Source organism: Corvus cornix, chromosome 27, assembly GCF_000738735.6.
Source record: "Corvus cornix cornix isolate S_Up_H32 chromosome 27, ASM73873v5, whole genome shotgun sequence".
Classification (NCBI taxonomy): Eukaryota; Metazoa; Chordata; class Aves; order Passeriformes; family Corvidae; genus Corvus; species Corvus cornix.
Window position 1 is genome coordinate 3,771,562 of NC_046355.1, and position 117,566 is coordinate 3,889,127.

The 117,566-nt window shown below is 48.0% G+C and overlaps 3 protein-coding genes across 12 annotated transcripts; all 3 read left to right on the forward strand.

Moving 5' to 3' along the window:
- The first annotated feature begins 1,173 nt into the window (after window positions 1-1,173).
- LOC104698502 (tRNA N(3)-methylcytidine methyltransferase METTL2) lies at window positions 1,174-25,152 on the forward strand. Of its 3 annotated transcripts, none has more exons than XR_005603686.1 (10): window positions 1,174-1,292; window positions 2,830-2,921; window positions 6,671-7,032; window positions 8,301-8,350; window positions 8,978-9,038; window positions 10,240-10,379; window positions 11,146-11,252; window positions 11,436-11,501; window positions 12,773-13,037; window positions 24,570-25,152. XR_005603686.1 is itself a non-coding variant. In XM_039565727.1 (9 exons), the coding sequence occupies exons 1-9, from the start codon at window positions 1,204-1,206 to the stop codon at window positions 12,922-12,924; spliced, it is 1,119 nt and encodes a 372-aa protein (XP_039421661.1). In that variant the 5' UTR covers window positions 1,174-1,203; the 3' UTR covers window positions 12,925-13,666. The 3 variants fall into 3 exon arrangements, 1 of the variants encoding a protein (XP_039421661.1); XR_005603687.1 differs by lacking the exon at window positions 24,570-25,152 and adding an exon at window positions 17,752-24,280; XM_039565727.1 differs by lacking the exon at window positions 24,570-25,152 and having other exon boundaries at window positions 12,773-13,666.
- Window positions 25,153-26,313: 1,161 nt separating this feature from the next.
- TLK2 (tousled like kinase 2) lies at window positions 26,314-69,465 on the forward strand. 7 transcript variants are annotated; one of them, XM_039565728.1, is made up of 24 exons: window positions 26,314-26,691; window positions 28,045-28,122; window positions 28,519-28,607; window positions 30,371-30,436; window positions 37,001-37,072; window positions 39,457-39,526; window positions 40,552-40,595; window positions 41,668-41,763; window positions 44,420-44,587; window positions 45,149-45,244; window positions 48,086-48,178; window positions 49,790-49,900; window positions 51,019-51,155; window positions 52,604-52,756; window positions 56,546-56,612; window positions 58,487-58,584; window positions 58,964-59,045; window positions 60,709-60,800; window positions 61,845-61,934; window positions 62,411-62,580; window positions 64,005-64,143; window positions 65,223-65,334; window positions 66,260-66,367; window positions 66,835-69,465. In XM_039565728.1, the coding sequence occupies exons 3-24, from the start codon at window positions 28,527-28,529 to the stop codon at window positions 67,006-67,008; spliced, it is 2,319 nt and encodes a 772-aa protein (XP_039421662.1). In that variant the 5' UTR covers window positions 26,314-26,691; window positions 28,045-28,122; window positions 28,519-28,526; the 3' UTR covers window positions 67,009-69,465. The 7 variants fall into 7 exon arrangements, with proteins under 7 accessions (XP_039421662.1, XP_039421664.1, XP_039421663.1 ...); XM_039565730.1 differs by having other exon boundaries at window positions 28,522-28,607; XM_039565729.1 differs by lacking the exon at window positions 28,045-28,122.
- Window positions 69,466-76,098: 6,633 nt separating this feature from the next.
- MRC2 (mannose receptor C type 2) lies at window positions 76,099-104,885 on the forward strand. Of its 2 annotated transcripts, none has more exons than XM_039565739.1 (30): window positions 76,099-76,360; window positions 87,156-87,554; window positions 87,808-87,981; window positions 88,168-88,332; window positions 88,491-88,604; window positions 89,293-89,436; window positions 89,833-90,075; window positions 90,804-90,958; window positions 91,210-91,317; window positions 93,655-93,770; window positions 93,908-94,056; window positions 94,173-94,390; window positions 94,612-94,754; window positions 95,172-95,274; window positions 95,363-95,501; window positions 95,752-95,787; window positions 96,265-96,425; window positions 96,738-96,805; window positions 97,087-97,187; window positions 97,289-97,434; window positions 97,804-97,918; window positions 97,999-98,162; window positions 98,382-98,490; window positions 98,953-99,191; window positions 99,278-99,446; window positions 99,622-99,771; window positions 100,047-100,166; window positions 100,653-100,832; window positions 101,238-101,264; window positions 102,134-104,885. In XM_039565739.1, the coding sequence occupies exons 1-30, from the start codon at window positions 76,246-76,248 to the stop codon at window positions 102,352-102,354; spliced, it is 4,491 nt and encodes a 1,496-aa protein (XP_039421673.1). In that variant the 5' UTR covers window positions 76,099-76,245; the 3' UTR covers window positions 102,355-104,885. The 2 variants fall into 2 exon arrangements, with proteins under 2 accessions (XP_039421673.1, XP_039421674.1); XM_039565740.1 differs by having other exon boundaries at window positions 76,188-76,360; window positions 89,887-90,075.
- The last annotated feature ends 12,681 nt before the right edge of the window (window positions 104,886-117,566 follow it).

Here is a 117,566-nt window from a genome sequence, read left to right on the forward strand (position 1 = left end):
CCAAGCCCCATCCAGCCTGGCCTGGGACACTGCCAGGGATCCAGGGGCAGCCCCAGCTGCTCTGGGCACCCTGTGCCAGGGCCTGCCCACCCTCCCAGGGAACAATTCCTGCCCAATATCCCAGCCCTGCCCTCTGGCACTGGGAAGCCATTCCCTGTGTCCTGTCCCTCCAGGCCCTTGTAAAAGAGTCTCTCTCCATCTTCCTTGTAGTCTTCCCTCAGGTACTGGAAAGGGCCACAATTAGGTCACCCCAGAGCTCCTCATCTCCAGGCTGAACAATCCCAATTCTCTCAGCTTGTCATTGTACAAGAGGTGTTCTATCCTTCTGATCACCCTGGTGGCCTCCTCAGCTTCCCTCCTTCCTCCTTCATCCTCCCTCCTTCTTCCCAGAAGGCCAAATAAATAAATATCTAACGGGATGTCAAGAAGATGGAGCTGGACTCTGCTCGGTGGTGCTGAGCAATAGGACAAGAGGTGACAGGCACAAACGGATGCCCAGGAAGTTCCACCTGAACATGAGGAAGAACTTCTTCATTGTGCAGTGACCAAGCACTGGAACAGATTGCCCAGAGAAGGTGTGGAGTTTTTATTGCTGGAGATACTCCAGAACTGTCTGGAGGCAGTCCTGGACAATCCATTCAAATCCTTTGAATTTGAACCCTTTACACCTCGCTGTAAGAGGACAAGGGGGGATGGGTTCAGTTTGAAAGAGCAGGGTTAGATGAGATACTGGGAAAAAATTTCTCCCCATGAGGATGGGCAGGCCCTGGCACAAGGTGCCCAGAGCAGCTGGGGCTGCCCCTGGATCCCTGGCAGTGTCCCAGGCCAGGCTGGACATTGGGGCTGGGAGCAGCCTGGGACAGTGGGAGGTGTCCCTGCCAGGGCAAGGCTGGCACCGGAGGGGCTTTGAGGTCCTTCCCACCCAAACCGTTCCCGATTCTGTGCCATGTACTCTGCAATGACCCTCCTGGAGCAGGAAGGCTGGACCAGACGAACCCCTATGGTCCCTTCCAGTCTGTCCCATTGCGGGGCTCCCTGGAGTGCGGGATATCCTCCAGAAAGGTTATCTTTTCGGGACCCCTTCCCGACATTTTTCCGCAGCACCACCGCAGCGGACACCCGTCCCACGTGACCCCGCCCGCAGTCCTCCTTCTGGTCGGACCGCGCGGCGCCGCTTCCGCTTCCGGTGCCGGCCGGCCCGTCATGGCGGCGCCCAGCGAGGCGCGGGAGCGGCGGCCTTTCGGGAGGCGCTTCCTCACCGACCCCGCCCGGCTCTTCCAGCACAATGCCTGGTGCGTGAGGGCTGCCGCCGCTGCCCGCTCCAGACCCCCGGCAGCCTCCCGGGGAGCTGCTGTCCTGCGGTGCCGCCCCGCGCCCGGCGGTGGGGTGGGGGTGGCCGGGGTGGGCTCGCCGTCGCCGCTCCGATTTGCGGTGCCTGTGGCCAAGCGCTGCGTAATGAGCCAGCCCCAACCTGCCCGCTCCGCCTCACGGGGCCCTGACCGCGGTGGCCCCCCTCCGCTCCGGGCTCGCCTGGAGAGACCCCTCCCGGGCGCGGAGCGGGCTGAGGGAGCGGCGGGCGCAGGGCCGGCGGCCGGACAGCGGCTGGAGGCAGGGCGGGAACCGGCATCCCCGGGCAGGGCACTGCCCTGTGCGGCCGCGGCTCGGGAGTGCTGGTCCCGGGGGTCCTGAGCGCTCGGGACTGATCCGCGGGGGTCCTGAGCACTTGGGTCTGAACCCTGTAGGGTTCTGAGCCTTGGGGGCTGATCCCCACGGTGTCCTGAGCCTTCCGGACCGATCGACAGGGGATTCTGAGCCATTCTCATCCCCTCCCGAAGCAGTAGTATTCCTCAGGCTCCTCTGGTTGTAGCAATTGTTTTATTACTGTGGTTAATAAAGGTAAATTACCCGCTGTCAGAAATCCACAACCTATCATTCCTTCCATGAGGTTGTGCCAGGGTGTGTGCTTGGAACAGGAGCTCTTTATTTGGATACAGAAGTTGTTTTCAGTCAGTTAAACATCCAAATTCTCTAATTTGCTGGGAACTGAAGGTATTTTGCATTTTTGAGGTAAATAGATCCACTTTTGGTCTCTGGCTGCTATACCTTGTTAAGAATTGGGTGTGTTTAACTTGTAATTAAGGGATATTTATATGTGTCAGCCTGTCATTCCTTCTGGGACTATTCTATATTAAAGGTATGTAACAAAAGCATATCCCCAGTTTTCCTGTGGAAAGTCTTAGTAATCTGTTTCTTCACAGACTTAACATTTAAGCCTTTGTGAGTTGAAATCAAACCACTAATTCCTTCTGGGACAAGAACTGCTTCTTGGGCCTTGTATTCTGCTTTTCATTCACTTTTTTTAATGAAAAAAGGCCGAGTGAATCACTTTAATGACTGAATAGCTGTGTGTGTGCATTGAAGTTATTAATAATTCTTGTTGCTTTAAAGCTTCCTGCATATTTTTCTCATAATTTGATTTAATTTAACACTTACCTTCCAAATAACCCAACTGCCTTTTTTGTTTCAACTTGAGAAAGACAATGTAGTTTTGTCCTGAGTGCCCTCATGGTTTTAGCAAGGATCTATTCCCTCTAAATTTGACTGAGTATCCAAAATAGAACAGATTTAGGATCCTTTCTGTTTGCAATTCCATGAGCTCCTTCAGGACTAGGACCTGCATGTGCTGACTGTGGGCTGTTGTGGTGGTGCTGGGCTGGAATTGGGGATCACACCTGCACCCCTGTCCATTTGGAGGGCTCTCCAGACATTTCTCTTTCCCTCTCTCCTTGTACCATGCTTAGCTCCAGTTCATCTTATTTTTCACAACAGGGACAATGTGGAGTGGTCAGAAGAGCAGGAAGCCAGTGCCAGGAGTAAAGTTCAAGAGAACAGCTCACAACTATTGCCACAAGATAAACAAGGTACTTTTGGAGAGTGTCCTTATGCGAGTCTTGGCTTGTGCCAGGAGTGGAACAGTATGGCCAGAGCCACATCAGAACATCATTAATTCCTCCCCTCTCCCAGTCACTCAGAAGGCTTTAACACGTGTTTGATAATGGGAAATGGAGGAGGAGGAGGAACTTCTGTTCTTAATTTACCTCTCTGTGACTCTTCCGTCTTCTCCAGAGACGACTCCTGGCTGGGAGGAGTCAGATCAGGTTGAGCTTTGTCATGTTGTGTATGTTTAAGTACTTGTTAGTGTTCATTGTCAACAAACCTCTTTGAGTGTAGAGTTGTTGCCTCTGCTTATTTTTGCTCTTTAAAGCTTAACTGCTAGTAGCCAGTCTCTTTTTGCTGGCTTGCTGTGAAGTGAGCCGTGATCCAAGCTGATCTTCTCTTTGAAGAGTCTGATAAAGTGGTGTCCATATCTGTCTCTACAGAGTGAACAAATTTCATGAGAAGAATTTCATCAGAGAAAGAAAAATTATTTTATCTTGATTGTTTGTCCTCAGATAGACAGCAAAGGGATTCCAAAGCTTTTCTCTTATTTGGCTTAAAGGATATTTATCCATCCAAAATGCAGAGCTTAGCTGTCTCTGAATCAAGCTCAAGGTGCTCAGTTCTGTGGTTAAGTCATGGTTGAAGCCATTCTGAATGGTCAATAATGCATTTCCTCCGCACCTGGTAAAGATCATCCAGTCCCTCAAATGGTGGTGGAATGCTTCTTTGGTGTGATAAGAAACTTGTTTGACGATGATATCTTGATACCCTGCCGAGCTCAAGGGTGGATCTGCTTCTTTGGTTCAAATTAAATTGAGTGTGTCACCCGTAAGATGATGCTGAGTACTACTGGAACTATTGAGACACTTCCATATAGCTCCCAGTTGTGTTCACAATAGCAAATTAATTACACCAAAGAGTAACCCTCCTAATTTCTTGGAATCCTAGCAGTATCCAGCAGTTTTCCATTGTGATGCCCATTGTGTTGAGTTCATTTTAAAATCTGGTTAGCATTAAAGGGTGCTGTCTGTCATGCTTTGAGAACCTATATACAACTAGGAAATTGTGGAGCAATTTGCTGTTGGAGCAGTTTGTCAGGGCTCCATGATGTATTTCCCAGACTGAACAATGGAGGCCAGTCAAATGTTGATGGTTGCTATTCACTGGAAATCGTGTGGAGACAATGGGATGGCTGAAAAGTAGGGAAGGCAGCCCAGGCAAATGTGCCTGAAGGGTCTGGTAGTTTGAGAATCAGAATGTCCAAGGAGGAGAACAAAGGCAGAGTATTGGTCATTATAGCTGTATTATTTTGTGGACTTCTTGGGGATGTCAGGATTTGTTCTGGAGAAGGAGGGAAGCTCTCTGGGTATGTGGAAGATGTGTCTCATGGCTGGGAAAAGAAAGAGAAAGAAGTCCAAGTTTCCTTTTGAGGCTCCATAATTAGCCTCCTTGCAATTCGGGAGGTCTTCCCTGCTTCTCTTCCGGTCTTTGTGAACAGTTCCTTTTGTTTGCTCATCTTTTGCAGAGTGAAGGGGTGAGTATGGGCTTGGCTTTGGGGGTGTGCTTACAAAGGCGAGCAGAAAGTCCGGAGTCCTTATCAGGAAAGTCTCTGGAGGAATCTGGCTTGCCCACCGATGGCGCTGTGAGCTAATACCCCAAGAAGGGACTGGAACAAGTATGATGTGAACTTTTCTGGCTGGAAGTCTTACTGAAAAATCAACATGGTCATATTTTCACTTTAAATGTGTTTCTTGTATGATCTCTGTCAGCTGGTCCTTGATTTTTTGCATCTGTATTGTTACTGATCCTTTATTCAGGGCTTTGAAAACACCAGGCTCCGAGGTAAATTAGCTTTGAATAAAGCTTCCCTGCATGTGGTTTGGAGTATAACAGCTCTTCAATAGCATCCAACAGAATTTCACACTAATTTAACAAAGGAAGAGTACAGTGTCTTGTTCACCAGTGTAATGTGGCAAAAATGTGGGTGATCTGAAATGGCTGGGCTGGAATTTTGTCCCAGCATCTCAGGTAAGCATTCCACTGCAGTCAGGCTGCCATGGGATTGTTGGAGATGAGAGGGAATCAGGATTTGGTATTTTTGTTGGATGAGAGTGTTTCAGCCCCAGAAGCCTTGCATATTCCTGCTAGTACATGGGAGAATGACAGTTCAGGACAGAGCATGCTAGGGTTTGGATCAATAGCACTTCTTCCAGCATCAGCAGTCATTGAATTCTTCCATGCAGACAGTGAGTTGACCTGGCCATGGTCACTGTGACCTACAGTGAGGTCATGGTACAAAGTTACTGCTCGTGTCTAATATCAGACATTAAAGTTTCCTTCAGCTTGGGGTTTAAGGACAAGGCTTCTTAAAAGGAGAAAATCCTTGTAGTTGAAGTAAAGAGATTATTTTTATATATAGCTCCTTGTGCTGCAGGTCCTACTAAAAATAGACATATGACTGATTAGTGGTTCTTTGTTAAAGCCATTTTTGTCTATATTTGGCTGAGGCTACATATTTTTCCAAGTGTTCTGGGTTCACTTTACTGTCTCACTTTGAAACAGTTTTATGTTCTTCAGGAAGACTAATAAATAAACAGTTATATATAAATTATATATATTTATATATACATATTATATATATATATATTATTTATATATATATATATATAAACCTAATAAATAAACGGTTCAGCTAATAATGGCCTCCAATCATTTTTATTCAGTAATGCACTTGTTGCCGTGCAAAGATGGTTGAGGAATTACTTGTTATTGGAATGCAATTGGGATTTCTGGTCGTGGTTGTTAATGTCTCTAGGTGATTCCAAGCATAGGATGCTATAATTAGGTGTGAATTCCCAGGACAGAGAACTCATCACATTGATGAAGTGACAGAAAGTCGCTTGGATTTGTAGCTTCACATGGAAGAAATAGTTCCCCTAGACTGTACTTGATCTGAAATTTGTGAAAGTGTGTGGAAATAAGTTTGCAGATGACTCGAATTTCACTTGGTCATGGCTTTGTAAGAGCTATTCCAGCTCCCTGTAATACTCACCTTGCTCCTGGAATGAGCCGTTTGTGAAAGTGCTGCTGCTCATATTAATTCTGTTCATCTTTAGCCTCTCCACCGTAGCTCTCCGCTGGTACTTTAATGCAGTGGTCACTGTTGACTCCCCTCTTTTGTTTTAGTTCATAAATGCTCTGACACACATAGAACTACGGAAAGCAAAGTTGACTGGACTGCAGCAAAACGTGGAAAACATGCTGTCCTGTAATCTGGAGGATTGCATAAATTCCAACTGAGCTTCCTGCCAGGCCTGGAGAGTTGACTAATTTTTCTGTTTCTCCACCTGAAAATAGGAGCAGTGTGTTGGACAGGAGCTTTCAGCTCCAGGCAGCTCTCACAAAATTCCTTTGGAGTTGTGCTTGACACTTATTGTCACCAGGCTCCAAATTAATTGTTCAGCGAACTGAACAAGTTAGAGATGGAAGTAAAACCTGGATTTCTTCATTCCAGTCTCCTTCAAAAAGACTTTTTCTGTTGCCAGCTTCCTTTAAATCCTACCAGGAGACAGAGTTTCCTCTTCTCTCTCTTTTCCCTTTTTAAGCTGTAACCTCTCTTAGTAAAGCAGGTTGGTGCATAGATATCTGCAGTGATCCCTCACTCTCTGAACTGATTAAACCCTGAGACCTTCTGGTTTGTGTCTGGTGATGTTTTTGCTTGTGTTCACAGAGGAATATGAGGTGAACGCTAAGAAATACTGGGATGACTTCTATAAAATCCACGAAAATGGCTTCTTCAAGGACAGGCACTGGCTGTTCACTGAATTTCCTGAGCTGGCACCTAACAGGAACTCAAGCCAAAATGGAGATTCTGTGCATGAATTTAGTAACACAGAAGAATCCAACAATGAAGGGCTGGGAAGCTGTGAAAATGGCCATTGCTCGTTGGAAACCAGGACAAAGAGTCAGTTAAACCTGATAAAAAGCCCAGCTGGGGGCTGCACAGGGGAGTTGGCTGCACAGAAGGACAGTGAGCTGAGTCAGAGTGATGGGGATTACCCTGGATCAGCTGCATCTTACCGTATACTAGAGGTAAGAGCTGTACATCAAAGTCACACATCAAAGCCTCCCTTGTGTCAATGTGACTGGGACATAAAAATATGTATCACTGCCAAACAGCAAGGGACCAGACGATTGCCTTCAGTCAGTAAAATGCAAAAATAAGAGGGCAGTTTAGAACTGAACTGAATCTGTTGGGATTCTTTTGGTTCAGACTCTGAATTGGCAGAGCACATGGACCATAAGAAGTTTACAAGTTTAAAAGATAAACTATTGCTATCAGATGTTCAAACAAGCATTTAAACATCATCTTTTGAAGAAGCTGATTCTTCTATTCTGTATAAAGCTTTCCCTTGTCATTTATCTTTTGCATGTTTGTGCTGACTCCTGTTTGCCTTGAGAGGTGCGAAACAAAGTAATGAAGCCAAAAATGTAAAGATGCTCTTGGGTTTGTTCCTTAGAGCCATTGTGATAACAGGGAATCCCAGACTGGTACAGGCTTTGTCTCAGAGAAGTCTGTGGCAATTATAAATATTGGACTCCTGACAGCTGGTTGTGACCTTTTGCTCTGCCACCTCTAGTTGTTCACTGTAGAATTACTGGATTTTTTAAATACTTAGTATTTTATGAAGGTCCTGCCCTTCCAGGGAGAGTTAGTATGAACTGTCCTGATTTTTTAATTTAATCTTTAATCCCTTTTAAGATTTCCTCAGACTTTGGTGTTCTCAATGTGCCTTTCCTGTCTCACCTGAGCACTTTGAGTAACATCTGTCACTGCAAACCCTCTGTGGTGTTTTCTGCTCAGTCTGTTCCAGTTTTACTGATTCCTTAAACATTCAGAGGCAAATTCCCCAAACCCAGTTGTGTGAGCCATGATCTCTTCAAATAGGAACAAGCAGAAGGGGCAATTAGAATAAAGCAAACTTAACTTCTCTGTTGCTCTGATTTTCTATGGAAGTGAACGTAACTCATCCATGGCCTTTACCAGTGCTTCAGTGACTCATACTGGTTGTTATGCTTGGGATTCCAGAAAAAACAGCTTTCAAAAGAGTAACAATATATAGCTCGTTATTAAGATTTCCATAAGAACTTGCTTGGTGGTTTCCCACACATGTAATCCTGTTCCTCAGACCTTAACACGCTCAGATCTCGCAGGGACACGTTAGAATGGTCACTGCCATGCTCAGCTTTACTCGTGAGTTGCTCTTTGTTCCATGGCTGTAGAGAAATGATTGGAAATTATCTGCATGGACGTGCTGAAGGAATTATTTTCACTGTGTACATCTACTCTGTTCATACAGGTTGGCTGTGGGGCTGGGAATACAGTTTTCCCAATTTTACAAACCAACAAGTAAGTAGTGACAAGACAAGAGGAAATGGCTTCCCACTGCCAGAGGGCAGGGATAAATGGGATATTGGGAAGGAATTGTTCCCTGGGAGGGTGGTGAGGCCCTGGCACAGGGTGCCCAGAGAAGCTGTGGCTGCCCCATCCCTGGAAGTGTCCAAGGCTGGGTTAGACAGGGCTTGGAGCAGCCTGGGACAGTGGACGGTGTCCGTGCCCATGGCAGGGGTGTGACTGGATGATCTTTAATGTTCCTCCCAACCCAAACCATCCTGGGGTTCTGTGAAGTAATTCTCAGTAGGTTTTTACCTGCGTGAGATACCAGCCTCTGAAAAACAATTGGAAGAATGTTCCATGTGTTCCTAGTTTAGACAATCTCAGAGAAAGACCAAATGCAGATGGTATCTTTGCCATCTGCAGCTTCAGGTTACTGTGTTTTGAGCTTGGAAGCCCTTGGTTTTAGATCCAGAAGCAAAAGGAAGCAGTCAGTTCCATATGAGAATAATGGGCATAAAGGAGCAATGGAATCCACCAGATTTTGCACAGAAACTAAAGCCCAGGATTTCTGGGCTTTGTGCACTTGAAACACTCCTTAATTCCTTGATATAAATGATGAGTTTCTTTGATTTATTGCAGTGACCCAGGCCTGTTTGTTTATTGCTGTGACTTTTCTACAGCAGCTGTGGATCTTGTCCAGGTAATCTCAATGGTGACTTATGAAAATGTGGGAAGTATCTGGGGCCAGTTGCCTATTAACACAAATCTATCCCAGCTGCCAGTGACTCTCTGGCTGTGCTGGCAGCTTTCTGGTTTTATCCAGCCCTGGTGCTGACCCTTACACTGGGAATTGTGGAAAATGAGCCATCAAAGATTGTAGAAATGAGAGAAGTAAAAGTTCTCAAAATGTCACATGGGCAGCAAACAAGTCAGCCAGGTTTTCTTCCCCTGTGGTTGTCAGTACTTTTCTCAATACAGTGTTCTTTTAGCTGAGTGACTTGAAAACAAACTTGAGCCTTGCAAACATTCAGGCTATTTTTTAACAGGAACTGAACCTGGCTTTGGCTTGTGTGTGTGTTGCTGCCACCACAGTTCTGGGAACATGGTCTGATTACTTCTGCACAGGCAGCTGAGGAGGGATCATGCTGTGGAGCAGGAGGCTGGGATTTAGTCAAAAGACAAATTCCACTAATAAATTTCAGGTCAAGGCAGAACTGAGAATATATGAAGTATCAAATGCAATCAGTCACTTCCTGGTATGAGAGGGGAGCACAGCACCGGAGTCAGCATCCATTTCCTCCTCTGGATATGACACAAGCACTGTTTGTAGAGGCTTCTGCAATCTGTAGCAGCAGCTTTAGAAAAATACACAACTTCTAAAAGAAGTCTAAATCTGATTTTTAAGAGTGTAGCTGTAGGCAACCAAGTTTGATTTTTGGGGTATAGGGAATATCTGCTTGTAGATGAAATGAATACTGATTTCAATGATGCAGAGAGGTGCCCTGACACTCTCATTTATGTAAAGGTTTCCAATTTATCAGTATAAATCTCTCACTTCTTACTGCTGTTAGTGGAAACTCTGACCTTAAAATTGGGATAAACCCTGAATCCAGTTTGAGGGGTTTTTTCAGTGCTGATTGTCTGATTGTAACAAGACCAAAGCGAGATGTGTACATCTCCTGTGTGTAAATCTTTTTTTCACATTTCACACCAGTTCCTTGCCTGACCAAGGAACATACCTGACACAGAAGTCCAATGAGGCTGAAACAGATCTCTGGACACGCCACTTGATTATGTGGAAGTCAAAATACTCCATATAATACTAATAATCCATATAGTCCAGCTAATACTGAGATTAGGATCTGCTATTAATGTTCTTAATTTCTCTCCCTCAAACACAGAACAATGCAGAATATGATACTTCTCGCTGCTTTGCATTTGTCCATGACCTGTGCAATGACCAAAGTCCCTTCCCAATGCCAGAAGAGAGTCTTGACATTGTTATTCTTATCTTTGTCCTCTCAGCAATTCTCCCGGAGAAGTAAGTTTTAATAATTCCTTCTGATTGCAGAAGATAGTTCTTCTACAATCAGAGTTCTTTAATAATCTCCTATCAAGGAAAATTAAAGTTTGTTTTGTTTGTGGTCCAGTTTTTCATGAAGGCTCCAAAAATGAAATTTGCAGGTTTTTGCTGTTGCAACCAATTCTTGCAGAGAACAGGGTGATTTTGGAGTGCTAAGTGGCTGCAGGAGATCATTGCTGGGGTCACTGTTCTGAGCCCCAGCCACAGTGAGCATTTGCTTTGGAAAGTATTCTGCTGGATTTTCAGGCTCAGAGGGTAGATGAATTTCTCACATAGGAGGTGGGAAGAAGGGAGGGTTCAGGTTCAGAAAACAGGTAAGGAAAGTGCTGTGGTCTTAGTGTGATAGTTGTTACAACCTACACTAGTCTCTTTTTTTTTTTTTTTTTGTATCCTTTAGTTTTACTTCACAACACTTCTCTTCAAGTTCACTTACTACTTTTTTACAGAAACCAGTGGAAATCCTTTTGTAATCAGTAAGAGAGAGCAGTTAATCCTTGCTGTGGCAGGATGTTATCCTCGTAGGAAAAAAAAGCAAAAGGGAATGTCAAAAAATAGAGGCCAAATAAAATCAACCCACCTGACTCTGGGAGAGCTCAGAATGCTGCTGACTTTGGGTAGCTCTTTATATGAAGTTGAAACATGTAGAACTTTATTCCATCTTTTTGGAAGGAAACAAGCATGATTTTGCAGCATGTTGAGCACTCCTGGTTTGTTCTCCTCTCAGGATGCAGTGCATCGTGACCAGACTGAGTCGCCTTCTGAAACCGGGCGGAATGATCTTGTTACGAGATTACGGCCGCTATGATCTTGCCCAGCTTCGGTTTAAGAAAGGTATTTCCTTTCCCCTGGGAGCTTTTGCCCCATCACTAGTAGATTCTGCTTCTCTGGAGCTGTGTCTGCCCTGTTTAGAGGCAGCTCATTAATTCCCCAAAGCACAGTGTGTGCTGGAGAAGGGTCTGTTGTTGATTTTTTTAAATGATCAGTGGTAACTGTTTATATCTGTCTTGCCTTTAGGTCAATGTCTGTCTGATAACTTCTATGTGAGAGGTGATGGCACCAGAGTCTACTTCTTCACACAAGGTAGGAGGCCAGAAACATGTCTCTGACCATCCAAAAACATGCCTCTGACTCTCCTCACCGCTTCTTGTCCCTGTGCCCTCCAGTTTGGCCGCTAGATCTTTCCAGCCTCTTTCTTGGAGCACTGCGAAATGTTAAGTGGCTCCTGATTAAACAGTGACCCAGGCTTGTCAGCCTCTTGTGCAAGCATGGCATGGTGAATTCCTTAGTGGAAAATCCTTTAAGAGGAAGACTGGTGTGTTTGCTACCCTGGGAGGAGTGGGATTGGAGGAGCTCTCCTTGTATCTTGCCTGCAGATGATGGAGGGAGATGGACACCACTCAGCAGAAGGGTGTGGTTCTTCGTGGAGCTTAGGCGGCCCCCCCCCCAGTTCTGCTGCTGCTTGGTGTTAGCAGCAATTGTTATTCTCTGTTTATCACCAGTTGCGCCTCCAGTCCCTCCACTGCAGGCCCCTGTGCACAGCCAGTTGTAGAGCAGTGGCACAACTGAACTGTTCCCCACTGCACAAGTCTTGTTTGGCACAGCAAAACTAATGTTTAATGCATGTTTGGCAAACACCTCACAATGGAAAGCATCTGATAAAGGAGCACAAGCTGGGACCTGTCAGGCTTTTCCTACAGAAACTCCAGACAAACCACGTGCTCTGGGAGTAAGCTCTGCTGCTCAGCAGGACTGGGGCACTGTGAGATTTATTTGCTTGGTCAGGAATACCTGCGAATGGAAGTGTTGAAGCCTTGAGGGCTCTTAGTGCATTAATTGGGCCTCAACAGGGTGTTGGTTTTAAGGATTTTTTTTTTTTTTTTTACCAAATTTAACCTTAATGAATCCCATTCCCCCTCCAGCCTAGGCAGCACAGATCTTACTGCCACCATTTCAAAGCGTAGGTTTAATCCTGTTCTTTGCTCTTGTGGACTCTGAAATTCCTCTGGGCAGGGGGGAAGGAATGGCTGTCCCAACTCGCCAGAAGATGCTCCTTAATTGGTTACTAGAGGTAGTACCCATATCTGAAACTGCTGCTGTTTTCTTTGTCAAGTCTCTGTAGTTCTAGATGTACTCCAAATAATTCTTTCCTTCTTTGCTAGAAGGGAAACTTGAGAAACTGTGATATTAAACTCCCCTAGTAAAGTAATTAAGTCGTGTTTGATTATTTCCCTGCCAGGGTGAGGCCATGGGTTTCCTCTGGCCCACCTTTCAGCTTAGCTTAGCCTCAGTGTGAGAGGGTATCAGTTAAAGAAGAGCTATGGCCTCCTCAGTCTCCTTCTCTTTGCTTCCAGATGAATTAGATCATCTCTTCACCACAGCTGGGCTGAAGAAAATCCAGAATCTGGTTGATCGGCGATTGCAAGTGAACCGTGGGAAGCAGATGACGATGTATCGGGTGTGGATCCAGTGCAAGTACTGCAAACCCACCGTCCTTCAGCCATGAGGCGTGTGGGCTTTGGGCTGGAGCCTCTTCATCTCCTCCTGGTGACATGTGTGTGGTGGAGTTCTGCACAGCCAGGACCTCAGTGCCTTGTACCATGCCTGGCATCACTTCAAGTGAGTTTTGCTAGGGACAAATGCCCTGAGAGTAGAGCAAGCAGTATTTCAGATATCATAAAATCACAGAATATACCGAGTTGGGAAGGACCCATCAGGATCATCAAGTCCAACTCCTGGCCCTGCACAGGACACCCCAACAATCCCACCCCGTGCCTGAGAGCATTGTCCAAACACTCCTTGAGTTCTGGAAGCCTCGGGGCCGTGACCATTCCCTGAGGAACCTGTTCAGTGCCCAGCCATCCTTTGTGGGAAGAACCTTTTCCTGATATCCAGCCTAACCCTCCCCAGACACAGCTCCAGCCATTTCCTCTCCCTTCAGGAGAGTGAAGAGATTGGTTCCTGCCCCTCTGATGTCCCTCAGGAGGATGTTGAAGATCCCAGTGAGGTCTGACCTCAGTCTCCTCCAGCTGAACAGACCATTTGCCCTCAGCCACTCCTCATACAGCTTCCCCTCAAGGCCCTTCACCATTCTCATGGCCCTTCTCTGGATGGTCTCTAGTGGCTTAATGTCTTTTTTATATTGTGGTATCACAGAGTCCCGCTGTGGTAGAGAGGAGAAGAGAGATCCAGCAGGCAGGAATTGTGCAGCAAGATTGATTTATTTAATTATTTTACTACTCTTTTATAGACTTTTTTCTTCATAGTCTAGTTGGACAAAGGATCAGCCCCCTTTGGGGTGATTGGCTAAAATCCTGAAGCATCCATTGTCAAAGTATTTTCCTACTGTGCCATAAACAAAGCTCAGCAAGGTCGCAGGTGTTCATGGTTTATAGAACTCTGCTGATATCTTCCATGAGAGAAAAAAGCATCCCACAGGACTGGAAAGAGCAAGAGAAATTCTTGCTAGCAGCAATATTTGTATCCACATTGTGGTGCCCAAAACTGCTCCCAGCACTTGAGGTGAGGCTGCCCCAGAGCAGAGCAGGACAATCCCCTCCCTGACCAGGGATGCTTTACCTAATGCTCCCAGAGCACAGATGTCCCTCCTGGCTGCCAGGGCACTGCTGACTCATGTTCAACTTGCAATGGACCACCCAGTCCATCCACACATGCAGGGTTGCCCCGTCCCAAGTGCAGAATCCGGCACTTTCCGTTGTTGAACTTCACACGATTGGTGATTGCCCATTTCTCTGATTTGTCAAGGTCTCTCTGCAGGCCCTCTCTGCCCCTGAGAGACTCGACAATTCCTCGACAATTTAGTGCAGACAGCAAACTTACTTAGTATTCCTTCAAGTCCTATATCCAGGTCATTAATGTGGATGTTGAAGAGCACAGGTTTGAGAAGGGAGCCCTGTAAATGTCATGCTACTGGTCTGAGTTTTAAAAATTATTTATGGTTTTAACTTAAGAAATGGTCATGGTGTCTAACAGCAGCTGAGCAAGTTGAGTAGCGACTTGCTCATACTCAGAATTTCCACATGAAACAGGAGAGATCTGACCGTATCTCTGTCTTGTGTATTCTTGTCTTGGGGACAAACATACAAAGGATGAATCCGCTCTTCTCAGCGACTGCTCACTGATATGAATCTCCTGGCCAGCTTCTCTCGTGCAGCTATTTCCTAGTCATTCAGTCACTCAATCCATGAGTTAAAATACGTTGATCTGAGGGCAGGAGCTGAGACCGTGTGAGTCTCTCTGTACCAGCGTTCCCTGGATGCCTCAAGGTGTGGAAATAACCTGTGGAGAAAGCAAATGATGCTGCTCTGCCCTCACTGTCCACAGGGATATCTGCCCAGGGAACCAGCACGCAATAGCTCAGGTGCTATAAATTCCTCACAGGCAGGGTTCAGGTTTCAAAAGTTTGGTGCTGATGTTTGGTGCCAGTTTTGCAGCACCTCCAGAGTGCAGCAGATGAGAAGCAGCTAACAGGACCAGGGTTTATAAATAATTACCGGCTTTTTCTACTGGCTGCAGCTCCCAGGTCACAATCTGCCCTGTCATGGTGATGTGCTAAACCCAAGCAGATGAGACACTTTCTTTGATCTGAAATCTGCAGGATGTCTAGTTTTTGCATTCTTGTTTAATTTCTTAGAGGAAGCCAACACTGTGGCTTTCAGAAGGTATTTCCCCACCTTTGACACCTTTTATCTCAGCTTGTTTTCTTCTGTTATTTTTAGGGCGTGGTACAACAGGTATTAGAATAAGTCTCGTGCTTTTCAATGGTGGTTTGATTCATATAAATTAGGCTTGCAAGAACCTCATGTGCTTGTGTGAGCCTGGGCCACCATTAGGGAACTACAGTTTTCTTCTGTTACAAGTTGCGCTGGTGTCTGCCCTTTAGTTGAAGAAGAGAAAGCTTTGGCTGGTATCTCTTGCCTTGTTTTAGTTCATGAAGCATCAAGATGTGTTGTGTGTGTCCTGCTGGCTGAAGAGCAGTTCCCCTGTATTTTGTTAGCCAGACACTCATGTTTGGAGCTTGACATTGCCCAAGAGTGTCACCTCTAGAGCCACATAGGTTATGAAATAACTGCCATCTTGAACCAGAGGAGAGGGGGTGTGCTAGTTTGAAAACAAACCAATGGGAGGTCACAAGTCAGAACTACAATTTGATAGGAAAATTAAAATAAAGGCAGGAAACACTGTCTTAACCTGACAGAGTAAGAATACAACCTGACACCCTGTTGGTCAGGGTGGTGGTAGCAGACTGATTAAGTGGTGGCTGCAGTCCTCTTTGAAGTGATAGATACAGTTCTATTGAAGCGGTGATCCTGTAGAAGGGTCTGCTCTTCCTCTGAATGTCCAGTGATAGTTATGTAGCTCTTGTCCTCTGGAAATCCAGTAGGTAAGGGCTGACTGTGGTGTTCCAAACCTCAGATTATATCCAGGTAGGAATGCTTGGTTCCTGCCCCTGGGCGGAGCATCTCACAATGCGCTGATGTAATTTTATGAGTCATGCAGTGAGGCCTCGATGGCCCATTAACAGAAAGATATTTCTCCAGAGGGAGTTATCAGGGACGTGTCATGGAAGAGACAAAGAACACTGCCCCACCTGGTTTTAACAGCTTATGAAGATGGTGATAGAGTACATAACCCCCGGTTACATGCTGCACTGTAACCCAAGACAGGGGGTAAAAAGCTGAGGAAATGTCATCGCTGTTTTTGGAGAGCCTGCAGGACCCCTGGAGAGATGGACCAGGAGCACCCTGATTTGGGAAGTGTGGGAAGGGACTGGGCAGTACTTCCTGCTGGGCATGTGTCAGCATGATGAGTTCCTAACTTCCATGTCACTGTGTCATCCTGCAGGTATTGCTTTGTCTGCTACCTGAAGGCTTCTGGGTCAGGACATTTCAGCCCTCCCTGGGAAAGGTTACCCAGGGAATCCATTCACAGCACACAGGCTGCGGTGCTGGGACAATGGAAATGCACCATTGCTTTTTTGTATATCTGTCTCTTTTAAATAATGTTGAATGAAATCAAATTATTTTTTTGGAGGGGAATGGGAGTCAAATATCTGGGAAGAGAATTCTTGTTCAGTTTGTTGTAGTGTATTTTCTAAAGGGCCAAGAACCTTTCCATCATCTGCAAATGAAACAGGAGGAGGTAAAGCTTCTGTCTTCTGGAGCGCATTTGGCTTCTGCTGAGCACAAGCCTGACGCACCCCAGAAGCTCTGCAGTCGCTGCTGTGTTTTCATGCTAAACCTACAACGTCTGGTTCCCTGGCAAGGCTGAGGCCTCAGGCAAGGTCTAGGCAAAACACAGCTCAAGGCCTCTGGCAGCAGGTGAGCAAGCTGAAGTCTCCTCAGCTTAGCAAGAGCCCTGTGAGCGTTGGACCTGACGTGACTCGTGTAACCGCCTCAGTGACAGACCTCCTGTGTGTTACTGGGGCCTCAGGCAGTTCCTTGGGGTCCTTTCCCTCTTGGGCCCTGGAGGAAGACCTCTTCCCAGGATAGCTTTATCTCCCTGCAAGAAAAATTCTTGACTGGGGTAAACAATCAGCATAATTAGTGTGAATTAAAGTAATTTGAAAAATGCCTTCTTAATCATCCAAAGGCTTGAAAGCAGTGCAGGAAAATATGTTTTTAATTATAAACATGATTTATGTAAAGTTGATGGACTCCCCTTTAAATTCAAACTCCTGAACGGGAGAAAATGAAGGCTATTTATTTGTTTGTTTGTGCTTTCAAGGTTGTATGCCAGTTGCCTGGTTTTAACTTGGGCTTCATGCAAAAACTTGCAGCCCTGTGAGACTGGAGCCAGTGAAGTAGCTCTTTGCCTTTCTTAATGCTCTTAGTTCTGCTGCAGTATTTAAGCAGTCACTCAGCAGGGCCCATGCTGGGCAGACGTGCTTTTGTTTCCAGTTCTCTTGGTGGTGTTCAGAAAGCAACAAGTTAATGGCCTTGAATTGAGCCAGGCCTCCTACAGACAGATACTGTTTGAGCTTCCTTCACTAATCTCTGCCAGCTCCTGTTCTCTCAGAAGCTGCTCCGCTCCTGCCACTCCAGGCCTTGCCTCCCACACAGCTCTGCTCAGGTACCTCGGTCCTGACTTGCAGCAGCTCCTGCCATTCCCACCTTGGGCCTGCTGGGCAGGCTGGGTTGCTCAAGCTTTCCAGCATGTTCAAAGGAAATCTCCAAATTGACTTTTACCATGCTGAAAAGCCAGGTTAAGTGCCATTAGTGTTTTGGGGGGTTTTTTTCCCCTCTTCCTTCTTAGCAGAGTAATGTTACCTTTAAAGCCTTTCTGAGAGTTTCTGCTCTGATTTTGTTCCCAGCATTCCAAGTCTTGTGGTCTGTGGCTTACAGGCAATGCCAGCGTGGCCTGATGAACCTCCCAAGCAGAAGAGATGATTTCATAGCCCTTCACATGCATTGCCCCAGCGATCTTGGAGCCAGGCATTGTTACACTTCGAAAAATCTGGTCCTGGCTCTTGCCAGAAGGTGGTGGATTTCCTTGGAGATTCATAGATTGTTTTGGCTGGAAGGGAACTTTATCATCACCTATTGTGACCCCTCACATAATCCTTTCATGTAGGGATAATGCCAGCAAGCCTGTGACTTGGATTTGGACTTGGAACTAGCCCTTCAGAAAGGGTTTTGATCCAGCCATGGTGCTGAGGGCTCCAGTGAAGGACAAAGAAGCTTTTGCCTCCCCAGGTACATCATTCTTCTCGGAGCATCGTGGTTTCACAGACAAGCTGTGAATTGGGAGGCAGGAGGGAACAGGGGAGGTGATGTGAACAAGAGGCTGGGGGGATATTTCTGATGCTGCCGCTTCAAAAATAAGTAAATTTTCACAGCATCTTCCTGACAGCACAGCAAAGTGAGGACAGCAGTCATCCATAGTGATTTGGATAGTTACAACACTGGTCATCAAATTCTTCTGACCAGGGGCGTGTGAGATCAGACACAATTGTCTTCTCTCCCAAATAATTCAGCTCTGTCTTCTCTGGGTATGCCACCACCATTTCTAATCTGCAGTGAGTTCTCAAGCTCTAGGATAAATGAGACCTGATTATTTTCAATAGAAGAGAGATGTGAGCAGAGGGAACCTCCTTGTGCACACACCAGCAGCTTTTGGCACTGCATTATAACAAAAGCTGGAAGAGCTGCTGTCATTGGCATTGGGATGAGCCCTGGCTTGTCCCCACTGGATTCTTTACAGGAATTGCAGACCCAAACTGAACTGAACTGTTTTTTCCTGAGCACTACTGAAAGATGCACAGGTTTTACTGCCTAGAAGTGAGGATGGGGCTGCAGGGATCATGTTATTATGGGATTTGGGGACCATCCTTCCATTCTGTAAACACAGATGGAGTGAAACTGAGTCATGCAGTCTGTGTTCTGATCAGTCAGCAGGATCTGATTTGTCAGTCAGAGAAGTGCCGCCATTTTTGGTTTGGTGCCATATTGGGGAAAATAAATCCATGAGGGAGAATGCCACAATCAGGACAATTTTTGCTATTGTAACTATTCCTCTTCCTTGACGGGGATGCCTGGCACACATCCTCGTGTACAGTGTCCCTAGACACTGACTTCAACAGAAACTCTGATTTTAACTTGTGTTTCAGGGCAAGACAGAAATTACCAGAAAAACAAGTATCAGGAGGAATTTTTTGGAGGACCTTCCTGCAAAGTGAGGTGCTCTGGAGGAAAAGGAGTTGTCAGTTCTGTGCTTAATCAGCAGAGCTCTGGAGTTTGTGCTTTTAGGTCTCGCTGAAGGCAGTAAGTTCCTGTGTGTAACTGCCCAGCTGAATGGGAGCTTGTGTTGATTGAAAAGTGGGACATTGCAGGAAATTACCTTTGTAGGCAGCCCTGAGTGCTAATCTGAGCTAAATAGGATACAGCATGAGCCAGAAGAGCACAAGCCAGGCCTGGACACAGGCAGGGAAAGGCAAGGCAACCTGAGCCATGTGTGCCTCTGCTTTTCCCTCCTGCCCGGGGGTTGTATGGCATGGCAGTTGTCATGCCAGTGAAGGTTTTTATTCTTGGTTTTTGACCCACAGTGGGATGAGCAGGAAATGGCAGCAGTTGGAAAGCAGTGATGGCAGAGCTCACTGGCAAGTCTTACATGTCAGCACCTGCCAGCAGCTCCCAGCCTGTTGGTCCATGGCTTGGTTTCCAGGAAAGAAGAAAATCCTGGTGAGGTTTGGACACTGCTGTTCTAAATTCTGCTCTCTGGTGTTAACCCCAGAGCCCTCACTGCAAGCACCAGCATAGCATGGGAACAGCAGCTTGATTTTGGGGTGGAGTGTGACTGCTGTATTGAGGTTGTCTTTGCTGTCCAAAGGACCCTTGTAGCTCTTGCAATTTCATGTTATGTGGAAGTTAGGGAGTTCCGGGAGATTGCCAAATCTTTGGAATATGAAACTTACTTTCAGCTCCTGTGAAGTGGGAAGCTACTGTTGGCAGTCCCTGGTCGCAGGGGCCAGGTCACACCTCTGTGCTGTGTGTGGAACATGAGGGGATCTGCTCAGGTGTAAGGAGAGAGGTACCACACTTCCCCAAGGTCACTGGATGTGGCTCCAAATTCCTCATTTGGAGATTAAATTGCCTGAACTCCCCTCAGACTCTTTCTTCATCCCTGGGACCAGGCTCAAGGCATGCTGCATATCCCCCTCACCTGGGGAGCAGTACCTGGGCAGGGCCACCTCACTGCAGTCTGTAATTACGCAGCCACATGGCTTTTTCCACATTCAGTGTCATTGGTGGATGTGAAGAGATTGCACAGAAAACTGACTCTGGCTTTTCCACAGCTTCAAGTGACTTCTTCCCTACTGAGATGAGCCTCGTTAGGAAGGTTGAAATGTATTTACAGACATTCACAAAGAGGCTGAATATACTTAGAGAAATGTGTGTGCAGTAACTCCGGCTTTACAATAGGAGGTTGATTTAATTTTCCTCTTACACAAATCTCAGAGCAGTTTGTCTAATTAAGGCTTTCCAAAGCTGTGTAAAGTAGGGTGTTATTATGCCCATTTTATGCAGGAGAAAGAGAAGCAGGGGGCAAACCCTGTTGAGAATAAAGTCCTCTTGTATTCTGGGAAGCCGAGAGTGAGTGAGGACAGGGAAGGACTTGCTGGTATTCAGGAGAATCCCATTGTTTCAGGTGTGCTTTGGGATTGCAGAGTGTTCCTTTCCTACCTGCGAGGTCTGGCTCCCCTCGGCTGGGCCATGGCGGCTGCACAGTTCCAGGTGCCTGCACACAGCTGCCTTCCTCCTCCAGCAGTAGGACACGCATTGCCTTGGATCAGGGCTCTGAGGCTGCACATGGCTGGCTGCTTGTGTGGAGGCTGCTTGTGTGGAGGCTGAGTGGTGTGGATGCTTTCCTACTGAGTTTGGGATCAAAGCCTCCCTAATGGGATACCTGAAGGTGTAGACAGAGGGAGGGGCAGGAACAACTTCAGAGATAAAAACTCCATCGTGTGGGAGGGTGGAGGCTCTCGGAATGGCCTCAGGAAGGAGTCAGGCAATGGCATGTTATCTTTGAGGAGCTCAAATACCGGTTTTCTCCCTAAGGAAGATGAGGAAAGACACTTTTTTAATGTTCCTAGTGTGGCAGAAGCCCTACCCTTAATAGACAAGAATCCACACAAGGGTGACATGGTTTGAATGCCCCAAGCCTAGAAAAATCTTCACTGGCAGCTCATGCCTCATTAGGTCTAACAGAATCTGCTGTGCAGACAAGGGTTGGCCTCTTCAGGATGTGATGCCTGGAGGTGACATCATCCCCTGGTGCTAAAATCTTTAAAAGCCTGTTGAGTGTTGTACTCTCGTGGGTTTTGGTTGGGTTTTTTTTTTCCCCAGTACTATAAAATGTTTGGATTTGAGATCACTGATGCCAGCTTTTACATTTTAAAGGTTCAGGCTGTTTGTTGTTTTTTTTTTCTAGTCCTCAGCTGCCCATGTCCTGGTATCACTGAGGAATCTCAGCTCTTCTTTTGTGTGTCTTATATCAGTAGATTTCCAGACCTTGTGGCAGTACAGAAATGCTTAGGAAAATGCATTTAGAATATTCCACAAGCCTGGAAAGCCGAGGCAAGGAGAAGTCACCAAAAACATGATTAAAAAGATGAGAATCTTGACTTCTGTCATTTTATCTTTTCAAAATTCAAGGCAGAAGGAACTTGTTATGTACTCTGTTAAAATTTCTATAAAATCTTACCCAATTTTGGTCTAATCTAACCTGGGTTAGCAGAGAGGCTGTGGTGGGAAGGCAGGGCTTGCTGCTGTTTTGCTGAGCGTGCTGTGCCTGTGGAGGGGAGCTCCAAGCTCCGGTCGAATCCAGTGACAAAGAAAATGGCTGCAGCAGCTGAGTTGTTCTTCAAAACATGATACAAGTGCTGTGTATTAGGAATATCACTGACATCCAAGGAGGCTGAGACAAGAAGAGGAGAGCTACCACAGGAATGTAATCAGAGGCATTAACACTGGTTGATGGCAAGATCTGGAGAGCGGGATGTGCACAGGAATGATCTGGCAGAGCTGATGGTGGAGGAGGGCTGGCTTGTCCCTATGGATGAGATAATATTTAGTCAGCCATGTACATACTGTGTTGCTCATAACCAGCTCCTCTGAAAGGACCAGAGCTCAGGGGCTCTTAAAAAGTTAATGAAAAAAAGGGAAAACAGAAGAGTTTCATGTGTCGCTCAGGTGTGAGTTTTCCTGCGTGAGACTTCTTGGAGGTCCAAATAGTCTCTTCTCATAGTGTCTTGTCTTGCTGGGCCAGAACGTGAAACACACAGAAACTGCTCCCAAACTGTAATACAATGGGGAAAATCAAGTTGAGGTCAACAGAATCTTGGTTTCTAACCTTACATTGGTTTAGTTTTGAGGCTTTATAAGATTTTAGAAGTAGTATCTTAAATTAGAATTTCTAATTGAATCAAAAAATTTCCTGTACAAAATGATGAACTATTTACGTATTCCAGCCACTTTGAAGCAGCAAACCTTTCCCTGTAAGAACAGGAACAAACTGACCTTTTCTGACGAGAAGCACATTCCAATAAGTTGCCTTTTCTTATTAAAAAAAAAAAACAAACCCAAACAACTAAAAAGAAAACAGTCCACCAATTCTCTGCTGAGTCCAAACCTGGGGGATCAGCTCCCAGGAGAGAAGACATCATACAAAGTAGTCCAAGTGTGATGTGTCAACACTGATAATGGTATTTTTACCTGAGAGACCTTTGCTGTTCCAGAGAGCCAAATATCAAATGTGCTGGCGCAGCACAGTTGGAAGCGTTGCACCAGGCTGGGCTGTGCGGTGCATCCCTGTTCAGGGCTGTGTCCTGATGGAGTGTAGGAGGAAAAAGTTCTGAGATCACTGATCACTGGGAAATTTATCCAGTAACTTCCTTCCTACTGTTACCTGACAAACTTGTCTAAAATCCCTTGTACCTACCTGTACCCTCCTGACAGCAAGCGGAATCCTTAAAGGCTGCTCTGAAATTGTTGCTTACAGCCAGAAATACAGTTACAATTTGTTGATTCCTTCCCTCTTTGTGCCACAAAGGGACCAGCTGCCATGTCTGGTGTGAGGTGCAATTTTGGCATCTTGGAAAGGAAATTGCAGCTGGAAGTGTTGCTCTGAGCTGCTCTTTGGAGGATGAAGGTGGAGAGGACCATAGTTGACTGTGTAGCAGAGAAGAGTAGGGAAGGATGTGACTACAGCCAAGGATGAGCTGCTGGACATCCAGGAGCAGAGCTGAGCTAGCAGAGCCCTTGGACTACAAAGCACAAGGGCTGCCTTTCCAGAATGTACTGAAGGGCATGTGCCCCAGTCCTGAATTTGAAAGTGAGAAGAGAAACCCCAATCATTTCAGAGGAGTGCAGGGCAGGAGAGGGGGAGTCACAGGAGGAGGATGGTGCAACCTCAGTTTATCTGTTCCTTATCAAACATCACCACATCCTGTTCCAGCCTGACCCGGCAGAGCCCATGGCTGTGGCCTTGGGTCCTCTGTCAGGCCTGGAACTCAGCAGCGCATCAAGGGATGTCTTGGAAAATACTCCTGGCTGCAGTGGATTCTTCAGGAGGCTCTCCCTGGGAATTTGCTCCTGCTAGAGGACGGGAGAAGAGGGGCATTGGTCGGTCTGTGATTTCAGTGAAAATGACAGTGAGCAAACAGCTCTCGGGAAATGACAGAGGTTGTGGCTGCCCCATCACTGGAAGTGTCCAAGGCTGGGTTGGATGGGGCTTAGAGCAACCTGGTCTAGTGGAAGATGTCCCTGCCCATGGCAGAGGGTGGGACAGGATGTGCTTTGGGGTCCCTTCCAACACAAACCATTCTGTGATTCTGTGACAGCGAAAGGTTCTTCTGGTGGCCTACATGGAAATACTGATGGCATTGTGATCCCTGGCAATGCAGTCCCTGGCAATGCATGGAGAAGGAGGAAGAAGTGCCCCATCAAGTGCTGTCCAAAAAGCACAGGAAAAATTAGACCAAAGTGACCCCCATCACCCCTAAAACACAAAGGTGGGGGACAGTGCCATAGACTGGGTGTTACTGGTGTCCAGTTCCTGCCTGGCACTCTGAGGAGGTGAACTTCTCCCTTTGGAGTTGGAGGGTTTTCTAAGGGCAGTGAAGGGGAAGCCAGAAGAGCTGGGGGGTTCAGTAAGTCAGTCCCTGTATTGGGTGTAACAGCTCCCACAACTTCTCCTCTCTCCACCCAAAATCAAACTGAAATGCACAAATGAAATTTATACCTCCTTGAACAATGTTCACTGCAAGTGGTCCTGTTAACATTCCCTAAGTGGCTGTGATTAGCTACCAACTGATGGAATATTTACTCCAGGATTTTTTCTTTAAAAAAAAAAAAAACACACAACCACAACACAACGCAGACACAAAACACTATTTATTTAATTATTTATTTTACAAATTCCTGCCACCGGTCGTGCTGAAACTGTGACTTACGGAGCAGGAGCTGAAACTGGAGTGGCTCTCATACTGAAAAAAAAAAAAACATATTAAAGCACAGGAAAAGCAGCTTGTACAAGCAGGCAGCGCTCCCAGAGCCATTTGCTGCGCCGAGTTAACAAAGTACGATAAATTAGCAATTTTAAAATAACACAACTTCCCCCGTCGCCTTGCAGGAGCAGTTTTTCCACGATGCGCTGCCGGCTCCTCTCCACATCCCTTTTGCCAAACTAGTCAGTTCCAGTTCGGTCATAAATCGATCGATGTCACGCAGTGAAGCGGAGGTGACGGGCGTCCCTCGGCGTTCCCAGCCCTGGCGAATCCTTTATCGAGCTCCAGGAACCTCCGCTCCCATTGCTAATCCGCGCCTGCCTCCCCTTGGACAGGCCTGGCCACTTCCTTTCCCAACAATCCTCTCCTGCTTGTTTGCTTTTCGGAAAGCTGATTCAGCCTTGGAGCGAGCGGGTGCAACACCCGCAGCGCTCTGGGTCCTGCCCCGCCGCCTGCAGTGAGCCAAATGAACTGCGATGGAATCGCTCCATTCCAGCCAGGACAAGCCCTATCTTTATTATTTTGAATTTTGGGACTGTTTTCCTGAGTGTGGCAGCACCTTGGCGTCGGAAAGGCGAGAGCAGACTGTGTGTCGTGGGGGCTGCTGGGGCACCTGGGTTGTGTCTCACACACAATAATATCCCTGTTGGATCAGCCCCGAACCAGGGGCCCGGCCCGCTCCGGGTGGTGTTCCCAGGGGGCAGGCATGGAGTGGGGATTAGCGGGGGGTGCTGTGATGCCCTTGCACCCTCTCTCGGGGGAATGGGGGTGGTTTGGGGAGTGAGATTGCTCATGGGTGTGCAAGATGGAGACTGGAGGGGAAGGGAAGAACTGGGGGGTGCATGGATGTCATAGCTGCACCCCCTCTCTAGGGCATCCTGGGGCAGGGGGTAGGTCAACCTCTGCTCCCCTGGGAGTGACATGTCCCTAGGCCTGCCCTGCCCCCCCAGCCCTGGCTGGCTCTGACCCCTTCCTTGTGCCTGTCACTCCCCAGCACCCTCTGGCCCCCTTAGGACCCTGACCCTTGCTGCCCTTCCACCTGTGTGATTGCCCCCTGCCCCCCCCTATGCTGAACTTCAGCCCTGACCTCACCCCAAGGCTGGATCTGACCCCCCCTCGTGCTTGCCCCCTCATTCCCTCCATGACCCCATAGTCCACTTTGACATTCTGTTGCCACCCAGCCCTGTGTGACTACCCTCTATACCTCCTGCACCCCCCAGACCTGCCCTGACCTGCAGGCCCTTCTGACCCTGCCTTGTGCCTACCACCCCCAGCCCCCCTGACCCCAGAGGACCCTGCCCCTCTGCTGCTTCCCCACACGTGTGTGACCTTGCAATGCCCCCAGACCTGTCCCCATCCCAGAGCCGGATCTGACCTGCCCTTAAGCCTGCTGCCCCCTCAGCCCCCCCGACTGCCATGACCCCATGGTCCATCCTGAGCCTTTGCTGCTCCCCCATACCTGTGTGACATCTGCCATGCCCCCTGCCCTTCAGTCTTGCCCTGACCCCCAGGTCCTAATGACGGCCAAGGCCGCCCCCCCCGATCCCATAGGCCTCTGACCTCCTGCTCCCCCCCCCCGCCCTGTGTGACCCCCCCATTCCTCCCGCTCGCTCCGACCCGCCCTGACCCCCGAGCCCCACTGACCCCGCCACCTGCCCCTCCCTCCGCCCCTTCGGCCCCGCCCCTCTCCGAGCCACGCCCCCTCTGACCCCCCTCCCCGCCGTGCAAGTCTCGCGAGACGCGGCGCGGTTTCCCCAGCGCGTGTGCCCCCATCGGCCGGGCCGGGCCCAGCGCCGCGGGGCGGGAGGGACGAGGGGCCGCACCTGCCCCGGCCCCGCCGCGCCCGCCAGCCCCGTGCACCCCCCGCCCCGCCCGCCCCACCTGGCCGCCGGGTCCTCCCGCGAGGCCTTTGTCCTGCCGCCGCTGGCCCGCGCGCGCTCCGGCCCGGCCAGGCCCCTCACGCGAGGCCGGGGATCCACGGCCTACCCTCAGCCCGGAGCCCTCCCTTTCTACCCCCCGCCACCCTTCCCCTCCGCCCTTCTCAGCCCCGGTGCCCGCAGCGGAGGCCGCGGAGCCGCCCCCGGCCTCCTCCTCCCGCCCGTGCCGCCGCCGCCGCCGCAGCAGGTTCCCTCCCTCCCTCCTCCTCCTCCTCCTGCTGCTGCTGCTCCTGCCCCCGGCGGCGGCGGGATCCGCGCGGTGCCCGGGGAGCGCTGGGCCGGGCGGCGGCGGCAGGAGCGGCAGCGCCAGGTGAGACCCCCAGGGGCGGCGGGGGCAGCGCGGGGACACCTCTCGCCTCGTCCCCGCCCGGCCCGAGAGTGGGTGGGGGCGGCCACGGGGGAGGCGGTGGCGGGGGCTGGTACCGCGGGCCGGGCCGGGTCACGGCGAGAGGGCCGCGGCCTGAGCCCCAGGGCGGCGGCAGCGCGGCCTGGGCCCCTCGCCGGGCACGGAGCAGCGCAGGCCCCGCGGCCCGGCCCGGCCTGGCGGGGGTGAGAGCCGGGGGCAGCGCGGGGGCGATGGAGGGTGGGCACGGCCTGCGGAGCCTCGGGCTGAGGGGGTGCTGGAGGGGAGGAGGAAGAGGCCGAGGCGGTGCAGCAGCTGGCAGCGGGGCAAGGCTGCTCGCTCGGCGGCCGGTGCCTCTGCGTCTCGAGTGGGTAGGAGAGGGGTGCTGGAAATCCCTTCCCGGGAGAGCAGGAGGGAATGCCAGCCCTGCCTGGAGGGGTGCAGCGGGTCCCGGGGCAGCCCCCGGCGGGGGGAACTTGTGTCAGCCCCTTCTCCAGAGCAGCATCCCGGTGTGGGGATGCGATTCCCCGTGGATGGTCGCCCCATGATGGGCGAGAGCCCTGGGAGCACTTGAACATTTTGGCGTTTGCTGCTTGTCTGTCATTTTCCTCGCTGCTCAGATTTCCTGTTTTGAAAACTGGGCTGAGAGCTTTGTTGGGCTTTTAGAGCCCGTGGCAGAAATACGGTTGTTTAATAACCACATTTAGGATCCCATTAGTTTTTGAGGCTTGGGACTGATTTAGGAGAGCAGCTGAGAATGCCCCCGGATGGATTCACTTTGCTCCTGTGACTTGGAGCCGCAGCATTTGGAGGAAGCGGCAGGGACAAAATGGACAGTTCATAAAAGGAACAATTGTGCACTGCCTGTTCTAGAGGGCACTTGCTGCCCTTCAAGAACTTTCCTCATCGCATATGCTCTTTATACAGCAAATCTTTATCTTCTGTTTCTGGCCTTTTTTTTTCTACCTTAGTCCAGAAAATGAAACTGGAACAGACATTTCTGGAAATGAACTTGATTGGTGCAGTTGGAAAGATGTGATTCACAGTTATAATGAACAGTGAATTTTGTCCCATTTTTTCTCAGTTCAGGCTTTGAATTATGTATTCCCTGATTTTTAACCTGTTTACACAGTTATGCTAGGTAGGTTTTTAACCCTTCAAATAAGGCATCCATGGTGTTGGATTGCCAAGAGGTACCCCAGGTACATCCAGGATATAGAAGCTGCTGTTATTTTAGAAGTATCTGATGCTTTAGCTTGTAAATTAAAAGGTTTAATCGTGCATTATTTTCTTCTTATAATCCCACTCTGTGCTTGGAAGAACCAAAGCTGTTGTCAGTGAAATCTGGAGTTCGTGGAGATCGAGTATTTCCAGGATTGGCCAAAAATAAATTATGGGGTAAAGAATGTTGCTTTTTTTTCTCCTAGTCATGCAGCACAGATGAAAAGCTCTGAAGCTTTTAGTCATAACACTCTGGTCCCATGTTTTCCTTTTAATAAAGCATCCAGTGGGAGAATGTGACATAATTGGTTTCTTGGATTTAGAGATCTTGAAATGGCTGGTACAACAGAGGAGAGGAGAGGAAACTCCAGCAGGGTTATGGTTTAAATACTATAATATGGTGGCAAAGTCATGTTGTTACTACATGGTAATCTTGCATTTCTCTTGCAAGAAAACGCTCTCTACGCGGTTGTGCTGCAGAACAGGCACTTTTAAGTCTTGTCAGTGGCACGGAATATTAAATGTCTCTCTCCTTTCCTTGCATTGCATAATCTGAGTGTTGTTCTCCCATAGCAGCAGAAATGATGGAAGAATTGCATAGCCTGGACCCACGCAGGCAGGAGCTCCTGGAGGCCAGGTTCACTGGGGTTGGGGTTGCCAAGGTGAGTGTGAATACCTGTGGTGACAGGTATGACTGCTTAGCCATCCTGCCTTGCGCTTCGGTTGGGTTTTTAAATTTCTACATGAATAATTTTGCTTTGCAAACAGATTCTGTATCACTTGTTGTGTTTTGACCTCTAATTTGTGTGAAGTATGTTCAAGAGGAATGAAAATGGGATCTCTCTGAGCAGATGTTTTGCTAAACAGAAGATTTTGGGCTCTAATTAAGTTCATAGGAGTTGTTCCATCTTAAGGCGGCTTGTATGCCCAAAAAACTCCATGACAACTTTGTAGAAGTGGGAATCTCATCTGGCTCTTCGTTTCGCCAAGAATACCTTTGAGAGCTGAATTTGGCTCGTGGTGAGATACAGTTTCAAGTGTTACGTGTTGGATACAACACATAACCAGACTGAAACATTGAGTTGTTCTGCGGGGTGCAGGAGCTGTCTACCCCATCACATGGAACACACACAAAAAGTGTTTGCAGGGCAGCTCTCCTGTGTCTAATCCAGAACCTGCCAATAAAATCCCATCTTTGTCCTCATGTACAGCTTCCACTTGATCAGGAGCTATCTAAAGCAAGGCACCTGAGTAACAACATTGTGTGGTTGCTTGGTGTCCTGGCATTAAGCTGTGAGTTCTCCAGGTGTTGGTGCTGTTAATGTCAGTCTTTCTGAGCAATGAAATGGTGGCAGAACTCATTTTAAACTAGGGCAGGGATAATGAGTTAATTTTTGAGGGAAATACTGAGTTTTGAACAACATCAAGGTAGATGGTAAAGCAACACATCGCTAGATGATTTTCTGAAGCCACTTAGAATTATTTTGAGAAGAAACATTGTAGAGGCTGCATTTCTCAGAAAAATGCAAAGTGATTCAAAACTGGAAAGAGTTTTGTTTGAGTTCTCGCTTTTCTTTCTGCTCTGCCTCTCAGACAAGGTTGAGTCTGGGAAGAGAGCATGAGGAAGCCAAATGCTCAGCTGTAAGAAAGTGTAGTAAGGAAGATTAACACTAGATGTTAAGGGTTAACAATTTGGGTTTCTGAAGTAAGAGTGTGGGGATTTTTTAATGTCTTCCCCTGCTCTTAAGACTTTTAACATATTAAGTTCTTTTTCTGGCATAAAAGTTGATAGCATTTACTGTACTGTGATCTTGTTTCATACAACATTACAACTTTTCATGTACTTTATCACCTGTTTCTTGCCTCTTTTCCCACATTTTGTCACTTTAGAATCTTTAGCTGTACCAGTACAGATAAACCCAAACATCTTACTAGAACAGCTAAAAGCATAGACATTGTTATAGCTTTAAACAGTGCCAATGTACTCAGTGTTCACAAAGAATGTTAGGAACTCTTCCTTTTAAAGGAATAACCTTTAAGAGATACAGGAAAGCAAATCTTAATTATGTTTCCAATATGTTTGGAGCAGGAAGTACATGCCCTTTTCTGTAGGGGTGAATATTGAAATCTCATTTCTAAAGCAATCCAAGTAAAAAAGCCTCATTCCTTGGAGGCCTCACTTTGAGCAAAGCTGTTTTGTTGCTGAGTTTTATTTTTACCTGTTGTTATGCAGTTTTACCTTGTATTAGTCAGTAAACTGTTAAAGTGCATTACACTTATTGCAAACAATATATTTATTTATTTACTTGCATTCTTGCTAATTTGCAATAGATCAGCCAACCATTGATATAAATTAGCATGACTCTACTATGTTGCAGCAAATCTTGGTTGCAGTATTAATTTCAGCTACTACATTCCCTCCCAGGTTGGTGCTTCAAATTCCCTCCCTACCCCCCCAAGCCTCCGTCCGTCATGCTCCGCACTGGCATTGGTAGGTCACTGTCTTAAAGGGAATATATTGGGAAAGCTGTGATACAATTTTGTGTGATTCAGCTAAGATTTTTAGCTGGCTCCAATGAAATGTTTAAGGAAAGAATTATGGAGTAAGTGAGTGCCATCTAGTGGGACAGGGCCTGGCCCATCCTCCTGGGATGGAAGGTATCTGGTGCTGTTTATTGCATAAAAGGAAGAAATGTCATCTCAGATGCTCAGATGTGATTGGGTGAAGGCAGCAGGCAGTTGTACTGCGCTTCCTGCCTTCCTCCCACTGGGTGTATCTCGCTGTGTATGGCTTCTTTCTTTAATGTTTAAAAACACAGGGTGTATTTTGGACCTGTATAAAATGAAAGCATTAGTTTATACCTTAATACGACTTCAAGCCCACAGTTCCTCTGTGTTATTAAAGAACCAACTATAGGTATTTTGAGATATGAAGAGAGCAAGCTGATCTAGAATAAGTTTTCAGTCTGGAAACTAGAAAAAAGCTTCTAGCCATCAGAATCATGGGATTCTGGAAGAGCTTTCCAGTAACAGTAGTAGAGGACAGAAATACTAAACTGTTTTGGAAACAGCTGTGTGCTTGTCACCTCCTGTGGTAGCTGAAGGCACAACCCAATGACTGAGGTCATTTGTAGCCCCAAAAGCCTCCAAATTCTGTTGCAAGCCTGTGATGAAGTTTCTTACTTGGTAGCTGAAGAATGTATTTCACTAGAAGCTTGGAGTTAATTCATTGAATCAAATTTATGAGCAAGAAATGTTTCTAGGCAACTGTTATACTCCTGTGCTTCATCCAGGTCACTAGATAGCTTGGAAAAGCTGGTGATGCTTTAGATGTCTATTCTTGCCATATGGTGAAGTGCCATTCTTCCCCGAATTCCCAGAGCAAGTCCCTGAATTAACACCTGACACTCTGACACCGACTGTTCCTGCTTTTTTAGCTCCTGTTTATATTTACTTACTGGGAAAACCTAAGTGCTTTCCCATGAGGCGTTATGCTGACTAGACATCTTCCTTGGGTCAGGAGGCCCAGGAGTTGTTTCTCTGGATAATATTGTTTTAGTCTGTTCTCATCTTCTGCCTCCCTTCCCCCTGTTTGGGGGCTGTCTTTAAGATACCAGGTGGGTTAACTCCAAGGGATTTGTGTCATTTCCACAGACTTTGCCTGGGTAAGAATTTGAATAAGTAATTGTGAGGCGTGAATCTGTATTTGCACACAGCCTGTCTCAGGCTTAACCAGGGTGGGTCCTCACAGCAGCACATGTATCTTCTACAAGTTTGGTCTTCAAAAGATCTCCAAACCAAGCTCTGTGTGCCACTTTTATAGTTAAACTAAAAAGGCTGAAGTACTTTTAGGGAGGGTAACTGGGCTGTAGGAATCTTGTAGATCCATCTGACTGTGCCAGAACTGAAAAAGTGTTGGTCTTGGTGGTAGCTAGTGCTCCTTTTCCTCCTGCTTTGAGGTAATGCTGCAGAATATATGCCACCAAAAATTTGTTCATAAAGAACAGTATTTGCTTGTATTAGTTTGGTTTTTATTCTTCCTCTGTAACTTTTGAAGTCCTGATCACTTCAGCAGCTCCAGTTCTGTGATGTACTCAACAAGAAGGTTTAGCAGCAAAGTTACCACATTGAGAATTCGTGTTTGAGGATGATCACGTCTTCCTTGGAGGGATATGGTGCTGCACAGTGGTGGTCCCTAACAGGTGTCAGGCCATGAGAAGAACCAGTTAATAAGAGTTTTAAAACTTAGAATTGAATTTAGTAGCTGCCACAGAATGTGCCGGGACTTTATGCCAGATACTTGAAAATTGTTCAGATGCTTCTGTGTGCAACATTACTTCAAATGTGTTGTCTGACTGCTAGAGCCCAGAAATAGTTGTCAGATCTCAGTCCTATTTCTGCTCCTGAGCTGAGGGTGAGGATGAGTTGTGTGACCTTTCTGTTCAGTTTGCCATCAGTAAAATAAAAATACAGTATTTCCAACCAGAGAGAACTCTTGAGGCATAATGGAAGCCAGGCAAATCCTGCTGCAAATCTGCTTACCCATCTGATAGAGTGGGGGTTACCTGTGAACATCTGAGAGTAGATTAACTTCTCGTGGCAAAAAGACCTCAGTGATTCAGGGATTTTATTATCAGCAGTATTACTGAGCTTTTCTAAAAGTTCAATTAAGAAGCAGGTTGTAGTTCTCATACTTATGTGATGCTTGAAATAAGATAAGAATATGTTAATTAAACCTGACACAGTAGCACTGGACCAGGGTAACTGTAAAACCATTCGACCATTTCACTTTGGTGTAAACCTGTGTGGACTCAGCACTAACCTTTAGTGGAACTAAGGATTGACTCTTTGCCTTTGAAATCTCTTGATTTGCTGCAGAATTCAGAGGAACTCGGGTTATCCTGGCTTGAGGTAATGAAGCATGTCTATCTCCATGTCTCCTCCATTTTTAGACAGCAAGAGAATTTTGCAGTGCACGTTGCTGTAAGCCTATGTTGGAGACTCTGGCTAGGCAGCTGGAATTCCTAGAGCTCCCTTTCAGTACGAGGAATTGGAGAGCACAAAATGGAGACTGCCCAACTTGAGTTGTGGAGTGATGGATCATTTCTGGGAACTTGGAGAGGCTGTGAAAATGCACAAGTCATGGGAGGCAGGAGATGGTAAGGGGAGCTGAGTCAGCTTGGTGTTGTTCTAGATGATCTGGTGGGAGCTATTAGCAGGATAAGTTGTCTCTTTTGAAGTCTCAGCCATTGAAGCCTTACTGTGGGCTTTCCAGGGGCTCTTGCAAAGGGAGAAATGACTAACCAGCTCCTGTGAGTGGCCAGATTTTAAATTCTTGCCTCTTGAGTAGGAGTCTTGAAAGTGCCTGCTGCTATTGCATGCAATTCTCAACATGGAGGCTTTGTTGTGCATAGGTAGGTCACAGACTTCGAAGCAGCAGTTGATAGGTGAATCACAAGGGAAAAGAGCATGCTGGCTTATCTTGGAAAGAAATTCCTTGTGGAGGAGGAAGTGTGTGCTGTTCTTGTGCTTGTCATTTGGGTAAACACTATAGGAACTATTAGCTTGTTTCAGATGACCCACGTATTTTGAATTTTTGCTGAGCGCCATCACCGATTGCCTTGACAGGGCACAGTGGATGAGTGGGCTGGAAGTGAGAGCAGAGAAGTGCAGTATTATCCCAAAGTGGTCTAGAAAAGCCAGATAACTTCTGGAACAAAATTCATAAGCTCTTCCTGTGTAAACTATTGCATGTTTATTATTCCCCACTGCTACTTCCCTGGCAGTAGTCTCATATTAATGTTCTTTGCCTTTGCTTATTTGGGGGTTTTTTCCAAAATTCAGGTTCATTCCTTTAATTCCTTTTGTGTCGTGTCCACTTAAAAATGGTATGCTAAATTAAGTACTGAACATTTATCCCAAGTCAGTTGCTGAGTTAAGTATAAACAGTCAGGAATGATAAAATACAAATTTGAAGCATTTTTTATATACACACTCACTGACTGTTAGCTGAGGGGAGATACTCGGTTATATGGTTTCTCACATCCACGCCTAAACTTGTTGCTATAAGCACTTGATACCTAATTTCACACATAACCTCATGTTATCTGGATAATCAGGAAAACTTGCTTTTCCTTTCTCTTGACTCAGAAGAGGTGCAGCTGAGCACTAGGTCACGTTCCTGAAATGTCCTAGGTATTGTATCTTTGTTGCTTCGAGTACAGCACGTTCCAGTGAACAATTTGAGTTTCCATAGCCAGAATGCATCACAACAAGACTTTTTGCCAACTTTGCCAAGTTCAGCTCTTGTCTGTAAAGGTCTAATCCTTTAGAGTAAGGAAAGTGTCAATGGAAGGTCCTCTCAAAGGTGATCAGGGGTAAGGGAAGGTCATGCATTTGACCCAGTGCATGGGTCAAAACATGTCTACAAAGAATTAATTATGCATTTGTTCACAAATCAGTACACGTGACAGTGAAATTGCTGGATATCTGTAGACGATGGCAAGCTGTTCTGTTCCAGTTCCATAATGAAGAAGTTGGTTCCTTCTCACCCTTTCTACTACTGCACTGAGTTGAATTTTACCACATCATCAGCGTAGGTTCTAGGGGAAGGTTTAAAATCAAGAAGAAAAAGGGTTTTTTTTCTGTTCAAGAATCTGATCAGCGTCAAACTACTCTTTTAGTGATGCAAGAAATGGTTTTGATTCCGGCTGGTAGAGCTAAAAAATTCCCACGCAGGGTAGTCAGTACAGGTGGTTGTAGTACTGGAAGTAAGAAAAACATTGTGGATTTTGTATTAGGCGTATTTCCAGCTGCTTGCATCCCAGAACTTTACATTCAGGTGCAAACTGAGTGGATTTCTTGTATTGGACAGGATAAACTTAAATCTTAGTATCATTTCTAGGTATAAGTGGCCCTATTAGTTAATCTCCAGGTAATGCCAGAATACAGGGACCTTGCAGAAGAATTGTCTTGTGTAAGCCCCTGACATTCCCCTTCAATCATAATGTTCGTGGAAAGTTCAAACGTGGTGTTTTTGGAACAGCTGCTCCTGTCATTTGCTATCCATCTGCAAAATGGAGGCAGCAGATTTAAGCAAACGTGGAAACAACTTTCACTTTCATCTTCATCATGTCAGAACCCCAGTGTGAGACCAGCAAATGCTCATTTGGAGAGATGCTCCTGTATCTTACAAAGTTCTCACCTGGCACAGGAGGTTGGTTGGTGCCTCAGATGTGCTGTTGGGGTTGGAGTTCCTGAGAGAATGGAAAGATTTTGGAGGGCAGCATTTGTGCAGTTTATAAACAAGCTTTTTTTCATGGGTGAAAGGATTCACTTTCTGTTGCTGCTTGCCATAAGATTTTACAATTTTTTTAGCACTGAGACTTTCATGTGGATGTAGCTAATGTTAGTGCTGGCACTTCTTTTAAATCCTGTTGGCCAAGGAGTAAATTCCTGGAATGACCAAGAGTTGTACCTATAACATTTGTGAGCCATCATGTTGGGTGGTTGGGAGCTTGTTGCTTTGCTTAAAAGCAACTATTGCTGAAGAGATGAGGTGAATCATTTTTCTGGTCCTGAGCTATTTGTGTGATCCCTCGAAGGGTTAATGGTATGGCGTAAAGAATGTAAACCTGCAGTTTTTCTCTAAGGGAATCCTAAATGTTTAGCTTCTTGAGCTATTCAGGTGTTGGGATTTCTTTTTTTTTTTTTTTTTTTGATTGAACCAACTGAGCATGTCGTTTTAGGAGAAACAAATTTGATATTTAATGATCACAGTGAACACAGAAGGTAAACAGAACTTTTACTTTCAGCACATGCCTGCTTGGGAATTGGGGTTAGTAATAGCTAGGTTATGTCACAAATTGATGGTGGTGTTTGTCCCTTAAACAGGGGAGGGAGAACTGGTCTGTTCAGAAATTACCTACTGTGGGGTTTCTCTGTGGTGTTAATGCTTCTCCCCCATTCCACCACTTGAGTCTTCTGCTCAAGTGTATAACGAGAAATGGCTTTGCTTTGAGGAAAGATTGATTGGTGGGAAGTGGTTACTGCAAAGTTAAAAATGTTAAAATAGAATGCATCTTGGGGAAAAGATGCTCACAAGTTATTAATGGAGAGCTGGCTTTATCATGTCATTCTTCCTGTTAATACATTCCATCATTAATTGTGAATCTTGTTTTTACATCTTTGTCAAATTTGTCTTTGTTTCTTAAGTTATATCTGTAGGAGGATACTTTTGTGTCAGGATAAAACACAATGACTTTGCATGATTCACTTTTTCCTTTTAAAACCAGTTTTGTTTGAGATCTTAAATAATTTTCAAACTGCTTGGATATGTAAAAATGCAGATGTGTATCCAGCAGAGCCTGCAAAGATGCAGCAGACTCCTGAGGTACCCAGTTACTGTTTTGGTAAATCTATTCCAGCCTCTTGAGTTTCTGCTTTGGCCTGGTGGGAGCAGCTGCTCTGTGGGTAGGTCACACATGGGTCCATAAAATAGCCAAGTGGGAAAGGTTGTATTATGGGTACCAGTTGTACTGCTGTTAACACAACTTTCACTTGTTCACGTTCTTAGTGTTGAAAAAAAGCATAAAATTACACATTTAAATCCGATAAGCATCTGATACAGTAGTAGCTGGCTTGCCAGATGGAAGATGTGTCTGAATGCTTAGCTCAGGGTCAAGCAGATGCTTGCTGGGAGAGCTGAGCTTGGAACCCCTACTACTCAACAAATCAGGTTTGCTTCCTCAAACCTTAGGCTTCTATAAATACCACCTTGGCTGTTTCATGGATGTGGGTAAATAGACCAGTTAGGATATGAACTGATGCAGAAATATTCCAAAGGCTGTATCACTATCCTGAGAAAAAATTATTGAACAATCCAACTGTCCTGCTGCAAATGGCTTCTGAAGCCTCTTAGTGCCCCATCCTGTGTCTGGGAGTTTGACCCGTGATGATGCTGTAACTGTAGTTAGCCCAGAGACTGAGTCTTTGTTAGGATGGGTCTGCCTTGTAGGGAAGTTGTTTCTAACAGTCTTTGCTTGCTTTTCACTAGGGTCCATTAAATAGTGAGTCTTCCAACCAGAGCTTGTGCAGCGTGGGCTCTCTGAGCGATAAAGAGTTGGAGGTAAGCAGGCACAACTCCTCGGGGTAGTTGGGTTTAAGGTGAACGTGATCAAACTCAAAACATGGAAGAAATTGTGTGAGAGTCAGTGGTGGTTGTCTTAGTTTGGAGAGTGAAAGGGACCAGGGAAGTATTTAGCTTGACCGTGCAGGCTTTCGACCTCTCTGTGAAGCTCCTCCTCGAAGCTTCCCACCATTCCAGGTAGGTTTTACCCAATCCCAAACACAGTCTTCATAAAGCTCATCTTAGGAAACTGTTTTCAGTTCATTGGGATTTGTGGGATACATTTTTGGATACACATAAAAAGCCAGAGAGCATTAATGGAAAAGTTTGCCATATCTATCAAATATGTGAGTTTGCCTGAGCCTAATACAAGGCAGAGCATTTTGTGGATTGCTCTGTGGAAGTGTGAGGAGGTGAAAATTGATGCTTTGTCCCTGGTTAATCTCACTTCTTTAGGATTAACTATTTCAAGATGCTCACTAAAGCAGCAAAATGAATTCTAGTTGGATTTTTACTCTAAAATTTCATGTTAATAAACCAAAATCTCAAATTTAAGTGCATTTTCTTACGCATTTCTTATGAACTTCCCCCATAGTTACCAGGTAGGTTTTGGATCATATTTCCCTCTCTTATATGGCAGTACTGGTATGAGGGGCTTTTGAGAATGCTGTATCTTAAACTCCATAAAGTAAGTGTAGTTAATAGTGAAAATTTGAGTATTCATTCTTTTAATTGTTCTTTTTTAATGAACTTTTGTGGAGAGATATAAATTGACCAAGCTGACGTACTTGAATCTCCCATTCCTTGCTTTTTCAGTCTGTAACAGATAATGTTGTGTGTCATTTTTGTTATGTAAGTACTTGAATGGAAAAACAACTTAAACTGAATCTCATTAATATGCTCACAGCTCCATGGAGGCTGTAATGGAGCCTGTGGTGTTACAGTCACGCCAACGCTGTTCAGGAGCTGCTCTTCACTACACAGTGAGGAGGCAATGTCACGGACTTTTACACATACAGGGGCTGGAGCAGCAAGTCTAGGTAGTTTTGGAGTTTTCAGTCCCCTCATTCTAAAAAAGTACCTTGCAGACACAATAATCACCTTTGTCTTAACATCCCCTCCATCCTCTTACCAAAACAACACTGTGTCTGTGAGTGCCCAGCTGGTAACATGGGTCTGTTAGATGTCCAGCACCCACTGGGGAAACAGCCAGGTTTAGATTCAACTTTATCCTTTTTATCCTACTAAAGGAAGGAGATTGATTTCTGCACTTAGCATGTGTAAGTCTTTTGGTAGAGATCTTTAAAGAGGGTACTCGATATTTGGGTTTCCAAAGAGTATGAAACTTAAGTTTACCACAGACTCTCTGGCCATGGTTTTTCTTCCCCCAGACCTGTTTTTTGCACATAGTGTTTTTCTCCCTGCCCCCAGGCTATAGTTTAATGGTGGCTGCAGTGATTGGAGAACATACAGCTTGGGAATTATTTGGGATGATTTGGGATAAGAGATGTTTGTAAAATAACAGTGGTGATGGGAATGACAAGACATCTCTTTCCAGCAACCTCAGTGAGCTGCTTCCAGCAGTCTGCTTGCCAGTGTCTTTAGCAGGTTTGGCCGCAGATGTAACCCTGGTGATAGGGAAAGCATCATGCCAGGGTCTCCTCCATCCTCACATGATTAGGCTTGATAGGCATGACACTTCTGGAGCCCTCAGGCCTGTCAAGTGTGCTCTATATTGTGCCTGTGCATAAATAAATTGATTGTGCATAAATCCACTTGATCAGCTGCCCGTCAGGTCTCTGGATGCTCACAGAAATGGCACATGCAACTGACCCTTGACTTTAATGAGAGCAGGTGAGGAGCAAACAGAATCTGTAACAGCTTTGTCCTGGCTGCTGTCCTGGGATAGTTCTTCTAGCCATCTGCAGTGGGCTTTGAGAAGAAGCATTACCTGCAGGCAAAGTGAATTGGCTTAAGAGACTGTGATTGGACTGCAGATTTGGATGTCAGTACTTAAACCTCTCATCATTATTCCCCTTGTACCAGTACTATGATCACCTTGAAGTGGTTTACACAAGTTTTTGTAAGTGTTTGAGCTTGCTCTGCTAACCCCGTGAGGTCACTGGACGTAGGCTGGCTTGCAGTAGCTGAAATAGAAAAAATAAATTTACCTCGTTAACCACATTCTCTCCCTCCTGCAGCACACCTATGAGCAGGTAGGAGCTCTTTGAGAGAAGTTGTTTCTTTAAGTACCAACAATAGAAACAAATGCACCAGAGAAAAGAAATGGCCACTGGGGATATGGAACAGATCATTGTGTTTGGGCATTTTTTTAAATCTTGGAATAACTGCAGTAATGTTAATTTTGAAGTATTGTTTAACAGACTCCTGAGAAAAAGCAGAATGACCAGCGGAATAGGAAGAGGAAAGCAGAAGCCTATGAGACCAATCAAGGTAATCCACGCTCCGACCCTGCCTCAGGATTGCCACGTGCTTGGTAACTCGGGCACGTTTTGCACATGCAGTGTCCTAGGAAACTAATGGCTCTTCTCGGCAGCTTCTTATAAACTACTCCACGATGGTGTATTCTCTTCTGGGAGCCTTGTTATCCTTATTGTCAGGAAAATACTTGGCTTATTCACACAAATTGTTGCATTTTTATGGGACAGGCTGCCCAGAGGCTTCGTGTGCTGCTCTGAAGTGTTGTTTTGGTCCTGTGTTGCTACATACACAGCAGCCAGTCTTCAGAATCCAGCCTGTAATCTCTTCCTTGCTTTCCAAGATGTGTGCCTGCCTTGTTAGAGCAAGTTCTGGCCATGACAAATCAGGAACAAGCTGTGCCCAAGCAGGCACTGCCGTCCTGAGTGCTGTGGAAAACCTGGCATGTTAAATCCAAGTTCAGATTTTCTAGCAAATGGGCTGAGGGGCAGATTTTGATTTCTTTCATTCTTCAACAAGAAAGTAATGAGAATTGTGTTGACAGAACTGCTTTGATAATACGATAATAAAAGAAAAGGGCTAAGTTTTAATGAGCTGATGTTAAGCCACTGCTAATTATCTCTCAAACTCTTACAGGAATGCTTGTGAGAGATCTAATATGCAGTAATTTATCTGAAGGCAGAGGAGTAAAAGTACCCTTTGCTCTCTCCTTATGTTGAAGGAAATTTTGGAGAACCTATGCAACAGTCAAGACCTTTAGTGTTTTCTAAGTACTTCAGCAAGTGCAAATGCTGTTTGATTGGATCTGACATGTTTGGAATTGAGAGTTAATTGAATTGTCAACTGTAAAGCCTCCCAAAAACAGCACAAGGGCTGTAACCCTGGGGCGGGCTTTTGTTGTGCAGAAGCTTTGTTGTGATAGGTGTTGCACTGAACAGGAAAAGGAGTGTCAAAATGTAGGAGGAGGTTTTTAGAATGGCATGATAACTTCTGTTCTTAAAAGTACAACTCTGGTTTTAATCCTTTGCTTTCCTTTTTAGGGAAAGGCACTCCTAGAGGACATAAAATTAGTGATTATTTTGAGGTAAGAATCTTTTCATTGGCAAATCTGCCTGAATTCACATTTTGCAAAATCTGTAGATAGAAGTTTGTGGTGTGACGTGTGTTACTGATCTGTCATTGGGATCGTGGACTGATGATGTCAACCTGATACGCTCATACCTGATTAGGCAGAGGATATGAGGAAGTTGATTTTTAATTAACATTTAGTTGAGCAGTTGATAAGGCTTTTTTTTCACTTAAGTATAGGTTTGAGGTTGATTTCCATTGGAACCTCTGTCTCAGTTGAGGATATCTCTAGGTTTGCAAACAGTTTTGTTAGGGGTCCGGTGTTGCAAAAGAGCCCACCTGCAGAGTCCTGCTGATTGGAGTGGGAAGTTGCTTATAGGGTTCTCTCATAAGAAAAACTTCCCGTGGGAGGCTGGCACCATAGAGGGCATGGGAACCCTTCCCCAAAACAGTGATGGACGTTCTAAAACTCAGTATTCTTTTTGCACTGCATAATATCTAAAGTTTTTCTAGGTCTGCACAATCCAGAGCTGTAGCTTTTCTCTTAAGTTTGTTCTTTATTTTATGGAGTAACTTGGAGTCAGAAATTACGTGCTTATTAGTGCTTACTTCTTTGCTGGGTACATTTTTTTATGAGCGGTACACTGTAGGGGTTTCTGTACCAGCTGGAGCAGTTCCCCAGCTCCTTACCTGTCCTGCCTCTTTGACAGTGACTGGCACAGCTGCAGTGGAGATGAACGTTCCTTACCACTCCTGTGGTGCACATCAGACATGTCTCCTTACAGGGAGTGGACTTCCTAATTCCATAGAGTAAATAACTGATCTATGGCCAAGTGTGCAGGTTTATATCTTTTTGTGTTACAAAGGAAAATGTACTTGGTGCAAATACAAGTGTTTGTCTGACGTACTTCTGTTATTTTGAAAACTCCATGAACTGTTAAGGTTTTCCTCTTAAAATTTACTTTCAGTTTATTTAAATGATTCCCTGAAATTTTTAAGATAAATGTGTTTCTTCTGTCTGTGTTAAATTTGGTTAAAAGTAGTATCTCTGTGGAATTCATGATGATCAAATCTGTTTGTGTGCCCAGTTTGCTGGGGGCAGTGGCCCAGGAACCAGTCCCGGCAGAAGCGTGCCGCCCGTCGCCAGATCCTCTCCGCAGCATTCCCTGTCCAACCCCTTGCCGGTGAGTGTTCTTGGGGACACAGCTGGTGGCCTGGCACTGATTAACTTGGTGGCCATGCTTCAGACAGGTAATACAAGGTTCTGGATAGGGAATTGTCTCTTGGTGAGTGATTTGGCTTGTTCTCCATTTTAAATCTGAAACTGGGTTCTAAAAGCAAAGCCATGTCTAGGACCCTGGGACAGTCGCTAGTCCAGCTGTAGCTGACATGAATATCTGAGCTTAAATTGTACAGGATGAATGTTTTTAACATGCTGTGTGGGTGCAGAGGGATTATGGTCCTTAATGAAGGTAGAGCTGACCCGTTAGTTACCCTGTGTTCTATTGTAGTACATGAACTTCTCCATGGAGTTGGGAGTATGTTGTGTGTTTGTGCAGCACTAGTCAGGGATATTCTGATCTTGATTGGACCCCTTGGGTATCCTGAACAATGTTCACACCGCGGTTATTTTGGGAAGGCGTTTTACTTCTGTTCGTGTGCACATGACTTGCAAGAGGCATTAGCAAAAGTTTGCAGAGAAATGTGTGTACGTGCACAGCTGGTGCTGTTTTTTGACGTGTAATTCCACTTTACTTGCAGCATTTCTGTGAGGTCTGGATGTGAAGAAGTGACCAGTATTTTTAAACCATTTTAGGACAGAGCAGCTAAAAAAACTTGTTGCAACTAGCAAAGCAGTATTCAGAGGCTCTGTTGCCTGAGCTTTAGTTTTGACCTTTGGCTGGGCCTCTTTAAAAATTTTCAGCATTTGTTGAGTGTCACAAAAGTCTGGAGACATTGTGGGAAAGGTTGGTATTCCCAAAGCCAAATGCAAAGTCTTCAGTAATTCTGTTATTCTGCAGAGACCTCTGTGCAGTTCCTGAATATACTTAACTAAACCCCAACACTGAACACTCTGCTCAGAATTCCATGTGTTGCTGGATTTCAGAAGCTTTGTAATGCTGCTTGAAGGGAGAACTTCACATATGCTTCTAGATACTTTTTAATGCTTCTAAAAACTAAAATATATCCTATTAATTGAATGGACTTTCATCCTATCATGTATTAATTCACTAATACATCTCTTATAAGAGAAGTTAATGAAGAAATACCATCTCTGAATGTTGCAGATGTGTGAGGGATTAGGGACAATTCTTTATTCCAGCAGATTAGATAGCCCACAATGGGACAAGTGGATTCTTCCTTTGGTTTTCTTCTTCTACACTATGTGTTGAGTAGGTAAAAGTTGAACAGAGTATTTCTGGTGAATATTGATGTCACAGTTAGTTTCAGCCAGGCCAGTTTGTCTCTCTCTCCTTACACAGGTGCTTGTGTTTATCTTCTGTTCTTTACTCTTGCAGCTAAACCTGATATTTGCTTATTCATAACAAACTATTCTGGGCCCTTGCAAGATCCCTCCTCTTCTTACAAACTGAATGTCAATGGTTTGATCTATTCCCCAAAGAAATGGGGAGATGAACGCTGAGTGTCTTAGCCATTACAGGTGTCAGTGTGATCTTGGAAGGAAGCAGAGTGTTAAAATGTCTTTCACATGATACAAACCTCCTCCAGACCTGAATTAATCTCTACTGTACTGGAAAATTTCTGCAATCAGAACTTGCAGAGGAATTGTAATGGCTTCAGGATGTTACTACTACTCTTCAAATCTCTTGGCTGATTTGAATTGTCTCACTCCTCATTTGATCAGAATGATCTGCAGGTCTTGAGACTCTTGCGAGGCCACTCTCAGGCACAAGCATTCTTTTGGGGAAGGAAGCACACTCTTGAAATTGGTAATGTTAGCCAGAAAACAGGTTGCAATTAAGGTTTTTGAGAAAAACTGAAGCCTGACGTGACTGTTTGCTTTCTCGGAGGCATTTGCCTGGCCCAGAGTTAGAGCTTGGAAGGACTTGGTTGATTATTACCCAGGCTGCCAAGTTTTAGCAGTGATGGTGTGGCTTTGGAAGCCAAGGCATTGAGATGCTGTGTGCTGTAATCAGTGTAGCTCAGATGATTCTTGTTGCTAAACCCAGTTCCTCCACCACAGCTGGAAAACTAACCTACTGCAGGAGAAAGGAGCTGGCCCTTAAGAGATGTAATGGACCTTTAAAGGATTTTGGGAATGAAGTAGTACTTTGCTTACATTGCAGGAGATGGGCCCCAGCTGTAATGACAGAAGTGAGCTTATCCTGATGTCTGGGTCCTAGACATGGTTAGGTTGCTGCCATTTAGCAGTGCTGACTCAGTTTACTTCACCAGAATAGCAGTGTATCATGGAATTGGCTGTTTGAGTCCTTAAGAAGCATAAAAAAATATAATTGTGAATGCATTGACCAAAATCCCAACGTAGATTTTTGGACCTGCAATCTGTTTTGCTCCACTGACTCTGAAGCACATGTATTTGCAAAGGAAGAGGATGTGTTAACTGACAAGGAATTCTGTCCTGGGTGTTCATTTGTTAGGGTTTTTCTTAATTGTTAACTTCATTTCCTTGTTGCTGTCTGCTGTTGGAATAATCACTGCAGGAGTCCTGTTTGAGTTATCAGATCCTCACCATGCTGCCTGCTCATTCCTGAGCTGCTGCTTCACTGACAACAGTTTTGGCAGAGTCAGAGAATCACTTTTTTCTTTAATTAAAAAAAAAAAAAGTAGTTCATTGTCTGTTTTTTGACTGTGTTGCAGCGGCGAGTGGAGCAGCCGCTGTATGGGGTAGACGGCAGCGCAGCCAAGGAGCCGCAGGAGGAACACTCTGCTCTGCCAACGCTGATGTCGGTGATGCTGGCGAAGCAGCGGCTAGAGAATGAGCAGCTGGCACAGAGGGGAGGTGGCCTCTGTTTTACTTTTGTCTCGGTGAGCAGCTCTGAAAAGATTTGAATCCTAAGGCATGTGTCTAGTTAAGGGATGGGGAATTTGAAGGTTTTCTGCCCAAGTGCAGCCTCATTTTTGCTGACCTCAGTCTATCACCTTCTGGTAAGTTCATCTTCCTTGTGAAGAGTTCTAGGTCCCAGGCTTTGCTTGTTTAATAAAATGGGTGTGAGTTTTAAGTTAGCAGCTCAAAATCTTACATAGATCAGAATTATGTCATCTGAGAGGATAATCCAATAGATGGAGAAAAGCAAAAGATAGAAGTATAGTTTTGTTGTGAGAAGTGTTTGGTTTGGCCTTGCTTAATCTCAGCTGCCGTGAATTATATCAGGCTTTTAAAAGCTTTGTCTTCAGCAGGTTGGGTCAGGCTTCTTGGAAGAAACTGGCTCTAGTTTTACTGAACTGAATCTCTAGAGCATCCTTAAACCTGAACATGAAAGTGTGGTGCAGGCCAGGCTGCAGCTCCGGTGTGGAGATGAATGTATCTGCACGGGCACTGGTGGTCGTGCTGGGGGACATGTAACAATACACAACTTTCTTTTACAGGCCCAGCAAGGCAGCCCATCTTCTACCGGATCAGGGAACACTGAGCATTCCTGCACCTCCCAAAAACAGATTTCCATCCAGCACAAACAGTCACAGGTATAGCTCACTAGACAATATAGCTCTTGGATGTGAGGTTGAAGCTCAATGCAGCTTGTCCGCTGTGCTAGAGGGTGCCACTGCTAGTGGACATGATGTTTCCAGTGAGAAAAGCCAGTATTCCCAACTCCATCTGTAACTACTGAGTGAAGTGAATTGCTCTGAGCTTTGTTCCTCATCCTGTAAAGAATGTTTTCAATTGCTGCTGCTGGACTTTGTCCAATCTGCTACTGAAGCTTTTCTGTGTCAGTGCTGTGGGCAGTTCATCAGCTGTGTGTGATTGTGCTTGGGAGAGGAACACCTCAGCTCTGTTTCTGCTCTGTTGTATCCTCAGTGTTCTTCCTCTCTCTGGAAGTGAAGGTGTGAAGGAAACCTGAGTGATAGTTGTGAATGTCTCTGTTCAAGCACTGGGTCTGTTCAAGCGCTGGGCCATGGTGCATCACATTGCTTACAGTACCAATAGCCACAGTCTGGCTGGCAGCTCTTTGACCTCTGTAGTGTTCACTCATGGAATAGTTTGTCCTGTCAAGGTGGAACATGGTGTGTTCCTGAAAGTGCTTCCCAGCAACTTCACTGACCTGGAGTCAAGAAGAGGAGTAGCTCTTCTGACTGTACTGCTATCTTTTGGGTACCTTTTAAATTATTGAGATTCTTTTAGCTGTGTCATCTTCTGTTGCTTACCAGGGGGCCCAGCTTTATCTGCAGTGCACCTGGTTTATTTCTTCTCCAAGCCTGCTTTTAATCTTCTTTGGTTTTTCATCTCAGATCTCTTTGTGTCTTCCCTTGAGCAATTTTTAAACAATCATTTCCTCACCAGTCTCTGTCAGAGGTGATTTTGTTGCTGGGAAGGTCCATTCTCCATTAACCCTGCAGGTGGTACAAGTTCTCTGTTCACCAAGGACAGCAATCCCCCTCTGGGGGCACTCACTTGCTCAAGTCTGGCCTCTGTTGTGTCACTAGGGTTGCATTTGTTGTCTGTGTTGTTAAAATGCTGGTCTGGGAAGATGCCTGTTTCCTGACAGTGCATGGAGAGGTATGTGTGTGAGAATGATGCCACAACTCAAGAACCTGCCAGAGATTATGTCAGTCTTGGCTGTCCCAACACCCGTGCTTAAAACAGTGGTCCTGCCTGGAGGGAACAAGGTGTTTTTATTTTCTTCTGTGCTTAACATGCCCACAAGGTCCATGTTCTTAGCAAGATGTTATCTGAGCAAGCTATCTGCCAGTATTTAGCTTCATGATATTCCCCAGAGGTCTAGGTGGAGCATACATGTGCAGGAAAGAATCTAGGAAAATGTTTGGTTGCATGATGACGACGTGTACACATTCTTGGTTTTTCCCTTCCAAGCCTGTCTGGAGTTGATAAAGTTAAAAAATAGATCAACTTCAGTGATCCCCAGCTTGAATCACTTGTGGCAGTGCCAAAAGCAAGTCAGCATGATGTTACTTCCTCAGTGTTTTCAGTCAGTGCTAGGGCCTGAGTGCTCTGAGGTGACTTGGGGTGAAGTCACATGTAAGAGCACGTATCCTGACTTTCTCTGACACAGGGCAAGCATGTCTGTGCACTTGTCTAAGTGAAATAACAGTCACTTACTAAAGACACTTTCTGCTGTTTGGCCACCAGCTGCACCAGGTTCTGCACAGACATCCTGCATGGTGCCTCCCATGGCAAAGCTTTTCCTGCAGGCAGGAAGCATGAACCAAGTTGAGGCAGAGATGAGGTGACCTGCCCAGGCCTCCTCTTTGTCTCTTGGGATTTAGGCCCATCTTGCATGATGTGCCATGCTGGCAGGTGCTCTGTTTGAGCTTTTCCATACTGGGCATATGTCAGGAAGCAACAGTCAGCCAAGTTTGTCTCTTACTCCATGGTGCTGGCTTCCAGGCAAGCTTGAAATTTGGAGAACAGTTACATAACTCCACAGGTAAGTCTCTGCAATCTCTTCTCAGAAACAGAATAGGTGCCTGCTAGCCACAAGTGTGAAATCTGTGTGTGCGGTTCTGGAGAGTTTCCTCTGTGTTGACTTGGCTGTTCTAGATGCTGTGTTCATGTACATACTGACTCCTTCACCTTTTCTTCCCCACCCTTTAATTGGAGTGCTGAATCTGAAATGTTTGAAGAATATAGTGTGTGTCTTCTGTTCCTGGGTATAACTCTCATTTCACTGCTTCACTGAAGGTATTTGAGATGTGCTACACCCCATAAAACTTTCCAGATAGTTTTCACTCAAGAACTATAAAGCTCCTGTCCCCAGTGGGTACTAATACATCCGTTTATCAGAAACAAAAGCTTGTGCCCAATACTCTTGCTGTCAATCTGTTATAATATTTTAAAATGAAGACCTGTGTTATCTGTCACAGGACCACTTTAGAGCCCCACAGGTGTTGTCTTTGTCTGCAGGTGGTTGTCTGTGCTCATGAAAGATCATAAATTTGATATTCCAGCTGAGGGCTGGGATTTGATGTGGTGGGGTTTTTTTTTCTTAAGCCTTTTTTCTTTACAAGCTCTCCTGCATAGAGACCACCAAAGAGTGTGCAAAACTCAACTATAAATGTAAAATTCGCAGGACACCGAGGATATTTTAGGCTGTTGAGAGTTACCAGTTTGTGCTCTTCAGAGCTCTGTGCTGGCTGACTGCACCTTCTGTGCTGGAGGAGCCCACCATGCAACAACAAAATGAATAATGGAGAACATTCTTCCTCTGACTGCCAGGATGCAGGGGATCAGTTCTCAAAAGACGCAGCAGTTCAGATCAGAGCAGGTTACACTGGGACATTAGTGCTGGTTATTTGAAACATTATCCATTTGTCTTAAATGTGGTTTATGGTGATTTTTCCCTACAGTCTGACCTCACAATGGAAAAAATATCTGCACTAGAAAACAGTAAGAACTCTGACTTGGAGAAGAAGGAGGGGAGGATAGATGACTTATTAAGAGTAAGTATTTAAAGTGGGACAACTCTTCTAAAAGCTGCTATTTAAATGTACTTAAAATGCTTGTGCCAGCCAGGCTGCAGAGCAGGGGCTTGTACACCAGCTGTAGAACCAATAGTTGCAAGGTAAAACAAATCCAGTGATCCCTTACCAGCAGGATAATTGTCTGGCCTGTGGATACTGTGGTAACTCTGGTTGTCCCTTGCTTGCAGGGTAATTGTCTGGCTTGTAGACACTGTGGGCCTGCTTGAATCTAGGCAGTGTCTGGGCATATACAGCGCAGAGTTGTTGTAGCTCAGTTGTTTGTGTCTTCAGCAGTGCTGGCCTCCCTGTGATCTGTTGCACACTTGTGTATTTTGCTGGCTAACCTAACAGGTTTCTCTGCAGAATTCACAGAATCATGGAATCATTTAAGGTTGGAGAAGACCTTGAAGATCACCAAGTCCAACCATCAGTGTAGCACCATCAGCACGTTCTCACTAAACCATGTCCTCAAGTGCCACATCCGCACGTTTTTTGAACACTTCCAGGGATGGTGACTCCACCACTGCCCTTTTCCCTCCACCCAGTTCTCCCCTCTTCTAAGTTCTGAGGAGCTGACTCTGCCTTTTGTTTGGCAGCATGTCCAGTAGCCTCTCAGTAGCCTGGGAAGTAATGTTCTGAAATGCTCATTCAGGAGAGTCAGAGGCCTGTATAGAGATGAGAACATGCTTTGGCCAAACCAAAAGGATGAAGCTCTTAACCCATTAGTATTCGTCAATAAAAGATAAATACCTTCTAATCAAGGATCTTGTCTTAATGGAGGAGTTCTAATTGACTTAGCTTTCATCAGCTGGAGAGGCAGCTCTTGAGAAGTGTTGAAAAGCATTAGAAAGGACATTAAAGGGAGTAGAGGGAAGGCTTTGTGTGTGTGGTCTCAGCACCTGAAAGAGCTCAGTCAAGCTTACGGAGACACGGGGCACATGTGAGTTTGTGGAAACAATCCATGAAGCAGGAAATAGATTTTTTTTTTTTTTTTTAAATTATTATTATTATTTTGTTTTTACTAGACTACTAGTTGGAAGGGAAGTGGTTAAATTTGACTCTGTTAATGAAAGTGGTTGCACATACAGTCCTGCTGCATGCTGTGGTGGTGTGAAGCAGCAGCTGCCACTGAGAGCAGTCTGTGTAGAGGGGCTGATTTGACTGAAAGTACAAAGGGAGTTCCCCCATCCTTTTCCTCTGCCAGTATTGTGGCTAAAGACGGAGGATAGTCCAGCAACGACTAAGCTATTTTGAGGCTTGGTAGCTGTGGCAAGGTCTTAAATGTTTAATAACAACAAAAAAAAATTAAAATACTTTTGCTTGTCTTTATTCTCTTTGTACCTTAGTTCCTTACATGTAAACCAGGATGACAGAACTTCCCTGTTCTAGAGGGGTGTTAAGATGTGAGTTAAAAATTTAAGAGTTTGTCTTGGATGTTTTGCTAAACAAAACCTGTTCTTTTATCCTGCTGGTTTGCTGACTTTAATCTGATCCCCACAGCTAGCTGGAGAAACTTCTTCCTAAGTGATGCTTAGTTTGCCTCTTCTGAGTGGTTTAAAGTCACAGGCTTTGTCCTCTGTTCACTTTTAGGCCAACTGTGATTTGAGACGGCAGATAGACGAGCAGCAAAAGATGCTGGAGAAGTACAAGGAGCGGTTGAATCGATGTGTAACGATGAGCAAGAAGCTTCTTATAGAAAAGGTGAGCAGGGGACATCTCTGCAGTTCATGTCCTTGAAAGCATCTCTATCTTCTTAACAGTAAAAACCTGCTCCTGTTGCTTTAGTGATAAAAGATAACTGGAATTCTGTCATGAATTATTTCTCTGCAAAAAGGAATGTAATCCAAAGACTGAAGTGGTTCAGATTTGGTCACTTTGCACAGTGTCAGAGTGATCTCTTGCCTAAGAGAAAGAGCTCTAAATGCAGCAGGCATTGCTTGATTTGGAAACCCATACACCTGAAAAGCAACTCCTTGCAGCTCTGGGGATGCAGGAGCAGTGTCCCATTGTGCAGTGGAGTTGCAGATATGCTCTGTTCTTTCAAACAGCAAAGTCGGAGATCGTTGCTTTGTGTAACACTGAAAACAACACACTGGGGCCAGTGCCAGGCTGTTGTTCACCAGCATCCAGCCTGCTTCGGTATTGAAAGATGTCCAGCTTTCCTGATGGTTAAACAGTGTGGGGGTTTGATTGCTCTTTCACCTGTTGGCCAGTTACACCTATTGTTTGTGGGTACTGGATGGGCAAAACTACCCAGGTGCTGGCTGGTAGCAGACATGCAGTCTGAGTTGATTTTCGTCACAGAGCTGATTGTTCTTGGCTGAGCAGGGCTCCCTTCTCCAGAGTGGTGACCTAACTGAGATTGTGTCACTTCAGGACATGGTACAAGGCTAGGACTGAGCTGGCTGATCACTGTATCTTAGTCTTAATAGTGATTCAAGGTGTGTTTTCTTTCTTCATCTCCTGAATAAGGGTCTGATCAGAGCTGGGCCTGCAGTCTAGCTAAGTTACTGATACAAAGGGATAGTTCTAATCCTACTGCCAGGCTGATTTCAGCTGATCATAGGATGGGTGAGCTGCCCAGGCAGTCATCAGGAGGGAAGAGTGAGGCTGAAATGTCAGGATGGAGGTGAACAAACGCCTGTCAGACCAGTGCAAAGCACCAGCAATAACTTGATCAATGATATTCAGCTGGGTTTCAGATAAGCAGAACTGAAATAATAGAAAGTGGTAAGAATTGGTGGTGATTTAAAACGCAGCACAGCCCTTAGCTAGTAATTTATGGCTTGTATTTTTATGTGGCTTTATTTTGCTTTCAGTCAAAGCAGGAGAAGATGGCATGCCGAGATAAGAGCATGCAGGATCGATTGAGGCTGGGGCACTTCACCACGGTGCGGCACGGCGCATCCTTCACGGAGCAGTGGACAGATGGCTATGCCTTCCAGAACCTCATCAAGTGAGGACAAACAGGATTGTCTTTAACTTCAGAGGAAGAAATGGAAAAAAACCCCAACAGTTGTGTGTGATGTCTTGCACGTCAGAATGTGAGAATGGTGTGACTGATGCATGGAAGGATCAGATAGGAACTCCTGACAATGGGGAACTTATTCACACTGAAGTGAGAAATCCATTTCCACTGAAACTTCCAGAGACTTGAATTGGAATGGAATGGTTTGAGTTGGCCTTTGGGCTAACTGTTGTTACCTGTTGGGAATCCTCAGTGCACCCACCTGGCTGTGTAGTGCTTGGGATGGAGGGGTGGACCAAAATCTCACATACATCCTGAGTGAATCAATTTGATTTGCATCCTTGCATATATTAGTCAAAGAAGGCTAATTAGCTTGCTTTTTTTGTTTGTTTTTGTTTTTTTGTTTGTTTTTTTTTTTTTTTGTTTGTTTGTTTTTTTGGTTTTTTTTTTTTTTTTGAAAGTAGAAAGTGGAGAAGCTTGAAAGAGAAAATCCATACTATTTAACTTGTTTTGCCTTCTGGTAACAGTGATCAAAGGGGCTGCAGAAACCTGGAAATGAAGATCAGAGACCCTTTATGCAGGATGTTAATGGAAATACCCAGCCAATTCCCACCTGGCCTAGACCTTTAAGTAGGACTTGGCAAATTAATTGCACTAGAGAGCTATGTGTGATCCTTTAAAATCACAACACTCTTCTGTAGTGATAGGGAGGTGCAGCTCTTGTTAGGCACAGATTAAGGACTTCGTAATTCTTCCTTAGTTTGTGCTGTAAGACATAGAAAAAATACTTCTGGAATACTTACCTGCAGTCTCAGTCCCTTTTTAAGGGGGAATTAGGTCTGCAAATGTTTAGGTCATTCAGACTTGAAATTTCAAGAGTGCTTTTATCACTGTAAAATGTTTCAAGATAGTCTTTTTGTCTTGGGAGAGAGATGGTTTCTTAGTGAAATCAGGAATGGTGCTGGTTATATTCCAGAGAATTTAGGATAGCTTAACTGTACTTTTGAAGTGTAAGGATACTTTCTCAAACAGTGCCAGACTTCAGGAATAGTTTTACCAGGAAAATCTGAGATTTAGAACAGAGGCTTCTAGGAAAAAGTGTGTGGAAAGTTAGTGACTTGCCATGGATCCTGGGATTCTGTGGGGTTAACAACTCCTTTGGATGTCCTCTGCATGGATTAAACCTTTTACTTACTGAAGGGTTTCTGTGAGCCAGGAAAAAAATCCCATTTTGTGTAAAAATACCTTTAAAATTCTGACTCATCATGTTTGGCACATCCCACTTTTCTGTACAAAAATATTTTGTTACAAATCTTACAAGTACAACTGATTTGAAATTCATGGCTCCAATCTGGTAAGAACAGATGTTGAAGACAACCAAGTGCACACCCTTAGTTATCTGTGTCGTGTTTTTTTTTTTCCTCTCTGCTTTTCAGGCAACAGGAAAGGATAAATTCACAGCGGGAAGAAATAGAAAGACAACGAAAAATGTTAGCAAAGCGGAAGCCCCCGGCGATGGGCCAGACCCCTCCAGCAAGCACCGAGCAGAAGCAGCGCAAGAACAAGACCAACGGAGCAGAAAATGAAACGTAGGTTCTGTGGCCTTCTTGGTGCGTGGCAAAGCCACATGCTTTGATTAGAGCACAAAATCTCTCCTGGGAAATGGAATCTTGCCCTTGCCTCCAGGCTTCACTCCATGCACAAATGAATGTTGTGGAATTAGCCTGGCATTCAGCAACATCTGGCTCCAGTTCTAAATAGTTTTCATTGAAGTGAAAGAAGGATCATTGCTGAGTCCAGACTTTGTATGAGATTAGCTTTTTTTTTATGAGTCCAGTAATGTTTTTAGTATTCCTGTTGTGTCAGGTTTGAAAAGTGGGGTCTGACTTTAGTGTTGCAAGTTCAGAATTTATATTGGTAGCAGGGTATCTATGGTGCTTTTTTTTTGATATCTGTGTGTTTACTGTGGAGAATTCTGAGTTAAGAGTTTTGAAATAATTCATTTGGGATGCTAAAGGAATAAGATGCTCTCTATGTTATAGAGACAGTGCATTGAGCATTGGCCTGTTCTCCAAAACAGTTCTTCACACATATGTGACTCAGGGAAATGGTGGAAGTGCTACTCTTCTCATGGATTTTATTTTTTTTCCCCTGCCTCTTTTGAAATTACTGATGCTCTAAGAGACTTGATATTCTTCTAGAGTAAAGCTGGGTCTCGAAAGAAATTTAAAACATTATTTTTTCAGGAGTTTCTGTGGGTTGGAAATACATTTAGTTATAGATTTAGCCCTGCCTTCTCCTGGTTCCCTTTATAGACTTCATTTTATTGCTGTAGGTTAATACCATAACTCTCATTGACATTTTTCATTTTTCGTTATTAAATCTCCTGGGCTTGACTTGACCTCAGAGTTCTGGAAGCCCTTTGAATTCTTGGTCTTGATCTTTAAAAGGGCATGTGAAGCAAAAGCTCCCACTGCCTTCGCAGTCTCAGCAAAGATGGCAGAAGTCTGGGTGAATCCTGATATTTAGGGTGCCCTCAGCTCCCAAATGGGATACAGGTACCTGCAGATCAGGTGAGTTGTGGTGGAGAGCACTGGGTGCTTCCTGCAAATAACTAAGTTGATTGGAGACATTTCCCCCCTCGTTCTGGCCAAGGGAGCCTGAAAAGAACTAAATAAAACTTTTAAGTCCTCTTTTTGTATTGCCAGGTTTGAGCTGGGAGAAGCAAATGGAATGTCTGTACATGGATATTTAGAATTGTTGCTATTCGTTGTGGTAACCTTTCACTTCCAAAAGGCAGGATGAGCTTTCCCCATTTTTGTGGAATTCTTTCTCTCCAGCAGTCTGGTGCAGCTGTAGTGTGGCTTATTCTGGAGACATGGCAGCACAGGTCCTGATGTGCCCTGGGAGTCCTTGTCATGTCTGTGATGCTTCTGCTTGTGCTGTGAGCCTGCCTTGGCATAATCCAGCTTTACCATGCTCTGCTAGGAAACCTCTTGGGCTCCCGGGTCTATTTCTCTGTTTCTTGCTGGTTTATCATTCTTCACTGATATATTTCAGGGTGGTATCTTTGTGGTTTAGAAAAGCTTCTTGTCATGTGCTTGATAAAAACTGCTTGCCAGGGTGTGGATATGGTTCATGTGGATTGTTGTAGCTTATGTGAAAACACTGGGATTTTTGAAAGTCAGCTGTAGCAACTGGACTGACTACTTGCTTAATCATTAGTTATCCAGTAAGTGCATTTGTTGGACCATTGTGTATCAGGAACAAAATTTTCTGACTTCTGGAGGGAGGCTTTTCATTGTGGAACTCTTACATAAGAGGCTGACTTTTAGGCAATTTAAATATAAACATTTCTAAAAGTTGAATGAGAAGCAGACAGCCAAATTCCTTTTTGATTTTTGGTTCCTCTTTGGTTCATGGTTGTTGCTGTGTCTTAAAAAGGAGAAGAAGGTCCTGTGATGCGAATTTAAACACAAGCTCTCCCAAAATGAGTTTCTAGCCTGTGAATGAGAAAAGAATTTTCATTCAGGAAGATTAATCTGCTGGGGCTGGTTGAGATTCATTAGGGCAGCTTGGGCAGCACTAGGGGTAGGTAGGGGGTTTCCAGCATGTTTCTGTGAAACAGGACGGTGTTTGTCTCAGAGCCCCCTTGATTTTTGTGGTGGTTGCTGTGACAGGCTGTTTTGGGCAGTGTTAGCCTGGTGGTGTTCGTTACATCTCTGCCCTAATGAATGGACTGATTGATGGTGTTTTTTATTTGTGCACGAGTATATGTGCAAACCTTGTTGCTGGTTTATTCAATTGTCTCTTAATTCCTTACACAGCAACAGCAACCAAAGAATCACAGAATCACAAAGACCTAAACTCTTGGGACGGTCTTTTAGATTATCTGAATCTAATTAAAATTCAGGCTGCGTGTGCAAATTAGAGTCATAGAATCACAGAATATCCTGAGTTGGAGGGGACTCCCAAGGACCATCAAGTCCAGCTCAGGGCCCTCAGCAGTTTTATTTGAAACGAGACAACATGTGACCATTTTTGGTATTGGCTTTGTTTTATATGTATCTTTAATTTGTAATAAGTAGTTCCTTCTGCTCAAGATTCTTTCATAGGGAACTTGGCTTACAAGTTTTCCATTAAATTTATCGGGTGGCAACTGCTTTAGGCCTTGTTTCAAGTACATGGACTCTGCATTATCAACAGAGGGAAGCCTGGGGCATTTGAAGAGGAGCACTTGATGAGATGAATGCTCCCTCATCTCAATGTACTGAGTAAGGTCTCCCTGCACGGATGTAGGACTCGGCCCCCCCTTGAAAGAAGTTGAGGTGTTGATGCTCTGGAGGCCTCCTGCACTAACCCTGTGTGAAGTACTGTGGTAGAGCATAACTGCTCTTACAGGAATCCTCCTGGGATATGCTTTGAACTCAGTTTAGGTTTAAAAAAAGATATTTGTATGCTGTCACGTGCAGATCTTGTTTACGGAGTGAACAGATGCAGTTGATAAGGGCTTCATAGTTTTATGTTCACATGGGATGCTTTTACCAAATTCCTTGTTGGTAGTAATGAGACAATTAATATAGTGATTCATTTTTCTAATCCTAAAGATCTCAGCGTGTCATTGTATTTCACAAGTGATTGGCTCTGTCACTGTTTTAGTGTAAGGCTGTGCTTTGCCTCTGTCCTACGTGGCACGCTTGGCGTGGAAAAGACATTGAAAATGTTATGAAACTTCTTTTTACCAACCACCTAGAGCAGAAACTTCGCACATCATTTACTATCAATAAAATAGGGATTATTCCCCTTATCCCATTGCTTCTCGTAAGTACATGTGAAGTCAAAAATACAATAAAGTAAATTTCCCAAGGTTTCCCTGGAAGCCACTTGGCAGAACATGAAACAGGAAGAAGTTCTGAATCCCAGGTCATTGCTCTGTTTACAGTGGCTGTGTGGCCAGGTGTGCTTCTAGTCTCAGAGTGAATATATGTGTTGAAATTATCCAGCTTTTGTTACAAAGAAAAATTTGAAAATGAATCAGTAAAGCAAACTTTACATGGAAAAATAAGATGTGGAATATTTGGGGTTCACTTTTCTATATTTAGATTATGGTTTAGCTGTCGTAGTTAAAAGTCAATCAGTAGCCTAGATAGGTGTTATTAGGGACTTGGATTTGAAATTAATGTATGTTGTTGAGATTTAAGGTTTTGTTCTCCTTTAGACTGATTATTAAAAAATACAGATTGCAGAGTTTATCTAAAAATTTCGTGCTGTTGATTTACTCTGTGGAGTTGTTACTTCCACTGACAATGTGTATTTGCAGATTGTTCACTTTATCACATCTTGAAACCTAATGTGTTGAGTCTCTCTTTTTTATGCAGGTTAACATTAGCAGAATACCATGAACAGGAGGAAATCTTCAAACTCCGACTAGGTCATCTTAAAAAGGTAAGAACTAGTTGCAGCAAAGGCTTTTTGTGCAGTATTCTGTGAACGAGAGCATTTCTCTGTAGAGGTCACTGCTTGTTTGATCATCAAGACGGTTTTGTGCTTGGAAGGGATAGCCTCGATTTTGTAATAATTTTTTCAGTGTGGTGGTATTCACGAAAGATGTTCTTTGCTTCAATAAATAGATTTCTGTGTCCTTACAGTTAGGATTTCATGCAGAGTTCTGCTCTTTTGATACATCTTCTGTCACTGTGACCTGCCTGGTGCTGGACTCTGAATGTGCATGACATGGGGGAACAGCAAGGAATGGACCAAGGGGAGAAAATTATGAGAACACAACAAAAAAATGCAACAGTCAAAAGACTTTTGCAGTTCTTTGCAATATTGAGTAACCAACGTTATCAGTCCAATAAAATCTCTTGGGCTGTTGCAAACCAGTCCTGTTCAGGCAGCTGCAATGCACATTTGTTCTCAAATACCTTGGCCTCAGTAGGAACTGTACCTGCAAGTGAGGTTATATTTAGAGAAGCTGTTGGTTACCTTGAAAGTGATTGCAGTGACCTATAAATAAGTTTTCTGGGACACTTCAACAGATGAAATACTGGGACAAAAAGTAGGTATCTTTTGCCATTTCCTGGTTAGGTGTGATCTCTGCTAAGGCCAAGGAGTTTTCTTTTGGAAGTGAACCAAAGAGGAAGCAAATATCTTGCTGGAGTGCTTGCTTCTTTTCTCAGGTGGTGCTCCAGCTCTACATTTAGTTTTTCTCCTGTAATCTTGACACACAAGCAGAATGCAAGGCCTCATTAATGCCTCCATACTCCTTGTTATTTTCTGTGGAAGGGAAAGTTACTGCACACCTGGAATCTGCTGGCAGTTTGCCCATTATGCTTTATTGACCTGTGAACAAAGAGAAGTGATACGGGCAGGGGAATGCTGCAGGCGTGCTGGCTGCACAGCTCTCACATGGCTGCAGGGGATTAACTGCAGGTCCATGTATGCTGGCATGAAACGTTGGCACCCTGGAATGGAGGAATCCATTTGTAAATGGACCTTAATGGAAAATGAAGTAATGTGTTGGGATCGTGGCATTGTCTGAAGCTGCGCTTATCCTTCTCCACTTTTGGAAACTGGCTCATTCTTTATGTCTAAAAATAGAACCAGTTGGAAAGGGAAGGAGCAGAGTCACAAGACAGATGGGTAATGGTGTCCCCTGAGTCACATACACAAATTATACTGCTCAGGGAGCACGTTTGAATTGAGGTTTGCAGCCCTGGCCACAGTGACATGAATTCATTCTCATGTTGTTTTTGAGGGCACCAGAACTTGCAGCTAGACAAACACTATGTCAGAACTTCCACATGGCATTGAGGAACACTCTGACATGTTTGAGCAGTTACCACTAGTAGAACATAATGTCATTCTCTCACACTTCCCATCCTGTCCAGACGCTGCCCCATCTCACATTGGCATCATGACATCCCTGCTCTTACTGCTGAGGCTGTCTTCTTTCTCTTGTCCCACCAAAACTGAAATTCCTTCAAAAACAGCTGCAGTAGCACTAACTCAGGGAAGGGGCAAGACCACAGCAACAAGGCTTCTTAATTACAGAAAGCATTAGAAACAAGGAGGTGTAAAGATGTGTCTCCTCCTGTCTGTGTAGGTGTGAACAGAATTACCCAGTCAGTTTTCATTCCTGTTACTTGCCACCTGACTGCGAATTGAACCTGACCATCTCTCTGATCTCCCAGACAAGTTTTGTGCCAATAACCTCTTCAGAAGTGGATTTGCATTTGTGTTTCCATAAATCAGGTGGAAACACTACCTGCAGTACCTTACAGAGTGTTGTGTTTTCCTTTTGGTTTTTCCTTGTGCAGGAAGAAGCAGAGATCCAGGCAGAGCTGGAACGGCTAGAGAGGGTTAGAAATCTGCACATCAGGGAATTGAAAAGGATACACAATGAAGATAATTCACAGTAAGTACATGGGATTCAGGGATGAGAACTTAAAGTTATTTTTTATTTGTTCTCTTCATAATGAGAAACAATCTTTTCATAATGGGAAACACTTAATCCTTTTAAAATTGATGTTAAAACTCAATAGTCACTTGATTGTGAGGTGGTACAGTTATAGTTTGAAGTTCTGTAAGACAAAGGCTTCCAAGTGCATCAAGGTACCATTAAATAGTCTTTCATTGATGCAGAGTGATCAAATAGCATCAAATGTGTCGGTCATTAACACGATTGTAATATTTCTCTGAAAGAGAAAGCGTTGTTTCTTAGCTGTGAAGTAGCTGTGATCTATTGTGCAGAGGATTTCATTATTTCTGTCTTCTCAAACTGTCTTTCTCACCAGATTTAAAGACCATCCAACGCTAAATGATAGATATTTGTTGCTACATCTTCTGGGTAGAGGTGGCTTCAGTGAAGTATATAAGGTAACTTGGAAGTGGCAATCTGGCATAATCTGGATCTGCGGGAAGCAGAATTTTTACACTTTTTTTCTCAGTGCTGTGTGGGTTATGGAGGGAGAAAGGGAGGACAAAGCTCATGGTGCATCTGGCTTGCATTAGACATCAGAGTTGAGATTTTCAGGCGCTGGCCTTGTCCTCAGAGGTCAAATTTCCTTCAAATGTGTGTCAAAAAATGTTGTACCAAGTCTTCAATTTTTGTTAGGACAGAGAAGCAAACCACTTGTTTCTTCAAATTCTACGTACAAATACCTGCAGTGGCTAAGCCTTACTGAGATGGCACAGCAAGTCTGAACATCTCTGTAAACAAGAGAAAATAGCTCGAACAATAAGAGCAGAGCCTGTACTTCCTGGGGGTGTAAAGCTTTGTTTCTTGTGTCTTCATTTTACCCTCTGAAAAAGCAGACCGGGGGGGGGGCAGTGTGTGTGTGTACTGTTGGGAATTCCTTAGAGCTGAGGATTCCTGGTATGTCAGCACTCTTGACAGCCAAGACCTGGGATGCTTTGGTACTTGCTATTTGACTATTTCACTTAGAGCCATTCCAGTTCTCAATATTCCCTATCTGTACTCAGAAGTTTTGAATTCATGTTGAATTTGGCTAGAATGGAAATAATTGTGCCAATGTAAATATTGGAAACTTCGTGGTGCTTTATTATTTTGATGCAGCACAACAGTGGGGGCCTAAACTAAGGGGGACTAGACTGTTCAGATGGGGGGGAAAAAAGGAGTGTGAGCTGTGTGCAAGTACTTTGAGCTCCTTTGCTGACTAAGCAGAAAGTTTTGGCTCCACAGATGAAAGCAAGAGGGTATGAATGTTTCCTACCTGCCTGCTCTTAAGAGTTATAACTGTTATTAAAACAAAGAAATGCTTAGCCCTTCTTCTCCAGGGTCTTGGCCAATCTATTAAGCATTAAGAATTAAGTAGACAACTTTTGAGATGAACACACATTATGCCTGTTTGCTTACCGCAGCATTTTGTCCTGTCCTGGAAATTATGAGCTATTGCTGCTCTCAGGCAAGGTAGAAGATTTCTGCATTGCTCCTTGAGTGCAATTTCAGAGGTCCATTCTTTAAAGACTGTTTAAATAATAAAAAAGTGGAGGTAAGAATAAAGCACAGGATCACACAGCTCTGCCATTGAATTCTCCAGCTTTTCTATGTGCTGAAACATTATACTCCAAGTTGGAAAGCTGAGCTACATGCGTGAAACAAAGCATTGGAAAATGTTCTGCATTTTGGTGGGTTTTTTTTATTAACACAAGTGTAGAAAATGAATTTTGGACTTTGGGAAATAATGGCAGGGTCTTTCCCAGGATAAAAACTGTCTATATTTTGGTCATTTGGTCTTCCTGGTCCCTTTGTAGCTCTGGTAGTAAAATGTCAAAATCAATGCAGCGTGAGTTAGATTCTGTGGGGAAGTCAGATCGAAGCACAGAATATTCAGTTGTTTCCAGAGTTGCTTAAATTCGTTAGTGAAACTTACTACATAAAAATGTGGGTTTGCTTTCCCTCACTATGTTGTAATGCTGATTTCCTGGGTGGGGATATTGGTTTATTAGAGCTTGTCAGCTTTTGCAGTGTTAACTTGAGCCTATGATTCCTACTGATTTTCAGCTCTTCTCTCTGCAGGCATTTGATTTAACAGAACAGAGATATGTAGCTGTGAAAATACACCAGTTAAATAAGAACTGGAGGGATGAGAAGAAAGAAAACTATCACAAGTAAGTGAGTTTGTAAAGCAGCCAGACGTGTTTTCCGGTTCCTCCTGCATTTGGTTATCCAGTGCCTGTGAACAGGCTGCCAATTTTTTCCTGTGTTTGCCACATTTCAAAAGCTACTTTCTGTCCCAGTAGCTACTTGCAGAAGTTTTGGTCAGATTAGAAATGTTCTAAATGTGTGCATACACACAGAGAGTTTTGTATAAGCCATGTGGCTCTGCATTTTAAAGCACCAGCTCTGTGGGGAAAGTGCTGAAGTGGCTTCCCTCTGAAATGTTCAAGCAGTTTCGTGGGAAATGGTTTTTCCTGCCCATCTTTCAGGTTACACACCTGCATTGTGCTCCCTGGAAGTCATCCCCCTCCCTGTTTCCTAGAATAAGTGATCCTAATTGTGTCTTTCCAGTACCTGAAGGGAGCCTGCAAGAAAGCTGGAAAGAGACTGTTTACAAGGGCCTGGAGTGACAGGACAAGGGGGAATGGCTTCAACCTGACAGAGAAGCAGGGTTAAATTAAATTTTAGGAAGAAATTCTTTACTGGAAGCCTTTTGCTGTTGGTAACTCTTGCTCCCTAATGCCATGGGTTAGCTAATTCTGCAGAGTGACAGCTGAGCCTTCTCCATAGGACTTCCAAGATAAAGCTGTGTTCTTAATTCCTCAACAAGTCACTGGGACAAACCAAGCTGAATTTGAAGCCTGGAAATTAGGCGGCTAAGCGTCATGGAATTCTTCTAGAACTTGCTGATTTTTGTATTCAGCTATCTTGGATCTCTTAAGGATTTATGAGATTATTCTATTTTGGCAAGCAGTACTATTAATCAAGATGAGTTATTTTGTAGCATTGCCAGGGTTGGAGCTGCACTCTGGTTCTGTGATTTGCAAGATCTGTTCTGTGCAGTTCCTCCTTCACTTGCTTTTTCTGAAGCTGTCTGAGGAACGTGCATGGGCTTGATTGAAGCTGGATGCTGTGTGGTATGTCTGGATTCAGTATCTGGAGAAATTAGACTTAAGTCACTTGTATGACTAATGCTCAGACTTTGCTGTTTTCAGACATGCGTGTAGAGAGTACAGAATTCACAAAGAACTGGATCACCCTCGAATAGTTAAACTATACGACTACTTCTCACTGGATACTGACTCGTAAGTTGTGTTGCTCTGTCCTTTCCCATGGTTTGAGCTATTCACTAAAGGCAAAGTATTTAAAACTCTCCAGGAGAGTCCAGAAAGTGTCCACACCAATGTTAGACTTTACTGCAGAGATAACCAAGGTGTACTTCCAGCATACACTGGTTTTCTAGAGACTCCAGCTCACAAACCAGTGTGGTGTATTCTGTCAGATGTGGTGCTTTACTGGTAAATCCTGCTCTTGGCCCTGGGCAAATGCCACAGCTGATACAGCTTTCAGCCTCTGGGTCTTTAATGGGGGATCTCTGACCTTTGTATTGTTGAGCATTGAGGCCTGTGCTCCTGGTAGCTTACTTCTAGAAAGGGATTAAGAGGCTGAGGGACTCTTAATTTAAATATTGGCCAAATAGGTGAGTTACAGACAAGCAGTAACAAAGTGTTCTGGTTTCTATCAGGTGCCTTAATTGCAATAACTCATGTTTTTCTTTCAGGTTTTGTACAGTGTTAGAATACTGTGAGGGGAATGATCTGGACTTCTACCTGAAACAGCACAAGCTAATGTCAGAGAAAGAGGCACGATCCATTATCATGCAGATTGTGAATGCTTTAAAATACTTAAATGAAATCAAACCTCCCATCATACACTATGACCTTAAACCAGGTATGCTGTGCTGACATGCTTAAGGATGCTAAGGAAATGTAATGGGTTACAAGTAATATGAGGAAGTTTCCTTTGGTCAGACAGCAAAAAGAAGACAGGGTTGCCTGGGAAAGCTAACTTGCAACAAGAAAAAAACATAAAATGCACAGAACATTTGGAAAATGTGGAAAGGATGTTGTCTCCTGGAATTGCAACATAAAACAAAGAGGTGTAACATTGTTAAGAATGAGCCCTTGAACCCTGAAGTGGCTGTGTTCGTTTTCTTAATGTCTTGCTTGTATTCTGCTGTTGCAAGTTTCTGTTATTGCTTCATAAAGGTTCCTACCATTACTGCTGTGCTTCATGTTCCCATTCTTCTGGCTTATTCTTTCTGTAATCATCTGGCTGAAAATTTGATGGCAGAAGCTAATTTTGAAATGTTCTTTTTTTCATATTGTGTGACAGCTCCCAAAGCTGACGACACACAGTCAGACTGCTCAGGTCTGCCTTTGAGTTAATTCAGTTACATCTGCTGTGAAGAAGATCCTCCCCAAATGGTGGTGCATATTTTCCTTCTACCATTGGGGCAGAGCCACAAGGGGGAAAATGGAAATGCTCTGTTTTGGGATGATGCATATTGGCTACATAGCTTTTTTTCTAGTCCAGTAAATTCATCCGTCTCTTTGGGCAGTTATCCCTGGCTTGTCTCCCTGTACTGGTGGCACCTCATCATCATTGTGTAACTGGTTTGTGATGTGGTTTGTTGCATCAGCACGAGGAATGTGTACAGGAGATGGTGCTGTTGCACTGGTTGTAGTGACCCCGTTTCCTCCCTGGCTGTTCCCAAGTTGTCTGAGCTCTGCCTGCAGCTGCCTAGAGCTGTGATTCATCCACTGCCATCACACACGGTTCTGCTACTTTATTGTAGGCTTGGAGAAAAACAGTGATGATCTGACTTCTTGATGGGTTTACAAAAGTCTCTTGCCTAAGCAGTAATTGTCCTTTTTGAGCTTAGAAAGTCACTGGGGAGCACTGCCAGGAAGGAGAGTTTCTGGAATGTTGAGAGGACAGGGCAAGTCAGAACTTCTGGGCAGAATGAGTCATAACTCTGTATGTGTACTTCTCTCTTTAATCCTCCTTTTTGACCTGCCCGTCCAACGGGACCTTTGGGAGGGGTCAAAACAGGCTGGGCTTGAAGCTCATTTGGCTAACAGGGCTCAGGATCTGGAGGCTCCAAGCAATATGAGGTCACTGGGTCATTCAAGATGAGCAGATCAGCTCTAGCACTTGGCGGTCTCCAGTTGTCTCTGAAGTTCAGGGTTTTGAGAGTTAAAACATCTGGTGCACCTCACTGTAGGTCCCTTGTCCTTGTGCAGTGCAGGGCTCAATGCATTTTTATTCTTGCTAAATGTGTATCCTAAGGGCGTTTTCCTTCCTTTGTCTAGGTAACATTCTTCTAGTCAATGGTACTGCATGTGGAGAGATAAAAATCACAGATTTTGGACTTTCCAAAATCATGGACGATGACAGCTACAACTCAGTTGATGGCATGGAGCTGACATCGCAGGGGGCTGGTACTTACTGGTAAGCGATGCCTGGGACACTTGCAAGTTAAGATCAAGAACAGTTTATAAACAGCTTTGGATGTGTGTCAGCTCTGTGTGTGCTGCCATTGTCTGTGACAGCTTAACACACTGGAGGTTTGAGACCCTGGAAACTGCTCTTGTTGTCACACAGCTCCTTTTGAGGCTGGCAGCATTTCACTGTTCAGTAGGTCAGTGTTTGAAAACCCACTCATATTCAAAGGGTTGGTGAAAAGCTGCATATGCTGCTGAGATAGCGAGCTCCAGAGTGGGGCTTGGCTGCTCTTTCACAGTCCAGAGTGGCTCTGTCTCGCATCTTAAACAAGAGCAAGGGGAATACTGTACCTATTTGGAAATTCAGGTGCTGCATCAGGAAGATGAAAAGAGTATTCCTCTGAAATGAGGAGGTGAAAATCCATAGTTAGCTCTCAAAAAAGATGTAAAACTCACAGTGTTGTCTATAGCCAGAGCTTCACTTGAGTGTCGTGTTTTCAGCAATTCTTTTATCTTCTGTGCCAAGTGTCACTGTATCACCCTTGGCTGAGAGCAGACCCTTGGTGAGTGCCACCGAGTGTGACTCAGATGTCACCCAAGCTGCAGACTGTCACCATGGGCATCAGAACATTTGTTGGGGCATTCTGTGTTGTACAGCTTTGTTCTGTTCCTAAAAATGAAACTAGCTGTACCCTGAGTGAAGCTGAGTGTCTTTAACTGGGACATGGCGTATGGGGTTGTATTTCTAAAAATATGTATTTTGGCTGTGTGCTTTCATTGTGGAATTGTTGGCCAAGCCCTTTCAACAGCAAATAGCAGTTCTGAAGGTAAAAGAGAATGGGTGGTGAAAAGAAACTGACTGTGCTGAACTAGCTCAGAACACGAGTGTCTGGAGAGTCCTTGGGATCACTGTTCCCAGAAGGAGTAGCCAGCCATTGGTGATCTTGGCCCAGAGATGCACGGGAGTGAAATGGGACCCTTGAGTCCCAGGCCAGTATTTCATCATAGAATCTTCTGTTCTAAAGGAAATGATGGAAAATACTTGAAACTGCTGTTCATAACTTCTTATCGCTTCCTTCTAATCAGGTATTTGCCACCAGAATGTTTTGTGGTTGGGAAAGAACCTCCAAAGATTTCAAATAAAGTTGATGTCTGGTCAGTGGGAGTCATCTTCTATCAGTGTCTCTATGGCAGAAAGGTAAGAAGGTGCTTAATTCCTTTTCCTAGTGGTGTTTTGCAAACCTTTTTGGAGGCAGCCCAGGCTTCTGCTTCCTTCTCCACAGACTTAGAATGTGCTCCCTTGTCTCCTTGCCATCAGTTTCAGGGCAGAGCCCATGCTAATGGAAGTGGGGAGCATAGACTAGGCTGTGTTGTGCTTTACCTTTGGCATTTCCTTCAGAAAAGACATTCTGTAGAACATCTCTTTCCACTGGGCATGTTCCCACTGAGGCCCTTTTGGGCAGGGCAGGTGTGTCATTCATGGTCTGAGGTTTTTGGTCTGGTCTTGGCTGTGATACTTTCAATGCCCTGAGTCTTTGTTGCTCTTGATGGCTGCAAGTGTTCAGGGGGAAAAAAAAGTAGACCCACTTTAGAAGCTTTTAGGGTGGCTTTTGAAAGGGAAGAGTGTGCATCAGGAAAAGGTGATTTGTCACGAGAAAAGGTAGATTTTTTTATGACAACAGAAGAGAGAGGGTGGAGAAGAGAAAGGATTCCATGGGCTCTTGTTTTCAGTAGACCCTGGTACCCAAGTGTTGTGGAAGCTGGGGCTGACACACATGTGCTGCTCAGTGCTGTCAGTCAGACACATGGAACCAGCCCAGCAGAGATGAGTGGGTGAATCTCTGCCGGCTCAGATGGATGACAAATGCTGTAACAGACCCATGAGGTCTGGAAGCAGCTGGAGATCCCTGCTGGCCAAGCCAGACGTGTTCCAGCTTGATCCCTTTTGTTCAGTTGAGTGTGGGAGCAATGCGTCCTGGTCCTCTGGTATCCACAGCACCTTCCCAGCAGTTGTGGGCTGCTTGCCTGGAAAAATGCTGATGTCAGGTGATGAGAAACAGTAGAGCTACGGGTTCTTTATGCCTGTCACCAACCTTTAACAACTTTTTTCTTTCTTTTGGTAGCCCTTCGGTCACAACCAGTCACAACAGGATATTTTGCAGGAGAACACAATCCTGAAAGCTACTGAGGTGCAGTTCCCTCCAAAGCCAGTAGTCACACCGGAAGCAAAGGTAAATCTGCTTGAGGGTCAGTGAGCACAGGCAGTTCCAGCCTCCTGATTTCCATAAAACCAGCAGGAATCCTGTGTTTAATGCTCACCTATCACACAGTGATCAGTGGCTTTGCATGTCCCATCCTTGGAGGTGTTCAAGGCCAGGCTGGATGGAGCTCTGAGCAGCCTGATCTGGGAAAGGCATCCCCTGCTCATGGCAGGAAGGTTGGAATGACATGAGCTTTAAGGTCCTTCCAACCCAAACCATTCTGTGATTCCATGATTACTGCAGCTGTCTGGCTGAGCACTGAACACCAGGTGCCTCTGCCTGTGCTTCTCCTGGTGCAAGATGAGCTTTGGTGCTGTGTCTAGGAAGGAATTTCAGCACTGGGGTTGTTGTCATGTTGGCCCCACTCCCAAAGAGTCAAAAGCTTCCTGTTTCTGTCGTAAGAAACTAATGCTTACTTTGGCTTTGGGGTACTGCAGGCATTCATCAGGCGGTGTCTGGCCTATCGAAAGGAGGACCGGATAGATGTCCAGCAGCTGGCCTGTGACCCCTACTTGCTGCCTCACATCCGCAAATCTGTATCCACAAGCAGCCCAGCTGGAGCTGCAATTGCATCAACCTCTGGATCATCCAATAACAGCTCTTCAAACTGAGACAGAGTAATAGGCCAAAAACTGCTTGAGAAACCGGCAAAAAGACTCAGAAACACCTTTGGAACAGAGGAATCCACAAGGGTCTCAAGAAACCTGTACCAGGTGCTTTTTTCTCTTGCTTTTTTCCATCCATAGAGCATGACAACATCAACTCTCATCAAGAAAACCTTCGGCATCTAGCCCAAGCCATGTGGATAGGAGATGGCTTGAGGTTTATCCAGTCAGTGACCACAAAAGGGTGGCTGCTCTGAGCAAGGAGGGGAAACTGAAGAAAAAATACAGAAAGACATGGTTCCATGTACTGTGAACTTCTGAACGTGCAGCCTTGGGGAATCCAGGACGCCGTGTGTGCTTCATATGAAGAATGTGGACTTTGGAAAAAAGACTGGGCTAGTCCAGTGTTGATATTTAAACATTGTTCTTTTTCTTTTAATAAAGTTTAGGTAACATCTCCTGAAAAGCTCGAAGCACCAAGGTTCAGCTGGGGATGGTATATGACTCTTTGCCCTTTGGAGGGGAAAAAAGTTGATCCTGCCTGTTCATGGCACTAGAGTTAGTGTTTTACCCCTAATTAATTTCAATTTTTTAAAAATAACAACTTTTTGGAAGAAAACAGTTTTCTGGTCTCAGTGAAACCCGTATTAGCAGGTTTGTGGCAGTGTCCATTCTGCAGCTGGTGCAGCTTTCTGCTCCTTTGGGGTGGCCTCTTAGGAATGATTCACCTTCTCAGGAGGGCAGTGAAGCCCTGGGAGAACAGGCCTGCATCACTCTGTGGTCAGAGTGGGTCACAGCTCAGGCTGCCATAAGGTCTTAGCTGCTGATCACCACTCTCACAACAGTTGCACCTTTTTAATGCGTTGAAGTGCTGTTGTTTTTGCAGACCCAGCCCAACATGCTCACACCGAGCTCTCCACACTTGTGAGCCTGATCGTGGCTGGCAGGCAGAGAGCAGGCAGGGATCGGAGCACAGCTCAGGTGTCATCTGTGCCCAGACAGCTCTCTACTAACCCCGGTTCATGGTAGAGCTTTCTGAAGCTGCAGGCTTGTCTGCTCTTCTCTGTTTGGGTGACTTGGCAGCAAAACTTCCTCTCTCCCTTAACACTCCTCAAACTTGCTGACTCATGAAACTTGCTGCCATCACTGCATCCGATTTTAGATGGGAAGGAATGAGATAGTGTTCTTGAGAGGAGCAAACACCCGAATTACTGTCTCCCTCCTATAATCTGCCTGGTGGGGTCTTGTACCTTCAGCGGGATCTGCCTGCTGTGAAATGGGAGCCTCCCACTCCTTTTTATTCCCACACTGAAGGAAAACTGAAAACAAAAAATGCAGCACTTGAACATGTGGCAGCCAGGTTGGACTGCTCCTAACATGTGGCAGGAGTTCTTACCCAGAATATTTAAAATGCAGTGTTTAGGAGCAGGGTTTGTCCCAGGAGGGAGATGAGTGCTGCACTACTGCAACTCAGGGTGGTGGTTAAAAACCGAAACACCCTGTGCACACTTCCCAACCCAACCCCTGGACCACTGTGGGCTGGGGGCTCCTTCGTGGGATAACTCCAGGATTGTACCCACAGCTGTGGCAGCCTGTGGGCTGTTCGGGTGGCTTTGTTACCCCAGTGGCATCTCCTGGCAAGTGCTGTTCTCCATCATGCACTCAGAACTGCCACTTGTCCGCCTTATTGTATGCCATCATCTGCAAACACTGTGCTTAAACCTGATCAGGAACTTGTTAATTGAGAAATGGAGCAGTCTGTTGGAATTAAGCAACAGGCCAGGGAAGTGGACAACTCTGCTGCTTTGATTTTTTCTTACTATTTTTGTAGTGACTCTTGGGCTTTTATTTGGATTTACTCCCTTGCAGCTGCATTTAAGGTGATGTCTAAACCTGCAGTGTTTTAGACAAAGAGTAGAAATACTGCATCTTTAAATCCTCAGCCATCCTCTCTTAGCCCTTTCCATGCCTCCTGTTCTAAGCCAGAAGTTAATTGTCCAGCAAGCAGCTTCAACGTTTATTCAGCCTCTGTCAGGAGAAACCAGGGTTGGTGCTTCATCAGCTTTGCCGAAACTGGTGATTTGGTATCTGTCCACATCGGGGAGAATTCTAAAAGGGTTTTTTCTATCCTGCTCCCATTGTTTCTTGGCCATCCAGTGTGTGTATCTCTGTGGGTGTGATTAGTTTTGTGTCAGAAGCATTTTTTCCTGCTGTGCGACACCCATCCAGGGCCAGGGGACAGTGACGGCCTTTCGGGGCTGAAAGCAGGGAAGAACCCTGGTAGAATTCTGGCTGCAACACTTCCCTTGTTAAGATGGGTTTCACTTCCAGTAACAGACCCTATTGCCACACTGTTCATTTACTTAAAGTGTATGAAGAATTTGTAACTTAAACCAGGCCAGACTGTTTTGGCTCTACCCAACAGATGAGACATGGATATTAAAATAAGTTTTAAGAAACTGATTTGCTTGGCTTTTACTGTTTTTCTGCTCTTGGCATTGGCGCACGAGCTCTCTTGCAGTGGCTGCACAGAGATGGCACAGGACAGGATCAGGAAGAATGGAGGAAGGGTGCATTCCAGAGCTCAGAGCAGTGAGATCTCTGCATCAGATGGGGAATTGCTGAAAATTACCAAGTCACTTAATTACTGCTGTTGATCTTGTCCTGGAACATAAATTAGAAAGCTGAGGTGGGTTTGTCCCTCATTTCCTGTAGAGTAGCAGCTGCCTTTAGAATCCCTGTATATTGAGGACATAAAAAACCCCACCTTTTCTGTTGATGCAAATCTGTGGGTCACAACCCCCCATCCGCTCCCCAGCCCATGGACAGCCGCGTCTCCCCTCTCAGTCACCCACAATAACCAACCACACTGAGCAGTGACGAAACACAGCTCCTTTAATTTCTTGGGGCTAGGTCTTGGCAGCTTTACAAAAATACACAACAGAAAATGAAAAAGGACCTTGGTGGCTGAAGATGTTGAGTCTGTTTGTATCTGGACTGATCACTGGGGAGTGCTGGGGCCCGTGGTGCATCGAGCTCCTCTATAGGCACGGCGGGGCTGCTGTGCCGGGCATCCCCCAGGAGCCGGGGCCGTACCTGCCCCCAGCGCTGCTTCCTCAGGTGAACAGTCACCAGGCCCCAGGTTACTCTGCAAACCTGACCCGACCTTCGCTGTGCCCTAAGTCAAACTCAGTGAGTGCAAGTGAAACCAAACACTGAGCGAGCTCAGCTCCCTCCCTGCTGCTGCAGTCGATCATTTTTCAGCCCCCTGGTCTGGTTCAGATGATGTGACACAGATTTGGGCCAGGAGAGGCAGCAGTGGTGCTTCAGTAGCATCAGCAGAATCATCACTCTCCTGCATCACCCATGCAGGGGCATGTGCAGGACACACTGACACCTGCAGGATCAAGATTCACCAAGGGACTGCCTTGCTGGATGCTTTGCCTCCTACATTTGCAGTTGGGAGTTAGGCTATAAATGAACTTCCCTCTGCTAAATGGGCCAGTCCCAGTTTATTTTGTGACCTGGCAAACCCTCAGTGTGAGCTTTGCAACCGCTGCCAGTGTCTGCCTGGGGTCTGCTGCTGGAGGACGTTGCTTTCTGGGTGCTACACATGCTTGGCTCAAGCAACTTCAACCTAAACCTTCCCACTCCCAGCATGGTGGAGGAGACTTTGGAGTGTGCAGGAGCAGAATTGGGCACAGCCCTGACTCCCAGCCAGCCCGGACCTACCTTTGCTACCAAATGCTGATGCATCTTTGCACTGAGACTGATTTTCCACGGCTGCACATGGCTCTGCCTGTGGTCTCTGCTTCTCCCTGGCCCCAGCGCTGCCCTTGGGGACAGCTAGGTGCCCCCCCCGGCCATCACCCTGGGTGGGGGCAAAAGGCCAAACAAACATAGAGCAGCTCAGCCTCCCATCACTACATTCACACCCAGGAATAGGCTCTTGGCCACAAGGACACTATTGTCTGTTCTGGGAGCGGGGCTGAGACACGCTCCCGTTCCATGCTTCAGCTGCGTGGGGGTGTGAAGGCTAGGAGAAGCTGCTGGCATGTGCTCCTCCACCAGCTCTGTGTGCTCTTCCCTGCTCCTCTGTGCTCCCAGCCTGCATCTCCTCCTGGGATGGGTTACTGCAGTCTTTCTTCTTCTCCCTCCATCCTTCAGCTGCAGACTGTGTTTCACTCACTTTGTTGCTATTCATTTCCAAACACATCAGTGAAGGGGAGGCTCAAGTGCTTTGAGCTGATTCAGGAAAGCCTGAAAACCGAGGTTATCCACCATCTGCCCACCAGTGTGGGATGACCCCCACCAGCCCCCAGGCAGCCCTGGCCAGGAGCTGCTTTCCCATCCTCTGTTGCTTGGGCTGCAGGGATGGTGCAGAGCAGTGCCATGGTCCAAATGGAGGTAAAACACAGGGATGGAGATAAAAACACAGGAATTAAGTTAAAAATGCAGGGATGCTGTGGGCAGCAGCAGGATGAAGACAGGGAGATTCAGCCTCATGTTCAGGCCAGATCTCCCATCCCCACCTGTGCTGCCCTGGGGAGCACCAGCAGCAGAGTTATAAGGTGATTGGCTCTGCTTTGCATTCAGAGGAAGAAAAGATCCAGAGCTCCGCTCAGCCCTGTCCTCTCCCAACCGAAGGTGCCAGCTGCGTGGGAGCCACGAGCACGCGCTGCTGTGTCGGCAACTGCCTTGCTCCTGGCTCAGCTCCGCATCGGGATCAGGACTCCAAACCTGCTTTGTTCAGCATTGGCTCATTCCAGCTCATGTTAATCCTGAAAATCCATGAACTCACACCCAAACCCAGGAGAGTGGCTGGGATTGATGCCAAAACCCCTCCAGGCTAAAGGAACTGGTGAGGGATGGAGGTGGAAGGGGACATGCCCATGCCAATGAGGTAAGGCAGTGGCAGGGGTGGAAATGAAGCACCTGGGGCCAACTGGACCATGCTGCTCTTGCTGGAAAGGGCCAGGGAACAGGGTGAGATCTCTGCTCTGTGGTCCCATACCCGCTTCTGGCAGGAGGAAGATGCCGTTCAGGATGTGCTGTCCTCCACTACTCTCCAGCTGCTTTCCCTCCCCGCTCTGCAGCCCAGTTCTGCCAATTTGCTCTTGACTCATGCAGAAAAAGTGTTTTTCTAAAAGGCAAATTTCTTGTAAATGCCTGGAATTTCTCTCTGCCCCTTTCCAGGAGCCCTCCAGGGGAAGCCAGGCAGGAAGGAGAGGCAACAGGCTCAGAGGGCAGCACTTCTCCCTGGGCAGCCCCCAGCCTTGTCCCGCCCCCGCTGTGGAAGGCCAGGATCTCGGCACTGGCCCTCACAGGGCTGGAGCGCCCTGAAATTCCTCATGGCAGCTCCAAGTGAGCACATCTGGTTTTAATATATTTGCAGCTTGAACTTGCCTGACTTTTCAGGACTGCAGGAGAGAGAGCAGCAAAGAGCTCTGAAAGCTGCCATGTGGGGCACCCACAAAGGGACCCCCTTTGCAGTGCTGGGAGACAGCAAAGTTGGGAAGGAGGTCAGGGGGAATGGGGCTGACCAAGCACATTAAGGGACCCTGGCAAAGCTCCATCTGCTCCTTGCAAGACGGTTGCATGGTTGGGTTGGAGGCAGGGAAAAGGCCCTTCATTTTGGCCAGGATCCCTCTACCCACAGCTGAGCCTCGAGCAGAGCCCGGGCTGATCCTAAACATCATGTTTCAGCTCCTGGGGGAGGAGCACAGGAAGCAAACAGGAGGTGCCTCCCTGACACTCCCTGCTCGGTGGAGCCTCAGCCACGAGCACGGAGACCCCTCCCACAGTGTTGAACGCTAATGAGAAAACCAAACCCTCAGGAGCATCAGTATGGGGCCCCGATGACAACCAACATCCCAGGGGCTATGGAGGAGCTGAGTCCCCGCATGGTGTCCCCAGGCTTGTCTCCAAAGGGAAGGGTGCAAAGGCAAAGCTTGGGGATGAGTCCCTTGCTGTACCCCCATGGGGTTCTCTACCAAACCCCCCATCCCAGCGAGGAGATACCAGTCACCCTTGCTGCCTGCAATGCAAAGCCTGGAGCTTAGAGAGGGAGCTGGTCTGGCTGTTCCTGCCTGTCTCAGAGAGAGTGACGTGGCCATTCCCTGCTGCTGCTGCTGCTGCTGCCAGCGCAAGGGAGAAGGAGCCAGCAGACGCCAAGACGGCCTCTTCCCCAAGCAGTGACCTCAATGCACAGCGCCTGCCAGGTGGGTGTTGATCTTGGCCCAGCCAGTCCTATTTGGGGCCAGGATGAGGCCGAGGCGGTGCTGAGCTCCTGGCAGAGCCTGGCAGGTGCTGCTGGTCCCCAGCAAAGCAAAGTCCCTGACACCAGGGTCCCCCAACAGCTGCTGCCCACAGGTAGGGCTTTGCTCTCCTGGAGCCCTCAGTCCCACAGAGAGCCATGGGCTGGGCGGAGCACCCTTGGAAGAGCACAACAGAGCACGACATGCTGCCTCCCTGGCCATACAATAAATAGACCCTTAGAACCTGCCAGTCCTCAGAGGTGGCTGGTGGGGTGGTCAGACCCTTCCTCCAGAATATCTGAAGGCTATAGATGCTGTTCTCATGGTCCACAGGTCCCTGAATCCTTTCCTCTAATGCCTCTAGCACAAGCAAACACCAAACGTGCCCCATGACAGCCCCAAACTCAGTAAGTCATGGGGTGCCTCACTGCAAATGAGCGCCCCAGGTCCAAATCTGGGGTTTCTCCCCCACCCCTGTGGTTGGGTCCCACTGCACATTGGTAACACATTTTGCAACTTGCTGAGCATCCTGACTGACCTGTTTTCTCCCAAGGGCTGCTGACCAGGTCAGACCTCCAGCCAAAGGCAGGCAAGTGGCTTGGATCTGTCTCCAGAAATGTTTTCCAAACGCTCCTGCAGGATGACTTTCACTGGAGCCGATGCTGTTTCACCCCATCCCACTGCAGCCCCTCCACTGTGACCACTCCCTACATGGGATGTTGCTTTGGCCAAAAACCAGAATTTCTTTTTCCAGTTAAATGACAGATACAGGTGCTCTGACTGTGGGAATCGGCTACTGACACTGAATATCCCAAGTTCTGGGTAATCCTGGGATGAGCCCATTGCTCCGAATCAGTCTCCCCAGGCAAGGAGCTCTCCTGAGATTGTGGCCAGTGGCGCAGTTGACTGTCCCTTGCACGCAGCATTGTCCCCTTGTCCTCATCTGGCAGCAACTCATTAGGGCCAGAGGGGTCAGACAGAACTGGAAATGTCCCAAGGGAAAACACATTTCCTCCCGATCCACTCTGTCGAGTAGCGACTCAACTGGTACTAAACCAGATCAGGAGAGCAGACAAAGAGCTGTTGGCCTGTGTTGAAGAAATTAATTAAGAAGTGCTAATTATCTGCTAATCACACACAGCTTAGGGGCCTTCAAGACACAGGAGGTACAAGGCCAGGAAGTGGCGATGCTCCATGGGATCCAAAGCCTTTCGACTCTGCTGTGTCCCTTCCTTTGAATGGGTTCAATTTCCTTGAAAGGGATGTCAAGTTTGTCTGGGATGGGTGGAGGGTCCCACTCATGGGACTTCACAGCCCCATCATGTCCAGCCACTGGTGTTTCAGTGGGTGGCATCCCCCTGGAATGGTCTCCAAGTTTTTGGGATAGGAGCGAGGATCTGGATGATTCCTTCCTCTCCTCTGGGCTGTCATGCTTGTTTCCTGTGGCAGCCATGGAAGCCAGTGAGGTCTTTCTCTCAGTGTTGCTGCAATTAAAAAATAATCCCTGCCTTAGAAAACCAACAGCCCAGATGCTGATGTGCTTAATTAGCCCCCCCAGAGGGTTTGCATCCCCAAAGCCCATCGTGGCACCGGCCTGCAGGTCCTTCCTGCCCCGCTGGGAAACAACGGATTCCTTTATTTTCCAAAGAACAGCAAAATTGTGGCTGGCTCACACCTGTTCCTCACCCCCTCAGGGGTTTGTGCCAACTCAGGGCCAGATCCTGTTCCCTGCTCAAGGAAGCTCTGCCATCAGCTTGGTCTCATCAAAAGTATCATCTCCCCTGAATTTGTATGGCAGAGTCTGCGTGTCAAGGACTGACTGACCCTCTCTGCACTGCTCAAATCCCAGGAGAGCTCAAGGAGGTGAGGCTTCCACACCCTCAGGGATGCTCCCACAAGAATGGGCACCATGAGCATCACCCAAATGCACCAAATTGATGTAGAAAGCCAGGAATATGCCAACTTCCAGTGTATTCCATGTCTGCTGCCTTCTTTGGGTGGCTTTTGGGGCCATGGGCAGCCCTGCTGGAGTGGAGGTGTGAAAAAAAAGTTTAAAAGTTCTTTAAAAGTTTTAGAAAGCCTTTTATATTCACCTCCTGGATGTGGGATATACCTACATCAGATAGTGGATGTTCTTTGTCCCATGCCCTCAGCAGAGCACCAGAAGCTGGAGAGCTGTGCAGCACCCCATGGCGGGAGGGACTGGGCTTGTGATGGAAGGTGCGTGAGCTGTGTCCAACTTCAGCATCCACAGTTGGGCTGGGAGCTGCCCAGCTCTGTGCCACAGGGATGGATGGAGGAGGATCCAGCTGGCCTGGCTGTGCTTGGGATGAGGTAACTCTACTGGGCACCCAGAGGTGCAAGCAACGATGTGTGGTGGGAGCTCATGGCAGCCCTTGGCTGCTCTCCCCGGCGAGGTGGGGTCCCACGCTGAGGACCCGCAGCGGGACACGACGCGGGGCTGGCGGCACCGTGGGCATCTCCCCTACACCCTCCGCCCCGCACCGGGGCATCGGGACCACCCGGGGTGCGGACGCGGCGGCAGGGGCATTCTGCTGGGGCAGCCAGCCATCCTCGGGCGTCTGCAGGGATGCCCTGGCCAGGCTGGGCTTCGCTTCTACCACTCCCCCGCTTCACCCCCGGACCCCCCGCCCTAGCGATGCGCTGCAGCGGGCGGAGCCCCCCCGGGCTCGGGCCGCGCCCCGCTTTCTCGCCGCCGCTGGGCCGGGCCCCAGTCCGCTGACGCAGTGTCTGAGCCCGGCGCGCACGCTTCGTTTTTTTTTTCTTATTTTATTTTGTAACATTTTATTTTCCCCCTTCTTTCCCTCCCTCTCCCGCTCGCGTCCCTCCTCCTCCTCCTCCTCCTCCTCCTCCTCCTCCTCCCCCTCCCCCATCGCCCTCCCCGTCCCCGGCCCGGCAGGAGCGGCAGGAGCGGCCCGAGCGGAGAGGAGCGGAGAGGAGCGGAGAGGAGCGGGCAGCGCCGGGGATGGGGCGCGGCTCGGCGGGACCGCGGCCCGACTGCTCCCCGCTGTGCGCCCCCCTCCGCGGCCCCCTCTGCTGCCTCCTCGGGCTCCAGCTGGTGCTCGGCGCTGCGCACCCAGGTGGGACCGCGCTCTCCCTCCCTCCACTTTCCCGAGTTTTATTGTCGGAGGGAAAAGGGGGGGCGAGGAGCCAAACCACGTCGAGGAGCCTCCCGGCCGGGCGCCCCCGGGGGAGGGGGCGGCGGGACCCCGGCGGCGGCGCGCAGGGCGGGGGGGGGGCGTCTCGTTCTAACGCCGATCACATCGCTGTGGCTTATTTCATCGCGGAATGTTTTATTTGCTTTTACTACGGTTCGTTTTACTTCATCCCTCTCCGGTCGCGGTGCATTCCGCCGCGTTTTGTTTTCTCCAGTTTGGTCCCGCCGTGTTTTCTTCCCGTTCCGCCGCGTTTTCACTCCCTTTTATCACTCTTGAGTTTAACTCCCCGCGCCGAGCGGCCACGCAGCGCCGGCCGAGGCCGGCGGAAACGCTTCCGCGGCCGCGGGGGAGCCAGGGGGGCTCCGGGGCCGGGGGGCGGCTGCCGGCCCGCTGCGCTCCGCAGCCCCGCTCCGGCCCTTTGTCTCCCCGGGGTGGGCAGTTCGTGGAGCCGGAGGTCGGGAAGGGGCCGAAGGGGTTTGTTGGAGCTTTCCTCCCTCTCCCATCCTGATTCCACCTCCCCTCTCCCGACGTGTTAATCTTATGAAGAAGTGCCCCCCTGGATCGGGGCCCGAGTGGGTATTTGCAAACTTTTTTTTTTTTTTTGGTAACTTCTCACGGTAAAGTCAACGGGTTGTTTTTTATCTTTTTCTAACCTTCTGAAGGCACCATGAGCCAGACACTGGAGGCTCCTCTGGACGGCCCCTGAAATTGCCTTTTGAGACCCTTTTTATCCCAGAATAGTCTAGCCTAGAGCTAAGGAGCTGCTTTTGGGCCTTCCTTGAATTATTTTGGCCATATTGATAGAACTTTAAAAATTTAAAGAAAAGTAAAATTGGCTACTTTTCCCTGAAAATAACAACTGTAAGCCCTTGGCCTATTTTATTAGAGCACATTTAGCAAATCCAAAGCAGATTTCAAGTGGCAGCATAGGAGCACACTGATCCCCTGCCCCCACCTCTCCTTGCCCCCTCCTTTCCCCTCTCCACCCCAGTCTCGCAGTGCCTGGGGCTGAGCCGCCTTGCTCAAGTGGCAGACATGGGGTCGTGGACACGATGACAGTGGGCAGCAATTCCATGCCAAGCAAGGGATCAATTCTGGGATCAGAGGAGAAACTGCTTGGCTGGGAGATGGAGAAAGTAGGAAGCGATGGGAAAGGAGACCCCTGTAGCCTGGGGCATTTGGAAGAGCGGTCAGGGTTTGCTGCTGTTTGTAGACATCTCAGCTGAACTTTCCACAGCTGAATTCCTGCTAGACCTCCCCATAATTTACTTGAGGGCCATGAATTCCTCCTTCTGTGGGTTTTAAGGGGGTTATTTAATTTCAGCAAGGTTTTGCTACCTTTACAGGCTGATTCTGGCTGTTTCATCCCAAAAAATGTCAGTGGGATCCAGGTCTGGCAGTCCTGAGGACAGAGGCGCCTCTGTCCCGGCTGTGAGGCGGGAGTGCAGTGGAAGCCGACCCCATGCCGGGCCTGGGCGAGGAACAAGGCAGCTTTCAGCGGCCGCCAGCCCGCAGGGCCGTGTCACTCGTGCCTCGCTGGTGCTGAGCACCCTCAGCTCTTTCTCCTCCCCATCCCCACTTTCGGCTGCTCCTGCCCTGCATCAGTCCTGGTTCGGACCTGGTAGATGAAGGGGACAGAGGATGGCGCCGATGGAGGTGCCACATCCAGGATCCCCCAGCACCAGGCTGGTTTGCAGCTCAGACAGGATCCTCGCTGGGAGTTTGGGATCAGGATGGAGTAGTCCCAAGAGTCCCTTGTTTGCAAGGACACTTTCAATGGGGGCTGGCCCAGCAGACAGCATTTCTTCCCCTGGGGAGCTCTTGCTTCCTTGAGAGGTTTGTGCCAAACCCTCACCTCCGGGGCAGTCAGAAAGATGGAGCAGAGCTCTTGGCAGGAGGTTTGGGGCTCCTTGCTGCGATATCTCCTCCAGCTGACCCATCTGCGTAGCATGTGGGCACCCACGTGCCTTCCCAGGGAAACTGAGGCAGCAGCTCCCATCCTGCCACGGCTGCAGGCGGGACAAGGTCCTTGTGTCAGTGCCAGGACTCGGTGCTAGATCAACTTCCCATCTCTCCAGTGCTCAGTGTAGGCCCTGCCATGTCAGCTGTGGGGCAAGAGAGAACGCAGAAGGGACCTGGAAAGAATTTACAGCCTGTAGAGCAAACAGAGCAGCCTTTGCATGAATTTCCCCCCCATTTTCCTCTTTCCAATGGAAATAACTTGTTGCATGGTAAATGCAGCCCCAAGAAATTATATCTTGATCTTCTTCAGACTGTTTGGGAGCAGGAAAAGGGGTCAGAAGTGTTAGCTTTGCTGCTGGAGCCGGGCAGGGCGCAAGGGACAGTGAAGACCTCACCTCCACAGCGTCTGCAGCCACAGGAGCCGCTGGGACGTGGCAGCAGGGCTGGGGATGCTGCTTGCGCAAGAATGACAAGAGAGGAAAGAGATTTCATTTAACCTTCCATGCAAAACTGTCCCCTTCCCTTAAAGCTACCCAGCTGGTGTGGGGACCCCAGGAGGTTTCCCATGGGGAGGTGCTCCTTGCCGGCATGTGCGAAGGCGTTTTCAGGCGTGAGGTCGTGGTGATGGTTAAAGCCACGTTGCAGATTTTTCTCCCTGGCTTTATTTTCTCTCTGGCTGGATTTTGCACCTTTCCCTGCAGGCAGAGGCACTCTCCTTAAGTATTACTTCCTTAAGTATTTTCCAAAGAAACATTTTGCCCCAAAATCAAAGCAAATGTGCGCTGAGGGTGTATAATCCCTCTGTACTAAATCATCTTTCCCAGATGATAAATCCATCACAAGAGGCTCTGGTCCCATGGCCTCGGTGGGTGCTCAGAGCAGGGAAGGGAAGGCTTTAGTCCAGCTCTGCCAGAGGTCGCAGTGTTACTCACTGGATCATTATGCCCTGCTCAGGTCCATGAATGCAGCTGGATCTTGGGTGGGAGTGGGTGTGGGGGCTGCCCTCCCCCCCACTCCAGCCCATCCCAAGCCAGCATTTCCTGAAGGGTTGTTTAAGCAATTTGTAAAATTTGGTTCTTCACGTGCAGTGAGGAGCAGGATTTTAATTAATCTGAACTGTGCACAGCTCGCAGAGCATCGACATTTTTCTCATTCCTAAGATTGCTTGGAGCCCAAAAGAGACCCACACAGATGCTCTTGTTTTTGAAGAACCCATTTTTACTTTCCTAAGGACTAGAAAGTGATTAGTGGATTGACTTGCAAATTCCTGGGAGCACTCTTTAGTGTAGGAGCGAAGGTTTGGCTGTTGCACAGGGTACAGGGTATTTTCCAGTATCATCTCCATCCCTTTGCTCAGTCCTGCACTGCACCTCGTGCTGTCGCAGTAGGGACTTACGTGGGATTTTCCATGTAAAACAGCCTTGTTTGCAAGATGGTGCAGAGGTGGAATGGACAGATTGAGCTTTTCCCATTCCTCCACCCAAATCCAGACACAGCATCTTGGGGCTCTGCAGTAATGGCCCCATTTGTAATGGCCATGCCATGCAGTAATGCCTGGCCTGGGAGTGCTGGGCATGAGGAAGGCGAAGGGCACCCAGTGGGAAGTTTCATGGTAAATATCATTTTAATTGAGAAAAAATACGTGGGACACCAGAGGTTGCCCCTGGTGTTGCAAATGTGCTTGGGTTTGGTGAACAGGGGCGGTGGGTCCCTGTCCAGAGACAGTGATACCACTGCTCAGGGAAGTAACATTAGGAGTGGTGCTGGAGAAACAAGGGAGGAGAAATCTGTGGATCTTTCATCATTTTGGGGGGAGTTTCTTTAGTAGTTTTGAAAAATTTGATAAGTCTTCAGCCAACTGTGCTGGAAGTACCCGGTCTACAAGGATGTGTCAGGGCTGCCCTGCACATCACATCACACCACTGGCCAGTTTGCTGGCCAGGGAGTCTGGGGTGCTGGTGGGTGAGGGAGTGGGGACAGTCAGAGGAGTTGAGGCCAGAGCAGCGTTCAGGAGTGAGTGTTTGGCCACCGTGTGTCCTGGGAGGGAGCCTTCACCTCTCCCACTTCTCTTGGTGGGTCCACTGCACTCCTCCATCCTGGCTGGAGCCCGTTCAATGGATGGTGCTGCCTTCATCTCCCTGCATTCCTGGGGAGTTAGAACCTCTTGGGTGAATGCAGCTGCTGCAGGGCTGGAGCCTGGGCCAAGTCTAGGGGGAAATTGGGGAAAATTTCCATCCTTCTATCCTTTGCTGAGTACCAGAGGGCAGAGTCTGGGACTCTCATCTCCCTTGTGGCCACTGCTGTGGTGAGTCCCTTGGGCTGCCCAGGGACAAGCATCCCTTCTGGAATGCATTCATTCATCTATGTCCCAGGCAGGATGCTGGGAGAATGGGCTTCTTAATGTCTGCAGAGAGGCTGAAGTGAAGTATGTGGCCCCTTTCCAAAACCTTTGTGAGGCAGCAGCAGTGAGCAGGGTGGTAGGTAGCTGTCATCGTCGCAGCCAAGTAAGGAGCTCATCTCGTCCAGCTCCCACCATATAAACAGCAGCTTCTCTCTGGCTGCTGGGCCAGCCAAGAGGAGTTTCTCAGCTCCAAGTGCACATCCTGCTGCTCCGTACCCCCAACCGGACCTTCTGAAGCTTCACTTTCTTCTTTGTAGCAAGAGGTCCTTAATTCCCTGAGGTCTGTTTTTAAAAAACAGAACAACAACCACCCTCTTTTATTCTGGAGCTTGGCTTGGAGCATCCAGAGCTGCTTCTGGCAAGTCTGGCCCCAGCCGAGCCCCAGGGTTGTGCTGGGCTGGGTGAGTCTTTGGGATGTTGGGCATCATTGCTCATTTGCTGCAAACTTCTAATTTAGGAGCATCAGGGGTGGGAGTTGTGTCTCCTCTCAGCTCTGGAGCCGACGGGACCAGTGCCCTTCCTGAGCCAGATGTGTCCTGGGGCTGCCAGTATGGCTACATTTCCTTCCCTTTTATTTTTTTAGTCTGAAGTTCCTCTCTAAAGAGTTGCATTGGAGTTACTGATGCCAAAAGCAGCTGTGGGGGAGGTAGAGCTGTGATGTCCTTCCCGCAGGCTGGGAATGCTCTCATGTCCTGTGATCACTGGCAGCAGGGATGCTCTAACTCTGCTGTTGGGAGCTCCCATAGACACAGCTGATGCTTTTAGCACTGTTTCCCATTCCTAGCTCGCAGAAGGATGTACAGGCTCCTTCCTTGGGCCAAAAATTGATGCTGTTCGTGGCAGTGATTTTGTTTTTTGCTCTTCTCCACACCAAGACCATAAGGATGGCATGAGCCATGCCTGGACTGACTGCTGGAGCTGGGCTTTGCTGGGAACTTCTCTCCAGGAAGGGGATTTTCCTCCAGAGGAATAATTTGTCCAGTAATATGAAATTCAAGATGGAGTTGGGGCTTTTCTGTGACCCTGCTCTATTCCTCAGCAGAGCTGGCTGGGCCTGGTCAGGGGTGCAGTCCTGGGGTCCTGCCCTCCCAAATGTCACTGGAAGGTGAATCGTCGGGCTGGTCTACCCCCATTCCAGCAGTTCCCTCTCCTCCTCAGGGCTGTGCAAGCTGGGCCCAGCTGAGGCTCTGTCAGGTGAAACTCTCCTGTGTTCCATGAGCAACGATTTTTGGTTCTTTGTAGAGTCCCAAAATGGCATGGGTTGGAAGGGTCCTTAAAGACTCTGCCATGGGCAGGGACACCTTCCACTATCCCAGGTTGCTCCAAGCGCCGTCCAACCTGGCCTTGGACACTTCCAGGGATGGGATAGTCACAGCTTCCCTGGACAGCCTGTGCCAGGGCCACCCCACCCTCACAAGGAAGAATTTCTTCCCAATATGCCATTTAACCCTGCTCCAGCTTAAAGCCACTGCCCTGTCACTCCAGTCCCTTGTCCAAAGTCCCTCTCCAGCTCTCTGGGAGGCCCTTTAGGCACTGGAAGGGGCTCTAAGGTCTCCCTGGAGTCTTCTCCAGGCTGAATATCCCCAGCTCTCCCATCCTGACTGCATCTTTCTCGTCATCTTTTTCTGGGTATTTTCTTTATTCCAGGGGAATTTTTCTTCTCTGTTGCTGATCTTTCCCCCATGCTTGGTGCATCCCCACCATGTTTATCATGAACGAGTTCCCACTTCCCGCAGTTTTTCATCCATCGGTGCCGTGTGGGTTTCGGAGCCACTGCTCACCCTTGGGCTGCAAAAATGGGCTGAAAAGGTGGCAGTTTGGAGTAGGTGGCTTGGGGCTGCTGTGCCCTGTTTGCTGGTAGGTGAGACACATGTCATGAGGAGGTTCAGGCTGAACAGGGGCTCCTTTCTGCACCGTGTGAGTGAAGGGTGGGTTTCTTGCTGCAGGACGTTACAGGTAAAACTTTTTCCTGGGCTCCCAAATCCAAATGAAGGTGTTAGCACGGGGGGCTGCAGCCCCTGAGGGATCTCATGAGTCTCAGAGCACCAATGGAGCCCTGTTGCCTGGCATGGCTGGGGCACCTTGTGGGCTTCAAGGCTTTGCCACCTTTACCGGGTGGTTTGGAGCAAGCCATATCCACAGAGTGTCTGCAGCACAGGAACCTCTGAGAGGGATTGTCCCTGTGGCTCCAGGTGTGCTCAGCCTCCTGCACAAGCGACTTGGAGCTGTGTTTTTTGGGACATCCCACGTAAAGGGAAACCTTGAGTGAGAACAAGGGCAGGGAGCACCTTTGCCAGGGTGGCTACAGGACAGAGCTGAGTTCCAGAGGTTCACGAGGGGTTCTGGCATCACATGGTGCCATGATCACCCTCACAGTGGAGCCAAAGAGGTGGCAGGGGCTGGCAGGGATGTGGTAACAGAGCCTGACAGCGCTGACATGTTGGGGACATCATTTGCTGTCAGTTGTAATTGCAGCCAGAGTCCTGGAGCTGCTCCAGTCCAGGGTAACTGGGACCAGGGTTCAGCTGTAGCTTCAGTCCTTCATTGAATTTGCTCCCTGCATTTGTTGCTAGTGATGGGAGGGTGACAAATGCAATGGAGCAGGGATGCTCTGGGTGTCCTGTTGTGGGTGGCTGAGCTGGCATGTGTTTGGAGCTGGGTAGTGCCAAGGATGCCCATCCATGTCGTGCTGAAGGGCTTTCTCTGTCTGCTGTCCTTGGAGACTCTCATCCGGTGCTGCCCACAGTCCCCAGAATTGCTGGTTGTGAAGCTTTCCATATTTGCTTGGGGGTGGTAAAGCTGTTGTGGGAAGGGTTGAGCTGAGTTCCTTCAGTTCAGGCTTCCTGCTGGCCAAGAACTTGCTTTTTTGATTAAGAAAAAGAACCTGGAGCCAGCACAGGATGTAAAAGCTCCCTTAAGGGCTGCCCCAAAGGATGGCAGCTTCTCCATCCCTGCAGTGTTCAGCCACCAGTGCCAAGGCCAGTTTCTCCCACTGTGCTGGGGCACGAGCATCCCTTTATTTCCCACATGGGAGAGGAGAGTGTTTCTGCCGGCAGAGCCAGTGTCCTGCTTTCAGTGCCAGCTCCCCCCATCCCCACCATCACACTGCCTTGTAGCACCAGCTGCTTTCCATGGTCCCACCAGTACGCTGAAGGCAGCATCCCAGTGGCTGCATGGCTGGGGCAAGACACCATCTTTTATGGAAGTGTGTGGAATTTTGCTTTGCTTTCACAAGTCCTCCTCCTCAGAGGAGGAGCACAATGTGATGGATCAGAGCTGCTGTCCTGCTCAATAGAGGGAGGATGCAGGAGGGAGAGACAGAGCATGCCAGTCCCAGCTCTGGTTTGATTTTGGTGATTCCAGGCAGAGCATCCAGCAGGATTGCATTTTCCAGTGCTCTTTGTCCTGTGCCAGAAGGCAGCTCCTCTTTAAGAAGGGTCTTCTGGTTTTGCCGTGTTTCCATAACTGGAGGGCAGTTAGAAAGCTCTGCCTGTGTGATTTCAGGTCCACAGGTGGGTACCAAAACCTGAGGAACATCTCTAAAAGGAGTCAGCCATAGCTGTGCCATGGCTACTGAGGGCAGTGCAGGAGAGCAGGCCCTGGAAGGGATGGGGACATTCCCAGTCCCTCTGGAGCTGCCTCCTGCAAGGATTGGGTTTGCTCTGCAGAATACCAGCTTGGGAAAAGGGATTCATTGATCCAAACTTGCCTTCTCTCACCCAACTCTACATCTATCCTGGGGTCAGGAATGCTGAATGCTCCTTTCAGTGCCCAGGAGCCTATCCAAGCACCACTATGTCATGGACACCATGGACCCAGTCAACCCCAAATTCCATAAAAATAAGGGAAGGAAAGGTGTATTTTTGGTGAAGCACAGCTTTGCTGCCTTGTGTTGAACTCATGCGGGTCGTCCCCCCAGCTCCTCCCCAGCAGTGCACAGCAAGCGGTTTTGCACAGGGAGAAGCTGGAAGAGCTGGGGGGCTGCCAGGGCTGAGCTGGTGCTGGAGCTTTCCCATTCCTCCATGGCCCAGCAGACACTGGGGACACACTGCGTGGCCTCTCCTGCCATCTTTGAGCCAAGGGGCTGAGCTGCTTGCAGCGTGCTGGGGCTGCCCAAATCCTGTAGCCTATAATTTCCTACCTCCGTCTCTTCTCTTTTTAGAGTCAAATGGTATCTTGTGTTTCTCTGGCCTCGGGCCTGTCCCTTCCAGTCTGGATGGCTTCCTTGAACGTGGTGCCACTGCAGGGCCACTGGTGAGTGTGGCCCTTGCATGGTGCTGCCAGCTCCAACGTGGCACTGAGCACCCTGACACCCATTCCTGAGCTGCTCCATGGCTATTCCAACCCGATACTAATTTTTTCTTCCAAGGCAGGGCTCACAGGTAACAGAGGAGGGTGTCCTGTTGCTGATGCTCCCTGTGGTGATGCTCATGGTAGAGCAGCTTTTTCTGTTCTAAGGAGCAAAGCAAGCACTGGTATTTGGCTCCTTGCAGAGGAGCCACTGTGGCATCAGGCTGTGCCCCAGGGAGGCCTCATCCTGCTCCAGCGGGTCACAAGACTGATGCTGCATCATCCAAAACTGCTTGAAGACCGCTGTGTCCCTGATGCTGGAGGGGCTGCACTGCCCTCACTGTAGGTGGGAAGGGGAGAGTGATGGGCTGGGTGTGGCATGGGTGGTGCTGGCATGGGGAGAAGGTGCTTGGTGGGGGATGAGCTGGTCTCCCACTGTCCAGGTTAGGATCAGGCCAGTTCCAGCTGGAGAAACACCAGCACCAGCTTAAGGAATCTGAGCTTCAGTTAGCCAGAATCAGCCCTGTCTGAATTTTTGCTTATTTTCTCACTTGGCATGATTTTTACAATATTTTCAGTGAAATTAAATGTTTCCCTTAAATTAAGTAAAGCCCTGCAAACAAGCTTCACTCTTGTTTATTTGACATTATCACTGATGTCATATGGGCTGGGGAAGGGGCCTCTGACATAATTTCTGTCCTGGAGCTGGGTCGATGGTGGAACTCCCCAAAAAATGGGGATGTCTGTCTTCCTCCATTTCTTTTTCCCTTTCATACACAGGGCAGGGAAGTTCTGTGAGCCAAGATGTTTGTTGCTTGAATGTGCCAGAGCTGCCTGTAACAACAGAGCTGGGGCAGGCTGAAGTTGCGGGGAAATAGGAAATGAAAACCTGTTCAGCCCAAAAAATTCATACAATGGCAAAAAACGAAAGCAAACCAAAGCTAAATATAGTGGGGCCTATGAGTTCACTTGGACTTCTGGTGAATGTTTGTGGTGGAAAAAAATGGGATGTTTTATTAAAAAAAAAAGAACAACAAAAGTGGTGGTGTTGATGTGGTGCTTTGGGAAGCTTCTTGCTGGGGTCTTGGGGCAAGAAGAGGCAGTCAGAAGCCCTGAGGTGGCTTTTTAGCTTAGAAACATTAATTTGAAGAAATAAAGTGTCTTTTAAACACGACACATCAGCGGGAGCAGCATGTCCCACTATAGTGTCTGGGATTTACTGGTTTGTACAGGTTTTGGGATACAGTCACATGGTGGCATGGCCCCCAGTGATGCTGGGGGTTAGGGAATTTCCTTGGGGATGCATGGTTGGCCCGTGGCAGCAGGCAGGACTGTGGGACACATGTGGAGTTGGGGTTGAGCTCGGCCTGTCTTCCCTTGTCGGCTGCACTTCTATCTGCTGGCAGTGATTCCACTCACTTGGCTTCCGCCTCCCAACGCCGGGGCTGGGATTCCAAAGGGTCCTGACGTATTTTGTGTTTGCTGAGGCTGGGGCTGTGCAGGCATTTTCCTTCACACAAGGGGAGACCTTCCTCAGCAGTTCCTCTTTGCTCCACAGTTTCAGCAGGTCCCCAAACACACATAGCAGTGACGGATGCGCTATCTCCCTGCTCTGTTTTTCTCTGCCTGGAGCAGATGGCCGGTGCCAAAGCCATTGGCTTCTCCAGCACTGGCATCGTTGCAATGCCTGGAAATGCTGCAGCCAAGAGCTGCCCATGGGAGCTCAGTTTTGAACGGTTCTAATGATGTGATTAGAGTGGGCGAGCACTTTGCTCTGGCTCCGATGCCCAACAGCCACCCTTGGTGATGCCATGCTGGATACAGACACCCACTGGTGTCACTCTGCCCAGAGCCCATCACTGGGGGGGATGGGCACTGGGGCAAACCCTGAGTCAGTGCTGAAGGGAAGTGGTGGTCCCCAGCATCCTAGGTGCTGTGCCCAGGGATGCATCCCAAAACTTGCTTTGCACAGAGCCAGGATGTTCTGTCAGGGCTCCAGGCCATGCATGGCACATACTGAATTCCCGGCGATGCTTTCACCCTTTCCTTTTTTTCTCTCCCCAGACTCCAAAGTCTTTCTCATCTACAACACGGGCGCGCAGGGCTGCTTGGAGACCAAGGACTCACTGGTGCGACTGGCCAAGGGCTGCAACGCCAGTGCCCCAGCCCAGCAGTGGAAATGGGTCTCCCGAAATCGCCTCTTCAATGTGGGGGCCATGCAGTGCCTGGGGGTGTCATGGCATGGGGCCAACGCCACGGCGGGGCTGCACCTCTTGGCCACCTACGAGTGCGACCGCGAGTCAGTCAACATGCGCTGGAGCTGCCGTGGGCTCGGGGAGCAGCTGTCACAGCATCTAGGTGCCCGCCTGGGCAATTCCTCCCTGGACAGGGGGGACCAGGCGCATGGCTCACAGTGGAGGACGTATGGCACTGAGGAGGATCTGTGTTCCATGCCCTACTCTGGTAACACCTCCTTGGGCATTAGTGTTATCCTGTAACCCAAACCATCCCCAAAACATGAGCTGAGGCTGTGGTGCTGCAGCAATCGGGTCCTGCCTGGGAAGCTCAGTCCCAGCTTGCTGGGGCTACAGAACCAGGCAGGATCAGAGCGATGGGGAGTGGGCAGCCTCTGGGCACCCCATAACCCACCTCACCCCAGATCTCCCTCCAGCCCCCATAGACATATCCTCAAGCAAGGGCTCCTCTTTTCCCTCAGAGATTTACACCATCCAGGGCAACTCCCATGGGAAGCCCTGCACCATCCCCTTCAAGTATGACAACCAGTGGTTTCACGAGTGCACCAGCACGGGGCGAGAGGACGGGCACCTCTGGTGTGCCACCACCCAGGACTACGGCAAGGACGAGCGGTGGGGCTTCTGCCCCATAAAGAGTAAGTAGGGGCACACATCTTGTGGGGAAAAGCAAAAACCCAATGTCAATCCCTCTTGGGGACTTTTGGGCTTCTCCCCCTGTGAGCAGTCTGCAGTGCCAGAGCAGCAAGTTTTATTGGAGTTTACTGGGTTATTGGGGGTTTCTTTGTTTCTGTGTTGGGTGCTCACCCTGCACATCCCCACAGGCAATGACTGTGAGACCTTTTGGGACAAGGACCACCTCACCAACAGCTGCTACCAGTTCAACTTCCAGTCAACGCTGTCATGGCGGGAGGCCTGGAATAGCTGTGAGCAGCAAGGGGCCAACCTGCTGAGCATCACAGAGATCCATGAGCAGACCTACATCAATGGTGAGATTCTGGCAGCCTGGCTGTGCACTCCTCATCTGGGGCAGAGCTGGCTGCACTGTGGGCGTTGCCACTGCCAGTTTGCTCTGCCTGTCCCAAGTTTGGGAGGGTGACAAGCTGGGGACTGAGCTGGGCTTGGGGGACTGATTCTGCCCCTCCAGGGCTGCTGACTGGGTACAGCTCCACGCTCTGGATTGGACTGAATGACCTGGACATCAATGGAGGCTGGCAGTGGTCAGACAACTCACCCCTCAAGTACCTCAACTGGGAGAGTGGTGAGACAGGGGAGGTTGTGGTGGTGATGGGGCCTGAGGAACACCCTGTGACCACCGGAGATGGCCCCATGGCAAGGGAGGTGGCCCAGGCTGCTGCAGGGTATGCCCTTGCTGCATGAGGACAGAGAGCCACAGGGGCCTGTGTAACAGCCTGGGACATCTGTGGAGCTGGAGCGGGGACACAGGGTACTGAGAGGGAATCAGCCCTCTGAAAGCACTCACTGACCTGTGGATAACCTGGGCTGACATTCCTTGTTTGGCGGGTTGCTGCATCCCTGCTTAGTGCTGGAGTGTGGCTGAGAAGTGGTCCCCAGCTGCAGACATCCATCCCTAACCCTGGGGTGCTCAGAGGGAAGAGGGCCCATTGGTCATGCCTCATGCCATCACCCAAAGGCACTTGGAGGAATACAGTGATACCCTCGGAGGAGGTTTGAGGACAGGTGGGAGCAGTTCAGGTGTGGTACTTTGACCCCCTGACTGCTGTCGACATTTCCAGGTAAAACAGTGACCCTTCGGGTTCTTGTGCATTGAGGCACTATAAAGAATCCTGGGCATGTTGGGGTCACATCTTCATCATGCAAAATAACAAAATAAAAGGGGTTTTACTGGTGTTGGAGCAGGGAGAGCTGCATTGGTGCCTCTGTCCTGGCTCTTCAGTAGCCTGTCCTCTCCTCATCCCACTCCCCAGACCAGCCTGACAACCCCAGCGAGGAGAACTGCGGGGTCATCCGCACTGAGTCATCCGGGGGATGGCAGAACCGTGACTGTGGCATCGCCCTCCCCTACGTCTGCAAGAAGAAGCCCAATGCCACGGCTGATCCCTTCCTGACAGGTGAGCAGGGGAGGACCAGCATCAGGAATGCGCAGCTCTGTATCCCATGGGGGTGTGCTCCTACCCCAGCATGGTCAGGGGATGCTGCCCATGTAGGTGCCCATGGTGTCCCCAGCTTGCTGCTGTCCTAGCTGTGCGGAGCAGGACTTGAGCTCCCTAGGTGGTAAGGGAGGGACGGAGAGCAGCAGGTCCCTGTGGTCCCCAGGGGAGGGGATGCTCTCTGCTCTGCTCTGCCCTCACTCCTCTGCAGATAGAAGGGATTTTGTTTTGTCCCTGGAGCTCTGAAGCTGCCATTCCCACACCTTGCACCGCCTGTTATATTTTGGCCGTGTTTCCCACTGCGGCTTTGGCTTGGTCTGCTGAGCACCCACAGGACTGCGGTCCATTCCCTGCCAGGGAGAGGGCTGGAGAGCTGGGCAGGAGCCCTCAGGCTGCCTTGTGTCCTGCCAGACTCGTGGTCGGAGGTGAAGGTGGACTGTGAGCCCAGCTGGCAGCCCTTCCAGTCCAACTGCTACCGGCTGGTCGGAGAGAAGAAGAGCTGGCAGGAGGCGAAGAAGACCTGCCTGCGGAGCGGGGGTGACCTGGTCAGCATCCACACCCTCTCTGAACTGGAATTTGTCACCAAGGAGATCAAGCAAGGTAAGGAGGACCTTGCTGTGCCAGCAGCCCCTTTCCTGTCTTGTGGGGTCCATGGAAAAGTCCCTGGATGTGCTGGAGGCTGCAGAGTTGACTTTGTGGCTGTGCAGAGAGCAGAGATCACAGGCTGGGAGGTGATGTGTTCCTTGGAGGAGCCCATAATCCGGGTGCATCCTCCATCCAGCAAATGTAAAAGCTGTTCCCAGAGCCTGCAGTGCTGAATCAAAACTACACAGCTGCAGCTGGGAATGGTGCTAGTCCCAGCTGGTTAGTGTAGGAAAAGATGGGAAAACAATTCCTGCTGGACTTGCTGGAGGAGGCCAGCAAGGAGCCATAGGAGAGTGGAGGAAGGAGAGGAAATACTGCTGCACCCAGGCTGGGAGCAGACCGGGGTGTGCTGGAAGGGAATGGTTGAAAACCAGTAGCTCACTGGACCTGAGCCTGCAGATCTGGACTTTTACTCCCATACTGCTAGCCCCTCTCTGAAAGCTGCAGGCAGATGTCCCTGTGTTTCCCACTCTGGGGGTCCATCCTTGCAGGCAGGAGCTGCCCAACCCTGCCCTGCCCTCTTCTGCTCACTGGGACCGGGGGGTCAGAGCTGAGCCCTGAGTGGGTTTCAGCAGGTGCTGTGCAGAGACCGGTCCCGTCGTGGGAGCTGAGGTCACCAGGGGGTTCTGCACAGGATCAGCCAGGAGGAGGGAATTTCACTCCCTCCCTTCCTGTCCTGGCAGATGTGGAGGAGCTCTGGATTGGCCTAAATGACCTCAAGCTGCAGATGAACTTCGAGTGGTCGGACGGGACGCCCGTGAGGTTCACATACTGGCACCCCTTTGAGCCCAACAACTTCCGTGACAGCCTGGAGGACTGTGTGACCATCTGGGGACCGGTGAGAACCTGAAGGGGATGGGGGGTTATCCTGCACCTCTGCAGGGAGCACTGCAGCATCCTCATTGCTGAGGAAGGCATTCCTCAGGGAATGTCTCCATCTGGGTTCAACCGAGCTCATCTGAGCCATGGGGATGGGAGGGATGCATCTCATCATCTGTGGAGATTTGGTGTAAGGAACGGAAGTGAGGGGCTGGGACATCCCCCAGGCTGTCAGACAGGCTCACTGCCACTCCTCTTCCCGCCCTGCAGGAAGGGAGATGGAATGACAGCCCCTGCAACCAGACCCTGCCATCCATCTGCAAAAAGCCCGGTCCGGTGAGCCAGGAGAAGGAGGAGGATGACCACGGGTGCCGAAAGGTGAGGGCACCTGGGGTGGTAGAGCCTCTGGCTGCTCTACAGCTCTGCCTGGTGCTCAAGGCTTCAGGGGACCTTTCCCTAAAACCATTTTGGGGAGCCCCTATGAGCAGCACCTGGAGCAGCTGGTCTGTGCCTGAGAGCTGCTGAGCTGGAGCACTCTGGGGCTGCTGAGCTCCTCGCTGGCATGGTGGAGGAGTCCATGGGAAGAAATGGGGACACAAAGCACATGCATCTGTGCACACTGTCCAAGACCCTCCCCATCAGGTGGCCTGGCAGCAGCAGGGATGTTCTTTTTCTTCCGTTGCCTCTCTTTGTGCCAGAACACAGGAGCACGTGGGAGCCTGGCAGGATGGAGGTGGCTGCCAGCCCTATGCCTCGACAGGATGGCGGGTTGCCTCCTCCGGGCAGGGCATGGGCATTTTGGGAACACCAAACCAGCAGATTCTCACTCAGTCCATGCTCTGCCTCAGTTTCCCCAGCTGTCGCATAGGACTGAAGCTGCCCTGTTCCCACGCTTCCTGGGAAGTGGTTTTTGTGGTTCTCTGCAAAGCCTCCAAGCATTGAGTCTGGCAGCGCTGTGGCTCTTGAACCTCTCCCAGCCTTTCAGAGCTGGCCAGTGCGCTTGCACCCTGACTAGCAAGCAGCCGCTTCAGGCCAACTCCCAGAGGTGCTGCCGGGCTCTTCCCATGTCCTTGCCTTTTTTCCAGCAGCTGCTTGGCTCTGCCAGAGCTCGGGGGAGCACAGCAGCCAATGCAGGAGAGCCACGCAGGAGAGCTGCCATGCAGGGCCAGATTTGAGGGCTGCCAGGCGAAGCTGGAGGAGCCCAAGTGTCAGCAGATGCTGGGGATGAGACACTCGGTGGCAAAGTTCTGCTACCATGCATCTGTATGTCCCCAAAGCGGTCCTGAGGACTCCCTATGCTGATTTAACTCCCTCCTGGCTCTCCAGCCAGTCTTACCCTGACCCTGGGTGCCCAACAGAGATGTACTGGGAAACAAACTGTGAGGGACAAATGAACCAATGCACCAATGCAAGGGACAAATGAACCAAGAAGCATCCTTCCTCTACTTTACTCATTCTCAATGAGGACTTTTGCCACCCAGAGGCAGAAGCTGGTGGAGAGGAGGCACATCTTGCTCAGGGGTTTGGTCCTATCCACTCCAGCCACTCCACTGGTTTTTCATGGTGGCTTTGCTGCTTTTCCCCCCCTTTAAAAGTCTCCTTCATTTCAGGAACAGCCTTAAAGGAAGCAATTAAGGATAGACGTTTGGGCAATGGAAAAGGCAGAGCAGGAGAGGGATGTGTGGGCATACTGGGATTGGGAGCTGGGGGCAACAGTTGGGGTTGGGGATCCTCTCCTGACCGTCTTTCAGATCACAGGGATTTGCTCTGGTGCTCAGTGTGTGGGAGTGCATCCTCGGGGTGTTAGGGGTGCTGAGGCCGGGGCTGGCTGGGGACCCGTCTGGGGACATTGCACTGTCCCAGGACAGGCCCCTTTCTTGGCTGCTCAGCGGCAACCATGCTGCTCCAGAGGGACCCAGCTGATGGGTCTGTACCTGGATTTGCCAGCTTCAGAGGAAGGCTGTAGGAGCAGGAACTTGGGGGGAAAACTGGGATTTGGTTGTTTTCATTTCCTGAGGCTGCTCTCCTGCTTCCCTCCCCACTGTGCTGATGACACTGCGTATGGCACGTGCCCCCACTGTCCTTCCGATGGTCGGGGGACCCAGGAGTAGAACTGTAGTGATGCTTCCCCTTCCAGGGGGTCCCTGAGCCTGGGGCCACTTGGCTCCTTGGCTGAGCCACTTCACCCTTGTGAAGGGTGTGTGTCCCCTCTCGCGGATGAGGCCTCATGTCCCTCCCCACTCTGCCACCACCGCTGCCAGCCCTAGGGCCACCCTGCTCCCTGCTCTGGCGGAAGACAGGCACTATTGTGTCTCCAACTCCTGAGAGACTCCAATGTCAACAAGGCAGGGGATTAAAGCTGGCTGCAGTGGTACTCACTTTGGACTCAGCCCTGCGGCGTAAAGAGGAGGATTGTGTTCCCCTCCCCGCATCCCAGCCAGGGCCAGACGCTGGCAGGGAGAGCTGTTTCCCCAGCTTTGAAGCTGCCTGTGTGTTTGTTTTCCCTGAAGCCATGTCCTCTGGGACCAGGGGATTGTTAGAAATCAAAGCTGAGTGGGGTCAAGCTGGGGCAGCTGGGGGCAGGAGACCTCCCAGGAGAAGGCAGAGGCGGTGGTGGGGAACTTGGGATGTTGCTCTCGTGCCCTGGGATTGCTCCCATCCTTCTGGGGAGGTCCAGGTGGGCAGTGGTGGATGTTCCCTGTCACCCATCTGCAGGGCTGGAAGTGGCACAGCCCCTCCTGCTTCTGGCTGGGCGAGGACCGTGTCCCCTACAGTGACGCCCGCAAGACGTGCTCTGACTACAGCTCCACACTGGTCACCATCACCAACAGGTCAGTGCCACGCCAGTGGTGGTGGGTTTACCCCAAAACAAGTCCTGCAAGGTGGGGAGTGACCTCCAAGGGCTGGAGCATCATGGGTGGCTCGGTGTCTCGGCTTGCTGCATTGCCCACGCTCACTGTCCCTCCAGGTTTGAGCAGGCATATGTGAGCAGTCTCATCTATGGCTGGGATGGGGAGTATTTTTGGACAGCTCTGCAGGACATCAATGAGACGGGCGCATTCCGCTGGCTGAGCGGTGATGAGGTGATGTACACTCACTGGAACCGCAACCAGCCCGGTAAGGGATGGGGGTGGGATGGGGACTCCCGCTTCATGCAAGGCGGGACTGGCACTGCCCCCCAGCACGGTCCAACCCTAAGGCTGGCATCTTCCCTGCTCTCGTGAGCGCTCCAGGTTACAACAAGGGTGGCTGCGTGGCCCTGGCCACCGGCAGCTCCATGGGGCTGTGGGAGGTGAAGAACTGCAGCACCTTCAAGGCCAAGTACATCTGTCGCCAGAACCTGGGCACCCCAGTCAATCCTGAACTGCCCGGTCCTTTCCCCACACCCAGCCTCACTGCCACCTGCCCCCCAGGATGGAGCTCCGACCCCAAACTCCGTCACTGCTACAAGGTGAAGGGGGGTTGGACAGGTCGGTGTGGGGATGCATGTGCCTCCCCAGTGCAGCGGGGTGAAGGGGCACGTTTTGATGCTTGCAAGAGGCACCCCACAAGCCTGGCTGGGGCTGGATGGCAGCACTGTGCCCTGGAATGTGGCTATCTGTGGGTGGGAACAGTGCTCTGCTCCTGTTCTGCTGCTGAGCCCCCCCATGCTGTGGGTTCTTCCTTTCCCAGGTGTTCAGCTTTGAAAAGCTGCAAGAGAAGAAGATGTGGATCGCTGCACAGGAATTCTGCCGGGAGCTGGGGGCCCAGCTGCTCAGCCTAGGCAGCTACGAGGAGGAGCACTTTGTCGCCAACACCCTCAACAAGATTTTTGGGTGAGAGGCTGGTGGCACCAGTGTGTGTCCCACTGCCAGAGTGTGCTTGCCATGAGCACACAGCCCTCTTGGTGCTCTGGCACATGTGGATGGATGGATGGATGGATGGATGGATGGATGGATGGATTGATGGGTCTCTCTGAGCACAGACTGGTGTACAGAAGGTGCATCAGTTGGTGTGGCTAATGTGGGAGATGTGCAGGAAGTTCAGTGTAATTTGAGGATGGAGCTTGGATTTAAAGCAGCTCCAGCCCTGAGATGGCATGCCTGTTATCCCAGTTCCTGCTGTCCGGTGTGTGGGGATGGCAGGCTTTGAAAACAAACAGAAAAAGCCCTGTATACATATTTGTATATAAATATGAACCCCTCTGGTTTGAAGGGGGTTGTGTACTCACCTGTCCCCCTGGCTCTCCACAGGGAGTCAGAGCCAGAGCTCCATGAGCAGCACTGGTTCTGGATTGGCCTGAACCGGCGGGACCCCGCTGGGGACCGGAGCTGGAGATGGAGCGATGGGCTGGGGGTGAGTCCAGGGGGTATTTGGGTTGTGGGAGGGACAAATCTGGTGCTGGTGGAAATGCCCAACACTGCCCATCTCTCTCAACCCCCAGTTTTTCTACCACAACTTTGACCGCAGTAACTATGATGACGATGACATCCGGAGCTGTGCGGTGCTGGATCTGGCCTCCCTGCAGTGGATGCCAATGCAGTGCGAAGCCCAGCTGGACTGGATCTGCAAACTGCCCAAAGGTACCGGGAAAGGGGTCCCCAAACCCATCAGCTGTGACTGACCTGGAGGAGCATGGGCTGTGGGGTGGTGGAATCCCTGGGAAGAGGGAGGGTGATTCCCAATTCAGGGACTGGGAGAGGTGCTGTCCCTTCTGGGGGAATTCAGGAGAGGCATCCTGCCGTTGTAGCCCACGGATGGTTTGCGGAGAAGCATCCATGGGAGCATCCCAGCCTGCACCCCCCTGACAGCTTCTCCTTGCCCTTTCTCCAGGTGCTGATGTGAAGGAGCCGGAGATCGCAACCCAAGGTGCATTGGCCACAGCCTTTTGTCACAGTCACAGAATATTCTGAGTTGGACAGGACCCACAAGGACCATTGAGTCCAGCTCCTGGCCCTGCACCCCAAAAATCCCACCCTGCACTTGAGAGTGTTGTCCAACTGCTCCTTGAGCTCTGGCAGCCTTGGAACTGTAGTTACTGCCCTGGGGAGCCTGATCACCCTCTGGGGGAAGAACGTTTTTCCTGATATCCAACCTTAACCTCTCCTGACACAACGTCAGGTTGTGCATAGACTGCCTGATGTCCTAAATGGATATCTGCCACAATTAATCCAGAGGATGGATCCTGGGCAGGGTTGTGGAAGGGAGGGGAACCCAGGCATCCTGCTGCTGCTCCACTGCAGGAGAGGGACAAAAGCAAAGCAGCCCAACAGGCAGAGACCAAGGGTCAGGGTGACTATGGCAGGAGTGTCACAGCCTCAGCGTGACACCAGTCCCTGCCTACAGGCAGCAAAGAGTGGGTGAAGTACCAGGAGGCTGAGTACAAGTTCTTCGAGCACCACTCAACGTGGCTGCAGGCACAGCGCATCTGCAGCTGGTTCCAGGCCGAGCTGACGTCAGTGCACAGTGAGGCTGAGCTGCGCTTCCTGGGCCAGAACCTGAAGAAGGTACCAAGGGGACAGGAACTTCCCAGGGCACCAGTGGGCTCTGCTGCCCTATGGGCTGCTCTTCCTTGTCTTCTTTCACCCTTTTCTGAAGGGACAATATTTGGGGGTGCTGGGCTTGGCTTGGGGTCATGATGGGCTTGTATGGTGGCTGGTCCTGATGCCTGGGGGTGGGTTTGGGGCTCAGCAAAGTGATGCTTTTTACCTTGCTTTTGCAAGTTGGGGAAGGGTGTCTGTTCCCCATGGCAGCCTCAGTTACCCCCAAAGACCCCCCAGTCCCTGAAGGGTACTGATATGTCCTCTCTGGGCGTGCAGTTCTCCAGGGGCCAGGAGCAGCACTGGTGGATTGGGCTGCACACCTACGAGAATGACGGGAGGTTCAAGTAAGTCACAGCCAGCCACCTTGTCCCTGGATGTCCCCACACTACCGTCCCCATCACATCCCCACACCACTATGTCCCTGCATGTCCTTACACCACCATCCCCACCTCTCAGAGTGCCTGTGGCTCAGCAACTGCATCTTGGGGGTCTCATCCTGGGCTGCTGGGCTGGAGGTTTCTCACCCAAGAGGGTGATGGTGGGACACGCTCCCAGTTAGGGCATTCAAGTGGTCCCATTCACCAAGTCACTGCTCAGCCTCGTACTCCTCCTGATGCTGTTCCAGGTGGTCTGATGGGTCCCTCCTCAATTTTGTCTTTTGGGCACCGGGCAAGCCTCGGCCCATCAGCAAGGACAGGAAGTGTGTGTACATGACAGCCAGCCGAGGTGAGGGCAGGGCAGGGCAGGACTCCACATGAGGCTCTGAGGGGCTGGGGCGCTGGTACCAGTGCAGAGGGGCATCATGCCCAGCCTGTCCCTCCCCGTAGAGGACTGGGGGGACCAGAAGTGCATGACGGCGCTGCCTTACATCTGCAAGCGAAGCAACGGGACTGCTGTGAAGCCTTCCCTCCCTCCAGTACCTGCTGCCACGAGTGGGGGCTGTCCCCAAGGCTGGCTGCCCTTCCTCAGCAAGGTACCGCTGGAGGGAGAGGGGACAGCAGGATGATGGCTACTTCCTGGTGTTCCACCAGCCCTATGGAGGCCCTGAGGGGGTGGCTGCAAAGTGGCAGGATGGAGAGGGATGCCTGCACGTGGGATGCATTTACAGGGATGCTGGGAGAGATGTGCCGTGGGGTGGGGAAGGTGAAGTGTGTCCATAGGTTTGCCAGGAGAGATGTGGGAGGACCAGAGGGGTTGGGGGGTGGCAGGCATGAGGGTGTGAAGGCAAAAAGAACCATTGGGCAGAATGGGGCTGCAGAGGGTGCCTGGGTGGGGAGGGTGTAAGGCTCAGGGTTGGGGGCAGCTGCACCTCCTGGACCATCCTGTGCCCCTGGCTGTGCAGTGTTTTAGCTTCAATGGCCACAACAAAGGCGAAATAGTGAAGTGGCCAGAGGCGAAGCAGGTGTGCGAGAGTCAGGGCGCCGTCCTGGCCACCATTGCCAGCCCCCTGGAGCAGGGTAGGTCTCCTCTGCCCAACCACCCCACCCAGGTTCTACCTGCCCGGGGTGGTCCTCCGTGCCTCACCTGTTGCTTGCAGCCTTCATCACATCCATGCTGCCCAACATCTCCTTTGACCTCTGGATTGGCCTGCACGATGCTCAGAGGGAGTTCCAGTGGGTGGAGGGGGAGCCGCTGCGGCACGTGAGCTGGGCACCTGGAGAGCCCTCGGGCTGCAGCTCCTCCAGCCCCCGTGACAAGCCGGTAAGGGAGATTCCCTGTAGCACCCCCATCCCCCGGGAAGGTCTCAGCCCCAGGCCCAGCCTTGGGAAAGGAAGGATTTAGTGGACTGGGGTGGTTCTCCAAGGGCAGTGCAGGATGAAGCGCTGTAGGGTGGGGGTTCCTCGCATGGGGATCCCTGTGGTGTAAGATGACAGTGCTAAGGACAGTGCTGACTGTGCTGATTGTGGCTTGGCTGTGCAGACCAACTGTGTCGTGGTGTGGCACGGCTCACCCCCCGTCTTCACGGGACGCTGGGATGACCGGAGCTGCCTGGAAGAGAAGCATGGCTATGTCTGCCAGCGGAGCATAGGTAAGAGGGGGACGAGGGGACAGCCCTCTTCTGGCTGGGGATCAGCCACTGCCACCCTGGTGCCCCATGCTGTGGTGGGACTGGGGAGCTTGGGGCGATGGGTTTAGCTTAGGGAGAGCTGGGGAGATAGGCTTAACTTGGGTGGGTGGGTCCCTGGTCTCAGCCATTTATGGGACAGCCCCAAACCTGTGCACGCCGGCCTGGCTCAGTGTGTCCTGCAGGGACATGCATCCTGGTGGACAGCTCCCAGGTGGGGATGGTTGTAGGGTGTCAGTGCTTGTCATCCCTAAGGATGTCCCTCTTCCTTCCCCAGTTGCACCAGGATGTCCGCAGGTGCAATCAGCACAACACTGCCAGGGACAGCCTGGCCTGGGTAGCGATGGACAAGGGGGTGACCCACCTGCAGGAGTAGATGCAGGAGTGTCCTCTGTGCCCTCTGACTGTGTCTCTTTGCTCCTCCAGACCCGTCCCTGAGCCCTGCGCAGACACCATTCCCCCCTTCTCCTACCGGCACCCTCTTTTACCACAACAGCACTTACCGCATCCTGCAGAAACCCCTCAGGTGGCACGAGGCACTGCTGCTCTGCGAGACCCTCAATGCCACCCTGGCCACCATCCCCAACCCCTACAGCCAGGCCTTCCTCACACAGGCTATCAGCAGCCTGCGGGCTCCACTCTGGATTGGGTTGGCCAACGATGAGGTGAGGGAAGGGGGCAGGCACCTGGGGCACAGGTCCCCAGGGGGATCGCAGCAGTCCCCAAGAATCTCCTCCCTGTGGTCTTCCAGGGAGGCCGGAGCTACTCGTGGCTGACGGAGGAGAGCCTCATTTACACCAACTGGCAGGACGGGGAGCCCCAGCAGACCACCGGCTGCTCCTACATGGACACGGACGGGAGCTGGCGCACAGCTGGCTGTGACACCAAGCTTCAGGGGGGCATCTGCCAGCTCCAAACAGGTGCTGGTCAGGGGGCCTGCGGTGGTCCAGGTGGGGTGTGACCAAGGGTTGGAGATGGGGCATCCCACTAGGGACCTTCTGGAGCATGTCCTTGTGGGTCTGGGTGCCCCAGTGTGCTGTGGGACCCCGACATGCTGTGCCCCACCACACCTTTAATGTACCATGTGCTCCTCAGGTCACCTCCGCATGCACAAGTGGAGCTACAGTGGCAGCTGTCCCAAATCGCTGGAGGACTCCTCCTGGATTCCCTTCCGGGACCACTGCTACACCTTCCACATGGAGATCACCCTCAGGCAGAAGGACGCCATGAGGAGGTGCCAGAAAGGTATGAGGGGCCTGGGGTGGTAAAGGAGGGAGATGCATCCTTGGAAATGGAAGAGAGTGGGATCCCCAGGATGTTTGTGGGTGCAGCAGACCCCTTTGTCCCTGTGTCTGTGTCCAGCCTTGGTCAGCCATCATCTCCTTGCTGTTCCATGTTAGGGTTCCCCAATCATCATGTGGTTCACAGGTAGGTCCTCAACTTTGTCCTCTTGGGCACTGCTGCTCCCTAGCTCAGTCCTCTCAGTTCTGGGCTCCTCCATGACAGTCTTCCCTCTGCAGTTGGCGGCACAGTGTTGTCCATCCAGGATGAAATGGAGAATGTCTTTGTGTGGGAGCATCTCCAGGCATACGAGGGCCTTTCCAAGGGGGCCTGGCTGGGCATGACCTTCAACCCCAAAGGTACAAAGGAAGGAATGAGGTTTGAGATACATCCCCAGGCACCTCCATGAATTCCCACCAAGTCTGCAGTGAGCAGAGGAAACCCTTGGTGGTGGCACCAGTGAGGGGGGCTCATGCCATAGTGTGACCAGGCTCACTGGTGTCTCAGGCCATGCTGGACATGCCATTTGTGTCCTCCTCTGGCTTGGTGGGGTACGAAACCCAAAGCCTTCTCCAAGACACTGGAGCATTCTGATTCAGGAAGGTGTGCTGTAGCCCCTGGTCCTCCCCATCACACCTCCCCACCATAGAATCACAGAATGACGGGATCATTTGGGTTGGAAAAGATCTTAAAGCCATCCAGTCCCACCCCCTGCCATGGGCAGGGCCACCTTCCACTAGACCAGGTTGCCCAGAGCCCCGTCACACCTCCTCATACTTTCTGAACTGGGACAAAGGTGGAGTGTCTCCTTCAGCCTCCTCAAGCCTAATTTTCCCATTTCCCAGGTGGCACCTTGGTTTGGCATGACAACACTGCCGTGAACTACTCCAACTGGGGCCAGCACGACACGGGGCCCAGCATGCTTAGCCAGAACAGCTGCTACTGGATCCAGAGCAGCAACGGCGTGTGGCGCCTAGGCTCCTGCACAAACGTAACCATGGGGGTCATTTGCAAGATCCCCCGAGGTAGGGCTCCCTCTGCTCCCCGAGGCTCCTGGGCTGATGTAGGGTGAGCTGGGGGTCTGGGCAGGGTGCTGCACAGCAGAGCTGTCACAGTGGCAGCACCAACCATGTGTTTCGGGTAATTCCAGTGCAGGGGATGGTATGGGTTAGTGTTGGGGTCTGCAGGTCCCCATTGGGCTCCATGATGGGCTGTGCATGTCTCAGTGGCTGGGTCAGCTCCTTGGGGCAGGATGAGGCCGGTGGGGCAGTGGTGGAGCAGAGCCAGAGGACCGTCCTAGCTGTGCATCGCCCATTGCCCACGTGGTGCAGCACTGGGAGCAGTGCGGTGTATGGGTCCAGTGGTGCTGGTGGTGGGAAGATGGGAGGGTGTTGTGGCTGTGCACTCACCTGTCTGTGTTACCTTTGCAGTGGAGGAAAGCAGCTTTTCCAGGGCAGGTGAGTGGTACCATCAGCCTGGGCACAGTACTGGGACTGGAAACCAGGACTGGGAGCCTGTGCCGTAGCCCGGCTTGTGTAAATAACCAAAGGAGTGGGTTATGTGGGTGGGGAATGCCATTCCCAAGTGACTTTGGCCTTGAGTTAGAACTCCTCAGGAGCAGGAGCCATCCTTCCATGGAGGTGTGTGTCTTCCGAGCCGCTTGCCACTCTCCTTCCTGTGCCCACACTGCTTGGTCAGTCTGGGGGATGGCCACCATGTTTGCTGGTAGGATCCCAAAGATCCATCCCAGGCAGCTGCTAAATATTCATACACATAGGAAAGACCCAGGGAGTCTGCCCAGTCCCAGGAGCTCTGCCAAGGGCACAGGATGTGCCCAAAACACCAAAGCAGATTCACAGAGTCAAAGAATACGCTGAGTTGGAAGGGACCCACAGGGATCGAGTCCAACTCTTAAGTGAATGACCATACAGGAATCAAATCCACAACCTTGGTGTTATTAGCATCATGCTCAACCAACTGAGCTAATCTCATTCCATCCTGTCCTGTTGTGACCCACCACAGAGGAAACAGCACAGAAACAGGCTCCCCAGGACAGTGGTCACGGCCCCAACACTGCCAGAGCTCGAGAAGTGTTTGGTCAGCACTCTCAGGCACAGGGTGGGATTCTCGGGGTGTCCTGTGCGGGTCCAGGAGTTGGACTCGGTGGTCTTTGTGGGTTCCTTCCAACTCAAGACATTCTATGATTAAATGATCCTGCCCAAAAACCCGGGTCTGGCTGGAGCCCCACCAGCCCCAGCCTCTCCTGCAGGCTGAGGAAGGAACAGGAGCCATCTGTCTGCCTCTCAGCAGCCCTTCCTCCCTGCAGCTCTGCCGGAGAACACGACAGCCATCGCAGTGGTCGTGCTGTCGACGCTGGCGCTGTGCGCCGTGCTGGGGGTCGTCATCTTCCTGTACAAGCGCCGACAGAGTGCGGAGCGCGGCGCCTTCGAGAGCGCTCGCTACAGTCGCACCACCGCCAACCCCAGTGAATCTGCCGAGAAGAACATCCTGGTGTCGGACATGGAGATGAACGAGCAGCAAGACTAATGGCAGAGGGGACGCTGGGGATGGGGACCTGGGGAGGGGGGAGGACGGAGAGCATCACACACGCTATCCCCGCAGCGTGTGGGGCAGGGGTGGCAGCGGGAGCGGTGTGGCAGGGCAGGGAGAGGGGCTGGGGTCAGGGTTGGGGTCCAACCAGGTGGGCAAGAGGAGGGAGCCAGATCCCTCCTGCCCCGCATGTCGCTGCCGTCACCTCTGGGCTTGTCCCCAGCTGCCGGGGGTTTGCCTGCAGCAGCCGTGGAGGCAGTTTCAGGGCTAAAAAATTTTGAGGGAAATTGCTGCACAAGTTTGAGATCTTTCCAGCAGCATGAACAGGCTCCAAGACACCTTTGCCTTGGGAGAAGGCAAGCGCAGACATTCAGGGCCCTGCAGCAGGCTCTTCCCCCCCAGAAATGGAGCTGGTGTCCGAGAAGACATCCTCCCAGGCAAGAGGTCTCCAAAGCTGATCTACCTCCCTTCTGTGTGCAGCAGTGCAGGCCCTGCCAGCTCCCAGCCCCACCACTGTGCAGCTCCTTCCCTCTCTTTGGCCTCATCCCCCACCTCCAGCAGAAAGCAGCAGAGACACTGTCCAAGCATGGAGCCTCCAGGATCAGCGACGGAATCCCCCTCTCCTCCCTGGCACATTCCTAGGGGTGTGTTGAACCCCAGTGAGGCTGTGGTGACTTCCCTGTTCTGGCAGACAGAGCTTGTCCCATTTTCTTTGGTGTGTGTGTCCCCCAGATAACTGCATGGGATAGCACCGGAGCAAACTGCTGGCCCAGCTCCTCTGGTGGGACCACCCTCAGCAGCCCAGAGCCCACAGGAGGAGTTGGGTGCCGAGGCAGGAGATGCTCCCAGAGAACCAGGGCCACCCTCTGTGCCTTGCCAGGCAGGGATGGTGTGGGGCTGGAGTCACTTGTCACTGGTGGCTTGCTGGGGCCAGAAGGCCAAGGATCAGTGCTGTAGGGTGGGGAGGATTTGGAATCTTTGTTGGTTGTTTTTGAAGTTGGTGGTTTGTTGGTTTTTAAGGAAACGATGGTAGCTTTTGTTGCTATACTGTACCGAGTGCGTGCTGAATATATACATTTTTTCACACAGCTGGCTGGGGTGTGTGTGGTTGCCTGTTTTCCCATGTAGGGTGTAGTGGAGGAGAAGGAGGAAGGCAGTGTGTAAGTAATCCCCTGCCTGGCTTTTGAGCTGTGCAGGAAGGAGTGGGGGTGCCTGGGGCTGAGCCATCCTCCATCAGCTGTGTGCAGCAGCATCCCTAGGATGAAGGATGCCTGGAGAGAGTGAGAGTTGTTAGGCCCTCAGCGGAGGTTCCCTGCTAGGAATGGGATCCAAAGAGCCCCTTGGACCTCTGAAGGGGGGTGACACAAGACATGTTGCCTTTAGCCCTCTGCCTCTGAGGCTCGAGTTGGGGTTGGTTTTGCTGCAAGAACAGGAACAAGCAAATTTTTGTAACTCATTTTTAACACCTGTGTGGATTTTAAAATCTGTTGATTTCACTTAAGCTGGACATTAAGTGTTTTAAGAAACTGTTGGGGGGTGGGATGGGGGAACCAGGTACCACTGGGTTTCTGTTTACTTTTTGGCAACCTCCAAAAGCTACCATGACATTTCAGGGTGAGGAAGAATCTGGAGCACATGGACCTGCCCCGGCTCCATTTTTCTCTCTCAGCTTTCCCTGCCTTTGTTTCCTGAGGTCCTTTCTGATTTGGAGCGGTTGGTTCTGTCCATTGGTCTGTGCCTTCCTGGTGTGGGAGCTAGATCCTGAAAAGCCAAGCATGAATCCCTTCCCATCCCCAGCAGCTGGAATTCCTGCTGCAGAGGGGTGCTTGAAATAGCAGCAGGCATGCTGAGCTGGAACCTGTGGTGCTGGTGGGGATGGAGGTCTGGGATTAACTCCTTCTGGATGGGCAGATGTGTTAGGAAGTCCTAAAAAATAAAGATTGAGGTTAGGATTGATGGGCAGGTGTGAGGGAAGAGCAGCGCTGAGGATGCAGCTGGACAGGGTTGGGGCTCCTTTGAAGTGATGAGACCCTGGGCGGGGTGGGAGCAGGGTAACACGGGGCATATGGCTGGGGTGGTGGGGAGTAATAGGTGCTGGAGGAAATTCTGTGCCATGGAGAGCCTGGGAAGGAGGTCCCACAGCCATGCAGGAGGTGTTAAGCTTGGCTCTCACCCAGCCCAACCTGGAAGACCTTGCTTAAGAGAATTTTTTTTCTTTCTTCTTGATTACTTTGGTTTTTGTCCTCCTCCTTTGCTTTTGAGAAAAGAAATCTGTACAGTCTAGGAGAAATGTTGTCTGAGAAGAGTTTTGTGAGCTGTCGGCAGTGATCAGGATTATGGGGAAATGCATATATGGTTACGTGGTATCTTCTATCACCATTAGATAATGTGAAGAATTGCTTAACAGGACCCTGTCAATTATATATATATATATATACGTATATATATATATATTTGCGCTTTTATTACTCTCTGTGTTTTGTAAGATCCTTTTAGAAGCTTGGAAATAAAATTTCTTTTCCCACTTATTTTCTTCCTTTTATTTTTTTTCCCTTCCTTTTAATTGGGAAAAGCAAAACTTGTCTTTCCCTATGTCCCCAACAAGTCATGAATATAAAGATGAAATGACACTTACCTGCCTGAAATTACACCTACGTGCCTGTAGCAGAGGAAGTTCCAAGGTGCCCAGGTGAGGGGGATGTTGTATTGATTCCTTGTGGTTTTTGGTTGTGTGTCCCATGGATATGATGTCTCTGCTCCACTGGTTGTTCAGAAGTGTTGGCTGGAGGGAGAAGATGAAGGAGAATGGGCAGCATTCATTTATTTGTGGATGACTCCAGAGTTCAGTGAAGATGTCAGGTGGAGCAGAGTCCTTGGAAAAGCACTTCAGGAGATTTCCAATGGCATGAACAGGTTCCAAGACCCCTTCCTTTTGGGAGAAGGCAAGCACAGGCATTCGGGGCATTCCGTTTCATAAAGTCCTAGAATGGTTTGGGTTCGAAGGGACCTTAAAGCTCATCAAGTTCCATCCCCCTGCCACAGACAGAGACACCTTCCACTTTCCCAGGGTGCTCCAAGCCCCATCCAGCCTGGCCTTGAACACTTCCAGGGATGGGGCAGACACAGCTTCTCTGGGCAACCTGTGCCAGGGCCTCACCACACTCGGAAAGAATTTCCTCCTCAAGAAATTTCTCACCAAGAGTTGGGAGATGGGGCTGCTATCCAGCTGCGCCTGCTTCATCCCACAGCTCATATCAGAGCAGTGAACACTGGACACAACCACAGACACTGGCCAGGCTGCAGGGAAGCTGCAGGGCTGACCTGGACCAGCACTGCTGCACAAGAGCAGTGAGCCTGGCAGCGCTTCCCACACATCAGGCTTCCCCTGCTTGCACCGGTCACTCGGTCACTCGTGCTGTTTCCTCACCTCCCTCTTCTTTGGGGTTTCCCCATCCCTTCAGTAGCCTGGAGCTGTCCACACCCACTGCTCCCTTCCCTGGGGTCAGAACCAGCACTGTCCCCGCTCTCCCACCATGCTGGGGAGAGATGAGATTTCATAATCATAGAATCACATAATCATGGAATTGTTTAGGTTGGGAAAGTCCTCTAAGCTCATTGAGTTCAACCATTCCCACAGCACTGTCAAGCCCACCACTAACCCATGTCCCCAGTTGCCTCATCCACATGGCTTTTAAATTTCAGTGAGGTTTCGCTTGGGTTTGTCTTTGACTGGGTGAAGAGCACAGGGCAGGCACCTGGAGCAGAAACTCTCAGGATGCTTTGAAGGAAGAAATTCTTTTTCTCTTCTTTTGTTTTTCACCCAAGAGGTGAGAGGATCTCAGGGAGGGCTGCTCCATTTAATTGCAAACAGCAACAGAAATAACGTGGAGCGACACTGCACTGCAGCACGGAAAAGGAGACTGGAGTCCTCTTCCTTCTGGAGCTTAAACCCTCTCAGGATGACCTGACCTGAATTCAGGTGTGTGTCTTCTCTTCAAAGGAAGCCTATCAAAGCTTGTACTACCGATGTGAAACAGTGAAGATCAGAATGTGCTTTATTTATTTATATTTTAATCCAAAAGAAATGTGGCCTTTGGGAAAAAGCGCAGTTTGTAGTAACCAGAGGCGTTTTCTCCACGGGCATGAAGAATGTCTACCTTTTATCAACTCTTCTAAACTTGAACTGAGCACACTCATTTTAAGAGACTCATTAAAAAATTCCATGACATCTGGTTCAGAATGGGTTTAACTGGAGAAGGATACAAAACGGCCTCGTTATTTTAATCCCCTTTAATTTCCCTGCTGAATACCAAGGTATCAGACAGAAGGAAGGCAGCACCTCCAAAGCAGGCAACTAGGACATTCTAAAACTAGTCCCTGGCAGGTGAGCTGCCCGTCAGCCCATGGATCAGCCCTGGATCATGGGCTAGTGTGAGGGTGTGGAAGGGAAGTGTCCCTTTTATTTTCAGAAGCAGTTTATAGTACATGTAAGTGCAGCACACCACATCCAGACCCCAGGCTGGGCTTCATCTGATAAACCTGAGTCAGCCAGGGCTGTTGGCGCAGCCCGAGGCTCCCATTGAGTCAGCTCTGATGCATTCACTGGGCACTGGCAGATCTAAACTGAGTCAGCTGAACAGTGACCTAAAGTTCCCTGTTCTGAATAAAAACAGGAGACTGGGGCAGCTTGATGAGCTGCAGTGTCTACATCGCACCTCATGGCAGGTGAACAGAATCCTGCCCTCAGAGGCTAATTCCCTCAATTTGATAGGTAAAAACAGACCTAAGCTGCTTAGGACTTAGTCATCATCTGCATTGAATACCTGTAGCCATGCACGGAGATAGCCCCAATATCCACAGTGTGTGGGAAGCACTCTAATATATTTGGGAGCCCTAAAGCACAGCGCAGAATCCAGCGTGCCACGCTCAGATCTACTAAAGGCATGTGGCGGCTTTGTCTACAAGCCGTAGCTAGCAGGGTGTAGAGAGAGTGAGGAGCCTGCTGGCCTGAGCTGCTCTTTGCCACTCAGATCCAACACAGTGGTGTTTGTGAAGGTGACAATTCAGTGTTAAATGTTCAGAACACAAATGTGCTGAGGGACTGCAGCACAACAGAGGTCAGGGCTTCGCAGAGCCACGGACGTGTCTGGGCTGCGACCAGTGGCCGCTGCCTCTTTGAACCAAATTGCACTTGGCAGCTGTTTTCATTTCGCCCCATGGTAAAAACCGCTACTCTGAAAACAAACAGTTTGTGCAAAACGAGTCACCACAAAATCTTTGTTTCCTCATTCCCAGAAGCCAGGCATAAGCCTGACCCAGAAGGTATTAATCTGTGTGGGATGAAGGAAAAATCCAATGTTCTGTGAATGCGGTGTCTGCTCAGTAAGTAATTTTGTTCAGGAATAATCAAATATGCTGGGTGCTCCTCATCTGACATGGTTATCAGTCAAATTATCATGTAGAGTTCATGCTTAATAGTTACCTTCTAATTCATGCAGTAAGTTTGTGAGGCCCAATGTGAACACCAGTGAGCACAGTGCCACATATGGATCAGGTTTCCAGTGATGGACAATAACCAGTACGGTGTTAACCAGCAGCATAGGGAATATTAAGTCCCTTAAAATTCATGAAATTATACTGTCTTGTCACAGAATAAAAAGAATTATAATGTATTAAGCAATATGTTTCAAGTCCATGTAATTGAGAAGTTAGGAAACGTGTAAATCAGGCAAGAATTCAAAAAGTTCATGTACAAATCTGAGCCTTAAAAAGAAGCTTGAAAGAATTTATACAGCAAATTTGTACTGATCTTTTGCTGAGATGCAAATGTTCCAGGTTTCTTACTGTACAGTGCAGTGAAGCCTTCAGGCTCTTTCCTAGCTTTACTTCCAAACAACAGCAATATTTTCTAGTTGCTTTCCATGGGTTCATCTCTGTGTGTCAGCATTCAAGTCAAGACCTGAGCACTGTTTTCCTTCTGCCTACATTCTCCCTTTTAAAACAAAGGAAAATCCCCACTTTGTTGAGGTCATGGTAGTTGTTAGAGAATGTTAAATACAAGAACTTCCCTGAAAGTTCATCCCACTCCAGCTGAGGGAAAGCATTCTATGTGTTGTTCACAGATGTAAACGTGTGCTCTGGTCCCCTTGGCTGGAAGCTGTGGACAGGATCACGTCACTTTATAAGCTCAAACTCTAATCAGAAAAAACCTCAGAAGCAAAGAATGTCAGTGTTAAATGTGACTCCAGACGCACATCAGGGGACCACAGGCCTCTCCACAACTTGTGATTTTAAAGGTTAAAGGAGGTTAGTTAAAAACTCAACTTACTAGCCAACTGTTTCCAATTAGGTGAGGCAGTTTTGGGACATAATCAACAGAAATGCCACGTTGACTTCACTACTAGTTACTTTGACCTATGCTCTTTGAAAGTAATTAGCTATCAGTGGACTTTAAAAGACAACAGTAGAAGTTCAAAAAGGACTGTGTGACATAAACACACTTGGTTTGGCTTTAGTTAAAGTAGGAGAAAAGTAGAAGTAGTGAAAAGCAGTGAAAAGGGTACTTGATACAAAGGCTTCTTGGGGGAATTCCAAGGTCATGAGAGTTATAATTGTTTTTCTCAGGACCTGTAAATGAAGAACAAAGGGTGGTTCAGAATTCCTTTCTTCATCAACAAGAAAAAAAAACTAGTGGAGTTAACAAGATGAAAAGCCATTGCTTTCTCTTAAGCTTGGAGATAGAGAAAAATCACCGAATAATTATTTTGATTGACAATTATCTGCACTGTTACCCTGCTGTTCTGCTCTCCAAGGTACCTGCACAACCCCTTCTGAACTTGGTTCTGCTGCCCATCTGAGGGTACAGCAGCTTCCTCAGCATTTAAAGACTGTTTACTTATTGATGTAGCCTTCATTTATACAGTTTGAATTACTGTGAGAAAGTACAAGGTGTAAATATGGTTTTCTCATTACACATAAACTTCTAAGAACTCCAGTGCCTCAGTGTCTTTTTGCTTAAAATGAGAATTTTGTAATCCTTACAGTACTGTTGGTAAGTTTTAAGATGTGGAAAACCTTTACAAGTCACTGGTAGCAAATCATGCAAAACCTGCCGAGTCCTGCTTGCTTAGATTAGTTATTATTTACAATCCAGATGAAAAAGCAGTTTTCTTTTTGATGGGTTTGTCAAATCTATAGCATTGTTAACTCTTCAATATTAAATAAGAAGTAAATTTAGTCCATTCAGTAAGTACTAGATGTAGTTCTTTTGGCAGAGTAGCTAGATGGGGGACGGTGTTTAAAAAAAAGCAGGAAGGTCTATTTAGAAGAGACAAGTTTATTAATTAATTAAAATTTGATTCAAAGCATGATTTTATATTCTAAGGAGCGTGTGAGCTTGAGCAAGTCACTTTTTGCCTCTTGGTGTTCAAGAACATTCTTCCCCGTGCTCTGATGGGAGGCAATATCTGGAAGTGGAAAAAGCAAGTCCTGCTGTAGGAATTCCTCACTGCTGGAGCTAATGGGACAGAGCTGTGAAAGTCTTGGCTGTAATTAGCCAGGCAGTTACTAGATGTCACTGCAGCCCCAGCCGACAGAACCGGAAGAGCTCTCCTTTGGCCAAAACCCATGGAAGGGGAAGCACATCCAACAAAGGAACGAGGCTCGCTCCAGCTGAACGGGCTTTGCTGAGAACATGAGTTGTGTTATAGGCACAGGAGAAGCCTTGCTCCACTCTCTTGGCATTTCCCATTGTTCCCAGTCATTGCATGCCTTTTAAATCCTATTTACATGTGCCTGTAACTAGCACATTTGAAAGAGAAACCTTACTTCAACAACAGCATCACAATCTGCAACTTCATCATCAGCTCCTCAGTAAATGGATCTGTAAGATAACAAATACCTGTCAGTCACTGGGAAAGTATCTATTTAAAATACACATTCTCATTTTTCTCTTCATGACATGGACAATGGATTGTAATAGGACCTGGAAGGTGAAGGAAAAGCATCTCATTTGGCCAAAGAAGGCATATTCACTCTCTGGAGAATGTTATTAAGCTATGGTTAATAAATGATTTACTATAGAGAAAGTTTTCTTACCCTTGTATTTGCATTTTATTTCAGCCTTTTAAAGAAATACAACCCCTTCCATCAGTTGAGGAACAGGAGTCCCTGTTCTGTAACATAATTCAACAATGTTTACATCAGGAACAGGGAGTTAATCTCTTTTTATCTGATAATCATTGTCTAGAAAACTTAGTTAAATATGAAGTTTACTTTGCCTAAATAGCCATTAAAAATCAGAATTGGGACAAAGAAAAATATCACTGTAATGGAAAACAGATTAAATACCTGTGCAATTGATAGTTTAACTCCAAGATAAAAGTGAAGGTTTTGAGTAAGAACTTTGGAGGTGGCAGATTTACTATTACAAGGCAAAGAGCAAACATAAACTGTCTTACACTCAGACATGGGAAGTGAGTGATCCCTGACTCACCAGGTGATAGAAGTATCAATAAAAAAATAAGTTCGAGCAAGTTTCATATCTACGTTAATTTTTTTTATTTACTTCTCACTAATTCAATTAAAAACCCCATTGTTCACAGAAGATGTTCCAGGGTAGGTATTGCTGAGGCTTAGATGTACTCCAGGATTGAAGACGATTTTATTTTACCTGAGTAATGGTCACATTCAGGAAAATCTGTGAGGCAAAACAGTTTGAAGGGAAAGGGGGCACAGACTGAAACAGTTTGTTGAACAACAAAGACTGTTACAGGCTGCTGAAAATGTATTTTTTTTAATCAGTAATACCAGCACCTCTTTAAAATTCCTGTCTGGAATGCAAGATAAAAAAAAATTTAATTGTGGATATGTTTTAGCAGGAGTTTATGTTTAGTAGGAGTCTCAACATCCTTCTGAACTCAGCAGGGGTGGCCACCTAAAAATCCAATGGCTTCATGTGGTTGTAGGTCTTGAACCCTGAGAGAAGAAACAACCCAGGAAGTTTCCTCAGAGGAGGAGGCTTCAGTTGGTCTTTATTCAGACACTGACCTGGTGTGGAAAACAGCTTGGGGCTCCTCCTCTGTTTGATGTAGCCCTGCTCTTCGACATCACAGCTGTATGAGTAAACACTCAATGCTCCAACCCACAGAATCCAAAATCATCTTGCAAGTAAAAGCAGAGCATTTTCTTACAGTTTGTCATTGCACCTTAAAAAGTAATCCAGCTCCTTGCCCCGTTTTGCAAATGTCAATGCCTTCACTGTTAGCAGCGCTCTGGTAAACAGGGTGGATATGTAGAATTTCCTGATCAGCTCAAAGGAAAGAAAACACAGAGACTTTGTTAGAATTAGATGAGAAAAAAAGCCTTATTAACTGAAAAAAGTCTTTAAGGAGATGCCAGCTCTCTTTCTAGATGTTCCCAAAAAACTCCTAAGTGCTGGTGCAGGCAATTTCACATCTTACTGCAACGAATAATCAGGGGATGGCCAGCACACAAAATGCCACACCAATTGAGTTTTACTGCAACAAACCTTTAAAGAATTGAAGGACTAAAGCTTAACAGCCAGAACTTGTATGCTGTGGGGGGTTTCTCTTTTCTTGTCATTGTTTATTGGTTTTGTGGAGAACTTCAATTATGTATCTTTACTGCACACTTGAGATCATGTAAATCTTCCTAATTTTTGAAACTTGCATTTCCTGAGTTTTTTCCTCCTTCTTTTTGATGTCTAATTTGTTTCATTCATATCTAACAACCCTCTTGACAATTCATGAGATTGTTCATATTTAATGAGAACAATTAAACAAGAATTTTGTAAAAATTTAAGGTCTTTTGGAGTTCTAAACTCCAAAGCTGACTTTCATTTTCCTCTGCTTTAGGCTGTCTTGAGCACTCAGAGAAAGGCAGCCAGGATTAATAAAGGTTTCCCATTTTAACACTGATTAGACATACAATTTAATACAGCTAGAAAAAGCAAAGAGAATGATTTGTAAGAAAATGAAGTATGGGAATGCTTAAAAAAACAGGACAAGTGCAGAAATACTTAAGATAGAGTAAAGCTTTAGATTACTTTCAATATCAAAATTACTTGTAAACAGACATGAGTAGTTTGCCATTAAATTGTACCCATCTATTACTTTATACTTAAAAGACTTGTTTCATTTAAGCAGCTGGTATTAAGACAGATCCAAGGTTGTAAATTTTTTTTTTTTTTTTTAAGTTGTTGGCTTTTGGAATTAACTTTATACATGGGGAAAGACTACCAGACTCTCAAAGATTTTTATGGATTTAATAATGATTTAATAATGTGCTAATAACACTCAAACTTTGGAGTACAACTGAACTTAAACTAGGAGTAAAGAATAGAATGGAGCATGTTCTTCTGAGATTCATGTGGGAGAGACTGTGGCATCTGCACTTGGTATTTGTCATTTCCAAGTCCAATTCGAACCAAGACTGAAAGAAGAGAGATGCATGAACATGGCATTTGCTGATACAGCCTGTGTGGTTGTTTCAGCTCTAGGTCTTTTGCCTCTTCCTCACAGGATGGCACCTGGAGCATGAGGAAATCTCTATCCTCCCTTTGGGCTTTGACTGATGGGAGGGGAGTGGACAGGGATTTTTTCAATACTCAAAGGTCTCCTATAACTGAAAGCTCCTGTTTTCACTCCCTGTTCCCCATCCAAGCTGTAGAAATATGGACCTGCATGAGTGAAAGGTGAAATGATGCAAACAGCTCAGCAGCAGAAGAGTACTGATGGTAAACTTTTAATAAAACGTGATCAAACCCTCATTAATTGTCCATTATGGATGCAGCAGTTCCACCACTGTGCCACCTTTGGGACACTGCTCCTTTATTTTTCCTGCAATGATCTATTTTTATGGAGCAGACTGACTCAGGTATCGACAAGCACATGTCCTTCAAAACTGAATGTACATGATTCTACATCAAAATATTTGAATGACTAACTGATAAAAGATTGTGAAAAGCCATTCTGAACCCCTGCCATGGCTCTGTGTTTTAATTCAGTATTATCTCTGAAGTGCTTGTTTGAAAGTGGTTTCTCTTCCATTCTGCCTGTTGCCAACAGCCTCCTCAGGAGAGTTTTCAACCAGGCCATCTGTAACCTCTGGCTGCAGCACTGCATCATTTGACACTAAAACTGTCACTTCAATTTCTGATTCTTCTAGGAAAATTATGACAAATCAAAATGTTTAGCATTGTGTACTATTTCTCCTGCTTACAGTAAATGTACCACATGTATGAACTGGGCTTGTGTTACAGGAGAGGGAGTTGGACTAATTTAGAGCACATTTGACCATGTAATGCTGGGTCATTAACTCGTAATTGAGGTTGCTCAGAAACCATACTCATTCTGGCTGTAACTCTGTCCTGCTGATGTACGACTCCTACCCACTGGAGCAGGTTCTACACCCAGTCATCTCACCTGTTACTTGGTATCTTGCAGCTGAACCCAGCACTTCAGAAGGTATTTCTGGATTACCTGGTTATGCTGTTAAAAAGATGAGATTTCCACAGTGAGGCTCCTGCGACCAGTTTAAGGTATCTTTTGCAAGGTAAGATGAACCACATCTAGAATAGAATATTTCTATATCTTAGACTTGCCTTTTTCTCTACACAGACCTTAAAAAAACTGTGGCCAACTGATACTGGCTTTGTACTGGGGATATCTCAAATTAATCTTCCTTCTTTTGCCCAATTTTTGGGAGTATTAAATTCTTTGCTGAGTTCAGCTAGCACTGGCACTGCATTCAGCTTTCTGAAAAGCAAATGGAAGGCTTTTAATGTTATTATAATAGACAGTCAAAATGAGATTTCAAGTGAGAATTTGTGGAACTGCCAAGTCCTAATACACCACAGAGAGGTGGCTTATGTGCTTCACCTCAAAGTATTACTTTACTTTTATATGAACCAATGGTTTCTCAGGAGAAAACTGTGAGGTTGCTTGGTTCTTTGGGTTTTTTTGAGAGGTTTGTCTTGTTTTTAATGATGTTCAGCCATAACTAAACCCAAAATATCCACTAAATTTAAGGGTACACATATAACAACAATAACAATAAAAGAAAATAATTATTCTCATCACAGTGTTATTTTAAACTGGACATTGCAAAATGGCAAGATTAGAAAAGAATCACAAAAATCCAACATCTCATAGCCTGGATTCTAATTAAAATCCCTCCCAACCTCAAGACAGTCAGGACAAGAAGTCACTATCCCTGTAGTTTCAGGATGACTGATTAAAGACTTCAGACAAACCACAAGCAGCCACTGGATCAGTTGATGTGACCATTTTTTAGAGCAGCTCAACTACAGCCCTAATGCTCCAGTGCAAAGATATTCTAAGAATTTAAAAACATCAAAAATATCATTCCCGAGAGCTCTGCAAGGTTACAATACAGTTCCATGCAGAGTTTGCCAATTAACTGGAAAGTTTCATCCACTGTTTTGCAGCTTGTAACAAGCTAAGAGAGGGGAAATGGATTTTAATTTGACATGTCTGTGGTGTTGACGCTCTGACTTGGTCACAAATGACAGCACCACAAATGGATCCTAACTCTTCCTGTGTGCATGCCTGAAATGAGTGGAATCATGAAGGATCTCTCAAGACGGAAATTGTATTCACCAAGCCAAGAAAAGCTTTCACATGGATTGGGATGCCTATCATAAGAACAAGTGCTGGAAAAAAACCTCATCAAAACCCTCATTTTCACCCTTAGTTAATTAAGATTCCCTAATTCATTGCTGCCGAAACTACTGAAGAGAGTTGGTGACTTGTTAGCCAGTTGGCCAGAGAAGCTGAAAGGGATGTATCTCTACTCGTGTAAATCAGCACTGTCAAAAAAGCCCTTATAGACCTCCTTCCTTAGTCATTCCTGGTGAAAAGAGCTCAACAACAAAAGAGAACTGGTAAAGTGCTATAACACCCAGAAGGAAGCAGTGAGGATGTAACCCTGTAACCCTTTAACTACAAGGTAACTGGAAATTCTGTATTTTTACTACTTTTCTTACCCTTTTTCTGATAATCAGCATGTAGCTCGGTCTCAGAACTCTGTAAGTCTTTAAAGGTGATGCAGTCCAGGAGGGAGGCCTGAATCTGTAAGTTTGTGCTGTGCCACAAACTTACAGATCTCAAATCTGTGTTTTCCTTCTTGGTGATCGCTTTGTGCTGAACTACATGAGGATGGTAGAACTGACTACACTCAGGCCATGCTGCAGTAATGATAACCTGTCTTGCAGCTCTTTAGTTATTTAACCCTGCATTGCATTGACCTCTCTTACATTAAATGACTAAAAGGCAGCAGAGAAATGGGTCTGGCACAGTGAATATTAGTGAAGATCAGGAAGAAATCAAATGGCAAATACTGATTAGACAAGAGCAATGGCAACTACCAAGCATCAATTAAAAGGAAAGTGATGGTGCAATTGAAACCACAGATGTAAAATCCAGAACTGGGAGGAGGTGTACATGTATGGTTTTTTGAAGGAGGTGGCTGCTTCCTTTTTAAATCTAATTCAACTATAATGTAGATAATAATCACTAATATGAAAAACAAGGAATTAAATTTCCTACATTCCTAGATGGAAGATCTCTAAGAAAAATCCTTGCACAGTGGGAAGCCAGGCGCAGAATCAGATGGTATTAAGCTTTCCTGAAACAGATCATGAAAGAGGGGTGAGCTGCTTCTAGAAGTGTCAGTTCTCAGGGTGATACAGCAAGAGATCTTGACCACCTATAGGTACTGAAGATTTCATGGTACTTTCAACTGTCACAAAATAAAAGGCAGCACCCTGGAAATGTTCCATGAGGGGTAATTGATTTTGCCTCCCCAATTTTCCACTCTACAGTTCTAATGGAATACTTTTTCTTAAAATAGTGAATCTTATCAGCCCTCAGGGCAAAACATTTATTTTTTCTCACTCTTGACAAACAAGTGTTTTGCTTGCATTTGCCTCTGTAATTAAAGTCCCAGCTGCCAATAGTGAAATGATCTACAGAAATTAATAATTCTTTCCCCTGAAAATACACTGTACAGTATTTCTGTCACGGAAGAGTAGCCCTTATTCCAAGACAGAGATGGTTCTATTCCACTGATTAGGGACAAAAAATGCTGTGTACATTTGGGGGGGGGGGGGGGGGGAAGGTTGGGCAGAGGGAGAACAGCGGACAGGAGGGATTTCTGTAAATGTGCACTTACAGAATGCACATGCTGGATGTTGAATGTAAATTCAAGCTTGATAAAAGCTACTTTAAGGCTACTAATGGTGTTTCTAAGAACTACCATACTCCTTTTGAAAATTGTAATTAGGAAGAGGCAGGATCAGCCAGCCTGTGAATGGTAGCAGCGTCACCTTTAACTGTGAATTTATCTGACACAGGAATTTGAGAAAAACACCTCTGATTTTTCTTCACAAACCAGTGGGAGGCACCAAGTCAGAATAACAATTTAATAGGAAAATAAGGAAAAAAAAAAAAAAAGGCAGAAAACACTGGTTCAAAGTGACAGAGTCAGGATACAACCTGACACCCTGTTAGTCAGGGTGGTGGTAGCAGTCCAATAAGATGGTGGCTGCAGTCCTCCTGAAGTGGTAGATGTGGTTCTGTTGAAGCGGTGATCCTGCAGAAGGGTCTGCTCTTCCTCAGAAGGTCCAGTGGTAGCTGTATAGCTCCTGTCCTCTGGAAATCCAGTGGAAAGGATGTCTGTGGTGTTGGGAATCTCAGATTATATCCAGGATGGGATGCTTGGTTCCTCCCTCTGGGTGGAGCATCTCACAATGGGATGATAAGTCATGAGGCCAAGTGTTGATGAGGCTCATTAACAGAAGATAGTCCAGAGAGAGTTATCTATGAGTCATGCGGCAGGACAATGATGGGCCATTAACAGAAGATAGACCGGGGGGAGGAGGCAAGGAAACACTGCCCCACCTGGTTTCAACAGCTCATGAGGATGGGAATAGAATACACGGCAACCCAGGACATCCTCAAATTGTTCTTTTAACTGTTGTCTCTTTCTCCACCCTTTCCCCCCAGATTTCTGTATTCTTCTCAAGCCATGATGATGTTCTTCAGGCTTTCAGTGAGTGTCAGCCAATCTCAGCCTAAGTAAAAGGCTTTCTGTTCACGTGTATTTTTCAACATAGTGGCAAATCAACCATCTAGAAAATAGTTTGCTGCTGAATGCTTCTGTTGGGG

What these genes read in the sequence shown, in the direction of transcription:
- TLK2 (XM_039565728.1), top strand. Translation starts at nt 28,527, where the DNA reads ATGATGGAAGAATTGCATAGCCTGGACCCACGCAGGCAGGAGCTCCTG. An exon ending in AAATTAGTGATTATTTTGAG is followed by an intron (nt 40,596 to 41,667) that starts GTAAGAATCTTT and finishes TTGTGTGCCCAG; the next exon opens with TTTGCTGGGGGCAGTGGCCC. An exon ending in GCCTTCCAGAACCTCATCAA is followed by an intron (nt 51,156 to 52,603) that starts GTGAGGACAAAC and finishes TCTGCTTTTCAG; the next exon opens with GCAACAGGAAAGGATAAATT.
- MRC2 (XM_039565739.1), top strand. Translation starts at nt 76,246, where the DNA reads ATGGGGCGCGGCTCGGCGGGACCGCGGCCCGACTGCTCCCCGCTGTGC. An exon ending in GTGTTCCATGCCCTACTCTG is followed by an intron (nt 87,555 to 87,807) that starts GTAACACCTCCT and finishes CTTTTCCCTCAG; the next exon opens with AGATTTACACCATCCAGGGC. An exon ending in TGGGCCAGAACCTGAAGAAG is followed by an intron (nt 96,426 to 96,737) that starts GTACCAAGGGGA and finishes CTGGGCGTGCAG; the next exon opens with TTCTCCAGGGGCCAGGAGCA.
- LOC104698502 (XM_039565727.1), top strand. Translation starts at nt 1,204, where the DNA reads ATGGCGGCGCCCAGCGAGGCGCGGGAGCGGCGGCCTTTCGGGAGGCGC. An exon ending in CATCTTACCGTATACTAGAG is followed by an intron (nt 7,033 to 8,300) that starts GTAAGAGCTGTA and finishes CTGTTCATACAG; the next exon opens with GTTGGCTGTGGGGCTGGGAA. An exon ending in TCAGCAATTCTCCCGGAGAA is followed by an intron (nt 10,380 to 11,145) that starts GTAAGTTTTAAT and finishes TTCTCCTCTCAG; the next exon opens with GATGCAGTGCATCGTGACCA.